The 112,521-nt window shown below is 42.2% G+C and overlaps 1 protein-coding gene across 5 annotated transcripts; it reads left to right on the forward strand.

Annotated features, from left to right (window-relative positions):
- Positions 1-1,005: 1,005 nt before the first annotated feature.
- Positions 1,006-112,032, forward strand: SLCO5A1 (solute carrier organic anion transporter family member 5A1). Of its 5 annotated transcripts, none has more exons than XM_043539509.1 (10): positions 1,006-1,129; positions 2,623-4,053; positions 51,208-51,340; positions 60,320-60,543; positions 70,348-70,512; positions 77,208-77,406; positions 89,454-89,613; positions 93,049-93,290; positions 102,422-102,486; positions 106,272-112,032. In XM_043539509.1, exons 2-10 carry the CDS (start codon positions 3,108-3,110, stop codon positions 106,727-106,729), a joined length of 2,592 nt encoding a protein of 863 aa, XP_043395444.1. In that variant the 5' UTR covers positions 1,006-1,129; positions 2,623-3,107; the 3' UTR covers positions 106,730-112,032. The 5 variants fall into 5 exon arrangements, with proteins under 5 accessions (XP_043395444.1, XP_037748386.1, XP_043395446.1 ...); XM_037892458.2 differs by lacking the exon at positions 1,006-1,129 and adding an exon at positions 1,161-1,602; XM_043539511.1 differs by lacking the exon at positions 1,006-1,129 and adding an exon at positions 1,161-1,602 and having other exon boundaries at positions 2,623-3,486.
- The last annotated feature ends 489 nt before the right edge of the window (positions 112,033-112,521 follow it).

Below are 112,521 nucleotides of genomic sequence, written 5' to 3' on the forward strand. Positions count from 1 at the left end.
GCATGGGCAGTGGGTATCAAAGGCTGGGGAAGGCTGTGCCTTCTCTAACACCCAGGGGTAGCCCCGCTAATTGCTCCGCCCCCAGCCCCTCCTGCTTCCCGCTCTGGCCCACTCTTCCCAGGTCCCCTGTGCAGTGGCCCCATCTCGGGCTGGGGCTGGCGCTCCGCGGGCCGCCTACCCACCCAGCGCTCCGAAGCTGGGGCCGCGCCCCCCACCCTCCCGGCACTCCGGGGCTGGGGCCGCTCCGGGGCTGGGGGACGCTAGCCTCGGGCAGCGGCCGGTGTCCACGGTGCGGGGCTTCGGGCTGCAGCAGCGGGGAGGGGGCGCTCAGCTGGAAGGGGCGGGGCGGGGCTAGCCTCCCCCAGCAGCCAGGGGTGCACGGGCTGCCCAGGATGATCGGGCGATTTCTAGATTCCTAGCAGTACTTGAGAGACAAGAGGGCTGAGGCCATCGCTTTTATTGGACCAACATCTGCCGGTGAGAGAGACGCGCTTCCCAGCCGCAGAAGCGCCTCTCTCTCTGCCACAGAAGTTGGCCCAGTACCAGATGTTGCCTCGCGGCTACGGCGGAACGGCCGAGCCCGCTCCCTGGCTCCTCGAGCGATCGGTGCGGATCGGCGGGGCAGGGGGCATCTCTCTCCGGGGCACGCCGCCCTCCCCGGAACCCTTGCCAGGGGCGGCCGCCGGCAGACCCGCGCCCCGCCCGCTCCGCCCAGGAGGCTGTCCCGGCGCGCCTGCGTGGGCTGCTCCGCTGCCGGGACGCGGCGGCGGCGGCCGGGGGGGCCCCGCGTCCGCAGGGGGGCCGCCGGCTGGGGGAGGGAAGAGGCTTCCGCGGGAGTCCGGCTCAGTGCGTAGCTCCCGCCTCCAGGACTGCGCCGCCCCGGGCCCCAGCTGCTGCCCTCCCTGCCCCTTCCCCTGACGCAGCGCCTCGCCCTGCGGGGTGAGTAACAGGCTCTTTCTTCTTTATTAGTGGCACTGGGAGCCCTCCTGGGGTTCAGTGACTCGCCCTCCTCTCGCTTCCCTTGTGCCGCGCCTCCCCCTCCTGCTATGTCTGAACGTGCTTGTGTCGGAGGCAGTGGACAGGCGCGCGGAGCAGTGTGTGGGAGTCGCTGAACATACAACACATGCAGGTTGTAACTGGGAGCCCCTCAGCGTAGAGACACGCGTGCTCTTCAGCGTGTTACGCACATGCACATTAGTGCACGGGAGTTGCTGCACTTGCTCGCTACATGGAGAGAGTGTGGGAGTCATTGAAGGTGCTGTGTGTGCATGCACGCCTGCGGCTTATGCTGTGAGAACAGGCTGGAGGCATGCTCGTTATTGTATGTGGATCATTGCACACGCTAAGTACATGGAAATTATTGCACGAGTTGTATGGTAATGGCAGCTGCTGAGTTGAACTGATGCCCTCCACCTCGACCCCTCCTTTCTCCCTTTCAGTGTATTTGTGTCTGTCTTCACCGGTTGCACAAAGCGGAGCTGGCCAGAAAGACAAAAGGAGAGCTGACACACAAAGGCCAGCAGTTACGCTCCCAGATGGCGACACACAGAGACATATTTCACTAGCGGTATACTGATTACCATGTGTGTGCACTACATATGAGTAGGTTTGCATGTATTCTGTATATGTACTGTATGTCTCTGCGTATGCATGTAATCTGTGCGTGCAGTTACAGCTCCATTAGCTCTTTGTGCCTGTGTATGTACCAAGTGGATCTATGTGTATTGTAAGGACCCTGTTTGCTTTTCTCAAAAAGAAAAGGCGGACTTGTGGCACCTTAGAGACTAACAAATTTATTTGCTTTTCTGTGTGCTGCATGTGTGCATCAGATGGGTGCCTAGAGAGAGTCGCGTTTCTGAATCTCTTTGTTTCCTGTGTCCTCTTCTTTTCCTTGTTTTGAGAAATACCGCTCATGATTTCCAAGTCTCCGTAGATTAGGAAGCTAGCCGGGCGACCTCGGTGTGGGTTGCAGACAGTCTGCAGTGTCCCTGATATTTGTAATTGAATATTTATTCCAGTGTGTTTATTTTTAGTACTGAAAATAAAGGAGTTGGTATGTTGACCTTTTGCTGATGCCTTTGGCTGTAAATAATAGGATCTCTCTTTGAATGAGGCACATGGATTATATATATATATATATATATATATATATATATATATATTACACATTCATCTTATACAATTATCTGTACTTTTGTTTTCACAAATAACATAAACTGAGTGTGTTCAGATGTCTTGCAGTTCTTCTATTTCAGTGGGAGCAATCCAGTAGGGGGTGGTTATGATTATGAAAATGGTTATAATTAGTTCCCTCAAAATAAAATGAATCTGAGTGAGTCGTAATTGAGAGGTTAACTATGAGACCACTACAAGAGAGAAGCTTTAAACTGGACAGAGTCAAGGGAATAGGTGTGGGATGGGGGTGAGGGGGGTATACGATTGCTGGGAAAGGGTCTCAGACGTCCTGCTCTTATTGTTCAGGAGTGGAGAGGGAGTTTGGCAACAGAACCCTTCATATCCTTTTCTAGTCTCGGGTCAGGGAGCTGCAGTTGGGAGCTAGTGCCGGGCAAAGCAGGACACAAGCAGCACGCTGACCTTCTGCTTGATCTCTCTGCATTACAGATTGGCAGATTTAACATCAGGAGGTTTTAAACAGGATTCTGTGCCGACAGCCTCCCCGCTGCAGCCTGCGGATAGGAAAAGGCAAAGATGCAGATGACCAAGGGCTCTCCCTTGCCCAGGCTGGGCTGTACCTTACACCCTGGCACTTTTTCATTGTTAAACGTGGCCAGTTAATCCACATGGGAAATGTTCCAGCAGAAGGATAGAGGCACCGTCCAAGCTGTTCATAGCTCGGCTGCTAGGATGGCTCTCTGAAAAACTCTAAGAAGGATGGAGCCACAAAGGACACCACTAGACACGTGCTCTTATACATTGATATGTGCCACGGTTAGTTGTGTGTTGGAGTCGGAGAAGTAAATCCACAGAGAATATGTTACACTTCCTTGGGTTTGCATGATGAAACGGCAACGGAGGTTCTAACTGAACAATACAATGTGTCCCATGTTTTTTTTTTTAACTTAACCCAAACTAGAGTTGCTGCCAGCATGGCGTCGCGGGCGATAAAGCAGCAGCACCCATTCTCCCCCAGAGAACAGCAACTGGAGGATCAAGTGGAGAGCTTCAGGTCCAAAAGTTTGCCGGCTCTGAACAGGTCTGCTCCTCGGATTACCGCAACACAAAGCTCCCTCCTTGAGGCAGAACGGAGTTTCCTGCACAGTTTCCAAGAAAGGTCTGACCTGAGATGTGGCCTTGACACCGACAAATCAGCTCACAGTAACGGTGCTGTTGCTTCTGGGACTGTGTTTTCTTTCACAGCCTCCAGCTTTTCAGGGATTGGGAGTTTCACTGAGAGGACAGACTGTAATAACTTTGCTGGCACAAGCAAAGGTGTTTCCCCAGCTTCCACGTTGCTAGCTCTCCCAGGTAGAAAGTGTCTCAGCGTGGTGCTGACAGATTCCCGTTTCTTCTTGGTGTGCATGTGCTTTCTGACCTTCATTCAGTCCTTAATGGTCTCTGGGTATCTGAGCAGTGTTATTACCACCATTGAAAGGAGGTACAGTTTGAAAAGCTCTGAGTCTGGGTTGCTGGTCAGCTGTTTTGATATTGGTAGTCTGGTGGTCGTGGTGTTCATCAGTTACTTTGGGGGGCGCGGACGGAGGCCGCTCTGGCTTGCCATAGGTGGGTTTTTCATTGCTCTTGGGGCTGCACTTTTTTCTTTACCTCATTTCATCTCTCCACCATATCAGATCCAAGAATTGAACTCTTCCCTCTCTAACGAGGGCTTGTGTGTGACTGGCAATAATACCACCAAAGACCATTTGGAGTCACTGGCCTGTGTCAAGGACTCAGGTGGAAATGATCACTCCCTCTATGTAGCTTTATTCATTTGTGCACAAATTCTCATTGGCATGGGCTCCACACCCATCTATACCTTGGGACCAACCTACTTAGATGACAATGTCAAGAAAGAAAATGCATCACTGTACCTAGGTAAGGCATCTTAGTAAAAATAACTGTAAGCTTTTTAAAGGGACACCATTGGCTCAAAATCTAATCCTTTTCAAAAAATGAATTAAAGTTAGTTCCAGGTATTACACCTGTCCTGAGTTTTCCTGCTACTTTTTGTAGTGTAATGGTGACATTTTAAAATTTATTTTATTCTCTCCCTTGCTGTATTGACCAACTCTCTTATATATAATCAGTTAGTGTCACTTGTTTTTGAGAAACTGTGACACTGACTACACACACATGGTCTCAAATGTACAGTGGGTCTTTTTCTCTAATCTTTGTCAGTTATAGTAATTTTGGGGGTTATAAATAACAATTGTAGGTAACAGTTTTTCAGAACTAAATGTTATTTTACAGTTTACAATGTTCCATAAGAGATCTTTGATAATAATGAAGCCTTGTATTTCAAAATTTCAGCTAACGTACGTTTACCATAGAATCATAACATTTTGTGAATACTGTGGAAGAGTTGTCATATTCAAATAACATACTTTATTTTCCTAACATTTATTTATCCTTTTTTAGAAATGTGTTTTGGCACTCATCACTAAATCATCTGAAAACTTTACATAATTTAAAAAACATTAGTAAAATAATGGGAAATAATCAACCTCCATGGAAACGTCACAAAATTAAACAGTCCCTCCCCCACATCTCAACTGTTAAATTGATCCTTAAATCAATCAAAAATGTGACCAGAAATGCATGTCAGGCTGTCCCCTGAAGTTCTCCAACCTTAGATTTTGGCAGACAACTGGTAGGAGATATTAGGTCACCCCCAGAGAACAACCGGCACCTGGCCCTTGGTAGTTTAATCCTGAGAGTAATTCCAATGATGGAAGACAGGTGATCTTTCAGATAATTGGGTCACAGACCAGTAGGCTTTTAGAGATCAAGGCTAGCACTCCAAATGTGCTTATGGGGGAAGCAGTGCACTGGTTTCCAACTTTACAGTAGTATTTTGTGTTATCCTGTTTTAAGCTTGCTTACATTGTACTGTACTATTTTAAAGGAAAGTAGAGTCTCTGTGAGGGATTGAGAGGACTATTAAATGGTTTTGGATGCTCATCATTACTGTTTTTGTAGAGTTATTGTCATTGACCTTAAGTTAAATTATTTTGCCCTCAAGTTAACCTTAAAAGCAATAGTTCCATGGAAAATGGGCATTCATGAATGAAACATGCCTAATGAAGTGAGAAGGTGTGCATGTAATTACTGTATTAAGCAGAAATATTAGATCACATGGGGAAGGCCCCAGGCTCACTATTTTTGTTCCTTTTGACCTATTCATCAGCAATTTGATTGTGCCCTGAACCATTTTTAAGTTAGTTCTCTAAGTGGTGTCTTTACAAAGCCCAAGGCATTTTGGGCAGTGCTGGTTTTCAAAAAAGACCTAATATGTTCTATCATAGTGAAATATTGAGTAGGCAACAGAGTACCTTCCCTTTCCTTCCTCCCCCCTGGTTAAGTGGTGTTGATGTAGAAATGCAAAGTAGCATGGAGTGAGGTTTCTTGGTGTTTGGAAGCGAGGTAAGCAATCAGATCAGGATTAGTAACTATAGCTTGTAGTAGCAGAGAAAGGGATTTGAAACTTTCACGAAAAAGAGAGAGATTTCTGTGGCAAGCAGAAGGACAGTCCCTGAGTCCTGGGTGAAGAGGGAAGCAAGATCCGGATTCTGAAATTGTGTGTTTGTAGTGAAAGTTTTTCTGCTTGCCCAAGTGCTCTGAGTGGAGCACATTGAAATAAAACAAATACTTTGATTTTCATTGTATTAAAAGACTGTCTTTTAGATTAGCAAAGCAAAAGGGAGTTGGAGATGTATGAAGAAATGGATGTGAGCCTGGAGTTATGGGACTGATTTTGCTCTCACTTACCCTGACTGCAACATTATTGGCTTCAGATTCTTTGCTACAGATGCACAACTCATAAAAAGATGTGTTTTATTTAGGTGCCTAACTTTAGGCACCCACATTTGAACCATTTAGCCTATGAATCCATCAGTGTAGGGATTATGGGGAGAAAAATGTCAATGAATACAATACAAAGACCTCTAAAATAGATTTGTTGTATATAAAAAATATCACAGCTTTATAGTCCAGTATCTCAGGAGCTTACAGGACTATAAGCAAGTGTTGTTTTCCATTGGAAATCTGGGTATTACCTCTCTTCAACAGTGTAAAGCTCTGTGGGATTGAATAATATATTGGACTTTTAAAATTGCCACTTGTTCAGGACTGAATGTTGCACATTTGGGGCTTAGATCAGTGATATTATGTTGGTAAACTTGATATTATATTTCATCTTTTGTGAAAACAGGAAACATTTATCTGTTGATTTAAACAAATAAGGTTATTTGAGACTTGCTCAGAGGATTGAACTCTTAGAAGTCCTGATGATGAGATGGATTAGTGGGCAGAGGGCAGGCAAGGTAGCTGATGGTGAAGAATAAATGCATTTGTCACATGGCTCTGCAAATTAGTCACGTGGGCATTACCCCCACATCTGTGGTATGTAATATTCAATTTTCAATTCAATGAGACTTCGTCAGGACAAGCTAAACAAATGTTAGCAAAGTATAAATGTGTGTGGGGTTGTATGCATACCAGCATGTGCAAACAGAAAGGAAGGGATGGGGTTATCGGTGCTGAGAGACGTTCTGAAGAGAAAAAACAATGAGCTGATGCTTAGTAAAGCATATCTCAGTGAGGAGCATGTATTTCGTTTTTTTTAAAAAAAATCTTTCATATTTCAAAATATAAAGACATTGACATAGGTAATTGAACTTGTTCTGCTTCTGAGTATTTTGCTCTGAAAAATATTTCTTAATTGAGACTTTTTGTTTACAACCATACAACTTTAAAAAAGTTCTGCAAAACCTTAGAGCTTAAAACCTCTGACAGCCCTTTAAGGTTTGCCCATTTTTACACTAATTGTAATTCTGTAAAGCCCCTGCAGATCATTAATCCTGATTCTATGAAAACTCACCTTATGGGGCTGTGGAAGCTATTTTATTTATTTTCTAAATTAATCCAGCTCACGGGTTGAGTGGCAATAGCATATCCTCTTCATGCAAGCTCAGGGTGGACAGCTGTTTTAACATTCCTGGCTGGAAGTCCTGCTCTCAGAAAACACATTTGATGCTTATACATAGTCTCTTGGCTGCCTACACTTCAGCCCATCTGTCAGGATGGCACTGTGCCAATTTACAAGGTGGTATGTCATTTTTATTCAGACAAAGGTGCCAAGCAGTGATGTGCAAACTGCCCAAATACACACAGTGCTGTAAATACTCTTCTTTTTTTCAAAAAAAAGTTTCTTTTCTGTAACAGCAATGCTGCACTGATTCCACATGCTCCTTAACACCTGTTGACACTTTTGTGCCAACATATGAATAATGAGAAAGTATAAGATGTGAAATTTGGAGGCCCTCATGTCTTTGAAAAAATCACTATCATGGCAGGCACCTGAGAAATATAAGAAGAGTCAAAGCAGCAGAATCCAAAACAGAAGCGGGCAATCAGTAGGTTATTTTTATTCAGTACTCCATTCTCTTCCTTGTAGGCTCTGTTATTATGAAACATGTCTGCTTTCAGTGGTCTGATATATGCAAATTATCCACTAGTGGCCCATTTCTACTCACATTTATATCAATGGCAAACTCCCATTGATCTCAATAAGAATTGGATTGGGCCTTAACTTTTTTTTTGTACTCTTGGCACCATTCCTGCAAACTGAGAAATTCTAAAACTGACTTACACGTTGAATAATTCTAACAATCCAGTGAAGGTGTTCTTGGATGGCTTAAAGAACCATGATTTATGCACTTGTGGCTCTTGATTATAATTTATCTCCTGAAAAGATGAGATGTTGAGCATTTGATGGGAAGAGTGTTATTAGGCACTCATACCCATACCCCTCATGCTGTGTAAAGGCACTTAAGCTCACCTCTTCCCAAAATTACCTCTTTGTTTCAGAGCACTTTATTATTTGTACTGGAAATATGTCATATTTTTTTGGTGGGGAGGAGTTTAAATAGCTCTCCTTCTACCTTCCTACCTATCTTAAATTCTCCCTGTTTTGAACCCAGGAAGTTTAATTATATATAATATAATCCAAACATAGAGAAAGCTCTTTGGCTAGATTGTGAGTTCCCTGGGGCAGGGACAGTTCTCTTATTTCTTGTTTGTACAGAACCTAGCACAATGGAGTCCTGACTGTTGATTGGGGCCCTAGGCACTACTGGATTAATAAATAATAATTCTGGAGTGCAGTCTAATACTTACTGTTCTAACATTAAAAAACTCTTCTCTCTACATTATGGCACATCCGTTAGTGGGGATCCAGCATCCGTCGTCTTCTGTTAGCTTAATTTTCGTTTGACATTTGAAGTGGGATCACCAAAGCAAAAGCAGGGATCCCCTGCTAATTTCAGAACTAGGGTTGCCAACTTTCTGATTGCAGAAAACCTAACACCCTTGCCACGCCCCTGCCCTGCCACTTCTCTGAGGCCCCACCCCCATTCACTCCACTCCCCTCCCTCTTTTACTTGCTCTCCTCCACCCTCACCCATTTTTACCGGGTTGGGGCAGGGGGTTAGGGTTCGTGAGGGGGTGAGGGCTCCGGCTGGGGGTGTGGGCTCTGGGATGGGGATGAGGATGAGGGGTTTGGGGTGTGGGAGAGGGCTCAGGGCTGGGGTAGGGGGTTGGGATGTGGGGGGGTTGAGGGCTCTGGTTGGGAATGCAGGCTCTGGTCTGGGGCCGGGGCTGAGGGGTTTGGGTTACAGAAGGGGGCTCTGGGCTCGGGCCAAGGGGTTCGGAATGCGGGAGGGCGTGCAGGGTGCGGGCTCTGAGAAGGAGTTTGGGTGCCAGGAGGGAGCTCAGGGATGGGGCAGGGATTGGGGTGCGGGATGTGGGCTCCGGAAGGGAGTTTGGGTGTGGGAGGGGGTTGGGGTATGGGAGGGGGTTCGGAATACAGGCTCCGGGCACTGCTTACTTCAGGCGGCTACCGGAAGCGGCCAGCATATCCCTGCGGCCCCTAGGTGCAGGGGCCGACAGGGGAGCTCTGCACATTGCCCTTGCCCACAGGTGCTGCCCCTGTAGCTCCCATTGGTTGTGCTTCCCAGCCCATGGGAGTGGCGGAGCTGGTGCTAGGGGTGGGGACAGCGCGCAGAGCCTCCCTGTGTAGAGGTGTGCGCGGAGCCAGGGCAGGCAGGGAGCCTGTCTTAGCCCTGCTGCACCGCCGACTGAACATTTAATGGCCTGTTCAGCGGTGCTGACCGGAGCCGCCAGGGTCCCTTTTCGACCGGGCATTCTGGTCGAAACCCGGATGCCCGGGAACCCTATTCACAACTGGTGGTAGGATCCAGACTGGATGGCTTATGAGCACTGATACCTGCAAATTAAAGGTTTCAAGGAGTAAGTCTTGTATGTAGCCAAGAATAATGCCACCAAGGACTTTAAAAACAGTAGTGGGAAGGTAAAGCTAGTACTTGCTATTTTATGGACATCCAATGTTATACCAATAAAATAAAAACCAGCAGGATCTTAAAGGGGAAAAGGCAAAATGCCACATTTATTGTGAATACAGAAAGAATCACAGTAAGCAGTTAGTTATAGTTATAACATTCCATTCAATTTCATATTTATTCACACACTCATTCATACACACACACACACAGGTTCTGTAAGGTTGTTATAAAAGTTACAAGCCTTAGAGTTGCTCATGCCAAGCCACCTGGCCAGGTGGCCTGGACATGAGGAGGGAGCAGGGTCTTGTCAGATGCTCATCTGATGCTCCTGGAAGTTGCTTTGCAGAATCAGACCCCAAAGTTCTCACTTTTTAGAGTCCATTTTTATAGGAGTTTCTTCCTATGCCAGTCTGTGGGAATTGCTTCATCGTACTGTTGCTGAATCAATCAGCAGATGGCACATTCCTGATGGCTCTGTGCTGCCAGATGTTATCATGTTCTTTGGTTCTCCCATTCTTAAGGCTGTTGGGTGGATTCCAGTCTGCCCTCTGGGTGTCCTCTGGTTATTTCCATTTGACGCCTTCTTCAGCCGATGGACACTGGATTCTTAGGCTGGCACCTCCTTGATCATTCAGTTATTATCCACACAAAGCATCCATCCACATACATCCTCTATCTCTATTTTAATCACAATTGTTAACAAAGCGAGATGAATACAACAAAAGGGCAGGGAGTCTCTGGGTGCTGTTTCTGTTGTTACAGAGTATTGCTTTGAGTCTCTCTCTGTGTGAGTAGTTGTTGTTACAAAGAATTGCTTTGAGAACAAGACTCTGTCTTAGAATGTACTAACACAATTAGCAGCTTGCAAGTTTCACACATAGAGGGAGAGAAACAGTACCAAAAACCAAGAGACCTCTTAATTAGCAATACCCTGGAATTTAAACTATGGAGAATCAAACTCATTTGTGATTTTAATAGAGAACTTCTTTAATGTGATCCAACATAATCCACCTTTTGATACTAAGATTTATAATTGTCAGTGTCACTTTCTATGTAGCCTATTCAAGAGAAGGTACTGTGAGGCAATTTGAGTTTGTAATTCCAATTCATCCCACATACATAATCCTAGTGATGTATCTTTACTACAAGGTTCTGGGGCAACAAGCAAGGTGAGGCACACCCACTTTTGAGGAGTCCATTCAGTACAACCTCTAGTGTCCAATAGCTTCCCTCCCTCCCCAGCCCACCGGCTCGAGGTCCAGGGTAGCCAGAAGGATCCCATGTGTAATATGGGGAGTGGGCTAACCTTCAATACCTTTGCCTCCAGGGACTGTTGGCGTGCAATTTTGACAACAATTTCTCCCATTAACAAATCTGGTTTTACAATACTGGAAACATATTGCATCCATTCATATTGATAAGTGTCAAAACAAAGAAAGAGATCATTGTTTAACAAATGCATCAAACCCTTAATATTTCCCAATACGACCCAGAACATTTTGTGTTCCAAAGTAGCTAGGGCAAGTATCTGCCTTTCAGTGCATCCCATAGCTATGGCTGTGTAGTTTTCTATTTCTAAATTTTTTCTTTGCATAAGCCATGCGGTAGTATTAAGCCATTGCCAAAGATTCCATCGGTTACCCAGGTTACCCAGACCAATTTTAGGTTACCCAGACCAAATTGGACCAAGTCTGCATTGGCATGTACTTATTTTTTGTATCAGGCTGTCCTGTAGCTGTGACAGAGAGCTTAATTTATTTTTAATTACCTGCAGGGCTGCAGTATTTTTTTTTTAAAACACACAACAGTGCTAGCGACGAGACAGAACATAGAACACAAAACACAATTTCTATTGTGACAGTAGATTCATGGTATTGGGTTGCTCTTCAGCTGACATCAGCTTTTCCTGATTTTCTGAAAGACAAAAGAACATGTTTCTACCCCTTTTTGGGGTGGCAGATTATTGCTTAAAATATTTCTTTTACAAATACCCCTACTGATTGCAGGCAAAATAGAGGAATTCCCCCCATATTTTCCTGTTTTTGTTCTATAGGCAGGCCAGGTTTCAATGGCTTCTAACTTTTAAGGGTTATGGGGAAATTATCCCACTGTTTAGTCATTAAATTCATGAGGTGGAATACTTCAGTTTCCCTTCTTATACAGCAGACCAAGTTTATAATGTTTTTCCTGCTGTGTTAAGCTTTAAGTTTATTTACAGTAATAGCTGAGAAGCATCATTACAATATGACCTTAAAGGATTTTTCCAAAAATCATACACACTATACATTGTTACAGGGGTAGTTGTTATCATTAAATTTATTAAAATTATCTTGTTATCCCATGCCTTTTATTTAGACAATTTGTTTGCTGACCAGGTGTGTCTTTTATCTGCAGCTTCTTTGTGCTGCTAGTTCTTTCCTTCCTTTATCATTTAGGTAATTTGCATTTTCACAGACGCTTCCTGCTTTTGGATTTAAACCCATCCGCAGCTCAGAGACTCTATCTTAAAAGGGACACAATCAACTTCCACCAGAGTTTTGATTACTTTTTTAACTTCTGCTTCCAAAACACACAGCAATCTGAAAAAGAAAACCCAACCTATTGTGGCTCCCTTTGGAGCCCTAATAGCATTTTAATTAAGTAGCATGGTATGTTTGCATTTCTTTTGCCCCTTCTACAATATACCCTGCACATGTTCTGGGGAAAATGCACATTCCTTCCATTGTTTAACTTCTATAACATTATCCATATCCATTTTTACATAAGGTGTAACTATTTCTTTTTTTTGCTTACAGAGTTTTCATGCACCTTTATCAAAGTGACAGTGTGATTACTCAGAGCCATTTTAAGGCTCAGTGTTTCTAACATTGCTTCTTTTTGTTTTGTGCACCTCACCCCTGCTGTTGCTTCAGAGGGGCACTGTTTTTTTTAATTTCTTATTATTTATTTATTTTCCCCCTACAGCTCTCATCTGCTATTTTGTTACAAAAGCAAACAAACAAACAAAAACCAATCAACCAAACAAAAAGAATCCAGAATTTTTTTTTCTATTCTCCTGATTTTGACTGCCCTGCTGCAGCCACAACTTAAAAACATTTTAAATTTTGTAAAGTATTGAGTTACCTTTTAAGTGTAAAATGCCAAATCCCAAAGCTAAACAACACTAATCGCCTGTGTCTAGCGGAAAGGTCTGTCAGTTTTGCAACTTTGAATTAAAGAGTCAAATGGATTTTTAGTGGCATTATTTAAAACAAAAACAAAACCAATTGGTCCTTAGAATTTTACATATGTAAAAAATGCAGAACCAGTATACTGGTTAGATTTTTATCTAGAATGAGCTTGGGGGACTTGTTTTTATCTGGGCATTATCATTATTCCTTCTCTTTTTAGATCTGATCAACTTCTCTTTCACCCTCTTCCTGTTTAGATTAATATTTGAAAACTGGAGCTCCACAGGAGTCAGGTTGTGAGGCACATTAGTGTAGCTGAGATAGAGGAGATGGTGAAATTACTCACAAGAGAACTGGGGTGGTTGATAAACTGATACACTCTAGTGGAATAGTGTAAGCAAGGCCTCATTTGCGTGTAAGGGAATGGTATATTGGAAACCCACTATATATATTATCAGACATTTGATGCAAGTTGTACTCTCTCTATGTATATTTAAAGAGGAATTGTTAAAATAGCTGCAAATTTATTTTCTGTAAATGTTTTATTAAATATAAGACAAATCAAAAGACTTGTATTTAAAAAAAATGCTTTTGTTCCATTGAGACTTCCCCTGCTGTGCACTGAACTATTGCAGCAGTACATGAAAACATGAACATGTAATTCATTAGTGACTGATGCTAAGCTAGTTTACTTCCAGTGTTCAGCCTGAGAATGATGGAAAAGGCAAACAAACAAAATGAAAGGTAAATTAGATTTTTAGGCCACACTGTGGCCTCTTTACATTGCTCTGGTTGCATAAAGGCATAGGAATCCAGGGAGATTGTCCCATTGACATATGGGGTGGGGGGCAGGGAAAACACATTTCCTCCCCCGTCATCCCCCACTGTGCACACATGTCAAGGGGACATATTTCCTCCCACCAGTACAGGGCTGGAGGAGCCGTCTTGTATCAACCTCCTGTGTAGCCCCTGGCACAGGGGCCTGGTCAGAGCACAGAGCCCTCAGCTGTTCTGCATTAGTGGAGTAGCCTACTAGTGACCAGTAAGGTTAAGTTAACTCAGAGGAGCCCACCGGATGCTCTAAATTGCATTGGAGGTCAGGGAGGCCCCTGGCAGGGCTCAGAATTTGGAAGGTACAAAGGTGAATCAAACCTGTCTCTGCCCCGCACCCTGCACCCCCTGAACTACAGATTTGGGGCCATAAAATCCTTTCTGTTTCCATAATTTAATTTACTAGAATCACAGGTAAGGAAAATATTTTTTTTAAATAGGATTTTTAAAATGATTGTGTCTTTCAGTTTGTTAGTTCTAGCCAATGAGGTGCAAGTTTAATAGTGAATTTAAGCTGTTTGTGGTGAAAACAAGTTCAGTAGTAGTTTATAACCCTCCTGTTTCCAAACATAACATAATTTCTACCAGTGTAATGAAATATTAAGGACTAAAGATTCTGTGCACCTGATGAGCAGTTTATATAGACTTGATTTAATGCAGCTGTCTTGCAAAAGGATCAGTGAGAGTATCCGTTGGAAAATTTATTCTCTGGGGGGGGGAATATAGATAATATGTGATTTTTTTTTTTGAGTCTTCAATATGTTGTCTTAAAATAGGAACTTCAGAAAGTGAAATTCTAGAAGTCAGAAATGTTTTTATTTCAGTAATAATGTCAATAGTGATGAAGTAATTGAAGGCAGTAAACGACTTTGAGGTTGGCTGAAGGCTGACGTAAAGCTCTGGTATTTTATAATCACAAAAGTCATTTATTGCACCTAGAATCCAGTGCCATATGGCGGTGCCTCTTTTCTTCACCAGTCATGGGGGTTGGGTGGTCATGGAGGTGAGGGGAAGTGTATGATGCTCCCTCTTTAAGGTTGGTGAAACTTCTGTGCTCTGCAGGAGGCAGCGCAAGGCATGATATTTCCTTGAGGTTGTACTGACATGATAGAACTACACAGTCTACAATGCATTACTGAGGCTTAATGCCACAATTCAGTCCTCGTTGAATAATTATTCAATAGCAGAGCTAAAAAAGGAGTAGCCTACAGCATATAACCATGTTCTAAAATTGGCTTCTAACTGGCACCTGCACTTACCTGGATCTCTGAAGGCTCCATATTGCTCTGGGATCCATCATCTGCTTCAATGACTGAATACTTTCATGGAGCGGTAATTATATTACAGAGGTGTTGCTGTTCTGCATGTGCTCTCTTGACTGCGGGAGTGTAGGGGGAGAATTTCTGTATTTCTGTTTTGGCATTAATACACACATGCCCTCTTGAATTCCAGACAACAACAACTAAGAATCCATCTTGGCTGCCCTTCTCCCCCCCACTCCTCAGGTGTAGTTTCCTGCCCTTTCTGCTGAAAGGCGGGCAACCGGGCAACTGTGTGACATGTGATCTGCCCAGTAACAGCAGGGTATATAAGGGTTAGCATGTCAGAGGGAAGCTGCTGCCCATCTGAGTGGCAGAGTGCTGGACCACAGAAATGTGTTCTACTCAGGTGCTTAAGCCAGAGCACCACGTCCTAGGGTTGTGGGAGGGTTTAACACACTTGCATGCAGGGTGAGCTGCTAGCTGCCACCCTCTCATCTGGATCTTGTACCCACGATGCTGCAGGGAAGGAGAAAGAAGAATCACCAGCATCAAGCAGAGTTACCACCTACCTGTTGCCTGAGGTCCACTCCTCACCCTGCTGAGTCACCTGGTCAGTTCTGGACCTGATCTGCGTAGTGAGATCGAGGTTCCAGACACAAGCTGCAAGAAATGGTAGAGCCCTTTTAAGTCCTCCATATCCCTCACCTGGGACCCATCTTAGGAAGGGAGTAAACCCTTTTTGGTCACAGTATAGTTATAGTGTCACCTTTACCTATTTATCTTGCTTACCTGTATTGGGAGTCCTTTATAACATACCCCATTTACTTACCTTCTTTCTAATAAACATACCTGAGTTGGTTTTTATTTTGGGTGATCTTAAACCCCGATGATAGATGTGGGTATGGAGATGAATCTTTCGACTGGTCTCTGGCTATCCTAAAACCAGTCAGCAGGAGGAGGAAACAAGTAGCTGGGAATGGACGATAACATCCCTATGTTTCCTTCCATAGCTGCTCTAGTGACTGTTGGAGCACAGAAGGAAGGGAGGTATCTTTGAAGGAGCAATCTCTCTCATACCAAAATGCTCTTGCTCTGGAGGTGATGCCACAGGTACAGAAGAGTACAAAGCCCTGACATCCGTCTTGTCAGCTCCACACCTTTCCACTCTGCATTGCGAAGGGAGGAGGGAAAGTTGGCTTGATTTAGTTGTCAAGCATGGCTCAGAATTAGAAGCTTTTGGGGGCCCATTGTGAGAGGTTTTGAGGGGAATGGCTTGAACCTTTTTGCCACTAGTGTTTAGAGTCCCTCCAAACAGAAAGCGGATAGACAGTTCATCTTGAAATACCCGCTTGAAGACTAGATGGGACAACTGCCGGTCAAACAGACCAGATTAGCATTTGTGACAATTAAAAGGAGATCAGCCCTTCTATGTGAAATGAGATCAAACTGATTGACTAGTCTCTGGGATTAACAGCCAGGAAAGCTAATGGAAAAGGGGGATGAGGCTCTTAAAGGCTAATGTGTCCATTTGTTCCTTCCCAACCCAAGATTAGGATGGTAGAGGATGGTCTCCAGAGACAAATGAAGGAGTACACAATATACTATAGTTATGAGTCCCTCCAGATTTCCACTGACAGAATTAGAATCTGGGCCATTGTAATAAGTAGTAAGATTTTAAGTAGCAAATGGAGTATTTGATTTATTAATGTAAGGAAACAACAGAATTTGGTCATTAACCTCCCCTTTCCCCCCAAACAAAAACCTAGCATGGTTCGAATACAAAGCCGCACTTCGGAAAAAGCGGCTTTGTATTATAAAGCATTATAAAGCATTGTTATAGTTCTCTATTGTTGAAGATGTAGAGAAGCAGACAAACTGCAAGAATAACTGTAAAGACTAACAAAAGGACCCCATCATGGTACCATGCTTAAGGGTCACTAGATGTGAGAAGTAGGATGCGGAAAAGGACCTAGGGGTGACAGTGGACGAGAAGCTGGATATGAGTCAGCAGTGTGCCCTTGTTGCCAAGAAGGCCAATGGCATTTTGGGATGTATAAGTAGGGGCATTGCCAGCAGATCGAGGGACATGATCGTTCCCCTCTATTCGACACTGGTGAGGCCTCATCTGGAGTACTGTGTCCAGTTTTGGGCCCCACACTACAAGAAGGACGTGGATAAATTGGAAAGAGTCCAGCGAAGGGCAACAAAAATGATTAGGGGTCTAGAGCACATGACTTATGAGGAGAGGCTGAGGGAGCTGGGATTGTTTAGTCTGCAGAAGAGAAGAATGAGGGGGGATTTGATAGCTGCTTTCAACTACCTGAAAGGGGGTTCCAAAGAAGATGGCTCTAGACTGTTCTCAATGGTAGCAGATGACAGAACGAGGAGTAATGGTCTCAAGTTGCAATGGGGGAGGTTTAGATTGGATATTAGGAAAAACTTTTTCACTAAGAGGGTGGTGAAACACTGGAATGCGTTACCTAGGGAGGTGGTAGAATCTCCTTCCTTAGAGGTTTTTAAGGTCAGGCTTGACAAAGCCCTGGCTGGGATGATTTAACTGGGACTTGGTCCTGCTTTGAGCAGGGGGTTGGACTAGATGACCTTCTGGGGTCCCTTCCAACCCTGATATTCTATGATTCTATGATTCTATGATTCTAAGTACCCTTTAGATTGTTCATACTGTCCATGTTGTGTGGAGGTATTGGTGGAGAAAGCGTGTCTGTAAACTGGAAGAGATAGACCATGTACAGATACTGCGTGGGTTGCTGAATACTTGTGTTAGCAGTGTTGACATCACTGAGGTTTATGGTAGAAGGTAGACATTTTCCTATATTTGACAGAAAAAAATAAACAATGGAGTAATATATCAGGAATACTATGAACTTTCCCTTTCTCTTTTAATAAAGATATTCAGCCATTTCAGCCCAGTTGTGTTGTGCTGGTGGAACCTAGGCTTTGGGCCTAAGGGCTGCCCCAAGTTCTAGTTGCTAGAGTGACTCCTCTAGGCTAGAGTGGTTTCAGCCTCATCCCTGGCCTGTCCAGAAACTACCCACATGCTGAGGAAGTTGGTGGCATAGAACTAGCTATTATGTCAGTGAAATCTCTGGATGTTGTGGTAGGGCTATTCTTTGTTGCCTTTGTGCCCTCAGTGTGGCTGGTGAATAAAGAATGGAGCCAGTGTCCAGCATCTGTGCTGTATTGTGAGGTTTTTGTATGCAAAAGCACTGAAAAATAATATGAAGGAGAAAATTCTTCTCTTGAATATGTGTCTCGCTGCATTTTCCTCAGAAACTAAAAATAAAAAAGTCCTGTTCACATTTTCTGATTTGTCTGTGAGTAACAGACAGTTTGATGGATTTAGGGGAACCATCAGCTGGTTGCTTTCTAATATGGGAGACCTGATTTGAAGAGTAAATGTGTGAGTGTGATTATAAGGTTCAGTTTTTTGGTACAGACTTTTGGTGATGTACTGTATACTTGTGCCGATTTTTGTTATATATAGTGCCAAAATAGACATTAATCCTCTTATGTGGGATTGTGAAGCAAGTATTAAGAGAGCACAAGTCAGTGCCATCAGTTCAGAGCAGTTCTTTGGTAAACATACTTGGCATTTTCATCTTCCAGTTCTATAATACTTCTTAATATTTAATTTAACTAATTCCTTTTTTCCAGTTAGAGCTGCTAATGTTTCACAATAGTTGTTTTAGCTGCAATCAAGACCTCTAAGTATTCGTATTTATAACGGATACAATTGCTTTAAAAATGCCATTGGGAATCTGAGTTGTATAATTCAGCATATTTCCTAATATATGAGAGTGCGAAAACAAATCATTTAAGATAATTTATTCTGTACAAAATGTTTAAACTCTCTTATGGGTTATCCTAAGGGTTTGAAACAGAATGTATTACCTGAAAACTATCTTCTTCTTAAGAAAATGTGAAGTTGGCACTAGTGCTTCATGGCATGGAGGAGTTAAATGTCTGTTTAGAAATAAAACAAGTTAAAATGTAAAAAAGAATTCTCAATTTTTTTTAGTATTGATGTGGTTGTGCTCATGAAGAGCGATAGATATGAAAACTTACCACTTCTGAGGACTAAATTGAATGCCGATTGTAAGCAAGAAAAGGTTACTACTCAGAAGGTTAATAAATCATGTATATTTGCAGGAGTGTTGCCATTGATTCAATGAGCACAGGAATAGACCTGTGCAATTTTTAATTTATTTTTGTAAATTATTGTGAAAATCAGGGTCCAGACACTTCAAGGAGAGAACAGGGAGTCTGAACCTCAAAGAATAATCAGTTGAATCAGCTGGTTGCATACAATGTTATTGTGTATAAATGTATGTCAAGTAAGGTCTTTTATGGAAGCGTGTAATATTCTGACCTGACCTTGATGGCCATTAGGCGGTATGTGTAGAGTTATGGATGGATAAATGTGTATATATGTAGGTAATTGAAACCAGAGTGCAACTACAGCATCACCTCACAGTAGGGTGACCATATGTCCCGTTTTGGCCGGGAGAGTCCCTTTTTAGGCCCTGTCCCAGCCATCCCAACTTTTTTGACAAAACCATGCAAAACAGTTGGCAAGATCAAACTCAACAAATGCCCAGTTTTGCCAGAAAAGTGGGGTGTGACCCTTAGTGGGGTGTGGAAGAACATGCAGGTGGGTGGAATGTCGAGTAGCAACACCAGTCTAGCGCTGGAGGGAGGACTAGGAAGAGTGGCTTGGGGAGGCTCGGGCCAGTGGACGGGAGGCCGGGAGGGCTCAGGCCATCCCTGGGGTGGGGGTGTGTGGGTGGCAGAGGGGGCCTTGGCTGGCCCCAAGGAGGGGAACCTCAGGCTGGCCCTGCGTGTGGGTGGGCAGTGGGGAGGGCTCAGGCCAGCCCGTGGGTTGTCCCATTAAAATTATTAGAAGAACATTGAAATTGAAAAGAAAACCCCAGTCTTGAAAAACTAAGGAAGGAGAGAGTTTCCCCTGCTCTGTGTAACCATGAATTACCATTGTCTGGCCTGGTCTACACTAAAAAGTTAGGTTGATCCAACTACGTTGGTCAGGCATGTGAAAAATTTACTCTTGAGTGATGTAGTTAAGTCATCCTAACCCCCAGGGTAGACAGCTGTAGGTTGTTGAAGGTATTCCCCTGTTGACTCAGCTGCTGCCTCTTGGGGAGGTGGATTCCCTATGCTAATGGGAGAACTCCTCCCATCGGTGTAGGTAGTGTCTACACTGAGGCACTACAGAGGAAAGAATAAAAAAAAATCTGCAAACCATGATAAAAGGGAAGGGCTTTGAAGTTCAGGCTATCTAAGTGGGCTGCTGTCAATGAAACACTGGATCCCGTCTGAGACCGAGAGCATGCTGGGAAACTGTTAAGAGGCCATAGACAACTTGTATTAGAGAAGGGAATATAGTTAATACAGAAGTGTAAAACCTGAGGTTGCGTCTTTATGGTTATTTGCTGTGTAACTTGTATGCATTTGTTTTTTCTTCCCATTTAATGTTTGTATTTGTGATTTTTCTACTAAGTAAATTTTTTGTTTATTTGTACCCTAAGCAGGTCTGTGGTGTGCAATCTGGGTGGAGTCTATAGCCCCAAGAGAACTGATAACTTGGGGGCAGGTTTCACTCCTTTGGGAGTGTAACGGTGCTGCCTCTGACGGGACACAACTGAGAGTACCAATTCAGGACAAATTGCTTAGAGCAGGGCAGTTACAGCCCAAGGCTGCAGTTTCTCCACCTTTAAGTCACACCAAACCAGCCAGACAGAGAGGACTTTGGTTTTACCCCACTGGCTAACTATAAGTCATACAAGCAATTCCCTTAGACACTCCAGTTTCTGAGTACCACCACCAGTCCACCCGTTATGGGGATGAATTGTTAGGAAAACCAATATCCCAGTAAAAGAAAAAGGGTTCTCTTGATTCCAAAGGACCAAGCCCCAGACCCAGGTCTATATACAAGTCAGATCTCACCCACAAATCATGCTGTTCCAATCCTTTAGAATCTAAAATCTAAAGGTTTATTCATAAAGGAAAAAGATATAGATGAGATCTAGAATTGGTTAAATGGAATCAATTATATACAGTAATGGCAAAGTTCTTGGTTCAGGCTTGTAGCAGTGATGGAATAAGCTACAGGGACAAATCAAGTCTCTGGAGTGCATCCGCAGTTGGGATGGGTCATTCAGTCCTTTGTTCAGAGCTTCCGTTTGTAGCAAAGTCCCTCCAGAGGTTAGAAGCAGGATTGAAGACAAGATAGAGGAGATGCAGCAGCCTTTTATATTCTCTGCCCAATGGAGGATCACAGCAGCAAGATGGAGTTTGGAGTCACATGGGCAAGTCACATGTCCATGCATGACTCAGTTCTTTACAGGCCCATGCCATTGTTCACATGCTAGTTTGAATGTTCCCAGGAAAGCTCAGATGTGGATGGATGTCTCCCAAAGTCCATTGTCAGTTAAGTGTTTCTTGATTGGACACTTACATCCGATGAAGTGAGCTGTAGCTCACGAAAGCTCATGCTCAAACAAATTGGTTAGTCTCTAAGGTGCCACAAGTACTCCTTTTCTTTTTACTGAGAATAGTCCTTTCTCAAGAAGCTGACCAAATTCTTCACTGAGGCTACTTAGAATCAAAACACATTGCGATACAAGTACATAGCCAATATTCATAACTTCAACTATAAAAATGATACACACATACAGACATCTTACACGACAACCGTTGTATGATATTTGCTGCAAATATATAATAATGGTTGCAACAATGATCTATTTGGTCACAGTTTATGTCAGTATCGTCACAGGGGGTGATGAAGCAGAAAGGAAGAGTTTTAGTGTTTGATAGTTAAGAACTTGGGATGGATTTGGGGAGACTCAGGACCTGAAGGGCTATAGGGGTCACTTTACAAGGAGTAACTAGGCAGATGGAAGCCTTTGTAGTGGTGTCAGAATTTTGAGCTATGGCAGCATAGCATTAAGGCACCCAAAGTTACAAGGCAGGTGGTGACAGAACCCCTTACTGGTCTGGGTGATCCCCAAAATGTCACAACTATGGACAAATCATCTTGAGGTTTCTATACCAAGTATACATAATAGTTTGAAAGAATAAAGTACATTTGGGTTGCTAAAGATTTTATGAACCAACAAACCACAGTTAAAGCTTCAGGAAAAGTATAAAACTTAAATTTCTTTTACACTTTGATAAAAGCGGAGAAAGGGTGTCATGTTTCCTTGTTAACAGATGTGGGTTTGGTGGCAAAAGTCTTCAGTCCTTAGTAAAAAGAAAAGGAGTACTTGTGGCACCTTAGCGACTAACAAATTTATTTGAACATAGGCTTTCGTGCATGCATCCGATGAAGTGAGCTGTAGCTCATGAAAGTTGATGCTCAAATAAATTTGTTAGTCTCTAAGGTGCCACAAGTACTCCTTTTCTTTTTCCTGGTTGGTTTTAACTAGCACACATCCTCTAATAGGAAAAGCACAGTGTGCCCCTTTTCTGAGGCTACTGGCAGTGAAGCTCTTTGTTTGCTGTTATCTTCCCCCAGGAGATCTAGTATGTCACTCATGGTATATTCAGTCTCTACTAGCCTACAGAGTAAGAATGTTGTGGTTGTTTCCCATAGTTGCAAAGAATGCTGTCACTGTAGTGCAGACTTACTTGTTTTGACATTTTGTAAATGTTTCAGCAATGGCATTCCACAGCAGTACTTTATTAATAAAGTGCTAAATTCTGCACTGACTTACTCCCTGTGAAACACCCCTGATTTCAGTAGAGTTTCCACAGTGGGTATTTGGTTCAGAGACAGCAGCAAGGAAACACCCATAGACTTTCCAGTTTCGTTTAGAGTATCATTAACGACCAGAGTGCCACCCCTTACATGGATCAGCAGTTACTCATACAAATAGTCCTATTGAAGTCATTGGGGCTACTCGTGTGAGTAAAGGGGGGAGGTTTCACAAGTTGGGGCAGAAAAATGTGTGTGTTGAACTTTATAATATTATTTTACTGTGCACATTGTCTACTGCTATACACATTCATCAACTTTTATATAAGATTATGAAGTTCTTAAAATTTGCTTTCTTGAATACATCTATTTATATACTAGAATGGCTAGTGTATATCCTCACCTAATCTATTTTGTATATCTGAAGCATAATTCAAAATACTGATCTAGGATCATAGGTGTTTAATTTAATTATTTCTGTAATTTAATTATTTCTGTAAATAAAAGTTGAGCAAGTTTTATTTGAGCAATAAAAGTTGCTCAAATAAAAGTTTGAGCAAAAACATTTGGGTTTTCTTATTCATGTGCCTTCCTTGTGGCACATCTCCCAGAATTTTTTTTATAAGTTAAATGCTCATATTTTAAGAGGCTTTTCATGTATTGAAAGAAATGAATAAACTACTTCCATTACTGCCACACAGGGTGGATAAAAATTGATATTTAATTTTATTTTTAATCAGATTTTTAAAATTGAAATTAAATACAACTTATTTTTAAAAAATAGACCTGTTTTAACTAAATTTGAAATTATGATATCCTATATTAAGGCCTAAACTTATTATAGGGCCTGATGAAATTCATCCTAGAATACTCAAGGAGTTGACTGAGGAGATATCTGAGCCATTAGCGATTATCTTTGGAAACTCATGGAAAATGGGAGAGATTCCATAGGACTGGAAGAGGATAAATAAAGTGCCAATCTATAAAAAGGGGAATAAGGACAACCTGGGGAATTATAGACCAGTCAGCTTAATTTTGGTAGCCGGAAAGATAATGGAGCAAATTATCAAGCAATCAATTTGCAAACACCTAGAAGATAATAAGGTGATAAGTAACAGCATAGATTTGTCAAGAACAAATCATGTCAAACCAACCTAATATCCTTCTTTGACAGGGTAACAAGCCTTGTGGAGAGTGGGGAAGCAGTAGATATGATATAGCTTGACTTTAGTAAGGCTTTTGATACTGTCACGCATGATCTTTTCATAAACAAACTAGGGAAATATAACCTAGATGGAATTACTATAAGGTGGGTGTGTAACTGATTGGAAAATTATTCCCAGAGAGTAGTTATCAGTGGTTCGCAGTCAAGATGGAAGGGCAAATGGAGTGGGGTCCTGCAGGGATTGGTCCTGGGTCCAGTTTTCTTCCTCATAAATGATTTAGATAATGGCGAAGAGAGTACACTTACAAAGTTTGCAGACGATACCAAGCTGGGAGGTGTTGTAAGTGCTTTGGAGGATAGGATTAAAATTCAAAATGCTCTGGAGAAATGGTCTTAAGTAAATAGGATGAAATTCAATAAGAACAAATGGTTGATTCAAGGAGTGTGAAATTTTTTTCTCCTTAACCACTGAGGATAGGACAAGAAGCAATGGGATTATATTGCAGCCAGGAAGGTTTAGGCTCGACATTAGGAAAAACTTCCTAACTGTCAGGGTAGATAAGCACTGGAATAAATTGCCTAGGGAGGCTGTGAAATCTCAGTCATTGGAGGTTTTTAAGAACAGGTTAGACAAACACCCGTTAGGGATGGGCTAGTTATTACTTAGTCCTGCCTTGAGTGCAGGGGACTGGACTAGATGACCTATTTAGGTCTCTTCCAGTCCTACATTTCTATGTTTCTGTGATTTGATAATCTATTGAAATCATTTAAATTAATTACAAAAAATAATATTAAGCAATACATGTAGGATCAGACAGAGGTTTTTGGGGGCCTAGGACAAAATCTGAAACTTCCAAAAACATTACCATGGAGACAACAGAGTTTAAGAAGAGGGAAGGAGATTGGGGTCTCAGACTTGGGGTGTCCCTCCCCTCTGCCACAGGGATGGGGAGCTGGGGAGGGCATGGAGGATCAAAGAGGGCTCAGGCCTGTGGGGTTGCTGCCCTCCTCATGGGAATGAGGTGTGGAAGCTCTGCCTTGTGTGTGGCTGGGGGGCCGCTGTTGGTCCTGCCTCTCCTTGAACCTCTACTCCTGCTGTTGGTGGGAGTGTATCCATATAGTCCCCCCTCTTTTCTAGTCACCTGGGGGGACAGGTCAGCGTCCTCACACTGACCTGGTCTGCTGCTGCAGTTGAAAGTAACTCCCTGGCTCTCTGGCCCCGAGTCTGAACCTATATCTTGGTTCTTGGCTTGGTGAGTTACCTCCTGGCCTGGTGCAATGATGGCAGTGACGGTGGGATCTGGGCCCAGCTGGGGTGGGGGACTTGTTCCCTGCACTATCAATGGTCAGGGTCAGTAACCAGGCATCTCTACCACCCCCGACAGAGAGACAAGGGGCTTGATGCCAGGTGCACTAACCTCCAGGCACCTATCACACTGTTGAATCATCATAATGTAAAGCCCAATTAGTGCTCCAAAATTATCAACATGGTGGGGGGCACCGCCACCAGAACTGGGGGAAGGCAATCGGCCATGTCCCCGTACTTTTTAACAAAAGAAACATAAGCACAGAATCCATGTCCCCTGCAGATTTTTCCCCCTCCCTGGCAGAATAGTAGATTCTGACAGGGAGGTGCTGCAATTACACCTTTTGCCCATCAGGGGCTGCAGTGGTGCCAGAAGAGAGGGCAGCTGGCTCACCACCGGAGCAGCCAACTGCAGAGCGGGAGGGGGCGCTTTGGCCTTGGCACACCCCACACCACTTTCTACCAAGGTTTCGGCGCCCTTGGCTGGGAGGGGTGGAGTGGGGAGAACCTCGGGATTACTGTTCCTCTCCTGCAGAGAGGTTCACTAACCTTTACAGCATCATTCTCCCTCCCAACATCCTGGTTCTTGCAGAGCTCCTTCCACAAGGTTAGGAATCTGCAGCTATGTAGAGGGTGGGGGAAGGTGGTCTGCATTGTTTCCTGCTCAAAGTCTTGCTGAAGTCCAGTGCAAAGTAAATGCATCCTGAGGGTCATACCATGATTGTCTTTCAGATAGCATGGTGATGACTGTGGTAGAAAAAGCTGAATAGAGTAGTATAGACTAGCTTTTTGAGATGGAATGCTGAACTTCATTGGGTGTTTGAGTACCATAGAGAAAACTTAATATCTTAACTCTAATAAGGAATTTTCTTTGGTTCTGAATATATTATCTTTACACTGAGGTAGTCAAATAGCTTTACTTCTAAAAAAGGGGAAAAACCAAAATACTCCAGCAATGGGTAAAAAGTTAGATGCCCTAATGAATGTTAATTGGTCTGCACAAATGTTAAATTTTAAGATTATGTTTAGATACCTGTTTAGAGACCGACCAGAACAACACATATGGGAGATACCTTTATGAGACCTACTGAATCTGGCATATAAGCAAGAAATCCCAGGTGAAAGGGTTAGGAAGTATCAATCACATCCTGTCTCATGCAAAATAGGGTTTAACAGGGATTGAGGTGGTGCTGGCCTTCTGGGGTGAATTTCACCCTCAGTGAGGAAGCAAACTGTCTTAGATTTACTTTCCCAAGATTTTGGAGTGGCAGCTATGAGTTATCCTGTCTGTGGAAAGGAAGGTGCAGCCCATTAGAAATGAATTAGTGGACATCACTTCAAACAAGAAAAATTACAAAGTAAGAAGTGTTTATTACTGTTATTCAATAATACTTGCTAAGGACAAATACCCGATTTTGCTTGCAGATCTGCATGGTAGTCCTCAGTTGCAGTATTTTGATCTTCGTGTATGTAAGGGTTTCTCAGTAATTCAGATGTATGGAAAGCAGAATATCAACGTTTACTATCATTGTTCAGTTTTGAGAGGAGAATTTTGCCCTAAGTGATTTGTGTGATTCAGCAGATGGTGATTTTAATGCATTTGGTTCAACAGAGCAAAATTTGTTTTTTCAAGTATCTTTCAAGCTCAAAAAAATCTTAAAATCAATGAGCAAAATATTGACAGTGCATGGTCTGCTAATGCAAATGGAGCAGCCCTAATGTATTCAACCATGGTTTGCACAGATTTGGAGATTATAATCTGATTCAAGCCAGTGATGTATCAGTCCAGTGTACTGTACATAAACCAATCACATCAGTGCATCTGAGCTAAAAAGTAATATCTGTGATTCAATGGATGGTTTATTTATTTTTGGTTTAGAAGAGTATCGCCAATGTGAGCATGAAATACGCTGAGTTCACTGTGTAATACATTTATTTCAGCATTCTGTGTGTGAGTTTTACACACAATATAGACTTAGATTTCTAGCTCTTCTTTTCAGAATATGTTATAGCCAAATAATTTCAGATTTATTTGAATTAACATAAAAACAGTCCTACTGGGTCAGACCAAAGGTCCATCTAGCCCAGTATCCTGTCTTCCGACAGTGGCCAGAATAGGTAATCATCAAGTGATCCATCCCCTGTCATCCATTCCTAGGTTCTGGCAATCGGAGGCTAGGGACACTGAGAGCATGGAGTTGCATCCCTGACCATCTTGGCTAATAGCCACGGGCGGACCTAACCTCCCTGAACTTATTTAGTTCTGTTTTGAATCCCGTTAGAGTTTTAGCTTTCAGAACATCCCCTGGCGCCCACTTCCAGCTTCTGGGAAACAGAGGCTAGGGACACCATCCCTGCCCATCCTGGCTAATAGCCATTGATGGATTTATCCTCCATGAACTTATCTAGTTCTTTTTTGAACCCTTTGCAGGTAGTATGTTGACGTGTCTCTGACCTGCTTTTATCAGCAGATTGTTTCACAGATCCATCCTTCACGTGTGCTGTTATGTCTAAACTGTGTGTATTACAGCGCTGTATACATTCACTTAGAGCTCAGTTCTGCCACCCTACCTCCAGCAAGGGTGGTGGAATTGGGACTTTAATCTTTTGACATTCCTTCAGTACCTACTAGAGACACACAATCTAGGTTAAGGGTAGGTTGTATCAAATATAAAAGATAATCATTATAATATTATAACAATAGTGATTTGAGTGCCTTATGTAATCTATAATCTCAATATTATTTTTAGTTCAAGACAACTTGTTAGTCAAAGGGATTTTTTCTTTTGTTGTGAGCAAAATACATCAAACGGGAGATAATATTTTAATCAGTGTCATCTAGATGCTGATGAAAATTTGCAAACAAAGCCAATAAGCAAGAGCTATCAAGAAATTTGATTATTACCTGATACTTTTCTGAATTGTAAATGTTAGTGGCACAGTTCACTGTCTGAGCCTTACATATTCTCATTAGTTATGCCGATTGCAGTCAGCTTATTTTTCTGACCCTCATTGTTTAATTTACATTACAAACACTTTATAAAACGACCATTTCATACCTGAATGAAGGCATTCCAGTGTGAGAATTTTGAAACATTTTTTATTGCCTAGGTGCACAGTCTTCATTCTTTTTGCACAAAACACTGCGGGGAACTAATTCAACCACGCCCTATCAGCTATTATTGTTTAATTAAATTTCAACTTCATATCAGCAGAAAAATTCCTGTAATATATGGTGTAATAATGCATGTTTCTGTTGAGAAAACTAATATTATATAGTTTGGAAATCCCAGCAGAACAAAGATCTTCCTATTAGAGTAAATTATAGGCTTCTTTTGTGCAGGTGTTAAGTTTTCTTCAGTTGCATAAGTAAGATTGTGACAGACCAAGTGGAAGGATATTAGAGGCAAGGTGTTTGTAAGGATCATTGTCATGGGCACAGAACTCTGCTGCTCAGAATAAAGAAGAGAAGACAATAGTGATTGCAAAGTTCAAAGAATCCTGCTGGAAATGAAATGAAGTGATTTATAAATAGCTGATATTTTCAGATGGGGCAATTGTGAAAAGCAGACACACAGAGTGAGTACTTGGAGGAAGAACAGATGTGGATCAAGTGGAGGGAGAATTTATACTCAGATTTGATGATGGTGATCTTCTCTTGTCTACATTTAAAGGCATGGGATTTTTCAGGAAGAAGATAGATGAGAGAGTGGTCTTGAAGAGAGGAAAGGGGTTTGAAGTTCACTGTGAGGAAAGAATATTGATTTCAAATTTGAAAGAAGAAGGCAGGTTTAATGATAGGTGGTGGATGGGAGAAGTAATTGCCTTGAATGTTGCCTGAAAAAATGCTAACTTCTAACAAAACAACTTGCAAAAAGATTTAATATAAAGAATTCAATGGCACTAGTTCACAGATGAATTCACAGTTGCATCAGCATAAAAATCATTTTTCAGAGTAGGAGCCGTGTTAGTCTGTATTCGCAAAAAGAAAAGGAGTACTTGTGGCACCTTAGAGACTAACAAATTTATTTGAGCATAAGCTTTCGTGCGCTACAGCTCACTTCATCGGATACATTCAGTGGAAAATACAGTGGGGAGATTTATGTACACGGAGAACATGAAACAATGGGTGTTACCGTACACACTGTAAGGAGAGTGATCACTTAAGGTGACAGGTTTCAGAGTAGCAGCTGTGTTAGTCTGTATTTGCAAAAAGAAAAGGAGGACTGGTAGCACCTTAGAGACTAACCAATCTCTAAGCTGCCACTAGTACTCCTTTTCTTTTCAGTTAAGGTGAGCTATTACCAGCGGGGGTGGGGGGAGAGGGAGGGGAAACCTTTTGTAGTGGTAATCAACGTGGGCCATTTCCAGCAGTTGACAAGAACGTCTGAGGAACAGTAGGGGGTGGGGGAGGGGAATAAACATGGGGAAATAGTTTTTCTTTGTGTAATGACCCATCCACTCCCAGTCTCTATTCAAGCCTAAGTTAATTGTATCCAGTTTGCAAATTAATTCCAATTCAGCAGTCTCTCGTTGGAGTCTGTTTCTGAAGTTTTTTTGTTGAAGAATTGCCACTTTTAGGTGGGGATCAGAATCTGTCCTGCAGCGTATGAAGTACTTGTTATGTTCAAAGTGCTTTACAAACATTAACTAATTCATCCTCATGATAACTTTGTCAGGTAGGTAGGTATCATCCTCATTTTGCAAATGGAGATACCAAAAGACAGAGAGGTTATGTTATTTGCCAGAAGCCATAGAAGGAGACATTGTCAGAGCTGGATTAAAATTTAGAAGTTGTGATTCCTTGTTCATGTTCAAAACATTACTTCACACCATAACTGTTTCACAAGACACAAAGTTCACAAGGCATAAACTTCAGCACTGATAAGGGTATATTTATATATATATTTTCAGTATAATTGAATTTATATTCCTTATTAACACAAGATCATCTGATAAATTACAATATAGTTTGTTATAAAACAGGGTGTATTGATTTAAATCACCAAATGGAAAGCCTCAGTTTAAATCAGTTTTAATCAACTTTTCTATTTGTACTTCAGTTATTTTCTAAAGTAAAGTGCATTCTCATTGGTTAATATAACCATTAAAACATGCTGATTTACAGCTAAAAAGAGAGCCTTTACACAGATTTGAGGCATCTTTTTGCTACCTAGGAGTGTACACTTTAACTATATACATTTATTTAAGCAATTATGCATCATAATATTTTCAGATTCTTATTAATTGCACATTTTTAGTTTGTTAGAAAATGGTGAATGATATTGCTCATTTACTAGATAATAATCTTTTTGCTCATGGTGTGTCAAGCTGCATTAGGATGGTAACTGAAATTTAATTAAACACACATAATATATAATATTTATTTTTATTTTAAAAAAGAGCCCTTAATACAGTACATGACCTGTCGTGTCATATTTATAAACCTTGACCCCGAAAGTTTTCCCCTGATTCTTTCTTTATATAGAACAGCAGCCTTTAACTCAAAGTTTGTGATAGAAGCTCATGGATTCACCATTTTTTTTATTTGAATGTTTTAAGAGATTATAATAAGTTTAGAGTTTAACATAGTTTTATTAAATTCAGATTTCATTTTAAACTGGTTTATTTTTTTAAAAAAAATGTATAGTTTAAATAACAAACTCAAAAAATCCAATTTAAATTAAAAAAATCCTATTCTGTGATTTTTTTTTAAAAAAAATTGATTTTCATTGACCCAGTTAAGAACAAAGAAATGTATTGCACATACCATACTTAATCCACTAAGTAGTAGATTTATTACTTTTTTGCTGATTGACATTTATACTATTTCCCACCCCCCCACTCCCCCCCCATTGTCATGATTGTGCTAGTTTTGGTGGCTGGTTTATTATTTACATAAATCTGAAAATTTAGTTAAGGGACAAACCATGAACCGAGATACCTCTATTCTGTTACTTTCAGTAAAAATCACTGATTCAGTAGAATCACCCTGCACTTTAAGCAGAGGGGTGGTTTGTCTGGCTGGCCGGGAGAAGAGGGCAATGCTTTCTGTCTTGGTGGGAGGAAGGGAGACGTATGAGTGCTGGAAGAGCAGTCAGCATGGTGAATCACTGCTTTCTGGCTTGCAGGGAGGAGGGGGGATGTAAAACTTCTGGAAAAGTAGTCAGCGTGGTGGATTCCTCACTACATAGGAGACTACTTGTTAGTCTCTAAGGTGCCACAAGTCCTCCTTTTCTTTTTGCGGATACAGACTAACACGGCTGCTACTCTGAAACCTACATAGGAATGAGGAGTTTTAAACGATCAGCATGGGGCTTGGCCCCTCCCTCATTCACTTGGAGCAGGCTGGGCAGCACCCACCCTTCCTCCCTATTTAGGTCACAAATATGCTGGGCGTTTTGCTATATCTGTTGTGGGCATCATGCTAGCTGCCCTGCTAAAGGGGGCTGGGAAAGAATTTTTCCCTTACCACCATATTGGCCAGGTGCAGTGGGTTTTTTTTTCGCCTTCCTCGCAGCAGGTTGAGATGGGCTCTGTTCATGCACAGCATGACAGGCAGTAGGCCATATGTTGCAGCTCTTTATTTAACTGTATAGCGGATGTTCAGTGCAGGCACTCCATAAATTAAGGCACAAAAGAACGGAAAAAATGGCCTGGAAAAGGAATTAAGGAGAGGTGCTTGCTAATTGAGCAAGGTGGGGGGTAGTTGGGGATTCCTAAGTTTAGTTCAGCAGGGAGCCAACCCCCCATCATAGTCCCCCTTAACCCCTCCTACAAGGGGGGGTGGTCGGAAAGGTCCCAGCAAGGGAATTGCTGGAGGGACCTGGATGAAAAGGGGGGTGGGGAACTGGTGAAAGCCCCCCACTCCCCCGCCCTGGAATTGGATGGAATTGATAAGGTCCGGGCAAGGGAATTGCTGGAGGGACCTGGATGAAAAGGGCGGGGATGGGGGGGAACTGGTGAAAGTCCCCTCCCCCTGGAATTAGATGGAATTGGTAAGGTCCCAGCAAGGGAATTGCTGGAGGGACCTGGATATATAGTGGGGGAGCTGTGGAAGCCCCCTCCCCCCAAATTAGCTGGAATTGGTAAGGTCCCGGCAAGGGAATTGCTGGAGGGACACAAATTTTGCACTTGCACTACAAATTTTTTATCCACTGGGGTAGTCCCAGACATCTGTCAATAATAAAGTTGTGGCCTGATTAAACCCATATCTAATGTCTCCTGTCATTTGTTTGGCCTAGCCAGACATGATGCCAAGTGGATTTTCATCACACTTGGATAACCCCTAACCATCCTCGCCAACAGCAAACATGAGTAGTAACACTTCTGGTACTGTTAAAATTGTGTTTATTCAAAGCAACTTCCAAATAATTTTTAAAGGACATCTATCACTGTGATTTAGCAACTGAGGCTGGGATTTTCAAAAGAGTCTAGGGAGCCTGACACCCAACTCCTGATAAATTTCAGTAGGAATTGGGCACCAAACTCCCTTTAGTTTCTTTGAAAACCCACCCTGAATTTTCAACAAATAATGAATTTGTGGCAAATTGATTAAAAGCTTTGATATGGTTTACAGATTGTTTATGGAAATGTAGTCTCACGATAAAAACATCCTAATATAAATAACTGAGAGCACTCACTATAGAGTAGCTTGTGTCTCTGACGTCTGATATAACCAAGACAAATCCCAGAGAAAATTCAAAATACAGTTTGATAAGCAAAATCTAGATGGTAAAAGCTATGTTCTAGGGATTCCTATATTAATTATTATAATTTTATTTGATCTTTTAATAGGCCTAATGCTGGCTAAACATGTGTGAACTTATACAGTAATGGGAACTAAGGGACGTCTTCTCCTGTACACTACTGCTACTTTGCACTGGTAGAAAATCATCTTAGCAAACTAGCTGGAGATTCCCCCAACACCGATGGAATCCCTGGGGTGGCACAGTGCTGGCCTAGTGGCTCTAAGTTACCTCCTCTTGGTGCCGCACTGTGTGGGTAGAGCACCTCTGCATCCCACTATTCCTTGCTGTCAGAATGACCCCTTGTGGCGATACACACCAGTTCTAAGGCTTTTCTGACTTTGGTGGTTTTAACTAACCCCTGATAAGGCCTAGAATCAGGGAGACACAACGGGAATGTAAGGCCACCTCTGATCCTCTCCCATATAGACTGCTGAGACCCAAATGGAGAATACCATTTTCTTTAAGTGTTTTGGTTAGTATGGACATGTAAAGAGAAGGTTAATAAAGTGATGATTGTGTTTGCATATCCAGTGCAGTGGTGTCAAAATGATGACCTTGCACAAATTCATAGATTTTAGTGCCGGAAGGGACTGTGATGATCACTTAATGTGACCACCCATGTGGAGTAGCCATAGAATTTCGCCAAACAATTTCTTCTCCTAGCCCATAATTGCTGGTTAAGATAGAGGCTAATTTTTAGAAGGACATCCAGTTTTGATTTAAAGTGATGGAGAATCCACCATATTCCTTGATAAATTGTTCCAATAGTTAATTCTCTACCATGTTAAGAGTATGTACCTCATTTCTAGTCTGAATATGTGTAGCTTCAGCTTCCAGACATTAGATTTTGTTATGCCTTTATCTGCTAAATGAAGGAGCCATCTAGTATCAGAGACTAAATATTAAATCAAATAATCTCCTAATCTAGATACTTCAGAATCAAAGTCTTCATGCCTAACTCTTCTTGTGAGACGAAAGGAAGAAACAGAATGAACAGCCTTTATTGACAATATAGTATTTTCAGAATAAATGAGAGGGTTCTTGGACAATTTCCAAAAAGCATCTCAGAAGAATAATTAAATTATCTAATTAGTGAAATAATTATCTTTGTGGTTAATTTTTAAAGCCTTCGGTTCTCCCAGATCAGCTGTGTATGCTCTTTTGAAATATCTCAGAGGCATCCTTCTAGTAACATAAATCAATTTATCCTGAGATCAGACATCGCAAGTTAGTAACATTTTTGTTCATATTTATTAACACATGAATGACAATTACTGTAGATGGAAGTGAGCTGTAAATAAAACTCTGAATCACAGACACATTTCATAGCCAAAATAAAAGCAGACACATCTAATTAGAATAGTTTAAGACCAGCTTTAGTAACAGTAGTTTGGTGGCTCTTTTTAAAAGCAAGACTGTTGATGTATAAACCATGATATTAAATAGAATTGGTTGAAAATTTTCCAGTGGAACAATTTTCCTTTGGAAAACTCTGATTCAATGAAATCAAAACATTTCACAGAAACTGTACTAATGTTGTCAATATTTTTGCATGGAATTATCAAAACAGTTCGTTCCAATCAAGTCAAAATGTTTCTTGTAGACTTCATTGTTTATATTTTTATATTATAATATACAGTACTTCAAAAGTTGCGGCAAAATGGAATAGTCATCCTCCGGTGAGATCAGTCTGTAACCCTGGTAGGTGTGGAAGTAAATGGTGTTGCAAAGTTCTTGAGGTGTGACAGTGTTTTAAATTTGGTTTCAAATATGGCTCCAGACTTACCATGGACAGGACTTTACATTTTACTGTACCAATCATTATTTAATAATTGCTTATTCACACTGTCACACCTTTAGACCTCTTTGAGTAAAGAACGGTAGGAAAGTAGTTTGTTCAACAGTACACTAAATGTTGGATAATATAACTACCAGGGTCAGCTGCAGGCTGCTGTAATAATGCACATTTGCTTAAAGGCCGATGTACATACAGATATGAGTAATAAACTGTAATTATTGTTTCAGATAAAGAATGAAAATATAACTGCAACCAAAGGGTGGGGGAGGGAGAAGAAAGAGAAGAAGAAGAAGCAATAGAGTTAGGATAGAGTCACTTGATCTTTCTTATAGTTTAATGTAAAAGGTAACAATAGAACTCATTTAGCTTGATCTAAAAAAAATCCCCAATCACCAATATCCTGAGTAATGGATCTAGGTATAGGGGGTCACAGTTTTGCTTTTGAAAGAAATTAATTTAAAATGTGTTTGAATTTCTTCCTGCTTTTATTAGTTTACTTTTTATTAGTGACTCCTGTCCCTCTGAGGGTGAGCAGAAGAAAACTGTATACAAAATCCTTTGACCATCACTGACTTTCCCCCTCTGCCAGGGAATGCTTATCCTAGCTCAACCCACCCCTTACAGTTTCTCTCCTAGGCACAATGGTCCTGGTTTTTAAATAGTTTAGGTGAGTAATTGAACGTGCAAAATGTGTCTAATTTGCGTATGCAAATTGTAGATTTGTGTGCAGTTACCCAGTTTGTACATGGAGTTTCACTAGGTGCATGGCTGTACTCTTAAAAATCTGGTCCTTGTGCCAGTGATCTTCCTTTGGAAATCTACGGCCCTGCACCACAAAAAGGACTAAAGAAACCAAATTTTAAAATACTTCCTGCTTGCACTATTTTGCCCCCACTATGGGCAGGACATATGATTTTATTCATTTTTAAAAAAAAATCAAGACAGGGTTATTAAACAAGGTCCACAGTACACTTTAGGAACTGGCTGCCCTCTATTCAGTCTCCCCTGGTCCTCTCATTCAGGCTGTCTGATGCCTGCAATTCTAGCTCAGCTCCCATTATGAAATTTCCCAGTTCTCTTTTGGACTTGCTGCTCGGTGGTGGAGTTGTGGCATCAACTTCTGATCAATACTGATCTTCACACTTCTCTTGTGCTTGTCCTGTTATCCATGATTCTAACTGCTCAACGACTATAGGGCTTCACTGGGTCTGAACTCCTCAGTTTCACTGCTGTCTGTTACTTCAGCGGTTATTTGCTGTGTGGTCTACAGCTTGGCTGTGCATTGTGAGGAAAAAATACATCCTTCTGTTTGTTTTAAACCTGCTGCCTATTAATTTCATTTGGTGCCCCCTAGTTCTTGTGTTATGAGAAGGAGTAAATAATACTTCCTTATTTACTTTCTCCACACCAGTCATGATTTTATAGACCTTCATCATATCCCCCCTTAGTCATCTCTTTTCCAAGCTGAAAAGTCCCAGTCTTTTTAATCTCATACGACAGATGTTCCATACCTAATCATTTTTGTTGCTCTTTTCTGAACCTTTTCCAAGTCCCCTATATCTTTTTGAGATGGGGCAACTACATCTGCACACAGTATTCAAGATGGGGGTGTAACATGGATTTATATAGAGGCAATATGATATTTTCTGTCTTAGCTATCCCTTTCTTAATGATTCCCAACATTTTGTTTGCTGTTTTGACTGCCACTGCATGTTGGGTGGATGTTTTCAGAAAACTATCCACAATGACTCCAAGATCTCTTTCTTGAGTGGTAACAGCTAATTTAGACCCCATCATTTTATATGTATAGTTGGGATTATGTTTTCCAATGTGCATTACTTTGCATTTATCAATATTGAATTTCATCTGCCATTTTGTTGCCCAGTCACCCAGTTTTGAGAGATCCTTTTGTAGCTGTCTGCCTGGGACTTAACTATCTTGAGTAGTTTTGTATCATCTGCAAATTTTGCCATCTCACTGTTTACCCCTTTTTCCAGATCATTTATGAATATGTTAAATTGGACTGGGCCCATACAGACCCTTGGGGACACCACTATTTACCTCTCTCCCTTCTGGAAACTGACCATTTATTCCTACCCTTTGTTTCCTATCTTTTAACCAGTTACCAATCCATAAGAGAACCTTCCCTCTTATCCTATGACTGCTTACTTTGCTTAAGAGCCTTTGGTGAGGGACCTTGTCAAAGGCTTTCTGAAAATCTAAATTCACTATATCCACCGGATCCCCCTTGTCCACATGCTTGTTGACCCCCTCAAAGAATTCCAGTAAATTGGTGAGGCATGATTTCCCTTTACAAAAACCCTGGTATTACTGTGTCCCATTAATTATCCTCTCTGCCCCCAAGCTAAGTAGAAGAGAAGATACAACAGCTAAAAACAGCCAGCCAGACGGGGGAGTACAAGGAAATAGTGAGGCAATACTGGTCTGCATGAGCGGTTATTTGTTTTTGTTAACACCTTTTTAACTCGTAAGACTCATAGACTAAATTTAGGAGATTCAACATTGTAGCCCCATTAGTTAAAGTTTGAGAGCTCACAGCAAACATCTGTGTCCTAAAACATCCTCCCTGTATTGGGACAGCAGTCTTCCACATGGTCCTTCATGGCAACTGGTATCTCTGCAGCACCATGCCTCAGTTTACTCTTTTCATGCCTCCTTAATACACTCCTGTGATAAAGTGGAAATGTTCTTAATTGTTTTGTCTGAATACTCTGTGTGTGCCTCTGTTGCCCCTATGTGTTACTCAAGTGTCTAGATGGTGAGATAAGGGTATGTGATCCTTGCAGAGACCCCTAGAGGGCGGGTGTGACTGCTGACTGGATGCCTGGACACAGACAATGGCTGACACTCTGTATACTGGCAACTGAAGGCCAGGCCTATCCTATGCAAGAATCAGCTGGAGGTGTTGGAGAACAAAGTGAGAGATGGAGGCCAGATGATCTGTTTGCCCAGGAAAGAGACAAAGGAAGGAGGAGGGCAGCTGCGCGTGACTGAGGCTGGGCTGCTGGAAGCTGGTCAGTCTCCTGGTTTGGGACTCAGTGGGGAGAGCCCAGGGCTCTGCATCCCCTGTACACCCGATGGACTTTCCTGTAACTTCCTGCTTTCTGTGCTAACAAGATCTGTTCTATGCAGTTTTCCAGATGACTAATAAACCCTGTTTTACCTCGCTGGCTGAGAGTCACTGCTGACTGCAAAGTTGGGGTTCATGGCCCCTTTGGGAGGCATGTAAGGCTTCCCCAGGTGTCCCATTCAGGTGGACTCACTGCAGGGAGCTTAGAGCATGGAACAAGGGTGGTGAATGCTCCAAGATCAGACCCAAGGAGGCGCTGAAGCCCAGGAGGCTTGTCCTAGTGAGAGTGTGCCCCAAGGGGAGTCACGCTGCAAGAAGGTCCTGTCTGACTTCATTCAGAGCAGTTCCAAAGCACCGAGCCTGTGCACTCCATGACAGCTCCGCACATGCTGCTCTCTTCAAACACCTCTCCTTAGGGCCTTGGTTTATAAATATAAAAGTTCAGAACAAAATTCCATAATAATAAAATGATAGATAATAAGTAAAGTCTACAAAGTTCAATTCAATTCCCTATTTTTAGCAGGCCACTCCCAGCCCTTCCTAGCTGGAGTCTTCATTTCTTCTTCCCTAAAGTCTGCTGTTGGCAGCCTGTCCCAGGCTTCTGTCCTGCTTGCACTCCAAGCCAGAGGTTCTTTCAGGCCCAACCCCTTCTCCCTGTCAAAAACCTCCTGCAGGAACCACCTTATCACTGTGGCTCTTTTGCAGTCTCTGCCACAGCTTCCTTTCCTTGTTTTCTGTTCCCCTGCTTCTGCAGAGACCAGCTCTTTGTAGAAACCAGCTGATCTCTCGTATCAGGCCCCATTGCAAGCTGTTAAAGAGGCACAGGGGCGCTGGGCCAGTTCCCTCTTGAATGAATAAGGTGAGTGGGATTTAGCTTTCTGTGTTTGATTAATGCAGAATGAGGAGATGAATTTATTTTTTGGACTCTAGAGTCTAGGACTTATTTTAGAGTTGCTGTAACAAGGGACTCAGGCTGATAGCCCGGTTAAGTGCATCACATTCTGGCTTGGAAATAAAGTAATCATTGCTTTTGTGAAGTTTCCCTGAAGGTTACTCGGGGATTTCAGAGTTCTTAAATCAAAGTTTCAATATTTGCCTTAGGTTTTGGAAATGCTTATGAACATGGCTGGGGAACTAGGTGAGCTGAGCTTTCTTTGGTTTTTAATTGCTTCTTTAATATAACATTCCCTTCAGTAATCTGAATATAGTTCTTTTTGGACAACTGGCAAAGACTGTGGTGTTTGCTCTTATCCTTAGAGCAGTGTTTCCCAAACTTGGGATGCTGCTTGTTCAGGGAAAGCCCCTAGCGTGCCAGGCCGGTTTGTTTACCTGCCGCGTCCGCAGGTTTGGCCGATCGTAGTTCCCACTGGCCGCGGTTCGCTGCTGCAGGCCAATGGGGGGTGCGAGAAGTGGTGCGGGCCGAGGGACATACCAGCCGCCGCTTCCCACAGCCCCCATTGGCCTGGAGTGGCGAACCGCGGCCAGTGAGAGCCGTGATTGGCCAAACCTGCGAACGCGGCCGGTAAACAAACTGGCCTGGCCCTCCAGGGGCTTTCCCTGAACAAGCGGCGTCCCAAGTTTGGGAACCACTGCCTTAGAGGATTTAGAGTAATAAAGGTTTTTATAATGTTGGTTAAAGACATCAGCAGTCTCTGGGCTGGACTGTGACTAGCCCTGTATATGGATTCAAGGGAAGGGCGGGAGGCCTCCGAAGCTCTGCAAGGGTAAGGGAGTTGAACTGCCTGGTAGCTCGAAGGCGGGATGGGGAAATCTCCATGATGAAAGTGTTCATTTGAAATTCTAGGAGTGGGAATTTGGAAGAGTTTTCTTTCCCCTTTGCAGGTGTTGTCCTATAGAAGACAATCTGCAAAATAATGTAGATATGGAGCTCACTCTCTCTAAGAATAAGTTCTTTGTCATCTGAATGGGGCCTCTTTTAGTGAGTCAGATAAAGTTAAACTATTGTTCTGCGATGTATTATTTCATACTAGTTTTCATTTTTATTTCTACATATACTTTTTGTTTTATGTAGTTAGTGATGTTTTGTGGGATTTATACACTTGTCTTAGCTTTGTGACATATTATCACAAGGCACTTTAGGCAATTAAAGTAAAAATGCTCAAAATGTGTTGCTTTCCGTAATTGGGTTCTAGAAAATAGCAAAGCATTGGAAGCAGAGGGCAAAATTCTCCCCTCAGGTTCATCTGTATCACTCTCATTGACGTCAGAGTTATTTGCATTTATATATCCGAGAGCAAACTTTCTCCCCAAGTGTTACATGCGGAAATATGCCTCCTAAGTTTAAGAAAGTCTATGCTGAGTGTTCCCTTAATTGTGCATTTAACTAGATATTGACACTGCCAGTCCCAGCCCATTTTTTTACACTTTTACTTAGGGATGCAATTGATTTCATGCTTCTTGGCACCATGTGGAAAATGTTGAAGTGCAATTTTCGCTTGCAACTTAGGCCTTGATCCTGCAAACACATGCATGCTTAACTTTAAGTGTCTGCAGGAGCCCCCCCTTTGTATGGACACTCTTTAATCAGTTTAGGAATGACTAAAGCTGATTCATCTTAATTCAATAACAAATTTAAGCGTGTCATTAGGCTGATTTTACTACGTTGATTTAGGAAGCCCACAAAGAAATTGTACCAATATAAATAAGTTGATAGCAAAATATGTCTTTTTTAAAATTTAGCTCTACAGTATATATCCAGCCAGGATGGATTATAGGCAAATATTTACATGTAGGTATAAAAGGAGAAAATCCAGATTTTTTTGGGAAAAAAAGAATAATATTACATAAGAAACATAAAAATGGCCCTAGTGGGTCAGACCAATGGTCCAATCTAGCCTAGTTCCCTGTCTTCCGACAATGGTCAATGTCAGGTGCTTCAGAGGGAACGAACAGAACTGGCAATCATCAAGTCATCCATCCCCTGTCATCCACTCCTACCTTCTGGCAATCAGAGGCTAGGGACATTGAGAGCATGGGGTTACATCCCTGTCCATCTTGGCTAATAGCCACTGATGGACCCTCCCTGAACTTATCTAGTTCCGTTTTGAACCCCATTATAGTTTTGGCCTTCACAACATCCCCTGGCAACGAGTTCCACAGGTTGACTGTGTGTTTAATTATTTATTATGTATTGTTTTATTTCTATCTGAAAAGAAAAGTAAAACAGACTCCCTAGAGCTGGGGTGATCGCGACAAGTTGGCCATTGCTTTCAGCTGTCAGGTTAAATGAATGAAGTGTCTAATAAAAAGTCCCTGTAAACACTGGGGTAGATTATCTTGGGGCAGCCTCTTTGGTTGTTTCAAAGTTCTGGTCGGAATCTGAGGGAGGAGAGATATCCCAAAGATATAGCACTGAATTAACACAAATTTCTTCTCTCCTCTATTCTGGATACATGGGCAGAAACTGGGGCAGTATGCCTTGTTTTATAAACCCAGTCTTAGCATTGTGCACATATGTATTGAGTCGTATGGAACTATGACTGGTCGTAATACTTTTTACTGTAATTCTTTATCTTTGTGGCTCAGTGAGAGACTTAAAGAAAGTGGCATTGTGGTGGCAATATCTTTAGAGAACTCCAATTCTAAGTAAGTAACCTATTTTTACTTAGTTTGCCTGGACTGATTCTTCTGTCCTTAGTGACATTGTAATCATTTTCTCAGGAACCAATTTTGGTGTTATAAAGTATGACCTCAACCGGAGAATAAGCAGTAGAAGCAGTTTAGAAACAACAGTTCTTTAAACCAGAGTTAGGATGCTGTCTTGGTCCAAATGATGAATTCCTAGTAATAAATTAGGAAGAGAAAATACAAGATGCAGTGTTTTTCACGTGGCATCAGCCAGTCCTTAGACATATTTGCATATAAGAATTTAACATTCAGCGTTCTGTAATAGAATGGTAATGCTGGAACATTCATCATTAGTCCTTTAGTTTGTGCAGTAAGCATGTAAAATTCAGTATGCTTTACTTGCCTGAGACTCATGTCTTAATTCATCTTGTGCAAAGTGGCAGAAAATATTTTCTATACAAAGATCGAGGATCCCTGCTGATGGAGTTTAGTTGCTCCATTTATTACGTTGAGTGGAATGGCTGGTTTGATATACCTTTTAAGTCAGTGTAATGCTGATACATTTTGAAAGGAAATGATTTAAAGATTTTAACTGTATGTTGTTATCTGAATTGTAACAATGCTCACAGCATTGTTTCTTCCTGAGGGAATAACTGAATTTGAAAAAAGATTATAAACACATAGAAATGTTTCGTGTGTGCTTATGGAGAAAAGAAAAAAAGTTAGCTGAACGGGTGGAGGTAGGCTGAAGCGCACAGGAGAGAGTGAGCAGGGCCTCTGCTGCATGCTGCACCCTTTTTGGAAGCCATTCTACCCTTGTCCCATGGGGTCTGGTCTCCAGGAATATGAGGGAATGGGAAGGGGCAGGGTCTGGAAGCAGCTGTTACACCTGCAGCGCTCCCCTAGTCACCTCTGCTCTGAGCATAATTAAAATGTGCTATTCACCTGCATTAGCCTTTGGGAGGGAGGTGTTGCATAGCCATGTTCATTGTAAGGGTATCTGAGTATAGATTCTCCTGTGGAAAATATCTGCTATCTGGTGTGACCATAGTGAAGAAAAACAATCTTCAGAAGTATTTTTATGAGCTGCTGGGGTCATAATCTCTGGCCATAGTGATACAGCAGCATACCTATAGTATGTGGGGGAACTCCATCATAGGCAAGGGAATCATCCCAAATATGCCTCCAAGTGGATGATGAAGTTTTAACAACGGGCTCCTATGAGCCCCTGAGAGGCCCCTCCAGTACATTATTATCCCAGCCACGTCAATGGGATTACCTGTGTATTCAGCTTGCTTCTATAAGGGGAACAGCATCTGCATCCCCATGTCTGTCTCCTCCGCTGTGAACAGTCCTGGTTGAAAAATATCAGACAATATTTAATATAATATATATAGACATTAAATATTGTATTTTGACATCAAAACAGAGTTTTTGCCTTAGTGAAATTAAACAGCTCAATAGTTCTGTATCGAAATTTTTCAAAATTTTTGTTTCACAAGGATTTTTGAAATTTTGGCTTTTCATTTAGATTTGAGATGAAAAAAAATTGAAATGTTGTAATTTCCTTTGGAATGGAAATTTTGTTTTCCAGCCAGCTCCAGTTATCAGTATGCTGCCATGTTACCGTGTGCTTTATTAACTCCAGTCTTGTAGAAAATTGTCTCCAGAAGCAAAGTTTTAATAAGGGAAGCATGGACTTCACAGCATGGACTTCACAATGGCACCATTTAAAAGTGAATATATTACACACATATCCATAAAGAATAGATGATGATGTGGTGTAGCATTATTTTCTATTAATATCCTTCTCCCTCATTTCCAGCTTATTACTCACATACAGGCCAAATTGTGAATGGCCCATTACAGCTGGCTCAAGGTATACAAAATTGCAGTACTTGTGCACAGAGGCTACTCCATGCTAACAACTCATGGGGCACAAGCCACCAGAAAAGGGGTAAGGCAATGGCCCCATCCCCCTCAGCAATGGCTCAGACTCCTAAAGAGTGACGCAGGGGGCATGCTTTCTCTGTGAATCAGGGAGCTCTGGGAGTCATTACACTTCTCTGAGCGTAGTGTGACTCCATACAACTTCAAACAGAGGGCAATAAATAGCTACCATAATCATGCCCTAAATAGAAAAGGCAGCTAATTTTTGTAGATTCAATTTTTGATTTCAGTGAGAGCTATGCAGAAGACATAAAAAGTAGATGAGTTATGGGGTCAACACAAATAGAGAGTGGCTCCATAAATGGCTTCCTCATTATGCCTTTTCAAGATGGTCAGTGCTTTGGAAAAGAGCCTTAATCTATATTTGTGTAATACACAGGTTCAAAACTAGCTCTTCTACCACAAGGAAGGAGATATTATTATTTTATAACATAGGTATTTAGTTGGTGACTTGAGGAGTTTAAAGATAACCCGCAAATATAAACAACTATAAAGATTAGGGTTTTGAGGCTAAGAGACACATTCAGTACATAATTAATTTAAATTAAAAAAATCTTCTAAATATTGTAATCTTCTTCTCTGTACTGCTGGATGCTCCCCTTCCAAGTAATATTTCAGTGTCCATGCTGTGACTTTACACAAGCCACAGGACCCTGTAGGAGCAAAGAGGCAGCCTTCAAAGGTTAGGTAAACCCAAATATTCTGCAAAAATGAATGAATAACTTTTAGGTTTTATTTAAAAATGAAAACTGTCCCAAATTGCTTATTTTTGCAGAAAGTGTGGATTTACCTAATCTCTGTAAGACAAGTCCGTGTTCCCAAGGAGTTCTGTGTAGTGCAGGTGGCAGTGAAGGGACAGTCTTCTCAACTTTCTTTGTATACTACTTATACTACTCATATAATAGTGCTACCATGTTCCCAGAACTGTTGGATCTCTCTCTAGCAGAGATGGGCTGGGAAGGTAGAGCTCAGATAACACTTCGGAGATAACATTAGTGTTAAGCTATGGTTCAGGTTTTGGATTAGAGGCAAAATCAGGGCTAGGATTTGGATTAGATAGTGCCAAATTCTCATGAGCAAATTTTGGTCCACAACAGGACCAGAAATCTCATGGGACCAGATGTCCTTACAAGATTTCTTACATCTTGGGATGAGGTTTCAGCCTCATCCAAACTGAATCTGAAACACTGTTACCTTTTGGGTTTTTTTTAATTAATGTTGAATCAAAACCATAAGTGTAGGTTCAGATCCAGGGGTTCAGATTTGAAACCCCAGAAATTCTAAGGGTTCAGATTGGAGGTACTGGTTTTAGTCCATCCCTAATCTCTGCTGATCCGGGTATGGAAAAATAATCTCTGCTAAGAAAATGTTAACAAGTCTTGTGACAGAGTTGTGTATATATATATATACACACCATTCTAAAACCCAAAAGATATCCTTGGAAACCCGCTAAAGTTAATTTCTCTACTTTTTATGTTCTTGAACAAATTTTTGTTGCTGGATAGTCCAAAATTTTAGGGTTTCTACTAGATGACCTTGACAATCGCATTAAGAGGCCATCTCCAAAAACATGATCTTGTATATCCTGTCATTAGTTGGACTTTTTTAGTGCTGTGCAAATGATGAAGTCTTGGAGGCAACTGGTGAGGTCAATGCCAGAATTATAGCCTGGCTGGTGATATCTTTATGTACTTTCTGTGAGCTTCTCAGGGTTAGCCATCCAATTTGTTTTCATAAAGGTATTTTTTTAATACACAGATATTCTATCAGTTATGCAGGATAGGAAATCTGTGAAGAGTGTACATATTTCATTTTTTGCACTTGTTTCCTGATAAAAAATTGTTGTTTTTAAAAAAAATGTATTTATTTATTTTTATATCTAAAGTGAACGCCTCACTCTAGTTGAATCAAGAAACCTCCCCAGTCAAGGCTGTGCATCATTGCAACCCTCCCTGGCCATGGACAGCTGGATGGGATTGCAGTAAAAGGCCATCGTGGCTCCTCCTAGCTTGAGGTTGAAATAGATGTTGTTTCACAGCAACTTATTCTTTAGAGATTCACCTTTAGAACCTGTCAGAAAATTTCATGTGGGAATTTTCCGATTTTTCCAAATCGAAACATTTTGCTGAGATGGCTCAATTAAATGAAGTTCCAATAACGCACTGCCTGGTTTTCTGCCAACTTTCCTGCCTGGCTCCTTGGCAGCCCACTTGCTGGACTGCCTTGGAGGCAGGGACTGGAGGGCTTCCAGGATCTTCTGTTCTGGGGCAGCCCACCAGGTAGACTGCCTCAGAGGTGGAGTTCCATTCCTTTTCAAGGAGAATTTCAAAATTTTAGATTTTTTTTTCCAAATCAGAAGGTGCAAGAACGTTGTAATAGACAGTTATGGAGTAACCTGTCTACTAGGCAGGTTTCTTCCCCACCCCCATCAGTTAGTAATTGGCTTATATCCTGAAGCATGAAGGCTTATCTCTTGTCTAAAAGGCACAGGATGTTTGATGCATCTTGCCAGTAAAATATATTTAGAGGAGCTTGCAACTTGTACAGTATACGGTATCTCTAAAATACATTTGAAATTTTAGGCAGCATTCCCATCTCTAATGGAATGGAGGGTACATTGTTATTTTTATCTCTACTGTACACTATTTCTGCTTACAATTAAACCTTCTTCAGAGTTACTAACCATACATAATACAACTGCTGAGTAGTGTTGCTGCACTTCAGCATGCTGTATGTAGCTGTATTTCAGTGATGGAATTGGAGCTGGGCAAACACTGCAAAAATATTTTCCTTAAATAACTCTGTACTTTCAGAGAACTGTTTGCAGTCCATCCAGAGGGGCAAAAAGGTTGAAGAAATATAAATAATGAATAAATTTGATGAAATCATTGTGCTGTTGCTGAAAAAGGGGGCTCAATTCATTGCATAAATTATTCAGAGTGAATTATTTGTTTGGCTCTGGTTGATATATACTGAATGGGGCAAATTCTGCTAATTTCTGGAGTTATTCCATTGACTTTAATGGTTACAAATTCTACTCAGAGTTTATGGTCTAATTAAGAGAGATTAATCAAGTGAGTGTGACAATTGGAGAGAAGGAGGAAAGAGAAGAAAGGAATGTATAGATTTATTGCAGGTGAAGATTGAGAACTGCTGTTAGTCTCTCACTTTCATGAGCTTTAAATTCGTTCACTTAAAAAAAGAAAATGAATGGAAAAAGTGTACATCATGTACCAAAAGGCTGTTCTGTTTAATTAGAATATTGCAGGTAAGATAAAGCCTGATAGACTAATGAGATAACATGGGCTATGTAGAATTGAGTCTGATGGTAACAGTTACATACTTGTTTATTTATTCAAGGATCAAACAAATGAGCAATGTGTCAGCAAGAAATTGCTTAGTATTTAGAACAAAATGTAGTATTTAATGGCTTCAGGAACACTGCATGTTTCTAAAATGCCAAATCAGTCTGGAGAGATTAAAAGCCTTCTGGGCATGTCATGATCTCTTTGTAAGACTCACGACATCACATAGTCCAAGTTGTAAGTAACAAGAAATTTGGCAAAGTATAATCATTTTTAATCAGGGTTCCATAAATAATAAAGATGTTCTGTTTAAAGAAAAGAAGTTAAGAACTCTAATAAGTCTATTTAATCAATTTGCAGTGTAAAAGCCTTCCAGTCTCCTGTATAGGCAGTACTTAGCCGGAGAGCTAAATTCGGCTGTTGGGCCTATAATGAGGATCTCAGATAAACAGGCTTCTTTTTTTCCACAAGAATGTGCCCTTTCATCAATCACATCTTTCAAATCATAAGATGAAAACATACAAGTTAGTTGGATTTATATTTGGTATATAAATAGGGCATATTTGGTAACCTTTTTGTATTTTTTGACCTGTGAGATGATATATGGATTTGGGGCTCTCTCTGGGTTAGGTGATATGCTATATGAATAAGCTATTGAATCAGACATGTTTATTGTAGGAGAAGCTAGTAGCATAGCCTGTAGTTAAGGTTACCTAACCCTTTCCAGTATAAGACCCTGTTTTTCAGTTGCTTGTTACTTTGTCAAACTTTAACTATTTGGATTAAAACTTTCTATATCTGGTGTCTGCATTGGGATTCATTTTTTCTGGACAGCTTCAGCATCCAGACTTTTCAGGGGATGAGTCAGGGTTCCCATGGAAAATAGTTTGTGATCTTGTAATTAAGGACTATATCATAATGCATATGTGCAAGGGGGCCAAATTAAGGTTGCATAGGCAAGTTTAATTCTGACATTTCAAAATTTTTGAGATTTTGACTTTGTAACCTTTGTAACAGTTTTTAATGAAAATGCAACTATTAGTATGATTATTTGATTATGTATTGCCTTATGTTATTTTATATTTATCTGGTCACAATTGGTTATATTTTTGTACTTGTATTTTAAACTTGGTAAAATGTTAATACAAAGGACACAAAAAAATACAAGAAACATTTTCAAAATGATTACAGAATCAAATATCTATCTGAAATACTCTACACAAAATGCATAATCTGATCTGAAAGAATTAGAAAACAAAGCTTTCTCACATTTTACTTATCTATCAACCCCAATGTCCAGTGTCTAGATCCCACCCCTTGAAGATTATAGAAGCTGTTATTTTGAAGACTTTTGGGTGCCAAAACTCCCTCCTTAAAAGGCATATAACCTACATTCTATATCAGTGAATGTCCTCTCCTAAGCCCAATGAAGCATGTACACCTGGCTCCTTGGCACTAACAGAATGGAAACTAAACATTTAAACATGCTCCGGTTAAAATGTTTTGATAACTTTTCTGATCTTCTGAAATCCATCCAGAAGGAACTCAGTTTTTAGTGAAGATAAAACTCTGGGCTTTCAGCAACAAAAGCACAAATCCTTACCACTTGTGCTAAAGTGATAAACTTTACCATCAGTTCTTACCATTGGAGCTATAATGGTAAATTTACTTCACTAACTGCTGAAAAGCAGCAGACTATTATTTTCTATGTGGGCCAGCTGCTAGAGGGACATATGTCCCCATGCCCTTAACCAGTGTATTACATGTACTAACAGATGTAATCCACCTTCATGTTCCCATAGAAGGGATCTGAACTAGTCAGCAGTTAAGATCGGCATTGCCTTTTTCCCCTTTTTCCACAAGGACCTGATTTTCTGCTCCCTGTGGATCTGAGTGGCAACATTAGGGGCCTAGAGGAAAAAAGGATCTTTTATCTCACCATCTGTTGCCAGGTTCCAAAGGGCATTTAAATGACTGAGATTGGCCTGAGCCTCACACATTCCAAACTTGAACCCTCAGCTTAGTCCTCTGAGCAATCACGAAACCACCCTTTGTATTCATTGCAGTAGAGACCTTTGTCCTAAAGTTTATCAGTTTGTACCAACAATAGTCCCTGACTTTGTGGAAACACACTTCGACATTCTACTTGAAACAGGACCTTTCACTGCCTTCCACTTGACATCATGCAGTTCTAAGAAAGTGAAGTTTCATTCCTAAGATGTTAGAAGAATGATTAAGTACTAGCTCAAAAGGATAAGACCTTCCAGAAAATGAGGATGATTTTTGTTCTCTATGGCAGGCACAGAAGTCTCAAAGTCTCTAAAGCTGGCATATTTGAGTGGGTCAAGTTCTGATATAAATAGACTGGATAAAAAGAAATCGTATAATTAAGATATGCTCTACAAGATACATAGCAACAACGTGCACATCTCATGTAGAAACCTTCAAGACCAAATTTTCATTAAGAAAGTTAAAGTATGATTTGTTGGATCCTGAAAGCTTTAGTGTCTTACTAATTCTCTCTCCCAACCTTCCCTGCCAGATGTTGTTCTACTACTGAATGGTCGTGTGGCCTAGGGGGAATAGAGTACAGGACTGGAATTCATAAGTCCAGGGGTTCTCTTCCTGACGCTAACTGGCCTGTTGGATGACTTTGCCATTCTGTACCTCAGGGTTCTTTTCTGTAAGATGGGGATAATGGTACTGACTTCCTTTGTAAAGCACTTTTGTGATCTACTGATGAAAAGCGCTATAAAAGAGCAAACTATTGTTTATTATTAATTCCCAGTAGCTGTCCAGATGCAAGACAGTGTCACCTCATCTACCTGGTGGAGGACAAATTACCTAGCAGCCATCTAGATTGATGGATGAGTATAGTATGAGACATATATAGTAACAAAACTGTCCTATACAAAAGGAGTGCTTTTAAATAAATCATAATAATGTATTAAATGTAAGTTGGCTAACTATACCGAATATACAGAATATTATTCTTAAGCACTACATGTTGAAACTGAGTCCCAGATCCACAAAGATATTTATATGCCTAATTTCCATTGAAATGAATGAAAACTAGGAGCCTATACTTTTGCAGATCTGGGCCTAAATTCCATGCGTACATTTGGTCAGTTATAGACATGTAAGTTGGGTGCAATTTTCTTGTTGAAAATTTCACTCATCTGTGAACATAATGGAATGGATATTGTCCAGTTGTCTAATGTGATGAAGGACTGCACCTACAGCATTGCAAAACTTGCTTTTGAATGTGGAGTGTCCCAAGCTAACATCCTGGGCTCTAGATTCAAAAGGAATGTAGGTATGATGGCACTGAGCATTACCATGCCTAGCTGTTAGGTGCTTAGAAAATCACTGGGATTCACAAAGCCTGAGTTTGGCGCATAGACTCCCCATACAGTGAACGGGGAGATATAGGCACCTCAGAATAGGATTCCAAAAGCCAGCATGCTAGGTGGCTCCTTGCGTAAACTAGCCAAAGGGAGATGCTAAAGTAAGGGGTATGTACTAATTCCTGCTCTTGTCTTGGAGACAGTTGCTTAAATCTGGGCTGCTGGGAGGCCCCACATTCTGCATGGGATTCTCAGATGCAAACGCTCTCTTGGCATTAGGTGTCCATGACATTTTAGCAAGAAGGCTGGCAGGGGTTGGGGAGGAAGACCTCCCTCAGAACTTTTAGCCCAGTGATTAAGGTACTCATCTAGATGCTGGAGACCTCTGGTTCATGTCCTCCTCTGCATCTGATCAGACAAAGGGATTTGAACTGGGATCTGAACCCCTGGGCTATAGGATAGTCTGATGTGGGGAATCCTTCAGTCTCTCCTGTTGTGCCTGTGTTCCTGTTGTGTGTGTGTTCCATTGTGGATAACTCATGAAAGAATATTGGGCGAGAGAAGAGAGTGTGCATGTAAGTGTGAGAATGAGTCTATAGTCTGGTGGTTGGAGCATTCACGTGGGGGATCCAGCTCCTCTCCTCTAATGACTTATGTTTTTAATTATTTAGCCACAGTGGAAAAGCTTCAACAGGAGAAACTGGGGGAGTCCCCTCATTAAGACATCCTAGAGCCCAGTGACTAGGGCATTCACCTGAGAGGTGGCAGATCCCAGTTCAAATGCCTTCTCCCCCTGAGGTGGAGGGGGTGGTCTCCAACATTCAATGTGAGTACCCTAACCTGTGGTCTAAAAGTTATAAGGGAGATGCTCCTTCTCTCCTCCCACCGGCTGCTGCTTTGGGTAAGCTCGCCTATAAGGGCCCCATCCGGTGGGCAAGCTCTGAACACACTTTCCACATTGGGTCTGGCAGGCGAGAGAGACGGAAGGACACCTATCTTCTCCTGGTTCATGCATCACACTGGGGCTTAGGCATCCAAACTTCTGGCATGGGGCTGCAGTGTACACGCTCAGAGGAAAAACCGTAGGTGCCTAGGCAACTTTCACTGCAAAAATGTAGTCTCTGGGCATTTTTAGGCCCCTACAGGTTTTGGAAGTGGCTGAGTGAGGGTTTTGTGTATTCTAGTGGGGCCTGATTCTGGAATTTAGACACCTAAGTGGCAGATAGGTGCCTATGTCCTTTGGTGAATCAATCCCCAATTTCCTGTTCTGCAGCATATTTTTTAAATATAAAGAATTATTGAAAAGCATGTTTATTACTAATGCATGACTGAGCATGATCTGATGTATTGTTTTTCTCTTGTATTTTTGTAGCCATCATGTATGTAATGGGAGCACTTGGTCCTGCCGCAGGATATTTACTAGGAGGAGTTCTTATTGGTTTTTATGTTGATCCTAGAACAACTGTTTATATTGACCAGAGTGACCCTCGATTCATTGGAAACTGGTAAGAATCAGCTGTTTTTCAACACTGACTATGAGTTATCAGTGGTACAGGTCCCAATCATTCGTTGGGAAATATGAGATATCTCGACTGCCTGTTGAAATATGTAGAAAGGAAGCCAGGAGAGAGACAGTAGCTAACAGTTACTGGATTGCCGTAGGATTCAGCCGTACAGACCTAGCAGGCAGGAAAGGTTTCCTATTGATAGACACAAACACATACTATTAAATGGATACAATGACACCATCTTCCTGCTGCTGCAGGACTCCTTTTGATTGGTGCTCTGCATATGGTACAGGAAAGGTGGGATGAAATACCAGTACTATACAGCACAGCAGTGGCATACCTAGATGTATGGGGTCACTGCTCTCACACCGAGGCAGGATCATGTGGCGATCCAGAGCAGTGCTCTGCCCAGGGAAAAAATAATAGGATCACTTCAAAACATACCAACCCCTTGTGCTCTTGTGAATTGTGCAGATGTGAGTAAAATAGGTATTTTTGTATTAGAACATCTTATTGAATAATTTCTTTGTATATTAAAATTAATTATACATTTAAAACTGTGCTAAAGACATTCTCCAACCATTAAGTACTGTACTGTTACACCTCTCAGCTCTTGTATCTCATATGACTGAGGGTATGTCTACACTAGAGTTGGAAGGTGTAAATTCCAACTCAAGGAGACATACCTGGGCTATGTCTGATAGAGCTAGAGCACTAAAAATAGAAGTCTAGTTGCAACAGCATGAGCAGCTAGCTGACCCAAATATGGAGAGGATTGTACTAGCCCCTCCTGCTGCTCGTACCACTCTGACTACACTCTATCTTTAGCAAGCTAACTCAATCCGAGTTAGTGCAGGTATGTCTCAAGCTGGAATTTACACCTTCTAGCTCTAGTATAGACATACTCTTAGTTTGTAACTGGCTGGAACTCACAGAGCTAAAGATACAAATCATTAAAATCATTCACCAACAATTGGTGGGCACTTAGCTGCTGCTGCGGTATAACAGTTGTCATGATTATGGAATATGTCTGGGAACATAATGACTTGGTGAGCATGTGGGATTTGCTTGGAAATGCCACCATGAGCAGTCAGGTTGTGAAGCGAGTGTATCAGGCTTTGGCTGGCCTTCCCAAAGCAATTCATAAGTCTGACTTGAAATTGTCATGAAGGCCTCAAATAAGTGGTCTTTGAAGATTTTGTAGTCCATTATCTCACCTGGGAGTGTACACTTTGCATCTGAGCAACTGGTTTCCTTGCTGGTTCAGTTCAGTAGATACTGCAGTATCCTTGAATCATTTTGTTGGTTCATATAAGTTAGAGATGAAGTGGCATGCCTATGTTTTACTGTTGCCAGATCCTTGATGCGGTTCCTCTCTGATTCTCAACTCCAACTTGGAGGTTTAGATTCATAGATTTATAAATACTAAGGTCAGAAGGGACCATTATGATCATCTAGTCTGACCTCCTGCACAACGCAGGCCACAGAATCTCACCCACCCACTCCTGCGAAAAACCTCACCTATGTCTGAGCTATTGAAGTCCTCAAATTGTGGTGTAAAGACTTCAAGGAGCAGAGAATCCTCCAGCAAGTGACCCGTGCCCCATGCTAGAGAGGAAGGCGAAAAACCTCCAGGGCCTCTTCCAATTTGCCCTGGAGGAAAATTCCTTCCTGACCCCAAATATGGCGATCATCTAAACCCTGAGCATATGGGCAAGATTCACCAGCCAGATACTACAGAAAATTCTTTCCTGGGTAACTCAGATCCCACCCCATCTAACATCCCATCACAGGCCATTAGGCCTGTTTACCATGAATATTTAAAGATCAATTAATTACCAAAATCATGTTATCCCATCATACCATCTCCTCCATAAACTCATCGAGTTTAATCTTAAAGCCAGATAGATTTTTTTGCCCCCACTGCTTCCCTTAGAAGGCTATTCCTTCTGGCTCAGGTCAAAGCCTCAGCCAATAGATCAACAACTCTCAAATGTTCTCAGCATCAGTCTTGGACTTCCTGAGATCTGTTCTCACTACAAACACTATGTCACCATTTCCAGCAGGCCAAACCAAGTTGGAGCTGTGGTATAACCTGGTTAATACTTTCCACTATATGACTGTAGCCATATCTTGGGTGTGTATATACCTAATTCTGACAACCCCTTCCTCCACAAATTAGTCTTGAAATTATTCCTTCTCTGGAATGTAGTAAAGCCCTTAGAAGATCCATTCAGGTTTTTTGTTTTGTTAGTTTAAATCCAGTGAAACAATTGTTCAAGACAATAATCTTTAAATGGCTGTTAGACTGAATTTTCACTGTAGTGGACTAGAAATCCATAGTCCTGAGTTCTATGTCAGTCATTCACTGTGTGACCTTGGGCTTAACCAGTCTGTCTTAATTTTACTATCTACTTACTTCACAGAGGTGTTCTCTGGGTTAATTTTGTGATCAAAAAGTGCTTTGAGATATTGAGTAAAAGGCATAAGTGCAAAATATGTTTAATTCTTAGCAATTCTTCAGGGCATGTTGAAGCTTATTTGGCCAGAGATATGTCAGAAATGATAGTGAGCCTCAGATTAGTACTTGTCAAATGATTTGCTGGGCATCCAAATGGGTATCTCTGTATTGTATAGTTTTCCAAAGTGGGGCATCGTGTATCCACATTAGGCTTATGTGTATTATGAAATCTGTTTTTGAGTTGAGTGGAGATTTACTCTGTCTGTCCTGTAGGTGTATATTTTTAAAGAGAAATTTCTATATTAGTTTTTCTGTGTTATCTATTTGTTGACAGGTGTCTTTTTCCCAACTATGTGAAAGAAAGTTTTTTTTCTTATTAATGTTGCATTCCATGCCTGTTGCACTGGAATGTTGTTAATATCCGTTCTCCTTTTTTTCTATAACAGTTTTTTTCATTTCCTATTTCTATTCTGAAACATCCCTAGAACATTTTGGTTTCCAATAGTAGGATCTGTCAAAATTACTTACCCTGGACAAGAGAGAGATATTTTCAGAGGGAAATAATTTTAATAGGCTCTCATTCGTCCAACCATTTTACCTACAGAGATGGGGATATTTTGTTATGTGTTTTCTGTTACCATTTTGATGTTAAAAGGAACTGACGTGTAGGGTAAGTATTACATCTATCAGCAGGTATGCTCAAGTCATCCACTGCGGAGGCTTAATGGCTTAAAATATTCAGTTATGAGAGTTCCATCCAAGCCACTTGTTGGAAGCATGAACAAAAGAGCAAAGAGGTATTATAATTATAGAATATGAATTACTGGTAAGTAATGTTCCACAGAACAGGCATAGCATGGGCAGCAGCACTGAAATGTCTCCCTTATTACTTCACCAATGTACCTTAATTCTGACCTGGTACCACTTTGAGCAAGAGTGTGTTTCTTTCTACATGCCCATTCATTATTTGGTTGATCTGATGAGACTGCCAAAACATGTGCCATTTGTGATGGTGAAATTGGACTAGGTCACCAAAAAGCCATGAGATGGTCATTACTGTTTAGTGCCAAATTTGAACCAAAAATGACATAGAAGTAAAAGGCCAATCCCATATGATCCACCTAGTCCTCCCAGGATCTGCCTAAATCAGTACATAATCCTTAATAAGTAGATTTCCATCTCCAGTCTATCTTGATCTGTTCATGGTATTGCAGATTAGCTGCGTTTCACCCCTTAAATACTGATTCAGGAATATTCCTGTTCAGGACCAGAGGCTGGTCTTTGAACTTTGGCTTCACAAGCTTCTTGACATTTGATTAAGTTCAAATAAAGTTCTGTCCTGAAGCATTTACTGAAGTAATTTGCTTTCCAACTTATCCACTGTAGAGAAACACTATTGAAAAAGTAGCTGGCAAATTATTATAAGACTCTGTAAAAGAATTTGGCCAGCTAGTATTAGGCAATTGTTTCTGAGCAATGTGTGTTTGGTTCTTGATTCTGAACCACTAAAATTAATGGCTGTTTTAAAAACGGACTTTAATGGTGCAGGATCATGTGCTCGTTCCCTTGACACATTCATTAGTCCAGTTGCAGGGAGATCCAAACTGTAGCCATCCATGCCACTAACATCTATTTTATGGGGGTCCAGAAATTTCCCCCAAGGAGGGGAGTGTCATTTGGGCAGATTTTATTTGATTGATTTTCATCTCAAAATTCTAAGCGTTTTGCAGTCCTTATTTCAGAGGTTTGATATTTTTTTTCCAAAGTAGCGATACATTTTAAGATAAGGTTGAAGTTTAAGAAGAGTCACATTTGGGACCTGGCAGCCTCAGCCGTCTCCCTTGAAGTAATGTACTGTCAGATTCTCTTTCTTTGCTTGTGTTAGAACTGTGAAGTGCCTAAATCCACTTGTCACAGAAACCTAGGGGAAATTATATTAATAATCAAAATAATAATAAGTATGAAGATAATATTGCAGAGTAAATGTAACTATAGGGAGAAAGTGTTGGTTGCCGTGGGTTCTGTTTTTTATTAGAAAAAACAACAACCCTTCCTTCCTTCCTTACAAACATATATTATGCAGAAATGTAATTTGGTTTAGACATTATGAGGTCAACTGAATCCAGTAAGAGCCCTTCTGAGGACATCTACTGTTCTAACTCTTCATCTGAATTTCAGTAGAAATTCATTTTGCTCAGCTTATTGAATTCTGGGTTGTTTTAATGCATCTTTGTAAAATGCATTGAATAAGTTTGATCTTCTAATGCTGCCTTTCATTGTCTGTTCCACACAAGAAATTGAAAGGAATTTCTCCTGCACTGTCTGGATCTTTCCTAGCTTTCATTACTTTTGTTTGACCCTAGTACTTGTTAAGATGCCTTTTGAGGTGTGCCCCATATCTTTATCCTTTAAAACACTAAAAAATTTTCTATCTCCTATGTTCTAATTAATGTAAATGTCATTTGCCTATTCATAGATTCATAGATATTTAGGTCAGAAGGGACCTATTCATTCCTCATTGTTAATATTGAAACTCCTTATCTCTTTAGTCTGTTGTCCAGTTCTTTGATATCTATCATGTAAGTACAAGATTACGTACAGTGCTGCAGTTGTATCATCTCTAGCACTTAGTATTTTGCCCATAGACGACTGGTGCCTCCTGTGATACAGCTTGGCCAGTGTTTGTTTGTTTGTTTGTTTTGAAGCAGAAAAGAATTTTATTTGTGTAACACTTAAAAAAATCACCAAAAAGGAAAAAACAAAACTATGCAACAAAACAAAAGCAAACGTAAGGTATAACACAGCAGCCTTCAGGAGGGAGAAGTGTTCAGGCTAGCCTGGGCCCAGAGCTGGGGGGCTTCCTCGACGCTCGTAGTCTTCCACCCTCCTGAGTTACCTGGTGGCCTAGAGCGGGGGAGTCTTCTTCGACACTCATGGTCTTCCACCCCCCTCGAGTTACCTAGTGCCACGCCCAGTGTCACCGATTATTCCTCTCCTGAGAGTGCCCGACAAGATGGGCACGGCTCCGGGGTGGGCAGTTTGGGGGTGGGGGGGACGTACACCCACGTGTGATAGGACCCTCCTAGGTGACGGTGATGATGGTATCCACAGTGGCAACGGCTGGGGCTGGGGTCTCTCGCTCTTCCCCTCAATCAAAGGGTTGGACGGAGGGAACCGGACGGGGTCACCGAGCAGAGAACCTCGGACAGCGCCCATCGCTCCTCGAAGGCGTCAAGGGAGTCGGTGGACGCCGCCCAGAGGAACTCCGCCCTGATACATGAATGTACTGAGGATCGGAAAACGGCCCTACAGTCGCAGGACGCTTCATTGGCCAACCTCCTCTCTCTGGTTTTATAGATGGCAGTTTTAGCTAGGCCTAGGAGGGGGTTAACCAGGAGATCTCGCGATTTTGTGGGGCCACAGATGGGGAGTGTGTAGATAAAAAGGTGAGGGGAAAAGTGTAGCCAAAAGCATAATAAAATATTCGTGAGGAGCTGGAAAAGGGGCTGCAGCCTGGCACACTCTAAATATACGTGCGCCAGGGTTTCCCTCACGTTGCAAAAAGGGCAAGTATCCGGGATGGGGGTGAACCGTGTCAAAAACATGCCCGTGCTCACAGCTCCGTGAAGGAGCCGCCAACTGATGTCCCCGACGGGCCTCGAGACCAAGGTGGAATACAGGCTGGCCCACTGGGGCCAGCAGGAGAGTGTTAGAAGGGAGCCTTATTCCCTGTAGAGGGAAGAAAGTTTCTATAGTTTAATTAAAGCACTTGAAGCCAGTTAGAGCACCTGAAGCCAGTCACCTGATAAAACCCCCCTGCTTTAATCAGACAAGGGAAGGAGTTGAAGCAGAGTGGATTGGTGTTGGAGCAGAGAGCAGTTTGACGGAGTTGAAGCAGAGTGGATTGGTGTTGGAGCAGAGAGCAGTTTGACGGAGTTGAAGCAGAGTGGATTGGTGTTGGAGCAGAGAGCAGTTTGACGGAGTTGAAGCAGAGTGGATTGGTGTTGGAGCAGAGAGCAGTTTGGAGGGAAGCAGAGGAGATTTGGAGAAGTGCTGTGGTGGGCTAAGAAGACCAAGACCCTAGGTAAAGGGACACCTGGTTTGTGCAGGAAGGGAAGTAGCCCAGGTGTAGGAACCGCTAGTTCAAGTGGTTTACCGTTATCCCTAGGGCCTCTGGGCTGGGACCCAGAGTATAGGGTGGGCCTTGGTCCCTCCCTCTCCACTCCTCTCCTCTAGGACACTAGTGGGGCAGTTAATACCCCAGTTCAGGAGCGAGAAATGGTGTCCTGAACCCTCCCCAAGAAGAGAAAGCGTGAGACCCATCAAAGTAGTGCTGGCAATTTGCCACACTCCCCATTGATCCCTTTGATCAATGCTTTATGTTTTGGTGGGTATGTCTACTCTACAGCTGGAACTAGGTTTTCCAGCGTAAGTAGGTAGATGCACTAGCATTGCTCAAGCTAGTGCACTAAAAATAGCAGTGTAGCCAGGGGTAGCAGCTTGGGTTAGCCGCCTGCGTATGTACCCAGGGATCCGGCAGGTTCATACTCAGGCAGTTACCCCAAGCTGCGCCCGTGCTACTCCAGCTATGCTGCTATTTTTAGTGTGCTAGCTCAAGCAAGGTTAGCACGTGTCTGGGAACCCATGCAGGGAGCATGTTCCCAGCTGCCTGTAGACATGCCCTGAGATCCCAAAAGGAATTATTACTATATTTTGATGCACTGTACTAATTTATTCTCTGTGTGATAGTGCCTCCTAAAACTCCCATTTCTAATTCAAACTTCTCTATGTATTCTATCAGCTAAAAGGAGTGATTTTCTGTTTACCTACTATCAAAACTACATAACCAAAACTTTCCATCACTTCATTTTTCCTAGCCATTATGAAAGCTATCTGCACAGTTTTTAGTGCCTGGCTTGTCCTAGCTCTAACCACTCTTGATCCCATTTTGCATGGCACACAAGTCATCACACATACATGTATGTCAGATTAGGCCCAATTTAAAATTATATCCAGTATTTCTCTGTGCATTGCAAAAGGGGGCTGAATGCTGTTTCCTTTATTCATGTAAATAGTCCTGTTGACTTTTGTGACTATTTTCCCATATGTAGTGTATACTATTTGGTTCAGTGTCTTTATGTGATAGGTGCTGGGTCCCTAGGTGCAGGTGATGAACAGAGATGTGAAATTCAGCCCTACAGTGATTTGAAGTGCAGGGGCCTGACTCTCTTCTCACACTGGTTTTATGCTGGTGTAACACCATTGATTTCAGTGGATCTGCTCTTCATTTACATCCATGTAAGAGGGATCAGAATCAGGACCAAAGACTTCAGTATTTTTTTGAGACACATGTTTTCAGTAGGTTGGAGCAGTTCTGCTGGGCAAATTGTGGACTCCTTTCTTAAGGCTGGACTTCTTTATGGAAACACCCAGGTAGGGGACAGGAAACTTCAATCTCCACCCACCCTCCCCCCCCCCGAATAAACCAGGAGTCCACAAACCCTTTCCCCTTACTGCAGATCTCTTGAGATGAGGGAGGACCTCAAGAGCTAATCCTATATCCCCTGCTCTGGTGCCATATGGCTACCAGCTGGCAGTGTGGGATTCGCCATCTGGCACCTGTCCCTAAAATCCCTTTTTGAGGAAGATTCCCTGCATGGGGGGCGATCCTGGAGAAAGTTAATAAAGCTTATGGGCTCCAGGCAGTGGCAGGGCTTATAGTGTGGCAGGCAGGGGGTGTAACACCCTCCTCTCCCCCAACCCACTGACTTTTAGATGTATTTGTGGCGCCTTTTCAAGCCAGTAGGTATAATTGAAAGTGGCACTACTGATGACCCATTGTCCCTCTTCGTTCTGCCACTGCTCAGAACCTGGCTCTGCTGCTGGCTCCAGGGAGGATGATCTGCATTCCTGCAGCCATTCACCTCCGTCCTACACACTTGATCCTGCAAGATGCCTTCGTGTGATCCAGGGAATGAGACTGTGCTTTTCTATAAATGCTTGATCATACCTGCTGCCTATGGGAAAGAAGAGATCCATCTGTGCATAAGGGAACCCTGGGCTCGGGTCTCCAAAGGTCCATTTTTTAATCTGGCAAAATCCCATTAATTTCAGTGGGAATTTGCCTGAGTTTGAGCTAAGTAAATCTGAATAAAGAGCATCTCCTTAATATTTGGTACAGTATTGTTGAAAGCAATGAACTCTAGAGAGCACAAAAGTGACATTATTGTCATATCAATTGATACTTTCTAGGTAAATTCTTTTAAAATTAAACTGAATGATGGTGGTGTTCTTAATAGATGCTTCCTTTGATTTCATTTTGCATTCAGTACCCCAGAAGAAGCTTTGTGTTGACTCTTCTGTTCTGTTAATATTTTTACTGGTTTTCCAAACATTAGCGTGAAATACGGTTTTCTATCTAGTTACAGAAAGTGATAGCCACATAGTTTTCTTTGCTATTTTTGTTCCACATAATGCATTAGCTCTCAACTGTTACTCGTATTTCCTCACTTTAGGTGGAGTGGATTCCTCCTTTGTGCTATTGCAATGCTCCTTGTGATATTCCCAATGTTTACTTTCCCAAAAAAGCTTCCACCACGACATAAAAAGAAGAAGAAAAAGAAGATGAGCTCTGATGACATTTCAAGTGATGATGATGTCATGAAAGAGAAAACCAACAGCAAAAGACAAGTGGATAGTTCAATTCCTGCTTCTATGGGATTTGGAAAGAATGTTAAAGGTAAAGCATATATATTTTTTTAAAGGAGCACATGTACAATAGGGTTTAAGATCCTTCTGGACCTGCATGAATTTAACTGAGGGCAGAATTTGGCCATATTATACTTGTTGATATTAAAAAGAGATGGATATTTTTGAGGAGAAAAGTTTTAATAGATGGTCTGTTCTTCTAATTATAAAGCACAGTTACGATTGGCATACTGAATGCTGAAAGCACAGTAATATGAATACCTTTTCCTTAAATTATCACAGTGTGTTTAATATTTAGCTGCAGAGAGGTAACATATTTGCTTTGTTTTAACAAATGTCTTCTGTGCTGAGAAAAAAATGAATAGTTTTTTTCTACAGCTTTTTAACTTGGCTAAACCATATCTATCTATCTATCTATCTTATTTATTTACTTTACTTATTTATATGACCTCCATTATCATAGTATCTGAGTGCCTCACAATCTTTAATGTAAATATATACATCTTCACTGAAGCCATATTATTCTCATTGGAATAAAGTGCTCCTCTTACTTGTAATAGTCTGTCAAAAATAGAAAAAGGAATCCTTGCTCATCATCTTTTCTTATGTTGGGGCAATAAGTTGTGGAATATTTTATTATTCCATATACATTTTCTGCCAATTCGATATTAAGTTTCTAATATCTAAGTTTCTAAAGGGTCTACTTTCAGAGTGCTATGTTTCTGTCAGGTTCTGAAATCAGGAAATAATAATAATACTCACTAAAGCAAAGGGATCCACCAGTAATTATACTAGACTTACATTTTATTCAATAACACTATTAGTGTAAAGTCTAACCATTGTTGAAATGTAACTGGAAGAAAGGCAATAGTGTCACTTTTTAAAAAATGAGTGAATTTAGAGCTCATGAAAGAGAGATTGATAGCATAGGCTTAATTAAGTAAGGCATAACGTGGAATGGTACAGGACAAGATTTCTGCTACAGTTCTGTGAATCCATCTGGGTCTTTATAGTATTGCTGTTCTAATTTTGGGTACCTGTGAAGTGGCTGTTAAAGGTGCCAAGTTTGTGGCATTTTTCTGATTAGCACAATGGGAACTATGAAGAGACCATGAAAGCTCCTATCATTTGTGCCATTAGACAGAATTTGAACTCCCGACTCTAGAGGTATGCCTGCACAACAATTAAACACCCAGAGCTGGTCCATGTCAGCTGACCTGGGCCAGCTGCAGGTGGAGCCTGAGCCTGAATGTCTACACTGCAGTTTTATAGCTCCGGAGTCCAAGTCTTGTGAGCCCGAGTCAGCTGATCTGGGCCAGCTGCAGTTGTTTAATTGCTATGTAGACATATCCTAGATGTACAGTTAGCACTGGACTGAATGTCACAGTTGCTCTTAGTGACAGTCCTGAATTTTGATCACATATTTATTAATAATCTGTTCTTTTAACCATTTTGTTTAGCCATTAGACAAGGGGTTAACCATACTAATGGTATTCTCTAATTTAATTGTAAGGAGCATCCGCCCACATCTGTAATACCTTTCTTTGCAAGGCATTTGCTATCTCTCAGATGCGTATAGTTATAACAGCTGCAAGTCCTGTTAGTCTCTGTGGAAAATTGATAAAATAATGGAAAGTCAAAAGGGCCATAATTGTGTTGTGTGCTGGTTGTCTCGGCAGTACAATAACTGGGTCATAACCAGATGTGCATAGCAAACAAGACAGAGGTACAAAGTCACATTCTTTAGGACTTCCTTCATTTTGTGTCTCAATCAGAGGTGAGTAGTGATGACACAATGGTGCATTCAGAGGGGCTCAAAAGATAATGGATTCAGAGGCAAATAATTGGATGTAGTTACTTCTCTAGAGGCTGCTATCCGCACAGCACTAGTGGCTTTTATTAGGTAAAATTGTTTTCACAAGTCGATGTAGCCAGTTGGATTTCTTTCTTCAGGCATTAGGGGCATGCCATTGGCAGAAGTAATTCTGAGATCTCTGGCTAGGTCCAGAGTGTGTTACTAGCTTTGGGAGGTCTGGGAAACGAGCACATTTCCTGTTATCAGCATGACATGCCCAAGTCTCTCAAACCGCACAATATTTTAAGATGAAGGGCCTGTTCTGTTTGTACAGGCACCTGGCCACAATAAAGAAGAAAAACAAATTAATTTTTTTAGAGAGATCCTTCCTGATACTTACTCTGAAGGAATAACAACCAGTAGTTTCATATTTCCTTCTGTTTCATGTACTCATCCTAACTACATATAACAATGGTACATACTGTATAGGGACCAATTCACAATTTTTTAGTCACTGAAAACTTTAGTAAATCACCCCAGTATTGGCCATTGTATTAAAAGTTTTCAGTTTCACCACAAGAGAGATTCACCATGTGGAACGGTTAAGAACTGCACTATATTTTGGAGGTAAGAAAGATGTTGAACAAGTTGAGATTGCTCAAGGAAAAGAGATTTGCCTTAAATCATGATAGCTTTTCAAACAGGATGCCTTGAGTCAGGTGCCTAACCCATTCCCTGTAAAAACAGTGGCAGCACACACCCAAATCCACACAATGGATGGGGAAGCCACATTTAGCCTTTAGCTCAGTGGCTAGGGAACTCCCCCAGGATGTGAGAGACCTTTGTTCAATTCCTTCTTCTACCTGATGAGGAGAAGGGATTTGAACATAGGTTTCATAGCTCTCAGGTGAGTGCCTTAATATACGGACTATGGGATATTCTGATGGGAGGGGGTCTCTCTATCTCTCCTCTTGAAGCCATTCCACTTTGTATAAAAAATATGTATTGGACCAGAGAGACAGTATGACTCTATAGTCCGGTGCTTAGGGCACTCACCTCTGAGAGAGAGGCACTTTTTGAGAATGCCTACTGGATCAGGCCCTGCAGCCAGGATAGGTGTGGGAATGCTGATCTTCACGTGGTTTGAGAGTCCTGCTGGGTGTGAGGTAGGCACTCAGTGTCTAAACTGAGGCATTGTGCCCAGCAGCATAAATATAGGTGCTCATGGGACTTTTAACATAAAAAAATGTAAGCAGCAGGGGATTTTGGGAGCTTCCATAACTAGGCAGTAGCTGAGCAGGGGTTTTAAGAGTTTCGGTGGCACCTACATGATGGAGTTAGGAGCAGAAGTCCTTTTGTGGATCGGAGCCCTTGTAAGCAAAACAAAACAAAAAATATGGTAAAGGACAAACACAATTTAAACTCTTGAGGAGAAATCCAAGCCAGACTCAGAAGAAGAAATAAAAGGAATGGAGTAAAGAGAAAGTTGGGTATAACATATGAAGGAAAATAGAGAGTACTGTACAGTGTAAGTATCTTGGGCCAGAGCAGGTGTATAATATATAAACCAAGGTTTGATCCCATAAGTGCCGATAAATCATGAACACAAACAGATGGACTCACAGTTTTCCTTTTACTATGTAGGTTGCATAGTTTCATTGTATGGCACTGTGCTTGCGTACCCTTCAGCAATTACCTCAGCTAAGCATATTGTGCAATTAGATTAATTAACCTGCAGCTGGCACGGTATAGAAGACAAATACTGTACTGAATTTAAACATTCTATAAACTCCTCAGGTACATCAATTAAGTGGATTTATATCATAATCTCTGCTTTTCTTTCTAAATTATATGTTTTAAATAGAAATGGGCCTGTATCCAGACAGTCCTAAACTTTGGCGTTTACACATCTCCCAGTCCTCTGTTTCATACTGTTTCCAGTCACTTTTGCAAAAGAGAATGGCAGCATGCTGATAGTCCGTTATATGTGAGGACACAGCAAAAGTTTCAGAATTGCTGGGTTGATCTTGCTAGAGCCAGACTTCAGTCCTGCACCTAGAAAGAGTTCAATTTCGTATTCTATAATGGGCAAATATTTCTCTGCAAAAGTCAGAAGACACTGGAGAAACACGCTACTGGCTCAGTGCCTGAGGTCTTCCATTAAAATAGCAAATGTCAGGAATTCAATAGACACTTGGACTGGGAGTCAGGAGATTAGTATCTTAATTAAAACTGTCTTTAGATAGGTTTTTTCCTCAAAGCATTTTATCAAAAAAATCCAATTTAAATTAAAAAAATCCGATTTCATTGATTTTTATCAACCCTGCCCAGGTTCCTTCCCAGCAATTTACTTCCCTCTCCCTCAGCTCCTCCGTTACCCCTGACTCCCCCAAGCCTTTGCAGTGCTCCTGAGGGGTGCAGGAAATATGGTTCTGTATTGTAGTTTAAATGAATTATTACTCAGAGTTCTGTGTTAATATGCCTAGTAAGGAATCTATTTGTCAAAAAGCATTTCCTCAATCTTTTTTGTTGTCTGTATTGTTACAGACATACTTGCTGACAGGCATTTTGAAATAAATGACCAAAAATAATTGAAACTGGTGTGATTATATTGTGTTATTTTGACAAACAAAATTTGCAGAATTTTAAAATACCGTGCACAGAATTTTTAATTTTTTGTTGCAGAATTTTTAAATTTTTTGTGCAGAATTTCCCCAGGAGTAAATAAAGTAGCTTGTGTATATTGCTGTTATAAGGGTGATTTTTTTTTAACAAGTAATGTAACTGATAGAGATTTATTTTGTTTTTTTCCACCTAATCTTTTTACATGGTAAGAGAACGAAAGGGCATCCTTAGAAAAGGACAAAATGATAGAAGACCGCAAGTTCTTGTTAAACAACAGTTGTCTTATATTTGTGCCATTGATGTACAATTATGCAAAAATAAGTGCTAATATTTTTGTTTTAATAAGAAACAGCAGTAGGATTTCAAAAGGTTTCATGACAACTCTGAAGCAAACGACTAGGCTTGTGATAAGCTGTTGTTTATTTACAAAAATAAAGATAATACTTGAAATATTGGACACTTGGATATTGTAGAGAATTTAAGGATCCATTATTTTATACCCACAACATATTGTCCTATCTTAAATAATTATTATGACTGGCAAATTTAGCTATTTTCAATTTTTTCGCTTATTGTACCCATTTTGTATAGTTTTTTTTATTCATAATGTAATTAAACTTTATAAAGCTTCTGGCAGACAGAGTTTTGTTTTTGTCATGTTAGGATAGTAGTGAAAACCTAATTTTGGATGTGCATTTTATTTCCATAGTGGATTTGTTTAATTTGCTCTAACTTTATCCTCTGTGCTAGAGAACTTAGTTTAGTTTCCAGAGAACTCTGGCTCATACTGATATTAAGTTATATAGCTGGAGTCTGAGGCTGTTAGGAGGTGACTTGCATTGTATAATGTCCAGAAAAAAATCTGTTTCAAGCCAATAATTTGGAATAATCAAATTAGAGTTTGCCTCTGAAGAATCTATCACAGGTTTTATAGGAGACCTAATGTATGGTACAGGACATTTAGCCCTGGTCTATGCTGCGGGGGGATCGATCTAAGTTACTCAACTTCAGCTACGTGAATAATGTAGCTGAAGTCGACATACTTAGATCGACTTACCGTGGTGTCTTCACTGTGGTGAGTCGACTGCTGCCGCTCCCCTGTTGACTTCGCCTGTGCCTCTCGCGGAGCTGGAGTACAGGAGTTGACGGGAGAGCGCTTGGGGGTGGGCGGGGGCGTCGATTGATCGCGTCTAGACTAGATGCGATAAATCGATCCCCACTGGATTGATCGGTGCCCGCCGATCCGGCGGGTAGTGTAAACATATCCTTAGAGTTTTACTTAGCCCTATGTAGACATGCAATATGCAGCCCAAAAGGATATATTAAATAAAGCTGCTAGTTTTTAATTAATAATGAACTTTAGCATATTAAATTGAGCTCTCAGTAACCTGAAAGATGTGACTAGAAATGTGCTCAAATTAAAACCCCAGATCAGAAGTCCAGCACAAAATATCAATTTAGTATCTCTGTAATGAGCTATACCAAAATCCTGAATCCAAACACTCCTGAAACTGAGTTTCATCATGTAGATTGAACTATGAACTTTACCAAGTGTTGTGACATTTGGATTTGGCATTTTATAGAGATACTGTGATTCAATCCTGAGTCCAGAGTTCAGCTTCAACTGTTTGGTTTCATCTTATTTCTAGAGATAATACTTAGAACAGTCCTTTTATTATGATGATAAACTATCTGTGGTGGCCATTGTTCTGGAAGTTAGAATGAACAGAATATAGACCATGTTTTGGCCAGCATTCACTCTGTTGTGAACTATTGTTCAGTGCCTAATTATTGCATCATTTTCCTTCCAACTCACGACTGAAAACCAAATTCATCTCTCTCTCTCTCTCGCTCTGATGGGATTGTTCATGAAATTACAGATGGATCATGGAGAATGCCAAAAACTGCTATACTGAATTCTCAACTCTGAGGGAGGTTGGGCTAGGAGACATGGACTAGCCAGTCACAGTCCTCAACTTCTCTCCCTTTCTGCGGTGCTTTGTAAGGCTCCTTTCTCAAAGAAGAGAAAAGCGCAGGGCGTGGCCCTGCCAGCAGGCAGCAGTGGGAGTGGGGGTGACCTGTCGATCTAGGGTTTTCTACTGTGCTCATCACCACAGCAGCTGCTCACTACATATGTTTAAAAACACCAAATAGGCAAACTGAAATCCAGTTTCCAGTGGCAATAAAATCAGCTATGGCTTTCCCTGCCTCCTCTTCTCCAGTCTCATGCTCCCAGCAGCAGAAGTCCACTGCTTTGGGAGGCTGCCGGCCACATATTTTTGGGGGCGGTCATGGCTGCGTGGTTGCTGGTGGGGTGCACTGGTGCTTGTTCTACTTCCCTTCCCTATTAATCCAGGTTTTGAAGGAAAATGAGGTTCTTGGTCCTCCACCTTATCTCAGGGGGACCCTTTGTACTGCTCCCCTCCACCAGCCCAACATTAGCGGTTCTCTTCAGCAGCTTGGCTAACCCTGGGAGCCCAGACCCTCTGCTGTGATATCTGAGGTCCTTCAAAAATTATTTTAAAAAATTGGCCCAGTTAGGGCTATAATTAACATTGACAGCCCCCTAACCCCTTTAAAAATCACCTCACAGACTGAGGAATGGGAGATACACTAGGGGTTAATGCTATTGTAGTGAATTGGATATTTTTCTCTTAAATTTCCTTTTGAATGTGTGATAAACTTGTATTTTTATGTCTTGAATCTGTAATATAGCTATCATAAAATTTTAGCAGTGTTTCCTTTTCATCCTTGTCATTCTAATTAGGTTTCCAAAAATGTTTATTGATATATTTTTGGCATTGTCAAGAAACTGTAACACCATCTCCTTACATTTGCATCGATATCTTCCTGCCCCAATGTCACCGTATTTCTTTATGATATTGCAATGTCAAAACAGAAATGTTCAATAATAGTGATGCAGGTTTAACTACCTTGGCTATTCTAGAACATTTACGTTTCAAAATAAATGAAAGCTTCTTAGAACAATTTATGGATTAATTCTTTCCACCAAATATTATATTTAAAGTTTAATACTTTTCTTTATAAAGCTGGCAAGAAAACATTTGAAACTGGATCAAAATGATAAATGCTCCCATCTATAATTGATTTACTAGAATTTTGGAGGACTAGAAGAGATTAAAATTGGATGCAGACAGACAGTTTACATGCTGATTTGCAACATGACCACTTTTGAAATGATAAGGGCCTAAATCTGTCTTGCTTTGGTCATACAAATAATCCCACTGAAGTCAACTGAGCAAGGAGAGCAGGATTTGACGTCAGAATACTAGACCCCACAATACGTGCTTTACAACAAGCACACCTTCTCAACCATTCAGCACCTCTGTAGTATGTTCAATCTGGAGCCCATTAAAGTGTTCAGTGGGTTTGGGATCAGTACATTCCCACACAAGAAAATGTTAAACTGGAGTTAAGGTTAATTGAAAACTCTGACCTGTAGTGACACCATGAAGGGGAAAATAGTTTTTAAAATCACTTTTGTCTAATCTAGGACCATAAACATGAAAATGCATGAATCATAATTATATGGTTATCACATGGTATCACTACAGGGCAGAGTGAGGGTTGTTTAGGTGCCTTGACTATTAATTTCTATATCTCCTCATGTTCAAATTTCTTTTAAGTGCTTGTTTTTGGGATAATTACAACGTTGGGTTTTTTTACCTTTAAGGTACTGTTATTACTCCTGGGGGAATTTTGGCGCCACTGCGCAATTCAGAATGTGTGCAGAATTAATGTTCTGTGCAGAATTTCCCTTTTCTCTGCAGAATTGGTGTTGCAGAGCTGCTGGCTACCATTAGGGACCACTGGACCCAGCAGAGCCCACCTCTACAGCTCCCAAATACAGGACACTGCCAGGGAGGATGGGAAGGGGGAGCTGGAGGATTCCAGGTGGCTGTGGTTCTCAGTACGACCTGAAGAAAGGAGGTGGCATGCAGGAAACTCTGTACAAGCCCAGGACGCAGCATCAGGCTTTTTCTCTCTCTGGCGGGAGGTGGTGAGGTTATCTGAGCTGGCGGATACCCCATGGCTGAGCTTAGGGGTTGCAGGTGTCTGGGCTTGCGGGTGCCCCGTGGCTGGGCACTGGTCGTGAGGGGGTGCAGGTATTTTGGCTGGGGGGGCCCTGCAGCTGGGCTCTGGAGGGGAGTGGAGGCGGTATGTGTGTCTGGACTGGAGGATACCCCATGGCTGGGTTCTGGGGGGAAGGGGGTGCAGGTGTCTTGGTTGGGGAGGCCCTGCAGCTTGGCTCGGGGGAGAGGGGGTGTGGGTGTCTGGGTTGGGGGGGGCGCAACTGGGTTTTTAGGGGAAGTGGTGCAGATGTCTGGGCTGGGGGGCACTCTATAGCAGGCATCTGGGGGGAAAGGGGGTGCAGTTGTCTGGGCTGGGAGGGCCCTGACGCTGGGCTCTGGGGGGGGAGGGGGTGCAAGTGTCTGTGCTGGAGGGCACCACATGGCTGTGCTCTGAAGGGAGGGGTTGTGGGAATCTGGGCTGGGGGTGGTGGGCGTGTAGCTGGGTTCTGGAGGGAGGGGACAGAGAAATAGGAAATGGATTGTCGTAGGAGTTTCTTTAACTCTCTAATCCTGGGAAATCTTTTTTTGTTGTCTGTTTTGTTACAGTCAAGTTGCCAACAGGTATTTTGAAATAAATTTCCAAAATAATTGAAACTGGTGTGATTATATTGTGTTATTTTGATAAATAAAATTTGCAGGATTTTTACATTTTGTGCACAGATTTTTTTAATTTTTTGGCACAGAATTCCCCAGGAGTATGTTATGTGCTTTTTAACTTTCAGTATGTTAGATCTACATGCATTATTAACAAATATGGCTAAATATCATATCCTACCGGTTACCTTCCCAAATTATGGCAATATCATCAATGGATCCCAAATACAATTTTTTAAAAACATTTATTTAGGCAAAATTACAATAAAATGTTAACATACTACAAGTAGTAGATTGATTTATATGGCCTATCTTGATCATGCAGAGTGCAAGAAACAATCTTTTTTCCTACAGAAACATCAGAATTTTTTATCTTCAGAAGTGAAAGTTACATCAAAGAAATTCTGAAATAACTTAAAACTTTTCCTGCTTTTTTACTATTTCAGCATTACCATCCAAAGCCTCTCTTCCTGCAAGCTATAATGACTCCTATGCCTGTGTAGGGCTGGAGGAGGGCCTAGAGGGGTACATTCAAATAGCAGAAGAACACAGGAAAATATTCCCAGTCCAAATTATAGATACTCTTTTCTTTTCTTTTTTTTAAACTTCGCAATATGGCTGAATGTTAAGAAACCATTATTTACAGTCCATCTCAAAGAAAGTCAATTTGTTTTTCTTTTCCATTCATTATTTATAACATTTATTTGTCATTTTTGTCATTTTGTAGAGCTTCCAAGAGCAGCTGTCAGGATCTTAAGCAACATGACATTCCTTTTTGTGAGTTTGTCATACACAGCTGAGAGTGCCATTGTTACTGCTTTTATTACCTTCATTCCCAAGTTCATCGAGTCACAGTTTGGCATCCCAGCTTCCAATGCCAGCATCTACACTGGTAAGGCATTGCCTTTAGCACAACATTGAAAGGATTATCATTCTCTGACCACTGAAACAAAAGCAATAGAGGAAAAAAATAAAACTGGCTTTAAAATGATAATCTTACCAGCTAAATAATGTCTAACTTTACTTTTTCCATTAGAATTCCAGTAGTTCCTTGGGTGTTTGCTATGTTTGTTTACTAAAACGCGAACCAAATGTTGTTTTTGTTTTGTACAAGTGAAGAACTTGCCATTTTTTTTTAGGTTATATTAAAGTTTTATTGTGAGGGGAAAAAATATGGGGATATACCGTCACATTCATAGACCTTAAGGTCAGAAGTGACCATCATGATCATGTGGAAGTTACAGAGAATCTGCCATTAACTTAAAAGGTCTTATAAGTTCTTATATTATTTAATATTAATTTCTTAAAAGCTAATTTTACTTTGACCTCCTCAACCTTTATAATATTCTCCCTTCCTTTCTCTCCGGTGACCAAATGACTCGTCTATGCCCTACTCATTCATCTTCCACCTTGACTACTGCAATCTCCTCCTTGTTTATTTATTTATAACAGCCTTGCCACAGTCCAGCCCATCCATAATGCTGCTGCCAGAATCATCTCTCTCATCACTTAAATTGACAGGTTTCAGAGTAGCAGCCATGTTAGTCTGTATTCGCAAAAAGAAAAGGAGTACTAGTGGCACCTTAGAGACTAACCAATTATTTGAGCATCAAGGATCTACAACCTATCCTGAAGGACGACCCATCACTCTCACAAATCTTGGGAGACAGGCCAGTCCTTGCCTACAGACAGCCCCCCAACCTGAAGCAAACACTCACCAGCAACCACACACCACACAACAGAACCCCTAACCCAGGAACCTATCCTTGCAACAAAGCTCGTTGCCAACTGTGTCTACATATCTATTCAGGGGACACCACCATATGGCCTAATCACATCAGCCACATTATCAGAGGCTCGTTCACCTGCACATCTACCAATGTGATATATGCCATCATGTGCCAGCAATGCCCCTCTGCCATGTACATTGGTCAAAGTGGACAGTCTCTACGTAAAAGAATAAATGGACACAAATCAGATGTCAAGAATTATAACATTCATAAACCAGTCGGAGAACACTTCAGTTTCTCTGGTCACTCGATTACAGACCTAAAGGTTGCAATATTATAACAAAAAGACTTCAAAAACAGACTCGAACGAGAGACTGCTGAATTGGAATTAATTTGCAAACTGGATACAATTAACTTAGGCTTGAATAAAGACTGGGAGTGGATGTGTCATTACACAAAGTAAAACTATTTCCCCATGTTTATTTCCCACCCCCCACCCCTCACCGTTCCTCAGACGTTCCAATTAACTGCTGGAAATGGCCCACCTTGATTCCCCCCCCCCCCCCCCCCCCCCGCTCTCCTGCTGGTAATAGCTCATCTTAAGTGATCACTCTCCTTACAGTGTGTATGATAACACCCATTTTTTCATGTTCTGTTTGTATATAAATCTCCTCACTGTATTTTCCACTGAATGCGTCCGATGAAGTGAGCTGTAGCTCACGAAAGCTTATGCTCAAATAATTGGTTAGTCTCTAAGGTGCCACTAGTACTCATTTTCTTATCACTTAAATTATGTACCTGTCCTCTTGGAGAGATTTCACCATCTCGCCATTGCAACGTGCATCCAGTTCAAACTTTTGTCCTTGCTTAAAAAGTCCTACCTTATACAGCCCGACTGATTTCACTGGGGCTCTATGTGGGTGAAAGGGGCCTCCTACGCAGAATAATTTACAGAATTGGGGACCATGTGTTGGCCCTGCTCTCTCGACTCTGCTGATGAAAGCAGCCTTTGCTACTCCTCTCATTTCCTTCTCTCTCTTTGTGCTTTCTTCTGAGCTGCCTCCTTCATTCCCATGCATGGAATGACCTCCTCAAACCTGTACACCAGCCCACCTCCCTGTCCTTGTTCAAATCCCTCCTAAAAACTCACATCTTTCATCTCACCTCTGAGAACCAAGGGAGAGAAACACAACATTTAAAAAAATAATACAAAACTATCAAGATCATACCACCCTGAGTAACGGACCTGTTACATACCTCCCTGTGTAACAAAGCCCCTGGTTGGGCCCATCTATGGGGATTGAACCCAGAAACTCTGGAGCTAAATGTATGACTTTCTACTGCTTCAGTGAAAAGAGCTGGCCCAGTAACGTGGAGGCAGAAACACACTCATAAAACTCTTATGTTGTTCAGCCTCCAGAGGGAGACAAAGGTCCATGCTGGTATAATACGGATTACAGTTGTCCTTTTCTCCCTGTTTTTGTTGGTAATTAACCCTGCCTCTTTTGTCAAACCACTACTAAATTGTCATTCTTTCAGGGCAGGGACCACATCTTTGAAAGGCATCCACCGCTATTTTTGATATTCAGAAATAATGAAGAAATAATAACAAAACAAGCAATAATAAGCCTTGATCTTTCCCTGCATGGCCTATTTTGAACTTCTTTCCATATGCACCATTTTAGAAGGAAAACCATTCCACCTTTTCACTTTCAGTATCTTTTCATTTCTGTAGTCAGGAACACTAATTCTCTTAAAGGTATTCTCTTTTCCCATTTTTTCCTGGTTCTGAAGCAGTTCAAGAGTTTGTTTCTGTACAACATACATTAAAAATTCCATAGTTCTTGAGATGCACAATGACCTTATGAAACTCATGGTCACAAATGATTATTGAAGCTAGGAGTTTAGCAGGATTAAAAACAGGGATGAACATTTTTGCGAATACAGACTAACACGGCTGCTACTCTAAATCCCTCAGAAGAGACCTTCTTTTAGAAAGAATTAAAGATATTAAAGCCCACCCTGTTGGGAGATTGAGAGGTCTTTCTAATTCCACACAGAATTATTATTAAGATCTGAGGTTCACAGTTGATGCACTAATTATGGTCCCAGGGATGAAGCCCCTCGCCCTGCCTATGGCCCAGATCCCTGTTCAGACCCAGGAGGGGTGGGGCTGGCTGGTTGTTGGGGTTCTCCAGGATACCAGCTGCGAGACCCTGTTGTGGGGTGACTGTCTCTCTTTGGGACAGGATCCAGGCCCTGCTCCTGTAACTGCCGAGGGTTTGAATTTGAATCCAGGGAACCAATCGGTGGAGTGGGAAATGGTCAGTGAAAATGCAGATGACCTGGCTGGCAGCAGGGAGGAGCTGCTAGGCTCAGGATACCTGCCTGCCTGTAACCAGACCCCTGGGGCTGGGTGGGACAGAGAGATGCTCCCCGCCCCCTTGCACACTGGAGAGGGTGCTCACGCTGGCTCTGGTGCAGTGAGGAAAGCAGCGAGCTCGCTGCCTACCCTCACTGGGACAGCAAGGGCAGCGCTGAGCACAGTGGGAGCTGAGACCCCAGCTGAGGGGGTGGGGAGACACAGGCAGGGCAGGTTATCTGTTGGGAGTGGCAAGGTGCTTGGTAAGGAAAGTCTGGATGAGCCTAGGCAGCCTTGTGAGCTTTGTCTAGTCAGCAGGGTGGGAAGGCGAGGATAGTGGAAGATGAGTGTCCCTATACCTTACCTGTTACCTGGGTGGAAAATTGTGACAGTGAAGGAAATGTGCCTGTGTCTATCAGGGGTATTGACTTGCCTGTGGAGGGAGCTACCCCAGTCTCCAAGCAGTTGTCTGTGAACACCCCTGTGTGCTGGGATCAGGGGAATGAGATCCCAAGCTGTGTGTCTGGGAAAGGAGAATGTGTCTCCGGCTCTTTGTCTGGGGAGCAACAGAAGGGGCCTTTCAGCCTGTGATGGTTGACGGTAGTGCAATTGTCTCAGAGTTGGTTCTGGATTCAGCTAAAGCCCAGGAAGGGAATGGTCCTAAGTTTGTGTTTGCTAGGGAGAATGGCACTGTAACTAGGTCGCATCCAGTTAGTGTCTATGTAAAATCCCAGAGACCAGACAATTCTGGTGCTTGTATTTTGCCTGTTGCTAGTGTGTTGTTGGGAAAGGGTGTAGCAACTCTGTCTAATCCGGGTGAGATCCTAGCCAGGGCACAAGGAGAGCATAAAAGTGATTTGATTGTATTACCTACTGAGGGTGTGGAAACCTGTAGCAAGAAGGAAAAGATTCCTGAACTTGTGTGTGGCACAGGGAAGGAGAATGCTTCTAACCTTTTATCTAGGAAGTCTGTCAGTTTGCCTGAAAGGGGATTGTGTAGGAATCTGCCTGATGGGCCAGAGGTAATTCTGGATGTAAGTGAGACCCAGAAAGAATCTGTTGTTGCTCAGGAAAGTGTTCCTCTAGAGCAAGCCCTAGGTAAAGAGGGTAAGGGCAGAATTTCTGTGAAGGGTGAATTGTTGCATAGAAAAGCCCCTAGGGAAAGGAATCCTCATGGTAGTCTTTGCAAGCAGTTTACTGCAACTGAAGGGTGTGAAAGTGATTTACTCAAGAAAGTTTCAGTTCCTAACAGCCAGAAATTTTCTGTTGTAAATGAAGCTACTGACTTTCCTGTTGAAAGATCCAGTGTGGATAGCTTTGAGAAGGTCTCAGATGAAGTGAAAGCTGTTAAGAAAGTTAAACAGTCCTATAACCAAGTGGCTGTGTTTGGCCAGCTTGTTGGGGAGACAAGGTTGTTGAGAAAAGGATGTCTCCATGCTAGTTCTGTAAGTGAACAGTATATGGCCCAGGTCAAGTTGGGGGCTCTTAACCAAGAGAGCCCGAATTGCAGGCCTCCAGACTGGAGCACTGGGAGAAGACCTGATCTCAGTTTGACTCCCAGGGGTTTGGGGTGGCAAAAGGGCACGGGCCGCATAAACCTTCCCACATGCGGCATGCGAGTGCTATCAACCACCCCCGACCTAAGGGAGGGCGTGAAACTGAAAGGGCCTGGTGTAACTCCCACCAAGGAATAGGAGAGATGCTGGGGAATCCATGGGAACGTTGGGGGCTTCAAAATTCCCCAGGTCACTGGCTAAAGTGACCCCACTCAGTTCGGTCTCGAAGGGGGGAGAGATGTGACGAAGCGGGACTGTTCTTAATGTTTCCTCTGAATATTGTGGGGGTGCTTCAGTTTCTCCTATGCCGTTCTTAAGTATCTAGGTGGTGGGATAAGGGTGTATGATTGTTGCAGAGCCCTAGAGGGCAGGTATGTGCAGGGGTCTGGACACAGAGAATGGCCAACACCCTGTTTCCTGGCAACTGATGGCCTGGGCCCTTCTCCAACCCTTTAGCTCTCACCTTGCACGGGGGAACAAAGGAATCAGGTGACCTCCTGGCCCGGGAAAGGGACAAAGCCCAGAGGAGGAGGGGCTGGAGGGGGAGGCAGTTGGGGCTGGTTGTGGACATGGAGTGAAGTGCAGATGTGGTTGTCTGGCTCACTGCCCCCCAAAATGGACCCAGCTGAGGGGTCCTGTTCTCTGCACCTACAAGTGTGGCATTGCTTGTAACTCTTATTTATTAACACTTATTTTCACATTTCCAACCTCACATTTGTTACAGAGATTTCCTTCTGCAAATGTTTGTGGGTAAAGCAGTGGAGGATGTGAATGTTCTATTACGATTGCAACTGTATTACAAAATGTTTTTCAGTAGACTTTTGTTTTACATATCCCATCTTTTAAAAAAAATAAGAATGATTATCATGATTTTTTCAGCCCCCTTTCACTGGATGCAACTGTCTGAAAGCTGCTAAATTCACATTTGATGCTGAATGAATCTTCATGAGCAAGACCATCACTTAAAGATGTACAATAAGAAGCAATGGGCAGTGAGAGCCAGGAGAATCTAGGAAAAAACAGGAACTTTGCACAGTTTAGCAACTCCACAAGGCACTGGGAGAGAGGGCTAGCCTGTGGCCCCACTACAACACTACCAATTGATGTTCATAGCAGCAAAGTCACAGTTCTTGTCCATAAACTTGTCAGGGCTTAAAGTTTATTGTGCACTAAATTTTAAGTGCCAAGTCTTTCAAGTGGTGGAATGCTAAGGACCAGATTTGGATACCTTCACTCACAGTGAGTCTGCAAGTAGTCCTGTTAAAATCAACAGGACCACTCATGAGACATGGTAATGCTCAACATGAGTAAAGATATCAGAATCTGGATATCAGCTGGTTAGCGTCTATGACCATAAAAGTTTACAGAGCTCCTAGAAAAAAGGCTCATTAGGTTGTTAGAATGAGGTTTGATCCTGCCCTGAAGGTTTGGATTAGTACATATACTTCACTGGGGCTCATCATGGGAGTAAGAAAAGCAGGATTTACCCCAACATTTGAACTAATTCTTCAGAATTTCGCTAATTAAACTGGATCAATCTGCATTCCTTGTGATGTTCTGGGGACTACCCAGAGCAGTAAGAGGTCCTGTCATCACCTGCCCTGTAACCTTTGGGGTCTTTGTGCTGTGCAGCTATGTTTTGATTCCCTGCCACCGGTAGCCAGCCCACTCTGAAATAAATACAAATCAGTATTTCTGCTTGTATATGCAATATTTCTTTTTCTGCTGCTGGGAAAATCATAAAGAAGCTATTATTAATCCTTTGACATCAGTCCAGAGCTCTAAAACTTCTGACTCAGTTTGCTGGTAGTGAATTATTCAGTGAGGGCCGTATTGTGGAATTTGTCATAATCTAATTAGTGGGTGAAACCAATATTTATTTTCTATTCTCTCTTCACAGTTCCTGTTTTAACCTTACATTTTACTTTCCTCCAAACAGGTGTGATTATTGTCCCAAGTGCTGGTGTTGGCATTGTGCTCGGTGGCTACATTATTAAAAAGCTCAAACTTGGTGCAAGAGAGTCTGCGAAGCTGGCTATGATTTGCAGTGGCGTGTCTTTGCTGTGCTTTTCAACACTTTTCATTGTTGGATGTGACAGCATTAATCTAGGGGGCATAAATATCCCATACACAACGGGGTAAGTGTCTTTGAATCAGTGATTGTAATGCCAGCTATTTGCAAAAGCCTGCTAGAAATCTAGCTATTTTATTTTATTTAAAAACGAGCTATTTTTGAAGTCCATTCATCAAACAAGAACTTGGTGAATACAGTCAGATAAATACGTAGTTTGACTGTATGGCCAGAATTCTTTTATTTTACAGCTGATTGACAATAAAAGCCTATCAAACACTCATTTGGGTGGCCTAGGTATTCTTGGTCCTGCCTGAGCCTGAAGGGGATAGATGGTTGAACTTATTTTGCCTGATATCAAACCCATTCAAGTATCTTGGTTTTGAAGTTCAGTTTTGAACTCCAACACTAGTGGATTTGTGTTGCACTCAGAGACACCGTGAAGAAAGCAGAGTGGGAGGAGAGAAAACTATCCAATAAAAAAATGGGGTCAAAGAGGGGACAGAGAATAGATCACATGTAAAACAGAAAGGGAGAATGTGAGAAAAGGAAGAGAGAACAAAATAGAAAAAAAATCAAATAAGAATATAAATACTGGGTCCCATCTTCTTGTGGTGTTATGTGTCTCCTTTGTACCTCTCTGCCATCAGAATCTAGCCATAGAGCCGGGGAAACCAGCCCCTGAAGAATCATCCAAATGCCAGGGGGATCCTCCCTTGTTGTAAAGCTGGCCTGGTGTCTCCTATGCCACAGACCTCCTTGATCCTGACTCAGATAGGTAGGGGCCAGTGCTGAGGGTCAGGCTGTAGAGTGAAATGATCTTGGGGAGGTGGCATCGTGTCATACTGCCTGGCTGAAGAAGCAGGAAATGGGGACAGAAACCATAGGTGCATTATTTAGCAAGGAAGGGGTTGCATAGGTTATCAGTCTGCAGCTGAAATGCTGTGACACCCTCTGGCAGTAAAATAAAGAAATACAAGTGAACAAAAATCTGCCTTTAATATGATTTGTTCTAAATCTTTCAGATGAAATGTAGCTAACCTGTTCCTTCTTCAGTGAAGTAAGTATTATGGCCCTGCTGTCACAAACAAGAGAACTGAGGGCTTGTCCACATGAGTAAGTTGCTCTGGTTTAACTTAAATTGTTTTTTTAATTGATGTAGTTAAACCAGTGCAAACCCCTGTGTGGACACTCATATTTCAGTTTTAAGAGTAGCTTGTAGCAGTTTAGCCTAAAACTAAACCTAATTTAGCCTAATTCCTAATTGACTTCAATTAAACTAAAATAAGCCTTCTTTGCTGGCTTTAACTAAAGAGGTTGAAAGTAACTCCTTTAGTTAAACCCACGCAACTTTCTCATTTAGACATGGTGGTAGGCATGTTAAAAGCTGAATCCTTCTAAATATTGATTGCTGTCAACTCCCATTGAAATCAAAATGAAAACTGAAGTCACTGGGACTTCATCAGTGTCAATGGAAGTTGAAGGTGCTCAGCACATTGCAGGAGTGGGCCCTGTGTGAATTACTTAAAGCCACATAGTAAGTCAGTTGATATACAGATTAATAAAACAAGCAGTACTGACCCCCACATTCATCTTTACAATCTGGTCATCAGCGTGATAAACTTCTAGATTCATTCAGTTGTTATCATTTGATCTAGCTGTAAACCATTTCATTAATAAGAAACTCTTTTACTCAGACATCAAAGAAGCCAGCATTTAAAAAAAATATATACACATTTTCTAAAGGAAATTTTTCATTTTGAGGATACCAAAAATAGATAGATCCTTCTCGAAAGTTAAGCTTGTAATAGATCCCAGTTACTAACTCTGTGTCTCATTTTCGTAAGCAAATGCAGAATCTGTTTATAACTATTTCTTTTTGTGGTCAAAAGTCACATCAAAGTAATTTCCTTTTTTCTTGCTTGGACATAATCGACCCATCCAATAGAAAGGAGAGTGAATAGCTGTGTTCTAGTTAGCATAAAAAAACAAACACAAGTCTCAAAATTCAGGAAAGCAGGTGATGATATTTCATAATGTAAATATAGTCTACCTATATGAGGCATGTTCTAAATTGGGGACAGTAAATGGACCAGGAAGCTCAGGTAGATTAAAATATGTTTGCAAAGATTTTCTGCAATTTTACATTGGACACAGGTAGTTTTGAATTTGCTAATTTGTCATTGCCGACTCGTGTTATCAGTACTGTTCAGGGCAATTCAGTATTTCACATTTCAGCATCTTAAACGGTGCAGCTGAATGACTCTAGCCTTGCATCTAAGGACAACCTGACATACGTAACATTTTAAATACAACATGAGGGCCCTTCCGCCAGCAGTGTAAATTAGGCATGCTCTTATGCAACCCTAATTTGCACTGGGCTGGCAGTTCAGTATTAGGGAGCTGGCTTCCTGAAGCTCCCGCTCAGATGTAGAGGAGAATCAGGATCAATGTGTCACAAAGAGAGTAAAATTCTGCCTACCAGAAAAATTGAATATGAGGAGCATAAAATACTTTAAAGAAAAAGCTTAACTATCTATCTGATACGTCACCCTGAGATTTTTTTGATGGAAGCAAGATACACAACAATTTGAAATTGAGAAAGATGCAAAAGATGGCATGATGTCACTAATCGATTTCAGCCTGAGCCCCAATGTCTACAATATACTTCTTGACCTATTGGAACAGTTTAAGAATTAATTGCTGAGAATGATAATTAATTCAGTCATATAAGCCAAACCAAATAAATAGTACCTGGAGACAAAGGGAATAAATGTCGGTGAAATGAACAGATCTGCTTTTTAACCACAGTGCGCACCTGTGAAATCTTTTGCCATTGCAAAGCATAATAACAATGATAGTGCTCAGCATTTTAGGGTTGAATCCTGCAAGGTTCTAAGTAGTTCTGCGAGGTGCTGAGCACCCTCAGCTCCAACTGACTGCAGTGGGGGTTAAAGGAGCTCAGCCCCTTGCAATGTGCACAGCACCTCACAGAATCAAACCAATAGTACCCTCCATAGGAAGATCTCAAAACCCTTTACAAATATTTATGAGTTAAGCTTTGTCATACCCCTGTGAGGAATGCAGAAATAAGAGCATATGAACTGCAGTAGTCTCTGTTCTTAGATATCCGGAATATTTGGAAGATGTGTAATAAAGAGAAAAAAATTAGCGAGGGGCAGATTGTACTCCTCAAATCCATGCATAGAGGGGCCCTACTGCACATAGGCCTCACCCTCCCACTCAGAAAGGGGAGGTGCCCCATAGCGCAATCCCCGCACTATGGAACCTCAAAGGGAGTCCGATGTGGGATCAGGAATTGTGGAAGATGGGAAGAGGGCGAGCACTGGGCAGGTCTATGTTGGCTAGTAGTGGTGGAGACCACCAAAATTATTTCCTTGTGATCCAGGCTCAGCACAGGCCTCTTTCAGCCTGCTCTACAGAAAGCCATTTTTGCATTTCATGAACATTAAACTGTCTTAACTGAAAATAATCAAAATAGCTGCAAAGAGACTCTTCTTTATTTGTCAAAATGAGAGAAAAGGATGATGCCTTTTCTTGTCCGTTCAATGTATAGGGAGAGAGACTAGCCAGGGTAGGTTTCCAGGGTGCTTATCAGCAACCAAAGTCCCAGTATTAGTTTAATTCCGTTCCCTCTTTTTATGATATGTAAAATGATACAACACTGGCTGGTTTGGGTTATATTCTTCTATTATTCTAGAGCAGTTAAAATTATTGTAGATAAATTGAAAGATATAATTGGTTTGTTGGATTTTTGGGACAAATAATACACAAAAAAATCTCAACTTCCCATCCCAAGCATCAGGTTTTGCTGTTATGTCTCTCTCAATCCAGTCAGCCAATCAAAACTAAGTGGATCAGAACAACAAAAAATGAACGTAGGTAAAAACCACATCATTCCTAGCTTCAGTTTCCAACTCTAGCTGCACATAGAATGCCACATGACACGGCTTCTGAACTCTGCACACACAATGTTCTACACCAGTGGTTCTCAACCTTTCCAGACTACTGTACCCCCTTTCAGGAGTCAATTTGTCTTGTGTACCCCCAAGTTTCACCTCACTTAAAAACTACTTGCTTACAAAATCAGACATAAAAATAGAAAAGTGTGACAGCACACTGTTATTGAAAACTTGCTTACTTTTTCATTTTGACCATATAATAAAATAAATTGATTGGAATATAAATGTTGTACTTACATTTCAGTGTATAGTACAGTATAAAGCAGTATAAACACATCATTGTCTGTATGAAATTTTAGTTTGTACTGACTTTGCTAGTGCTTTTTATGTAGCCTGTTGTAAAACTAGGCAAATATCTAGATGACTTGATGTACCTCCTCAAGACCTTTGTGAACCCCCAGGGGTACACGTACCCCGGTTGAGAACCACTCTTCTACACCTTAAAGGTTCAGTAACTAAACCCAGCCTTTCCCACGCTTTTCTCCTTGCTCTTTGCCATTTCAAAAGAACGCTTGGTAGTTTGTCTATGAGGGAATCATATTGTACAAGGAAGAAGCATTGAAGAAGCCATCCTTCTGTGCAAATGGTTTACTCAAACACTTCTCAAAACCACAATTTTCCTAGCATGCTCTTGGCAGCCTTTTAAACAGTGGATCCAATTTATTCATTATTTTGGGATGATGGTTAGTTTAATCAAGACAGAAATATCTTTGCTATGTAGCCAAGGCTTCTCCTTTTCACTTTTTATCCCAGATTTCAGATTGAAGACTTTTTAGGCTGTAAGCTCATCGGGGCAGGAACTATGTTTTCTTTGTGTTTGGAACTGCCTTAGTACATTATATGTGCTGCTGCAATCTCAGTAAATAAAAATGAAACCACATGCAAATCCATTTGCTGTTTATAACATTAATGCCTTCCTATATTTTGGATTTATCTGTGGATTCCTTCAATTCTAAGCTCTTTGGGCCATCTTGTGGGGGTTGGGGGTGTGTGTGTGTGCACATTGCCTAACGGAAAGGAGTTCCAGTCCCTGATTGTGTATCCCTCAGTATGAATAAATAATAAGAGGCCTCACAACTCTTAAAAGTCTAGACTCTGCATCTTCCTTCTCCCCTTCTTACTTCTCCCTCCCATAGATTAATAGTTGGAGAGAAAGAAAAATCAAAACTAAAATCCTTGTTAGAAAGTAGATTCCCCTTTATCATTAGGCTGTCTAAAAGCTCTTCCCCTAATTAGGTCTGCCAGTATTATATAAATGGAAACGAGATATAGAACAGTCTCTTTGAGAGGTTAACCACTGCAATTTATCAAATGGAATTTTGGGATTTGTCTCTGGCGTGTACATGTCTCAAACTTGCAGCTAATCATATTAATGAAAGGAGCAGTGGAGTAATTTGTAACTGGAAGACGAATTCAGGAAATGCTGTCATTTTGGAACAAATTTTAAAATGTGCATGTACCAGACTTCTTTGGCAGCTTAAGGCCTCTAGTTGCAGGTGGGATACTGGGAAGAGTTTAGGTTACAGATGCTCAGCCATGACAGCCTAAACCAGTAGAGTTGGCCACTCCTCAGACATAGTGTCCTATGACAGTCGGAATGAGGTGAGTATTTTTATCCAACAGCTTTCTGGAAACATAGCTCAGCTTCAAGAAAACAAAACAATCCCCAGTAAGGGAGGGATGGTTGGTGACTGGTTCTTCAAACCCACACAGGAGTTTTTCCTGTGGTCACAAATTCATCACAGCATCAGCTCAGAACAAGCATGCTCATCAGTCTGAATCCCTTCTTTATGCAGTTTGGATCTTTGAAAAGACCATGAATAGGGAATCAGCCAGACAATGGGTTTCCCTTTCAAGGCAGAGCTTTGAAAGACTGAGTTCCTTACTACTGGGGGGAATTCTGCACTACAGTGTGTATGCAGAATTCATGTCCCCTGCAGATTTCTTTGCTTCCCTGCAGAAAGATGATTTCTGATGGGGAAGCAAAGGGAAGCTGCAAAAACAGTCATGCGTCCCTTCCCAGAAGCATGGGCCCATTGTTTCAGGTGCCCAGAGCAGCCGGTGGATAGGTAAATCACCACAGGCATGGGGACGCCCCAGTTGGTGGCTCCTACCCTGCACCGGGCTCAGCTGCTAGTCCTGGTTGGGCTGAGGGTGAGGGAGGATAAACTTTCTCTTCCACTGCAAGGAATGGCTGGGGCCAGGTAAGACCCACCCCAGAAATCTCCCCTGGCTGCAGGAAGCTCTGGTGCAGGGGGCTCAGCTGGGGGGTCTGAGTATGGGGAGGTCCAGATACGCACGGGCTGGGTGGATAGGGGAGCAGCTCCCTGTACAGTGGCCCCTTTGCTCCTTCCTATTCTGCACCCCATTGCTCCTCAGCTGTGGGGGGTGGGAAGGGGTCACTGTACAGGGAGCTGCTCCCCCATCTACCCAGCCCACGTGTATCTGGCCCCTCCCCTAGACCCCGACCCCCCCCCCAGGTGAGCTTCCCACACCCAAACCCCCTGCCACAGAGCCTTACCCCTCTGCATCCGAACGCCTGCCGAGCCCCTCTCCCTTGCATCCGCACCTCCCACCCCTGCACCACTGAGCCCCCTGCACCTGGACCCCCACACCATCAAGCCCCACTTCTCCAGCATCCGGCCCTCTCCTCACTGAGCCTTCCACATCCAGACCCCCTCAACTACAATGTTTCTTTACATGGAAAAAATAACGTATCTTTAGTTTTTAACATTATTTAGCAGTTGGAAAGGAGAACAACTAGCACCATGCAATCAACCAGGTCTCCACAGACTGCTCATGGCCCATGGACCACAGGTTGGGAACTGCAGAAATAGGTCATACATACCAAGGTCAGATACATACACATTGTGGTTACAAGCTCTAAGAAATAAGGCTTCTTTTGAAAATAAACCTTTAAGACTAAAATGTCAAAGTAGCCTCAATTCAGCTTCTAATTTTGGGTTTCAGAATTCATGGGTACCGGTGACTGTATGTGCTTATGTTTTGTTAAACTGGTTTACTGATTTGTGTATATAAATACAACATAGCAGTTCAAATCAAGCAGTTTACACAATAATTAGAGCTGGCCAGGATACTGTCTTTCCCTGACACAAAAATTATGTGAACTTTTGCAAAAAAAAAAAAAAACTTTTGACCCTGAATTGTGACAAAAGGTCAAAAATTCAAAATTTTTGGTGGAGGCAGAAACTGAAAAAAAAAATTCTGTTTCAGGAGAGCTGACGTGGAATTTTTTCAGCTTGCTCCCTGGGCTGCCCAGGGAGTCAAAGAGCACAGAGAGCCAGCTGTCTGTGGAGCGCAGCAGCCTGGAGACCCTGGGAGTCCCTAGTTCCACAGCAGTGTGGGCAGGTGGGCTGGCAGGAAACCAGGCAGGTTTCTTGCAGAAACCTGTGGAGTTCCCATGGAATGTTTCGATTTTGATGAATGTGCATTTTTCAATGGAAAAATGCTGAGTCAGAACATTTCTGTCTAGCTCTATATATAACTGCATGACTTATGCAGACAAATTAAATACATACATAAATAAATACCATTTGTGTGTTGCAATCAGTGTCTTGGCACCCAAACTTGGAAGGTGCTTTGGAAAATAGGACCCTTCCTTTCTCCTGGTTATCTCCTTAGCTTGAATCACTGTGATGTCGCTTGAAATCTGGAAAGATAATACATTAAATAAACACCTGAGATTGTCAGGATGTTAACCTGTCAGCTAGTCATGAAATACTTCAAGACTAATTATTGGTTCTTGTAGTGTAGTGGTAATTCCACTTATAGTCCTGGCTCAAATCAGGAAGTTCAGAGCCTTGTCTACTCTTAACTTTTTTTGAACCTCCAAATATTTTGCGTTTTGTTTGAGTTTTGAGCAGTGGTTCACATCAGTTCTTGTTTTACCCCAAGAGCCTGCTGAAACAAAGATTTCACAAAAAATAATAAAGTTTTCAGCTTTCTAGTATGATATAGTTAAGGCAAGTTTGAGCTGATAGCAGAAAGGCAGGAAAGCAACAGATCTGCTACCAGTCACAGCTATTTAATTATATACTCGAACTCTAGCTTATATCTAAAACTGTACCGTGTCTTTTTGGAGCACAGGAAATAGATTTCTGATAAAAACTTCTAAATAGACCATGAAGTGTGAAGATAGGAGCTGAGTTTGTGAAAGTCAATACCTGGGATCCCTAAGCAAATAAGTATTTAAGCTGTACTATGTAATACTATATTGTCTGCAAAAATGCACCTCGTACAGCAAGGCAGAGGTATTCAGAAAAAACAAATCATTATATGTAAAAAATAAACCTTGCAAGATTAAGCCATTAAGCTGTAATCATGCCCCTTATGCCACAGAAAGTGTCGTGACAGGCACAGTAACTGTGTATAAATGGAGATTGCAATCTGAGTGTCTCTGTGTAAGTGCAGGTGTCTGGGACAGCATTATCCCTCACTCTACACTTATATCACAGATCTGGAGGCAGGCTGCAGAGCAAACTTGTTAGGAGCCTCTCCTCAATTTGCAGCAGTCAGAGGGCCTGAATACTGTTGTGCTCCAAAGATCTCTGTCATATATAGCCCAGAGTCATTGCACCCTACATTCCTAATGGTTGTGGATTTCATAGATGTTGGCTTTGGAAGGATTAGGTTTTTATTGGTAAATGTCAATTTCACCCCCCCACACACACACTCCAATGAAAAAACTCTTTTTGTCGATAATAATAAAAAATTACAGATTGTCAAAGCAAGAAAAAAGCTACTTGAGAACTTACTAGAGTCAGAATCCAGTGATTTGCACTTTTAAATTAGGCTTGTTACAAATGGATTAGCAGATGAATAGTAAAAGCAGGTATGATTTGTTGATTTAAGGATATTTCCTTTGTATATTTTGACATGCAGTGTTGACATTTTGTGTTTTAATGGTTTATAAAGCTTTCACTTTTTGAATATCAATGTCTACTGTCATTAAATAATTGTCTGACCTCCCCTCCCAATAATTCCCCACAACTGTGAAAATTTAAAAAGATAAAAATTTAAAAAACGCTTAAAACTCATACTTTTGTGCACCTGTGAAAATTGAAATAAATAAAAATCTCAAATAATGCTTAAAATAAAGGTCAATATTAGCCATCAAAATTACATATAAAAATTGATTTTTGCCAAGCCTACATATACCTCATGAAAGATAACCAACAGAGTACATCAAGCTGAGTGACACCAACTACCATACGATAGACATCCTTAGTGATAGTAATAAGCCATCAGCAATATTTTAGGCAGACCCCATTTCGGTAATAAACTCTTTATGAAAAAAGTAAATTTGTTGACGTAGCTTTCATTTGCCCTTCTACCCCACCTTCCACTCTGCTCATGCCACCCTTTGCACTCCGTGTTTACTTACCACACTGGGCCTCCATGCCACATAGAGGGACAGACCTTCTGCCCCTGACCGCCTGAACTACACTAGTTCTCCTGCCACTGGGTCCACTGTGGGAAGGGGAGGAGACTCCTCTTAGTGCCTTGGCCAAAAAGCCAATAATCTATAAGCTGTGTTATATATGAGCAAAATGAAATAAGTTTCTGTTGGCTTAAAGAATTCACTTCAGCTCTCAGTATTGCAGAGCCAGATGAAATTTACAGATCCAATACAGAAAATCACAGGAAGCAATAAACCAATGTCTTTCTATGCTGCTTCCTCTGTTCCTCCACTTATTAAATGAATTAAGCAATATGGAAACAGAGTGCAAAGCCCAGAAAGTGCAATAGAAATACAGATGTAAATATAATCTGCTCCATTGAAAAGCCGGTCACCATCGTAAATGGGCTGTATACTGAGATCAGGAAATAACAGTTGTATCTCATTTACTGTCGTGAGGTAACTGCTGATAAATGAGATACTCTTAATGGCGATCCCAAGTATTCATTAGAATTTGTAAATGATTTCACTTTGGTCATGACAAGCCCCTTTTGTGTTTGCATTTCATGAACATTAATGCAGTCAAGTGCTAGTACTAGAAAGAATGCTAATAGGAAGCAAATTTCAAAGTAGCATGCATGAGAATTTGCGAAAACTAAATTTCAGATTTGCACATGGGAGTATTCATGCGAGAGGTTCTTACCGCCTGATCCAAGAAACAAGGCTATGTGACTTATCTCACCAATCACAACTAACCAACACAGTTCAAATAATGACTATCAAATATTGGAAGAGTATGCTTCACAATCAGCCCAAAGATTTAAACAAAATATACACATGAAATTAATTAAGTCTTTCCAAATAAATCTGTCTAGCAAAAAAATTAAATCATTATATCTTATACTTTCTCATTAATAAGGAAGAGCGGGGTAAGCATCTATTCCTTTTATCCTCTGTGATAGCTCTTCCAAGAGGTGTCTAATTTAAATTGATATGACAAAGGCTTTTTATGATAGACTCTTTTTTTTAAACTTTGTTTCTCTATACTCACTGTTTATAATCCTATTTCCACCTTTGTTTTCATTCAGTGATTTCTGGTACTCATCTCTGAAAGCTAGTCCCAATTTGTAATTTCTTCATATCACACACCATGCCCTCATCTTACATTACACACGTGTTGTTGACACACTTGCAGCACCTCATAATGCAAAATAACATATTGTTGCATTGACTGATGACCTTCTCTTGGCAATTGATGAAGACCAGCTGTTCATGTTGATATTATTAGATCTCCCAGCTGCTTTCATTCCAGTCAGTGATGAAGTGTTGACATGACTGCAGTCTGTGCTGGGAGTGGACAGGGCCACTCTTCAGTGGCTTTGTGCCTTTGTTGCTGAGAGCTCCCAAAGGATAGTGTTGAGCCCATGATCTTCTACTTGGAGGGTTCTAACAGGCTATGACAATGTTCTACTCTGGTTTTCCTTCCTAAAGCAGTTATAACTAGATGTGGGTCGAAGCAGTTTTCAATATGCTGGTGACACCCAGCTTTATAACTATATCTTGCCCAATGCAGAATGTGGCCAAGTATCTTTCCCAGTGTCTGGGTGAGAATGAGACATGGATGACTGAGACTCTGTCTGGATAAGACTGAGGTGATTATGGTGGTTGGGGGAGCAACTGGATGAGTTGAAGGAGGCTGTATCAGCCCCCACTCCGATCGAAGGTATTTGGCCATCAATTTTAACCACAGTTGACATTTTGATGAGTTCTACATTTAAATAATCCAACAGCAGCATTGACTTGGACTGCTTTTTCTGTCTCCATCTGGCTGAGAGGCTGTGACCTTTCTTTTCAGATGTGGGCTGTGCTATTGCAGTCTGCTTCTCGATCATCTCTAGAATGGGCTGCAACAGTGGACTCTAGTGGAACTACACCTTAAATCCATTTGGACACTGAAGCTGCTGCACTGTGGGATAGCTTGCTTGTTCAGTGTCGTCTCCTGCAACGAGCACGTGATGCCAGTGCTCTGGGATCTGCTGGCTGCCTGTTGGCTTCAGGGTGGAATTTGAGGTGTTGGTTCTGACATTTAAAATCTAAATGGCCTATCAGAGATTGTCTCTCTCCCTGTGCCATTCTGCTGCAGCCGAGATTGGCTGGCGCTTCTGTGGCAGATGAGAAGTGTTGCTGCTGGCACAATGCTCCCCGTGTGTGTCTCAGTTCTGGCATTCACCCCCCTCACCTAAAACAATCTGTTGACCTTCAGGGCACACAGCAAAGTCCTTTGTTTGAGAGAGGTTTTAGGGAGGGCTCAGGCAGTTGAGGCTTTTTTGGGAACGGGCAGGGTTGGGAGATTAAGATTTCCATGGTATACTGGGGTTCTGATCTAGGGCGGGGGCTCATATGTACTAGTGCAGTACAAAATAGAAATAATCATTATGGTTTCTGACTGGTGGGTGGTACCTGGAAGGAGATGTGCTCTTTCAGTTTTGTTATGATTTTTGCATTGCAGTTTTCAGTTAAAGTCACCGATGCCTAGACACCAGGATGAGCATGCTTTTATGTTACTCACATCCAAATAAATAACTAGAGTCCATGCAACCTTTTTAATACTAAAAATCACTAAATAACCACAGGAGAGATGAAAGGGGGAGTTTCTCTGCACGTACTTGTTTAACATGCTGTTCTAATGTCATCTGTTTTTCCTCTCCTCAGTCCTACACTCACTATGGCACACAGAAATCTGACAGGTAGCTGTAATGTCAACTGTGGATGCAAAATTCATGAGTACGAGCCCGTCTGTGGATCAGATGGAATAACATACTTCAATCCATGTTTGGCTGGCTGCATCAATGGTGGAAATCATAGCATAGGGGTGAGTGTATAACAAACCCATCCAAAACGATGTAAATCTATACTGTGGGGCCAAAGATCAGCAGATCTCAGCTGGAGTGGATGGGTACAGAAAGGATGAGTGTACCAGCTCCAAGGTACGCTTCTTCCTAGCTTCAGAGAATCTTATCCACAAGTGCCCTGTGTGCATGAATTTCTCCATGTTTCAAGATGGCAGGAACACCAGCTGTCCATGAGATCATCCCAGCCTTTGGCAGTATGGGAATTTTGAGCGTAAGTTAATACTAACTATATCGACATTAACTTACACCGAGTGAACCACCTCCAACCAAAGGGATGATTTGGAAATGATGATGGGACCATGGCACTTATAGGAATTGTACTCCACTATAGCAGGGTGGCAGGGAGGCTGGGTTTGCAGCACAAGCACAGAGTGTCTGCATTGATGGCCTGGGCCTCTGCTCATGTCCTACATTCGCTGGGTTGTAGAGGCTGAACGCTTCTTTGGGGGTTGCCTGGTCAAAGCTTGAAAAATACAAAGGAAACTTGGTGATTGGAAACTTAGTTTCTGGGCCAGTGCACAGGAAAATTGGTGAGAGTAGCATCTGTCCCTGTTGTCAGCAGAATACTTTGGGCTGCCAAAAAAACAAGGCTTTGGAATTCATTCGGTATAACACACAGAAAACAATGTAAGACCAAACATTTTTATAAAATATTGTCTTCTATAAAGTATTGTCTATTAAAACGGAATAAACACAAAAGATAGGAAATAGTGTGAAACAATGTTGCCTTGCTTTCAGCATCTAGAAACCACATTCATTACATGTCACACTCTTGCCTTACACTCTTGTGCCCAGTCAGTGAAACATGAGAACTGTCAGTCCCAGGACAATAATTTGATATTTTGTTTTGACAGAACAGTTCTAAATTTGAAGGTCCATATAATCATTGTAGTGCAGATAAAATTGAAAGCTTCCTTTTACAAGATACTGGGGGGCTGGGAACAATTTTGTGGTAACCAACTGCTATAGGCAGGATTCACAATAGCCACTACATGTGTAGTTAACTTTAAGCACATTCTTAAGACCCATTGGTTTCAGTAGGTCTTAAGTATATGGTTAAGTGCTTTGCTGAATAGAGTTCATAGTTCTGACCTTTGCTGCTTTTCACATATTATTAAAATAGACCTATTAATTCACTTAATCATGAGGAACTCTGAGAATGCTTACCTCTCACCGTGAATTTCAAATGGGTTAAGCAAGCTATTAACTGCAATAAACGATACTAAGAAAATGTTCATTATCTGTATCATAATGCATACACACAAGGGGGCCAAATTAAGGTTATACAGGCATCCTTAATTCTGGCATTTCCTAACTTTTGATTGCTTTATTTTGCAACCTTAACAATATTCTTTTAACATAGGTGTGTGTGTGGGTGTGTGTAAAATTCCCTCTGTTTTTGAAAAAAGTTATTCCATCCTTCCATAGTGACACCCACATGGATCATCAGCAGAGCTGAAAACTTTAGATTCATCAAAAAGACCTCTGTCACTCAGAGATGACTCGTGCCTCCTGATACTAGGGGGGCACAATGTAAAGGGGAGAGGCATGTGACTGCCCCACATATCGCCTCTGGGAGGAACCTTCAGCCCCACCTCCTGAGTCAGAGCAGCCAATCCCACCAGCTCCTGAAGGGTTAGGGCCACAGGAGTGGGACACATGTGACTCTGAGCCAGCTGGGGTTGGTCCCAGCCAGGAAGACTCACAGCACCAGTGTATCCCCAGAGATGGCTTTGCAGGCACCTCAGCATGGGAGGGGCATGGACAGTGTCCCTACCTCCAGCTGAGCAGAGGGACCCTACTTCTAGCGCCTTCCCCAGCGACCCCCCCCCCACCCTACATCTGGCCCAGGGCCGCCACACTCTTCTTGCCAGAATTACCTGCTGGGGGGCACTGTGTCCTCCTCCCGTTGTGCCTCCCCCCAGTACATTTTCAGCTTGCTCAGCCTGGGTGGGGAGCAGAGTGGGTGGTATGGAGTCACTTTGCATGCCAGCTGATTGTGGCCACTCCTCTGTGCAGCACAGCAGTTGCCTGAGAGAGAGCCCAGCTGGGGGTGGCAGCAGCCTATCCCCTCAGCTCCCCGCCCAGGCCTGGCTACCCGGGTACAAAGGCCAAGCTAGCCGGGGCGTCCCCATCCTCTGCACAGTCCAGGGTCTGGAAGGGAATGTGTTCCAGTGGGGAGACTTCTGCCCATTCCCCCACAAACTTGACCTCGTCTGCTCCATCTTCTCCAATCTGTCTCTGACCTTTCACTTTCCTGCTGCTGGCTCCTTGTCCCAGGCCCATTCTCCTTGCCACATAATACCCTTTTCCTCTCATCAGGCTTTTCATCTCATCCCGGTCTCCTTGCCCAGCCAGTCTTATTTCCCCTCTCCCTCCTCTGCTTCACCCTGTGCTCGCTCCCCGTCCTAATCTCCCTCCTCAGTCTTCCTCCTTCCTGTCTCTTTGCTGCAATCTACCCCTCCCTGGCTCCTTGTCCAAGTCTTTTTTCACATACACTCCCTGTACTCCCCAGCTTCTTGTCAGATCTGGTTCCACCCTCCCATGCCCCCCTTGGTTCCTAGTCCCAGTCTCCAACCTCCTCCCGCTCAGCATTCAGTTTCAATATCCTTTTTCATTTCCCTGACCAGCTCCCACTCCCAGACTTTCTGCTTTCATTTCCAGCGCCTGGCCCCAGCCCGAAGTAGCCAGAGCAGCCATGCCAGGGAAAGCCCAGCTTTACCTCTGTAGTCCTGGGCTGGAGACTGCTCAGTTGCTCTATGGGGAAGGCATGTGTGTAATCTGGTCAAGGAAGCTGTGAGGGGATGCAGCATGCTCAGTGAAGATGTACTCTTCGGAGATTTTTCAACTGTGATTTTGAATTGCAAACTGCGATTTTTCAAAGCCTTATCACTTGGTGAGACGAGGGCAGATTTTTACAGGGAGGCCAGAAGACACACCCCTCACACAAAGGCCACATCCCTGCCAAATTTCAAATCCCGTCTTCAAAAGCATGGGGGCATTAGAACTGTTCAGAGAAAAGATCACAGGAAAGTTTAATATGGGCAACACATATTTTTCCCTAGCCTCATTCTCAGAAACGGCTGAACCATTTTGGCTGAGAGGTGCCAAAAAATCCAGCCTGAAACAGACAGTATGGAAAGTTTCAGTACAAAGGGTTAAAGTTTGGTAATGTTATAAGTGACTGATGGGAAGTGTCAAGCAAACTTAATAATAGGAGCATTATCTCCAACCCTGCCTAAAACTAGGATAATCTCTTATGCACAGAATTCCTTTTTAAGTGGTAGTTTTTCACTACAGAGGTTAAAACATCTATGTGGTAAATATTGCACCTTGTCTTGGTTGAAGGGGCAAAAATTGCAATATTTTATGTTTCTCCTCTTTGCTTTTCTTAGGTAAGAAATTATACTGAATGTGCCTGTGTCCAAAGCCGCCAAGTTATCACTCCACCCACTGTGGGACAGCGTGGTCAGCTCAGGGTGGTTATTGTCAAAACATACCTGAATGAGAATGGCTATGCTGTTTCCGGGAAGTGTGATCGGACCTGCAGTACACTTATCCCATTCCTTATATTTCTGTTCATAGTTACCCTTATAACAGCATGTGCCCAGCCATCGGCAATCATAGTGACACTCAGGTAAGAATCTAGCTGTATACCTATCTAGATACATATATTATACGTATCGTTAGTGTTTGTATCACGTAAGAGAGACTGTTGGCCAGATCCACAGCGGGTGTAAAGCAGTGCAGCTCTATTGAAGTCAATGGAACTATGTCTATTTACACTTGTTAAGAATTTGATCCCTTATTTATACCCATAACTAGGGCCCTACCAAATTCACGATCCATTTTGGACAATTTCATGATCATAGGACTTGTAAAATATTCAGTGTCACGGTTTCAGAGGCTTACATCTGAAATGTTATGTGTTGTAACTTTGGGGGTCCTGACCCAAAATGGGGTGGTGGGAGGTCGCAAAGCTATTGTAGGGAGGGCATGGGATTGCCACCCTTACTTCTGCACTGCTGTTGGCCGAGTGCCAGCTCTAAAGTGAGGTGAAGTGAGGTCACTGGGTATGGGGGGGTCGTCACTTGTGGTGGGGAGGGGCAGAGCCGGCCTCACCCGTGGCAACCGCCCAGGGCCCCGGGCTCAGAGTGTGCTGTGGGCCGTTTCCCCTGCCAGCCAGCCCAAAGTCCCTTTAATGCCTGAGCTGGGGAAAGGCAGGACTGAGACGCTCCAACCAAGGACTCCTACCAGGGTCTAGCTGATAGTCCCCATGGGGCTGGGGAGGGATGGGACTTCCTCCAGGCTGCTCCCGGTCTGACCCAGCCTGGGAGCAGCCCGTGCAACAGAAGAGAAAGTCCTGTTCCTTCCTAGCCTGGCCGGGACTAGCAGCTGGAGCCTGGCACATGGTTGGAGCCCCTGGCTAGGGCACTCCCATCTCTGCTCTTCCCAATGGGAGGTGGCTATAATAGGCCAGGGGAGGTTAAGCATCCCCTAACCCAGCCTGTGGCCCCACCCTCGCTCCTCCTATCCCCTGAAGCCAGCAGGGGCTGAGCTCAGGCCGGCGGCCTGGAACTCGAGGCTTGGCCAGCTGGTGGCTCAGGCCAGCCAGCGGCTTGGGGCAGGTCAGGCCAGTACTCGGGCTGGCCGGTGGCCTGGAGTTTCAGCCGAGGACTCGGAGCACCCAGTGTGGCTGGGGCAGGCCTTCCGGCAGCCCTGAGCTCAGGGTGGCGGGGGCGGGCGGGCTGGCTCTCAGGGCAGTTTGGCTGCGGCTCCTCTGGCTGTAGTGGGTGGGTAGGGGGCCCTTGGGGCTCTGGTGGGTGAGGGGGGTGGAAGGGGTGGAGGTAGGGGCAGGGCCTCAGGTGGAAGGGGTGGGGCTGGGGGGGGGCTAGTCTCCCCAAAACAGGGGTTCATATGCCATTCATGCCCCTGCCCTACAATAGCTAGATATCATGGCGGGGGGTGGGGGGAAGGATCAGTTTTTATGGTCTGTGGTGCATTTTTCGTGGCTGTGAATTGGATAGGGTGCTACCCATAAAATGATGATGTATATACTTTGTGAGACAAGAAATGTCCAGCAGACACAGCGCAAAGAGAAAAATGTAAAAAAAACCCGAAACCTGAAACCCAAACTGGTTAGATTTTCAGGTCTGGAACAGGAAAAACTCTTAATATTTGGCTCATCTAGATGTCAGCCCAGAATGGATATTGTTCAAAGTATCAAGAGGGGCTTGCACTCATCTATTTGTCTATTAATTTCTTGAAACTTTTAACTCAGCCCTATATTATACCTTTTCCTGGGTCTTCCTTCCACACCCCAAGAGCTTTGAATGGTATCAAGTAATTATTGTCTTGATTAAAAGAATGTATATTTAAAATTAAAAAGCGAAGCCTACTTCTCACTGTGGGATGCAGGTCACTTGCTAGGATCATCTGGCTATATCTCACTTAATCAGTTCCCTGCCATTTCAGGGGACTCAGGCATTGGTGCATCTCAGTCTCTGCATGTGGTACACATAGTTTAGTATCCCGAGGGCTGTAATTGTTTGGTCTAATTCTGGTTGTTGGGTTTAGTATGGGGTTGGCTGGGTGACACTTAGGGGCCTGTGGTATACAGGAAGTCAGACTCCATAGATGATCTGGTGGTCCCTTCTGGCCTTAAACTCTATGAAAAACCATGATATATGGTCTTATATTTACACAATTGAACAGACATAGAGTTGGTAGACCAATATTTCAGTTTTAGAAACAGTGAAGAGGGAGAAGTTGAAGGAACTCAATTTTTTTTAGCATGTTTTGCAAAGCGCATGCCAACTTTCAACAGATACTAGGGACAGAAAGAATTAGGAATTTATGTTAAATTCAGTGAGGGTTAATGTAGTGTCAGGTATGGTGCTATATTATCAGTATGTGTTAACAGAATAATTTTAATTTCAGTCACTAGGAGTAAGTATTTAGAAACTGTTCAAAGTTACAGTCCAGCTAAATTTACACACGTATATGTGGGCTTCCATGAGACATCGTCAATGGGGTGAAGAACGTGGGAAAATAAAAGGAAGCTGCCCTATGACCATATTCCTCTTCTTCTCTCATCCCAAACATGAAATGTTAGAAACCAAAGCCTAAATTAAGTCTCTCATATTTACAGTTTAATCTCAGGCTTCTCATTGATAAGGCCCTCTGTTAATCACCCAAAGGTTTACTTTCCTAACTGTACAAGCTTTTTGGGTCTTCAGAGTTTAGAAGCTTGCCAGAAGAAGCTGTCTTGTCAGATGTCTAGTTGGACCATTCTAATGGTAGAATGGAATCTCTTGCAGTATTTTCTTGGGTTCTCATAGGAACTTAGATGTGCGGACATGAAATCAATTAAAATAATAATTTTAAAAAGTTAATCAAAGCAGTCTTTTTCAGACATCATAACGTTACGCTGCAGTGTCAGAATACCAAGATGAACTTTGGAGCTTTTCTATTTCACTCAAACCAGTTTTTCCCACCCTTATTGTGACTATAGTTCCTCTACATGGATTTAAATGAAGGCACAACATAACACCATGCTGGCAAGATGACTCAGTAACTTGAGGACCCCTGATCTATTGCCCTATTGAGTCAGTATAAGGAGGTCTGGTAGCACTGCCCATCATTAAGATTACATCACTTATTACCCACTGTTCCCATTACTCCGTCCTCACTGAGCATGCTCCATCCCCTTACAGCTGTTATGTGTGACTGGACTTCTCCGTACACCATCTGCACAGACTGACTGAATATGCTCCCCTCAGCACAGTCCTATGGGGCAAAGCCAGACTTTCCGTATAAAGACTGCTCATAGTTCCTCTGGGCCAAGGTGGGCTGGTCATTGGCACTAAGAGAAGGGATCCTGTCTCTTCTATGCACTCAGTGACAACCTCCCCACACTCCCTGGTACTCATACAGCACGGAGAAAGAAGCTGTTTGACTCAAATGCAGAGGGAACAAGAGTTAGAACAGGAGAGTTGGATGGGGAGAGTAAATTGGGACAAGGAGGCTTGGGAGGGGAGACTGAGACTAGGTGGGGAAGGGGGCGGAGAGGGAAACAGACTGTGAGTTGGGGGAGGCAAAGACTTGGCTTGGTAGATGGTGGAGGAGAAAGGTGGACTGTCTGGGTAAAGAGACTAGGATTGGGAGCTGGGGAGGGAAATGAGGGGAGACTGGCAATCAGTGGGCGGAGGTGGAAACTGAGATTGAAGGAGGAGTTGGAGAAGAGACTGCGACTGGCTGGGTAAGTAGACAGGAACTGGGAAGGCATGGGACATGGAGAAGGAGATGGGGGAAGGGGAGGGAAGGGAGACCTGATGGGGAGTCAGGGATGGGGGAAGAACTGAGGCTGGATGGGCAAAGGGGCTGAAATTCTGAGCCAATTGGGGAACATAGGTGTGGGGGGGGGGCGCAGTGACTGGAGGCAAGGGGGAGATGCACAGATTGAGGGATGAGGGAAGTGGGGGCTGATTGGTCAAGGAGACTAGGAATAAGGAGCTGGGGGTGTGGTGGGGACTGGGAATAGCCGGGCAAGCATAGTGAGGACAAGGAGCTGAGGTTGAATGGGAGATGGCTGGGCAAGGACACTGCGGCCAAGCAGCTCTGGGTTTGGGATGGGGAATGGTTGGGAAAGGAGCATTGGCGCAGGACATGGGGAAAGATTGGGACTGGTTATTTAGAAGGGTGAGACTAGGACTTGCTGGGCAAGGAGACTGGGACTTGGATGAGAAGCAGGAGGTGGAGACTGGGAATGGCTAGGTGAGAAGAATGGATCTAGTATAGGGAACTGGGGTGGGGCAGAGACAGGACTGTGACAGTAGAGTAAAGGTCAAGCTTGGGGGATTGGGCAGAAGAGTCTGTGCCCTCTAAATCACATTTCTCTCCAGAGCCAGGAATGGAACCCAGGATTCTTGAGTCACATCATTCCTCTGCTATCAGCAAATAGCTGTGAAACCCACCGGCAATGTGTTCTAGCCTCCTCTTGTGCTGGGCCACATAGGAGGACAACCTACTACTGCTATCAGTTACTCCATGAGCTCAAGTGGCAGAGTCTATGTGGTGGATTTAGCAGTTATGATCCTCCTGATGAGACGTATGGTACCACGTGATGGAATTTCTGTATTTTCAGCTTGCTTTTTAAAAACCTAGGAAAGCACATGCCTGCTCTCTTTCTCACACATGCAGCATGTTTAAAGAACATTATTAAGTTGCAAAGTTAAGCACTTAAAAATTAGCAAATGCCAGAATTAAAGTTGTCTGTATAAGCTTAATTCAGCACCCTTGCGTATGTGTTGCAACACAGACTTTAATTACACGATCACATGCTACTTCTGCCACAGGCTTGAGTACACTCTGCCAGGAGGTGTGAGTGGACATGGACCGGAACTGGGCTCCACAGTTGCAGAGCGACCTCCGGCCCCCCCACCCAATCCAGCTTCTTCCTTCTCGAGTGATCAGGAAGTTTACAGAGACATGCAGCCAGAACGTCACTAAAAGATTCTGAAGGAGCTGGAAGAGGGGCTGGGCTGGCGTATAGGGAAGTGAATGAGCCAGGCGATTGCAGGAAGAGGAAAGGATGGTTAAGGCAATTGAATGCATCCTTGGAAATGGGAGTGTCTCCCTGGCTCTGCCACAGCGTTCCTGGCTGATGCTAGTATTGCCAAGCTCACAGGATCAAAGTCAGCACCCTGGCCTACAGCAGATCAAAATTGATGTGTTGGACCCCCCGCCCCCAATTCATGTGTTTTCTTAAAAGAATGATTATACTGTGTTTTCATCTTTCATATGATTTTTGCCCTCACGTGCCCATCCCCCAAGTGTGTGTACGACAGTTAATGTTGCCCATTCTCCCAAGTTTATTGGGTAAGGTGATTTTGGCTTCTGCTGCAGGAGCTAGCACATCTGCCCAGTAATGAGTTCTGCTCCCATCCAGCCATCCACATCCCATGAGTTCATGCCCTGCACCCTCAACCTCTCAATTCTGATCCCCCCTTCAGTGCACCCTCCCCCCGTCCACTTCTGCTTCTCCTGGGGCTCTTCACCCACCTCTCCCAGGTCTGGGGGTGGTGGTGAGGGTCCCTCGCCTTCGTCGATGCTGGGAGTCAGTTGCAAGGGCTCGTCCTCCCCTTTTGCCCCTTCCCAGGCTGGGTGTTGCCGGGAGGGAGAAAGCAAAGATGCATCATCCTGTCCCTGTTGCTCATAGGAGCGAACCCTCCCAGAGCTGCTGGGCTCTTCAGCTCCCTGCTCCTCTCCTGTGAGAATAGGTTGCTGTGGGGTGTTGGAGCAGGAGAGAGAGCTCTGCCTAGTCTGTCCTTGGTTATTCTGTCCTAGGAAGTGGGGTGGGCAGCCAATCAGAAGGCTCAGATGCACTAAAGGGCTGGAGCAGCTTTTGACATCACCAGACAGGCTCCAGCCCCAGCCAAAAACTTGACACGTGTGAACAAATTATTGGCGTTGGCAACACTGAAGTCACTTATGCCAAACTTCTTAGAGATCGCCACTAAAGGCCAAAATCACAAAGGAACTTAGGCACCTAGCTCCCACTGTTGGATTTAGGCACCACTGACAGTCGCAAAATCCCTGCTCAGCTGCTGCCTAACTCTGGAGGCGACTAAATTCCTTAAGTGTTTAAATTTTCACTGTTAAAGTTCTCTAGGACCTAAGTTTCTGCCACTGGGCATGTGTACGGCTGCCTCAGGCTGGCCCCAGGGCCTGGCCCATGCCTAAGACCCAGCGGGACTCTCAAACTAGGCATGGACCCCACTATTTTGCCTGCAGAATGAAATGCAGTAGGTGTGCTTTGAGCACAGCTAACTCCATGCAATGCGTTGCAGGGGGCAGTGGCCTCCCTTACAACTGTTAGCCCAGTGCTAGTGCGCTCCCCTTTCTGCCTGATTAGGAGAAGGAATTTGAACAGGGGTCTCCCACCTGTCAGGTGAGTACCCTCACCCATAGGCTGTGGGATAGTCTGATGGGGTGCTCTCAGTGTTCCCTGTGGAAACTGTGCCGAGGTGCATAATTAACTATGCCTTGGGCTAGAGAGAGAGAATGACTCTATGGTCCCCTGGGGAGGACACGTACCGGAGAGGTGGGAGACGGCTGTTCAAGGCGTTTTACCTCATCAGGGTGAGAGCGGAATAGACCCTGGGTCAGCCACATCCCAAGAAAGTGCCTTGCCCACCGGGATAAAGCTCATTACGGAGGGTGCCTCCTTCCCCCCCACCCCACCTTTGGCTGGAGTTAGGTGTGTGCTGCTGCCTTTCTTACAAGAAATGGTGTAAACCAGAGGTGCCTAACTCCAGGATCGGGTTCATGGCTGTGAATCTCAAGCAGAGATAGGTGCAGGGGTGCCAGAACAGGGGGGCAGGGGGCCATGGCCCTCCCATTTTTGATAGTGGATGGGCCTGGCCCTCTCCTCTTCCCCCAGGGTGTCTCCCCCCCACCCCACCGAGTCAGGCCGAAAGCTGTGAGTAGCCCAGGCCCCTCCACCTGCCCTGGGTATGGGGGGGGAACCTAAGAGTAGTCCCTGGCTTATGCCCCCAAGGGCCCCTGCCCACGGCAGATGGAGGGCCCGTGGCTCCCCGCAGCTGGCTAGAGCTGGGTCAGGGGTAAGAGCTGCACGGGCAACTGAGGGGAGCCACGGACCCTCCACCTGCCCTGGGCAGGGGCCTGGGGCTATGGGCTGGGGGCTGCTCTCACCTCCCCTGGCAAGTGGAGGGGCCCTTGCTCCCACGTCCCACTCTCGCTTCCAGCTTGGCTGGGGGTTGGGCTTGGGGGGGAAGAGGAGGGGCAGGGGCGTGGCCAAGGGGGGGATTCTGGCCCTCCCCCACTTTTGGGAAGGCTCTGCTGCCCTTGCATAGGTCCCTCTTTCCAGCCTGGAATTAGGCACTTAAAGCCCTTTGAGGGGCAGGGCTCAGGACCCCTTTGCTTGGTATCTCTTAACCAGCTCCCCACTTGGCAGAGTGGCTTTTGTGAATACCATTCTTGGGCGCTCTCTCGCTCACCCTGTCATTGTATGGGTAGCGTGAGTGCCTACTCAGGGTTACGAAGTGCACTGAGAGGTCAGCTGCCTAAGAGTTACAATGCTCTGCCTTACAACACCTCAATGCCCTTAGTTAATAGAGGCCTAATTGTGTGTTCTGCATTTTTTGACTCCCTGATTTGAGACCCTGGGGTCTGATCTGCAGAAATGCTGAGCACTCAGATCTGCAGCTGAAATCAGTGGGAGCTGTGCTTTGACCATATGACGTGCAATAAGCACTCTGAAAAATCAGGCCCGAGGAGTATGGGCCTCAAAAATAGTGGCTACCTTTCACCTTTGATGGCTCGGCTCCCCATTTGTAAAATGGGGCTAATACCTGCTCATCTCATTGAGATGAATGCCATAGAAAGGCCATGAGGAAATGAACAATTCGGTTTTCAGAGCAGGGTTTGAATAGTGTGCAGTAAATATGCTATGGGGGGGGGGAGCACACATTGACTAACAAAGAGAAAACAGAACATTGCAGAGCTCTCTTTAAGGGAGCACTATGGATCCTGTGCAATGAAGGATGCTTGGGGCCCGTGGAATAAAAAGAGTATGTGACTGTAACCCTCTCAAGAGAATGTCAGGGTTAGATTTCCCTGCACTTTGTCCGTCTGGGGATTGACGGTCTGCTCAGGCAGTCAAAGGGGACAGCTCTGGTGGCAGCAGCTGAGTTTAGTGTGTGCTGAAAGGACTCAGTGGCAGCGGGCCTCACGTTAGCTGTGCATGTTCATTTGTAGATACTAATTTAACAAGTTTCAGAGTAACAGCCGTTAGTCTGTATTCGCAAAAAGAAAAGGAGTACTTGTGGCACCTTAGAGAAAAATAAATTTAACAAAACTCCAGTTTTAAAACTGTCCCTGGTCTGGGACGGTAAAAGAGTTATGTAATTAAAGACTGTGTCATAATGCATATGCACAAAACAGCCCAATTAAGATTAGAAAGGGTAACTTAATTCTGGCATTGCCTAAATTTTTGGAGCTTGTCTTCGCAACCTTAGTGTTCTTTTGAGAGAGAGAGAGAGTGTGTGCGTGTGTGCACGCACACACACAAAATATGTAGTAAATGTGTGGCTAAAATGGGCTGTTATTTAACCTAAGTGTCAGACTATGTGAAGACTTGGCTAATTGTCCTAATTTATAGTATTTCAAAATATTTAAACAGTCTAGAGGGAAATTTTGTGGTTTACTGTAATTATATATAAATGGTGCCACAGATACATTGCTGCTTCGTATTCCGATATTTTAAAGACCTGATCCTGTTCCCACTGAAGCCAAAGGAAAAGCTCCCATTGACTTCAGGGGTGTTGGATTAGGGCCTTGGTAAATCTGTAGTATGCTTCTACTGATATGTTTCCTGACCTAGCTTAGATGTGCACTCACTGAGAGAAGTTCCATTGATTAGATTATCTGGGAAGTATTGCCAGAAACCATGAGCTACTTTATAATTGTGTTACAGACCTTTCTAACAGCTATGGGCTAAATTCTGCAGTCCTTACTCAAGCAAGACTCCCGTCCAAGTTTATGAGATTTTTTGCTTGGCTAAGGCCAGCACAGTTTGGCTCTTTGTTACTAACACTCGGTTTTATCCTCATTACCAAATAAACTGAGGAAATTTTAGCAGGGGTTTATTACAGCTGGAGAAGACCAGGACAGTACAGCCAAAACAGTCTAAAAAGATTATTTGTTGAGACTGTGTCTTCAGAAGATATTCTCTTTTCCTGATAGGTCTGTGGAAGATGGTGAGCGGCCTTTTGCACTAGGAATGCAATTTGTTTTATTACGAACTCTTGGTAAGTCCTATAACAAATGTAAGCACTGATAGCTCCCTGAACAACACCATTTGCAAAATCCTCCCAAAATTCTCCAGAAACAAATATTCTATAAAACAGGGAAATTCCACCAGTGAATAGCAGTAGGAGCCGAAAATCACCATTGAACCTGGCAACTTTTTTTTTACACTACATTGGTTTATACAAACCACATTGTACTGAATTGGCTAACCAGCACCATGGAGACAAAGACACCTACATTGACAGAAAATAAGCACCTGGATTTTGCACCATTCTTTAGCAGTAGTTTTCTACCAGCAGTTTTAAGCTCCCATTCCTTCAACACTTCCCTAAAGTAGCAGTTGCAACAGATTATAGCGGATATCTTTTTAATTGGGAATTTCCATTGGAATTTCAACAGCTCCCTTTGTTTAGCCGCCTTTTCTTTGTGTTACTTTGTTGCTAGCCTTTCCTAGATAATTTTATTCGCTAAATGGTGCAGCTGGTTGAAACCTTTTTTACATGAAAAGTAACCTTTTTTTCTATGCAAAAATTTTCACAGAAATGTCAGGTAATTTTTGAATGGTAAACATGTTTTGAAAAATGATTTTTCATTGAAAATCTGGAAGAATTCCATACACAGAAAATTGGGGGGAAAAGCGAAACTTTTTGTTTATTTTGAATCCCCCCTCCTTCCCTACCAAAGAAAATACCATTTTCTAGCCTGTTCTACCAAATAATTTCCAGTATCTCTTGGAGAATTCTCACTGGGACCCTGGGTGAATGGCTTCATTTTCTGCTCCCTCTGCTGCTGCTTCCTTTGCGGGACATTATTCAAAACGTTTCAGGCAAAAACAGGCATTAATATTGGTTACTGCTGCACCAGTTCCATATTCCTTATTTGTCTGTTGTGTTCTTTACACATGATGACTCCGTATTTACCACTAGAGCTGAGTAAAAAATAGTTTTCCCCTTCCACAAGACTTTTAGAGGTTTTGAAAACTTTACCATCCTGAATCAGGTCAAACTGTTAAAATCTTGTACATTTTCACAAACCAAAAATCTCCCCCAAAATTTGGATCAGGTCAATGAAAATGTTGTGTTTAGATTTTGACTTACTCACATTTTATTTCTGATAGATTAACTTACATTTCAAAACAAAAAGTCATTTCAAACTGGAAAATGAAACTTTTTGTTTTGAAACTATCAAGCCAGGCTGTTTCGACAATTTCAAAACATTTGTGAAATGGGAAATTTGTTGAAAGTGACCCTTTATTTAATACAGGATGTTTTGGTTTTGATGAATCAGCTTTTCCCAATGAAAAACATACTGTCAAAAACATTCCTGGACACCTCTATTTACCACATTAAGAACCACAACCCCATTTTCTGCATTGGCCATAGGGTTGCCAATTTTGGTTGGATGTATGCTAGGAGATTTCATCACATGACATAAGCTTTAATTGAAGATTAATCTTTAAGTCCTGGAGACTCCAGGCCAATCCTGGAGGCTTGGCAACCGTAATTAGCCACCCCAGCAGTGGAAGCCTGTGATTTCATCTGTTCTTCCATCCTAAACAGCTGTCTATGAATATCAAACAAGGCAGCTCACCCTATAGACCCAGTCCAGATTTTAATATTTTTCCTAAATGGAATTTGTCATGAGAATTTTTTTAAGCTGGTATTTTTGTTTTCTTCAGATGCTAGATTACCCTTCCAGAAACCAGTTCTCTGCTTTCTAAGACAAGACATGTTTGTATTTTAGTGACTAATTCCTAATTAGTCTTCTTCAAAGCAGAAAGCGAGCTTGTTAGGTTATTATTTACACAAAGATATTCCTATCAAGCTTCTGCAGTAGTCAGATCTTGCCTATCCAAAGCACTTTAGGTGTTCAAATACTGCAAAAATGTGAATAGTGCCAGTAATGATTATTTATAATGAAGAATGAGAGGAGAAGGCTGGTTCGTTCCATCTAATAACTAACCAGGAAATTTTGTTTGAAGAGGATTGTTATGACTTGTTACAAAATGTGAATCGTGTTTCTAGGACAAAGAATGAGTACTTAAACTGGTAGCAGCCTGGTGAAATTGAAGCCTGTTTCCATGGAAGAGAATCTCTCTTCAAAGGGACAATTCAAAAATAATAATTCTGTTCTCTGTCATTTTTCATAAGGGCAGCTACTTGTGTTTCATGCTTTAATATTTTGCTCAGTTCTACTGGGTAATTCCTCTAAGGACTTACTGCTTTCACATCGTTCACGTTTCCTAAAAAATGCTATTTGCATGGTTAGGGGTCAGATGTAATTTTCGGAAGATCAGTGGGCCAATCTTCCAGTTGTTACAATTTAGAGAATCTAGGGGAGCAGAAGTCATACCAACATTTCCTAGCCATGCCTCTGCTAGGCTGTGGCATGGCATACCCTTGTTTGCATGCAGGAATTAAAAAGCTTCTACAAGACATCATTCACACTATTGATGTGAATATTACGTGTCAGGTTCTCAAATAAAAACATTTAGGAGCCCAAGCAGAATAGAAGGTCATAAATAGTTTCTCCCCCTAGGAGGCAAAGAGCCTCACACATTTGTGAAGAAATTGCTAGCAGGAAAATATTCAGACTAATACAATTATTATTTTTTATTGGGTGAGTGCCATTGTGTTTCAGCTGAATAAAATGAAACATGGTCCCTCTCTCAAAGGCTGAAGGGCCTGATCCAGTATCCATCAAAGTCAGTGGAGCCATTGACTTCGATAGGAGCTGGATTGAGGTGTCACCGTCTAACAAAAGAAACTTATGGTAGACAACCATTAAGTGCAGGAGCACTGGCTAACCATGTGATGGAGATGCTGTGGTGAAGATGGTAACATCTGCATAGTGAAAATATATTTTTTAAAATATTGGGCTCCATATTGTATCACTAGAAGTGGGACGTGGAGGCTAACTGATGGGCCTTGTGGGGAAAAAAATTATTCCATCATGCTATTCAGTGGCCATGACTGAAGAGCCATGTAAAAGTAGAGTATAGCTGCACTGCAACGTCCGTTGTCGTCCCCCCCCCCCCCCAGTGGCAGCAAGTCTCAAAGCTCAGGTCAACTAACCCGGGCTCATGGGGCAATAGGGTTAAAATAGCAGTGTAGACATTCCCATTCAGATTGGAGTCTGGGCTCCGAGGTACAAGCCCCCTCACCAGGTTTCCAAGCCAGAGCAGGGATGTCTACAGTGCTATTTTTAGCCCTATAATATGAATCTCATGAGCCCAAGTAAGTTGACCCAGGGACTCCGAGATTCACGGGCACATGTTTTTTGTTTTTTTTTGCAGCGTAGATGCACCTTTACTGGTATTGGCCATTGTCCTTCCTTACTGTCCCCTTGCCACCCCTTTGTCATGTCTAAAAATACTCCCTGATCCTACAGACAAATAGGGCACATTTAGCTTTACACGTGTGATTAGTCTTATTGAACTCAGTAGGACTACTCACACAGGTGAGGATCCATCAGGCCTAAGGCTCTGATTCTGGACCTCCCCTAAGCATGTGCTCAAGTCCCATTGACATCAGTGGGACTTGCAGATAGCATTTTCACACATGCTTAATAGGGATGCTTTTCTGAATTAGGGCCTTAGTTTATAAGTTCCTTGGGTGCAGTGACAGTGTTTCATTGCTTTAGGAAGTGCCTACCATACTTTTGGATGGTATTAAAATAATAATAATTAGAACAACATAAAACTGGGCTATTGCATTGTACCTCGTTTCTTAAAGTTTTCTAAACACTCACCACTAAATATTATGTTTTGTTACTATTATTACAGCTTACATTCCTACTCCAATTTATTTTGGGGCTGTTATTGACACCACGTGCATGCTTTGGCAACAGGATTGTGGTGTGCAAGGATCTTGTTGGGAATACGATGTAACTTCATTTCGCTTCGTTTACTTTGGATTGGCAGCTGGTCTCAAATTTGTGGGATTCTTTTTTATTTTTCTGGCTTGGTATTCCGTTAAATATAAAGAAGATCAGCTACAGAGGCAAAGATGGAGGGCCTCACCTGTAAACACAGTGAGCGAGATGGTTGGCAATGCTGGACCTCAACAAAACTATGCACGGACTCGATCCTGCCCTACTTTCAGTGCTCGGGGGGAGCACGCTGAAGACGTCTGTCTGGCACAAGGAATGAATTACATAGCCCAGACATATCCTGGCCCCTTTTCAGAAGCAATAAATTCCGCAACTGAAAATGCATTGGAAGAAGTCACTGCTGAAATATAGACCCCCAGGCTTGAAAATGTAAAATTCAGTTTTGTTGGTTGATTTAAATATGGCGCCTTGTGAAACACCCGTGCCTTCTTTTTTAATCTACATGTCACATGATAAACCAACAAAATTTAAAGCAAACATCAATAGGATACTTGAGGGCTGGATACCTCAAAATGACCCAAGTTCTTATTTCTCCCTTCCAGATAATGGAGTTTTAAAAATTTGTGTTTGTAATTACTTCGGGTGTGTCCATTAAATGTCCCTGCTCTGATCTAGTGTCAAAATAAGGGTGAGGTATTCTAAATGGCAGAAATCAATAGAAGGGTGACAGAAATGCGTATCATTGATGCCAAGACTTTAAGAAAATGTTTAAAGGGATCATCAATTTTGCATCCCCGAATCATGGTTCATAAAGATGAGTAATTACTGTGAGTTCTGCTACAAAGCACAACTGAGCGTGTCTAAACTATGCAATTTATCTGGATAATTGTTGATGCAGCATGTTAATTTTGCTTTCAAAGTCTTTAATCCAACTGAACTTGAATGGGGCTATTTTAAGACAGATATTAGATTTAAAAATGGGCATAACTGTTTAAAGTACTGTTGATAACATTTTAAGCCATAGAAAAGTTATATAGCAGGTAAAGTTTTCAAATTCGAAGACATCATATCCTTATCCTCTTAAAATGTACATTTATTTTAATTTGATAGGATGTAGTATTATTCAGTCTAGTACACAGGGTATGAAAGTATAACTCAGTGTGAAAAACTACAGTATTAATTTGTAATAACATTAAGACATGATAATCATACCCATAGACTAGAGACTGTAACAAGTAGATGCATATTTCTGTAACTACCTCTGCAGTTATCTGCTATAGGTGGCTACGACTAACTTCAAATCCATGCTTTTCTCAGAAAACACAGTATCCAGGTTTAGTTTGCCAGGAACTGCTTGGCTGTCCTTAGGAAATGCTTGGCTATCGTTTGCAAATGCATGCAGATCTTTTTAAACAAATTGTTCTGGTTTTCCACTAAGTGAAAATACCCAGAGAGTTTGGATAGCTGCATTTTGGGACTGCACGGCTACCATTCCGCACAGACCTCAAACTGAATGCAAAGGGGAGTTTGCTCCACATCTGCCCCCACCCCCATCTTCATTTAAAGATCTCTGTGAGGTGTGGGGGAAATGGAAGAGTCAGCTGACCCCTTCCAGCAGAAGATTTAGGCACAGAAGGCACCTCCATTCCAGGACACACACGGCATGTTCTGGCATTTGATTATTCAAAACATTTTAGTGAGTTTTCCCACTAGATTGAATCTTCAAGAGACTGTTTCTTTTTTATCTGCTTCCTGTATTAATTCCTCATCCACAGTCTTAAACTGAGGGCATTACAACTGGCCGTTGCTGACATTTAGTGATATGTTAGGTGGAAGGTTGCGATAAGAAGCCAGTGTTGTATTCTACTTGCAGGTGCATGTCTCAGAGCATTTGGGAATAGAGGAGGGGATCTTGTCTTTTGTGAAATTTCGTTGGTGAGAAGCACGTGAGTAGAAGCCATGATACATACAGTAGAAAGAATTATTTCTAAATAGATATAAACAGTTTTGATGAGGGTTCAGGAATTTCAGAGGAATTTTTTTTTAAAGTTACAACTAGAACAAATTGACTAAGTCAGATAGGACCAAATCCTGTTTCAATTAAGGGTAATGGCAAAATCTCCATGGGCTTCAGTAGTCTCAGGATTTGGTCTGTAGAGTATAGATTTTCCTCTCTTGCCAGCTTCCTCCTTCTCTGGCTGGCATCTGAAGTTACTCACCATGCTGGCATCAGATCCTGGTTGAAATGTTGACTCCATTTATTCCAGAATGTCTTGATTAGTTTATGACTCCTGAGCCTCTAATGACCATCTATCTCTGTGGGTGAAAATGTACAGAAAACTGTTACATTGCTCATCATGTAGTATCAGTGACTTTAAATAGCAGTGCAGTACTTTAGAAACCTACGATATAGGACTGGAAAAGACCTCCTGGGTCATCAAGTCCAGTCTCCTGCTATTGCAGGCATCACCGTAATATAATCCCATTCATAAACTCCACCTTTAAAACTAGTTAGGATTCTTACCCCACTACTGTTATCCAGTGGCTGTTTCAAACCTCACTCCTCTGGTGGTTAGAAACCTTGTGCTTTCCAGCATAAATGTATTCATGGCCATTAATACCCATTTGTTCTTGTGCCCTTTAGCTTAGATAGCTCTTCTCCCTTAATTCACCTCTTGTTATTCTTTGGATATTAATATTTAATTTGCGCCTTATTTAATTTTTAGAATAGTCCAGTTCAGACTATTGGTACATTTTTAACAGTGAGGGTAATTAACAACTTACCTAGGGATGTGGTGGATTTGCTGTCACTAGAAGTCTTTTAATCAAGACTGGATGGCTTTCTAAAAGATATGCTCTAGCTCAGCCAAAAGTTATAGGCTTGATGCAGGAGCCACTTGGTGAAATTCTCTGGCCTGTGTTATACAGGAGGTCAGACTAGATGATCACAGTGGTCCCTTCTGGCCTTAGAATCTATGAGTTTTGATTAATTTAATAGCATAGGGTCAGATCCGACCAATAATGTGTTTTTCAGTATTCAGTATGCTGTTGGAGCACGGTGTAGTGTCCTCTCTGCTCCCACTGACGTTAGTGACCAGAGAGACTGGGCAGCACCTTGCAAGTGGTACTGGGCTCCTTGCTAGAGTAAAACTGGGGTGAGGCAATGGTGAACCAGGCCCAAGGTCTCCTATTGTAGAGTTTTGGGGTCAGACCCTCAGCTGCTCTAAGGTGATGTAGCTCCATTGAAGTCATTTACATCAGCCTATTATTATTAAAGAGGATCCTATAACTTCTAGAAGCTGGAAACTTAAGAAAAACTAAAGTGTTTAAAAACCAGCTGAATAAGTGGGAGTCAAAGTGACATTATCGGATTCTTATTTAGAGTTTGTATTCTATTTCCTCTCCAGTTTGTAATGCTGTCTTTATAATTCAACAGAGAATACTTTCCTCCCAAGTTTACCCTGGTCCATTTCCAAGAGTTTATTTATTTCTAATGGAGTTAGAGTCATTTTAACACTGATCTGCTACTTGGTGCACCAGCATTGTAAATAATAAATTCAAGCCTATTCACGTGAGGTAGGTAGAACTCCCACTGTGGGAGATTTGCCTGAGAGGAATGCAGGATTGATTTCCATGTTCGAGAAGAGTGTCTGAGTTAACCTACCAGGTTACAACACTTAAGGTACTTTACCTGTTGGGCTTGAACTACTTCACATTGTCCCTTTAAAATGTTCAGAATTGGACAGTCCACTTCATTGGCTTCATTTTTCAATGGGAAATTAGAGTTTTTCATGCCCTTTAGCAATTTGTAATGGTTAAATATAAACATTTCCCTAGACTAGGTTGTACACATACAGGTAGACAGCCAAGATTTCTGTAAATATATACTGTGACTAAGTGTAGCTAGTAATATGAATCATCATATTGCAAATACCTACAAGCCTCTCATTATACAGATAAGCTGTTTTCTGTTAATTTACAGGTCACCTTATAAATGAAGATGGGTCTGACCCTTCAAGTTCAGACCTCAGTCGAAACTGTCCCAAAATGTGGGGGTTATTGAATTTAGGCTCTTTAGTTCAGGCTGATCTCTACTTTTAAGATCACTGTATAATCAGTTGTTTGTATTGTATTATTGTTTTTCCCACACTTCAACCAACTTGTCACCAGATTTCCTGTTACAAGCTACTGTTCATGTGTTGGGATGGGTAAAAAGACTCTGTGTTCGAGGATGCCTGAAAAAAGAAGTGTCCAAAATGTTTTTCAGTTCTAGGAAGAATGAAGACCCTTCTCTCTAACATCCTTGATCTGCTCTGGATGAATAGCTAAAGCATGTCATGGTGCTAGTTGTTATTGAAGTATTTTATGAGGCATGTTCACCATGACTTAACTGACATTCAAAATATTTCATTTATGTAACGGCATGTGCTTTCATTTTGAAAATCTGGAAATGTTCCTGCAAAGATCATAATTACCATTGGGCCAAATCCTACATCCTTACTTAGTCTTTCGGTAGGAATATTGCTTGCACTACAGGATTTGGTTTAGCATTAACAACAACAGTGCTAATGTAAAACTATAGAACCTGTAGAAACGTAGTGTATGACTAATTTCCAGTAGAACATTACCTGTTTTAATATACCTTTATGGAGTACTGCTAAACAGTTGTTCAAAGTAAGGTTTCTGTGAACTAAAAGATTGGGACAAATTCTGGGGATCCTTAACTAAGCAAAATTCCTACTGCAGTCAATGAGAATTTAAACTAAAATTAAGGTACCTGAATTTGTCCCATTAATAATATTCCTTTATAAACTACCACAATGAAGAGCCAAAGTCAAGGGCCCAATTCAGCCAGTTGAAATTCACTCCAGGTATTTTGTCATTTGTTTCTGTGGAGACAGAATTTGGCCTGTTGGTTTTGACCTTTGAAAGGTAATACCTTTTCTGTCTTACTGTGTGTGGACTTAACTGGGCTAGGGATCAACGAGGATCATTGAGCCGACTTATCAAGATGTGCACCTGAGAGCAAGGCGACTGAAGTTTTACCTTCTGGAAGAAAACATTTTTAAAAACAAAAATTATTGCAGAGCTGTATTAAACCAAAAAGTTATACAGAAACATATAAACTCAGTTTTTGTGCAGAAATGCAAGTTGAAATCACTGTTATAGTGGGCATTCCTCATAAAGGTCTGTTCCTCTCTCCACTGGAGTAAATGGGAGTTTTGCCATTGACTTCAATAGGAGCTGACCCCAAATGCATACCTCTCCCCCTCCAAAAAATCTGGGTAGTGGCTTAGGAGCATGGAATGGGCACACTGGCCTGTAATTGTTTAGTTTAACAAAGTGTTATATTGAATAAACTGGTGTTAGGTCATTTGTAGTGTGTGTATATGAGTGTGTGTGATAAAAGAGAGGGACTAATTGTTAGGTGCATTTGTTTTTACCTACCTTAAGGTCCTTTTATTGATATTTCTCAGCAGAACTTAGAATAATGTTCATGATGTATAACACACTGTGGTTAATGACATTTATTGTCAACAGCTATTGTAAACGTGTTTACAAGCAAACCCTTGAATACTTGATATTTGAAAATAAAAATAGCATATCAAGCGTGTTTTCTTTATAATAAAAAAAATCACTTGTGTGTGTGTGTGTGAGCTGGTGTGCAGGGCTGTGCACACCAGTTGATTACGGAAGATCTGGATTCAGTTAAGGCCCACTTGTATGCATATTGGAATCAATGCAGGTCCATCCATTGATTTCAGTGGATACTGGGATCAGCCTCTTAGGGCCAAATCCTGATCACACGGAAATCAATGACAAAATATCCATTGCCTTCAATAGACTGGGCCCAAAGGAATTGTCACAAACAGCGAAGATGATTATTACAGTGCAACATTTTGCTTGGCGGAACAGAGAAAAAAAAGCTTTTTTGAAACGTACTGTAACATACATCTAGCTATGGTTGGCATATGTTTATATTTTTTAAAAATACACCATTTTGTGACAAATCCAATACATTTATAAGAACAATTAAGCCTGAACGTTATGATCAGCCAGCTCTACATACATCTTCTGTCTGGGTATGAGGGTAATGCCCACTAAACTGTGAAACTTTGGACTACTTAGCTGTTTTAAGGGGGAAACAGTTGACTATTCCTGAACACAAGAGGCTTTGCTTTAAGGGCTATTAGAGCACAAAT

Source organism: Chelonia mydas, chromosome 2, assembly GCF_015237465.2.
Source record: "Chelonia mydas isolate rCheMyd1 chromosome 2, rCheMyd1.pri.v2, whole genome shotgun sequence".
NCBI lineage: Eukaryota > Metazoa > Chordata > Testudines > Cheloniidae > Chelonia > Chelonia mydas.

Bases quoted from the DNA above. Each gene is read 5' to 3' on its own strand.
- SLCO5A1 (XM_043539509.1), top strand. From the start codon at position 3,108: ATGGCGTCGCGGGCGATAAAGCAGCAGCACCCATTCTCCCCCAGAGAA. The intron at 60,544-70,347 runs GTAAAGCATATA...GTCATTTTGTAG, and splicing joins ATTTGGAAAGAATGTTAAAG to AGCTTCCAAGAGCAGCTGTC. The intron at 77,407-89,453 runs GTAAGTGTCTTT...TCCTCTCCTCAG, and splicing joins AATATCCCATACACAACGGG to TCCTACACTCACTATGGCAC.